Source organism: Pelodiscus sinensis, chromosome 2 (assembly GCF_049634645.1).
Source record: "Pelodiscus sinensis isolate JC-2024 chromosome 2, ASM4963464v1, whole genome shotgun sequence".
Classification (NCBI taxonomy): domain Eukaryota; kingdom Metazoa; phylum Chordata; order Testudines; family Trionychidae; genus Pelodiscus; species Pelodiscus sinensis.
The window spans coordinates 121,445,448-121,589,626 of NC_134712.1; positions in this window are offsets into that span (position 1 = coordinate 121,445,448).

Consider the following 144,179-nt stretch of genomic DNA (forward strand, 5'->3'; position numbering starts at 1 on the left):
GTTTTAATGCAAACAATCTGAGGAAAACATTTATATAATCTACAGTTGTGCTGTTAGGCAATCTTATTCACATATATACCAGTCAGTAAAAACCTGGTGCTACACTATGAAGTTTTATACATACTGTAAATTTCTGTAACTCTTAAGAAGAAGCTGCAATGAGCAGTGGAGTAAACTAATAAATAATTGGAAGAGCCCCACTGTTGCTCTTGCCAACACAAATATAAAATAATTGCTAAATTCAGGACTCGACATATCTCTCATAGATGAGACTTGAGTTGTCTGTCTGTGCCCCTGCTAAAACTATATAGAAATGACAAGCAGATTTAAGGCTACTTGCTAATAGACACCATTGCATGAGGAGATTTCAAGTTCTTAAGCTGTGGTTATCTCTGCAGAAGCAGGCTCTGTTGATTTCGTACTCAAGAAATCATAATAGTTGCTAAGATAAGCCTTCAGTGAACTGATATGCTGGTAACTTGTATCAGTACACAGTACTTCTGACTGAGATTTTAAATTTAATTTAATATCTTCTATTTTATCACTCACAACTTCTGGTTTCTCTCAGTCTTATTAAGGTGGCCTATCTTTGTTATCAATAAGCAGTTACTATGCTGTTGGACAAATTTTACAAACAATAGATTCCCTAGTGCTTTGCTTTCAATAGCATAATACATGAAGAGAAAAATCTGTCAAGAAGAAATGTCAGTTTTGAAAGTTAGAGGGGAGTAGTTGCCTACCACTTCAACCAAGAGGAAAAGAAAATGCTGGGGGAAGCGGAGCTAGCCACATCATTAGAGAGCCCAGATCAAAGCAACTTCTGTGAGTACATTAGTTTTTAAAAGGTAAGGATTCCAGTGAGTGCATGCATACTTCTGAGCATGTTCTTACATATGTGCGCACCAAGGGGAACTAATCAAATCTATGCAGGCAAAGAGGCTCTGAAATAAATAAAAAAAATAGTATGCAACAGAAAGAAAAGAGAAAAATAGCAAAGAAAAGTTACAGAACTGTCAGTTTGTTGTGAAGAAAAATGGAAACAGAAAGCCTAACATGTGCAACATATTTTTAGTGTGCCAGTTCCCAGCAAAATATAAAACAAAAAAAGGTGGAGGTTATATGGATGTAATCTGATAATTTAAACGTTTGATACTTTTTGGTGTGGGTGGAAAAATAGAAAGCATGTGGAAAACAAGCACACTTGAATAGGCAGAAATCCCTGAAAAAGGCATAAAAGGAGAGCCCTATAATATTTCTTTGGTATATCTGTATATGTCATAGTTTCTATTTCCATGAATTGGGAAAAAAAACAACCTTGTGCTGCTCTTATTACTTTTATTACTTGGAAACTTGATAAGGAAATAGCTGCAAGCTTTATACCTAAAGTGATAACTGTGATCTTATAACTCTGATAATTTTCCTTCTGTCACTTGTGCTATAAAACCTTTTCCTCAGCACAACACAAATACAATTTGGGGTTCTCACCACAGGTCCTTGCCTTTAACTGCCCTTAAACATTTCATTTATTTGATGTAACAAAGTTTAGTTCAGGGCAGATTGAGATCCATAGGGACCTCTATATTTTCCGTCACATAGCATCCTTCAAACTACTTGCTATAGTACCAAATTTTAGCATACAAAATGAATTGTATTTAATCAAATACCAGACGTAAATCTTTGAAATACAGATATTTAATTTGGCCCTGATCCAGCAAAGCACTTGAGCACATGCTTATCTTTTTTTCACATGCATATGTTCATATTGATTCAGCAACATATTTAAGCATGTTCCTTTGTTTTAAAATGATTTGGCTAAATTGAAACCACTGCCACTCAAAATTGTCATGCATTCCATGTTACGATAAAATTAACATTGACACTAAGATAAAACTAACATTTGCATATTGAAGGACTGAAGGATGCTCAAGAATGTGTAGGAAATATGCATATTTCATAGTTTATTACAGGGATCAAGGCAGTGCCACCATAGTTAGGGTTATGTTATTCCATCTGTTTAAAGGTTGATCTTTCTAAGTCCTCTAAAATCAACGTCTGCTAAATTCCTTTCAAATTTGGTGTACCTTAGGCAGATCCAGGAGAAGATTAGTGATTCAAATATGGAGTCATTTAAGGTAGGTCTTGAAGAAATATAATCCCTTTCCAAAGACAGTCATTTTTCAAAAAAAGTTTCTTTTTTTCCTCATAGCTAGAATTCAAACTACTGATGTAATGCTGAACAAACTGGACTCAATCTGTCATTTTCCCCCAAGGAGGTATATGGCATCTACTACATTTTGGAGAAGCAAAATCAGTTGAACATGAGCTCCCATTCCAAGCTGTTACCAAAAAGCCTAACATCTTGCTGTCATAAATAAACAGGGGAATTTGAATAGGAGTTGAGAGAATATTTTACCTCTGTATTTGGCACTCATGTGATGGTTGATGGAATCCATCTTGAATCTGATATTTTTCTATGGGAATGGAGACAGTTAAATAACAGGTTCCCATCCTTGAGATATTCCACTTAAGGGAATGAGAAGCAATCATCGATGGACTTCAGCTGGTTTTTGAAACTGCCTCTCCCACCTGAAGGTGACACACATGAAGAAACCTGAAAACAAAGAACTCTAAGGACAAGACGGTATTAAGACCCAAGGTAGAGAAAAGATCAGCTCTGCCTTGAAGGATTTTACCTGGAATAAGGACTAGGGTGAGAATTATGATCTGTAACAAACTCTTTTAGGGCATGTCTACAGTAGGAAATTATTTTGAAATAACTAAATTTGAAATAACTCCCAAAATAATAAAATCAAAATAGTGTATTGCCCACCACCAGGAAGCCTCAAAATCAGTCCTATACTGGTTCCATTATTGAGAATTCACTACGTCAACTTAGGCTCCAGGAAGCTCTGGAGAATAGTTACTTCAAATTACTCTAGTTATTTTGTACTTAGTTTGAAATAGCAGCACTGGAGCATCCACACAAATGCTATTTCAAAATAAGAAAAGCAGGAGTACAGATTTCAAAATAACCAGCTCGTTATTTAAAAATAATGGGCTTGATCGTGTGGATGCACTGCTTATTATTTCAAAATAAGGGGGGTTATTTCAAAATATAACCAGATCTTTATGAGCGTGTTAAGATTAGCTGGTGTTCTAGACTAGCAAATTTACCAGGGATTGTGGGGGCAGGGTTGAGGAGTCAGGGCAGGAGCTTGGACCCTGCAGCTGGCCTGGGGCGGGTATGGAAGACTCTGGGGGCCATCCCTGACCTCCAGCTAGCCCCCTGCTCTGTCGCTGGTCAGGGAGGGCAACATCTGGGAGCTGGCCCTGGCATCCACTTACCCACTCTGCCCTGCAGCTTGTCTTTGGGGGAGCAGAGGGGAGCCTCCAGGGTATCCACATAGGGGACAAGGCTCTGGGGGCTGGTTTCAGCCTCCAGCAGCCCCTCCAGCGCTTGGAGACTGTCAATGGGGGGCAAGCTCAAGGGGCTGGCCCCAGCCTGCAGTACGCCCAACCTGGCCTGTAGTCCAGAAAGCCTGCCTGGAGCCAGGCCCTGATTCCTGACCTCTCTTCAGGGTGTTTTCTCCATTGGGGGGCTGGAAATAGTTCCTGGCCTCTCTTCTGGGGTGTGGGTCTCCTAGGTGGGGTCCAGGGAGTCCATTATGGGGGTCCCAGAGGTGAGGGGCAGTCCAGGGACAGGGGTCAATAGTTGTCGGGGAGCTCCTTCCAGCACTATTTGGGACAAGAGGGCCACTTATCCACTCTGTTGGCTGCTGACATGCAGATCCCATGCACAGCTGACCGCTGTCTTACTGGTGCACTGCCCTCCCCCCTCCCTCCCCGTGGTCACTCGGTAGTATAGCTGTCCTCTGTACTTGCTGCTTCCAATGAATATTGAGTCCCTCCTCTCTGCCTCCTCTTTTTCCATGTTCTGAAAAACAGTTCCATTCCCAGCATTTTATTTTTTCCTGCTGTTAGCTCAGCACAAGCACACACATTAATCCTTTAGGATATGTCTACACTAGCTCATTAGTTCGAGCTAGATCAGGTAATGAGGGCAAGCGGAGTTGCCAATGAAGCCTGGGATTTAAATATCCTGGGATTCATTTGCATGTTCCCGGGCGCTGCCATTTTTAAATCCCCCTTAGTCCAAACTCCATGCCCGTGGCTACATGCGGCACGGAGTAGGTAGTTCGAATTAAAGATCCTAATTTGAACTACCGTTACTACTTGTGTAACAAATTACCTAGTCTGTGCCACATGTAGCCGCGGGCATGGAGTTTGGACTAAGGGGGATTTAAAAATGGCAGCACCCGGGAAGATGCAAATGAAGCCCAGAATATTTAAATCCCGGGCTTCATTTGCAACTCTGCTTGCCCTCATTACCCTACCTACCTCGAACTAACGAGCTAGTGTAGCCGTACCCTTATAGAGTTTGGGTTCTGATCATGGGACACTGGGAACAAGTAATCAGCAGAAAGTTACCCTCTGATCCCCAGATAGCTTCAAACATCTGGATTTTGATAAGAGGAGGTAAGGATGGATGTGAATTTGGATCTCAATATTTCCAAGGAATTCCACTGTACACCTAGGCTATGTCTATACTACATGGTTTTTGTGGAAAACCAGACATTTTTGTTCAAAAACCCGCAGAGCATCCACACTTCAAGTGCATTTTTGCACAAGAAAATTTACAGTAGAACAGCAGAACAGAGGGCTTTTTCCGGCATAGGAATACCTCTTTCTACAAGGAATAACTCTTTTTTGCGCAAGAGTTCTTGAGCAAAAAGGTGTGTGTGGACGCTCAACAGGGGTTTCTTGCACAAAAATAGCCTATCAGAGAAAGCACAGGTGCTCTGATGGCCATTCTGTTAATGGCAATCAGAACTTTCGTGTGCAACAAAGCAGTGTGGACGCTCTCCTGCTTTTGTGATGCCTTTTTGAGGTGTGGATGAGCTTTTGCACAAGAAGTTTTTGCGGAAGAGCTCTTCCACAGAAAGCTTCTTGCAAAAAAACCCTGCAGTGTAAACAAAGCCATATTGTCCTAAAAGTTCACAATTTTGTCAGCTACATCATTCAATATAATCCTTTAATCATCCAGGCCTACAATAAAAATACACAGATATTTAAACATAATTGGACAACAGCTCTTAAAGTTATTCTCTTGTCTGACCAATGTACTCTACTATCTAGTAGAAAAGGTGAATGTAATCCAATGAATGGAAGCTGATATTGGAAATAAAGCATTATCTTTTAATGTAGCTAATCACTGGAACAGCTTAGCAGGTGTTGTAGAGAATTCTCTATCACTGACAATATTTTAATCAAGATTAGATTTTTTTTTTAAAGACTGTGTTGGGAAGTTCTATGGTCTTCGTTATGCAGGAAATTAGAGTAGATTATCACAATCGTCCCTTCGGGCCTTGGAACCTATGTACGGCAGAGGGGTTGGTGCTATAGGATTATTTGACTCAGTTTGCAAATTTGGGGACCTGATTACTAATTCCTACCTCACTATATATTTTCCTGTTAAAAATATGTGAAATTATATTGTAAAAATAAAAATATCTGAATGCAGAGTTGAGATTGGCATGCTGGCCACTTACAGAACTCTGAATTGAGAAAAATTGAAAAAGTACGTAAACTAGGAAATGCAGAGAAAAAGTTATAAAAACAACCTTAACTGTGCCCTCTTGTAGCAATCCGCCATGGACCCCATTAACACATACCTTTTCTTTGCAAAGTCCATGGGTGCACAGACTGTTCACCACCTTTTATATTTCATTCACTATCATTCACAGGATGCCTGCTAAAGCTACATGTAGACCTTCCCCCCTCCCACTCCTGGGATAGCAGAATTGCAGCAGAACCACGTGAGATGAGTCTGGTAGGGCTACCCTGAGGAGGGCAGAGTTGTCAACCAGAGCTCCCAAGAGCAGGAAACAGCTCCCAGTTGGACTGCTAGACAAGTGCTCCCGCCCACTCCCCAGCGGCCCCCTTGCCCCTGACACTGATAAGATCCTGGCAGTTTCCAAAGTTAAGTTGCTGAAAGGCTCAGGTCTGCTCTTGACCACACTGCAATAGCTCCTGGAACTTGCAACACAAACTTAGCAACTCACCTGGCTCCATGTCAGTGTCCAGACTGACCTCCTGCTCCACACATGGACCTGGGCCCTATCCCAGCTGCCACTTCAGCTCCACCATCTCCAGCCTCTGGAGGCACTGCCATTGTCATTGCTCCAGAGGCACTGTTATGAGCCTTTCAATGAGTAGCTCAGACAGAAAAGTGCAAAGGAGCAGACTGAAGTGTGTGGGGCGCTGGGGGCCTGCTAGTTGGTGTGGAGAGGGATGATTAATGTTGGGGGTATGGATTGAAGTTTAGGCCTGGTTTGTGGAGCAAAGGGCTGAGGTTTAGAGCTGGTTTGGGGGTGCAAGGACTGAGATATAGAGTCCCTTGCCTCCCCCAGTGCAGGGGATCAGTACCCTCCCCCCCCCCAGTACAGATGGCTTTCTGTGGAACAGAAGAATCCATACTGCCTAATAATGGGTCCCTATGGGCTGGGAAATGCCACTGCTGGTATTCAAGTGTCACTGTGGTTGAGCTGAGCTAGTCCAGGGAAAGGAGCTGCCACTGTCCAGTGATACTAAGCTTGGCTTCACTCCCCTCTTGATTCCCAGACAGCAACCATCTGGAAAGGGTCATTGGGAAGTACAGTTCTGTCTCCATCTCAGCTGCTTGCAGGGCCTAGAACAGAGTCCAGGGCGGAGGTGAAGGTGGAACAGGACTTTCAGTCTGGTCAGACCATGGTCTAACAAGACAAATTGGAGGATTGGGCCAAATGAAATCTCATGAAGTTCAGCAAGGACAATTGCAAAGTCCTACACTTGGGACGGAAGAATCCCAACCACCGCTACAGGCTGGGGACTGACTGGCTAAATAACAGTTCAGAAGAAAAGGACCTGAGGATTACAGTGGATGAAAAGCTGGATATGAGTCAACAGTGTGTCCTTGTAGCCAAGAAGGCTAATGGCATGTTAGGGTGCATTAGGAGGAGCATTGCCATCAGATCCAGATAAGTGATTATTCCCCTTTATTCGGTACTGATGAGGCCACATCTGGAGTATTGCAACCAATTCTGGGGCCTCCATTATAGAAAGGATGTGGACGCATTGGAGAGGGGCTAGCAGAGGGCAACCAAAATGATTAAAGGAGCACATGACCTATGAGGAGAGGCTGAGGGATTTGGGCTTATTTAGTATGCAGAAGAGAAGAATGGGGGGGGGGGACGGGGTTGATAGCAGCCTTCAACTTCCTGAAGGGAAGTTTCAAAGAAGATGGAGCAAGACTGTTCTCAATAGTGACAGATGGCAAAACATGGAGCAATGGTCTCAAGTTACAGTGGGGGAGCTCTACGTTGGATATTAGGAAACATTATTTCACTAGGAGGGTGGTGAAGTACTGGAATGAGTTACCTAGGGAGGTGGTAGAATCTCCATCCCTAGAGGTTTTTAAGTCCCGACTTAACAAAGCCCTGGCTGGGATGATTTAGTTGAGGTTGGTCCTGCTTTGGGCATGGGACTGGACTCGGTGATCTCCTGAGGTCTCTTCCAACCCTGGGATTCTCTGATTTTATAATTCTATGGTCAGTCTATTCCCACCTGTGACAGGGTGTACCAACTCCACACTGGCCCGGGAGGGGATAACCAGGCCTGCTGGGCTGAGAAGTCTCCTGCCCCATAGTCCTTCTGGGCAAGCTCCAATTGCTGACCTAGTATAAAATCCAGTCAGCAGCGGAAGGAGCACCTGCCTGAACACAGCAGCAGCCACCGTGGCAAGCGGATGACTGTGAGAGCAACTAACCTGGAGGACGCAGGTGGGGAATACACTGGCTGAGGTAGGAAGTTGCCAAGGCCAGGGAGCTGGAGACTTCCCAGCAAGCTTGGCATGTTTTGGGTGGATTCCCTGCTGAGCCAATGGTGGGATATGACTGATAGGGCCCTGGGTGGGGCCTGGTGGAGAGGGAGGGCCCGGGCCCCCCAACTCCTACCTCTCTTGATCCCCAATGGGGGGGTGTGAACCTATTGCAATGAGGACTTGGCCGCTGGGCCTGACTGCCCTGCAGACTGTGGTACTACAGAGTTGGCTGCTGGGCCTTACTGCCACATGGACTGAGGTATCATAGACTTGGCTGCTGGGCCTTCCTGATTGAGGGGTCTAAAGACTAAGCCACTGAGCTGTAATGCCCAGTTAATTGGGGCTACAGCCAAGGCAAGATTATGAGGTGAGGCACCCTGCCCAGTCTCCGAGTGGGGATGGGCTATCCATCCTGTGACACCACTCCATGGAGACTGGCACTGGGGCTCAGGAATCTACGCAGCCCTATACCAGGATATACACTGTCCACTCTGGCCCAGGTGCAAGTAATCTGTGCGTAGGAGTGAACCATCAGGCTGAGGGTTTGCTTAGGGTGGCACATGTGTTGAGCATCCTCTAGTCACTGGAGTCGACCACTATCAAAGGGGAGAAAAAGGTTGGCCACACCACCTTCCTTTTACCTTTTTGAGCAATACCTGAATATGCACGTAGCACTTACATGGGCTGTTGGCACACTGTAGGCATCAGAAGGTTCCACATTCTGGCATGCATTCACACTCTTACCCAATTCCTGAGATAAAGAGACAATAATACATTTATATCTCTTCATAGCCTTGTATGACACCCTTATACTCACTCACAGGATACTACCTCAACATACACTTTTACTTAACCATTATTAAAGTCCTCTCATATTGCACCCCACCACTGAGATTATCCTTTGTAATAAAAATTCTGTGCCCTGCTACTAATATAATTTACACTATTATGCAATGATGATTCATACTCGATTCTGAAATGCACCCTCCTCCCTTTCCTTTCACACATGAGCAGGTGCAAAACATAGATCTACTCATATCATAATCACAGCTGTCACTCATGTGAAAGAATTCCACAGATGTCCTCATATCACAAAGATTACCTTTGCTAAGCAGATGAATTACTGCCTCCACCATTTCATGTAGGTACACCTGGTACCTAACACATTGCAACTTAAATGTATTCACTAAATCCAAATGGCTACTGCCAGGTCCAGATGAGCATAGGGACAATATTTTCTTTAGTCTTTTTCACAACGTTATCTGGAATCCTGTGGGTGAGAGTGAATGTAGCTTGTGCATTTCAGTAACTACATGGTTAAGTGAGTTACAAGTGTGTTTGTTAATGAGGAATATTGTGACATTCTGAAAAAGGGCAGAGTTATGTTTGCATGGGAAACCGTAACTGTCTTTTTCTTATTTTTAAAAGTTTGAGTTTTGTTCAATACAACACTCTGCAGGGGAACAACATTTCACCATCATCCTTACTTCTCTGTTAACAGAGAGGGTTTTTTGCCATTGTTATATTTAAGAATCCAAACCTGCTGCTATTCAGATGATTAACAATAATTACCAGTGACTTCATTTGGAAATGCACTGACATCTAATAGCTTTATAGAGAGCAATTGGATAGGTCAAAAGCCAATAAATGGTAGCAGTAATATATTGAAAAATATCATCTTATATAATGTTGCTTTATATATAATTTTAATGACAACAAAATGAAAAAAAAAACAAATAAATAAAAACAAGGCAAAATAATACCTAAGTAATGTCAAGGGTTGCAATAAAAATTAAGAAGTCAGGCCATCACTTTCTCAGAGTTAAGGTTGTTTTGGCCATTTAATTTGGCCAAGCACACTTTCTGATTTCAATTGTACAGTAGTACAAAAGTTTACATCTAAGAAGAGAAAGAGGAATAGAAAGTAATAAAATCCAAAATATGGATGAATTAGAGACTGCAATCTTAACAGTTGGAACCAACTAGCTTTGGGATGTGTTTGATTTTGGATAATCTTCCATTCTGTAATAACACTACATATCTGTATTGAATTTGATATTTATTCATAAAAGACAGAGAAGCTAGAAGTACTATAAATGGTAAAGTCTCAGAGGGGTAGCTGTGTTAGTCTGTAACTAAAAAATATTAAAAAACAACAGTAGTCCTGTAGCACCTTAGGCTATGTCTACACTACACGCTTATTTCGAAATAACTCATGTTATTTCAGAGTAACAGAGTAACGTCTACACAGCAAGCCCGTTATTTTGAAATTATTTCAAAATAATGGGCTTCTTACTCTGACATCTGTAACCCTCATTTCACATAGAGTAAGGGAAGTTGAAGGAAGAGTTAATCTACTTCGACTTCAGATACACAATTAGCATAGCTGAAGTTGCGTATCTCAACTTGATTTTAGTCCACGGTGTAGACGTACACACAGAGACTAAGAAAAATATATAAATAGTTTCATGAGCTTTTGTGGGCACAAACCATTCTTCAGATGACAAATGGTACAGGCACCTCACCAGCTCCACTGGTGAACACAGCAGAGATTTTAAGTATCTTGCTCCTGATGTTTAACCTATCCACAGTACAAATACTTTACAAACATTCTTATGTTGTAAGTTTCAGTGTCTGCAGCTATTTGGTTTACTTAATTTATTGTCTCCTGGCTTTGCCTGAAAAGTTCCTAATCCCTATTGAACCAACCAGTGGTCTTGTGGTTACTGCACTAGGCTGAAAACCAGAAATGAAATTCTGATTCCTTTGAAATCAAGTAGGCATTATATGGATACATTTCCTAATAAAGACATGGTTTTCAGATGTTACAGCTATGGGAAGATGCCTGTCTGCCTTATATGCAGAGGTTTAGAAGTTAACAAATGAACCCATTTTAAGAGAGCGGGAGCCTATTCATCATCTCCTTTGAAATTATGGTAGTGCACATGTCTGTATCAATAAGAGAGGGAGACAGGAACAAGTGATCATGATGATTGTTTTAGGGAAGTGGGATTTGAAGGATGATAAGCACAGGTTTGTATGAATTGCAATTTACCCTCCAAGCAAGAGGCTATAACTGTCAAAAAAAGTTCCATTTTTCTAATTAGCAAGCAATAAATGCATGTAATAAAATCTTAATTAGTAACTATAATATAATTTGCTTTTGATGAATAATCTAGCAACTAAATCAGCCTTCTGTATATCACTAACAACTCTCTCTTTTTCCTTTTTTAGGACCATTACTTTGAGTTTAATGTGGAAGAAGAATCTCCCTTATGATTGTCCCTCATGATATTTGTTTATCAGATTGCTAGCTTGTTTGTTTCTATCAAGGAAATTGGTTTAAAATCAAGTCAGCCTAGAAATGAAAATCTAATTTTGAAAGTTAATTCAAGTTTTCTGAATTATTAGACTATTTAAATGAGGATTATAGTTACTTGCCCTAGGGTGAAAAATTACCTTATTTGTAATAAATGTGCCAAGAATTACCCGAGTGTTTCCTTCAGTTACCAAAGGCAATAATGAGAATCCAGATACTGGTCCAGAAAGATTAAAGGCAGTCCAGATAATTACTTTTGACCCATCCTATTTAGCTTAATCTCATTAGGAGCCCCACTGATATCAACAGGATTTCTTGTGTGAGTAAGGAAAAGAGAATTTAGATCTCTCTTGAGAATAGAAGAGTCAGGATTTATTAAACGGTGTTTTCTCCCATGAGGTATTGTCTGAGCTACTGGGATTAAACATCACAGAATAGAGAGGAGCCATGTGAGTAGAAACTAAAAAATTCTAAAACCTAAGAAGGGCATTAACTATGTCTCCATGTTATTCTTTTTTCCTTTCAAGGGATTCCTCTGCAAAGATCACATGGTTGGAGCTTTATAGATAGCTGGAAGGGGCAGGACTGAGGGGGGTCATCTGCTTCCCTTCTGTGGAGATATTTCCCTATAAACCAATAAGGCGTAACTATGTAGAATACATGGGTGGCTCCTCCTGCTGAAAGAATTATTCCCATCAATGACAATGGTCAGTGGCAAGGCCATATCAATAGTGTTTATATGGAAGATGTGCTGACATGGGATCCATAAACCTATCTTTAGGCACTTGCCTTCAGTGTGAATGGTACCAGCTTCTGCTGATTTTCCAGAGATTTGTTTAGATTGTTGGACATCTGTAGGATTAAGGATCTCCCGGATGAATGATTTGAAGAAGGATCCCCAAATGGAAACTCGGAGTTAACAAGAGGTTTCCCATGAGACTATACTGTGCTTTATCTACCACCACCATTAAGCCCTATTATAAAATACCCTGACAGTTTTAGAACTTGATGAAATTGTGAGTGCTACCACTTACAGTTAAATTATAATGAAGATGTAGTGCTGCACTCTTTATCCTGTAATTAAGCTTCCATTAGAGTTTTAGATATACATCTTCCTCTCCAAGGTATAATACTATAGTTCTAGCATGCTTTTGTAACATTCCGTGGCTCCATAAAAATACTCCATAAACCACAGTCATCCACATAAACTGAAGCTCAGATCTTTAGAAGCAAGGCACATGCCATTGCCCCTTGAGCTAAAGAACTCTTTTAGCTGTGAGCTGATATGTAGTCTCTGGTCCAACCATCAGCGATGTAGGCTAGGACAGTATATGACACCATATCAAATGTATTCACTTAGGACACTTTTGGTTCTATGTAAATATTTATAAGAAGCAATATGTACTTTTAGTGAAACTTGGTATTAATATTAATACTATTATTTATACAAACATTAGCTGAATCAATTTTCTGTCTTCTTAAAGTTCATATATATTGCTGAGAATTACAAAGCGTGTATATGTGAAGGAACATGAAGAGAGGTGCAGTGCAGAAAAATTGGTTCCATGAAGCCATTCACCAAGTTCTGTGTGTCCGGCTATAAGATTTTTGGGGAAAGGACTCTTTCATTTTTATGCTCAGTGGAGGCCCTAATGCTGGTTGGGCTATTTTGTAATTCATTATTGAAATAAATGAATAAATTAAAAGAAAGGGTGGGAAGGACAGGGCATGGAGCAGAAGTAAGGATTCCTAGTTTTCTCACTGATTTGGAGTGTAACAATGTCACCTCCTCTGTTGCCTGCTTGTCTTATCTAAATGTAAGCTCATTAGGGTAGGTGAAGCAAAATGCAGGACAATGTAGCACTTTAAAGACTAACATTTCTATCATTAGGGTAGGGACTGACTCTTACTGTGTGCTGGTACAGAGCACAGTATAGTGCCCAGGTTCTAGGACACCCAAAAGCAGTGCCATCTGTCACTGAGCATATCCGTGGATTGCAGATAGTGCACTGCTGTCCAGATATGAAGGGTAACTGTGAGATAAGCAGATAAACCTGGTGAATACGCAGTCAGACAGTAGTACGAGTGTGTGGTGGAGCAACAGCTGATATTGCTGACCCTATTGAATGCCATATATGTTCCAGCCTACTACGACAGATGGAGACATGTGATTGGCACACCAGAATTAACTATGGAAAGGCAGAGGAATGATGAGTCAATGACATTCACTGGAAGAAACACCTCTAAGCTGAAATTTGCTCCCATGTTGCTCACATCTTGTGTGGACAAGATAGTGGATCTGAAACTACACACACATTTCCCACTGTAATCCAATCACAGTGCAAATGATTTAGCAGTGCAACACTGACTGTACAACTTCACCATCAGCGGAAAAGAAATGGAGGTAGTGTATCATCTGTTATAGTTTCTGACTTCTGCTTGCTTTAGAATGTACCATGGAAAGTACAAATGTTTTTAATCAGGTGTAAAAGAACCAGACAGAGAAAATAAATCAGTCCAAACATAATAGGCCACATTAATATGGTTTGATTACTGTGTTAAAACCATGCTTGTTTGGAAAAAAAAAGATGATGTAGAACTGGAAATTAATGAACCAAAGTTGGCATGTCTGATATTATACTTTACCAGCAGACAGAATAATGATGGCATAGACTCTTTCTTTTAGAGACCTTAGAAAAATAGAGAAAAAATAAACTGAGGCTACTGGATCCAGCTTGTCCAACATATCTACAATCCCTATACCATCTTTTGGCACCCAAAATCTTCTTTGCCTTAATCCTGAGGGATGTCGAGACCACTCAGGTCAGAGAGAGGGATCCAGATGACATCGGATCTCCATCAGTTCTGACTAAATTCTAATCATCACCTGAAATGTATTGGAGCTGGATATTAATAGCAGCAGTAGCAACACCAGCTTTCACTCACTCAACGAACTCAGTCTTTTTGGCTGTGACTGAGTTATGTTAACACTTTTGAACCATTTATTCCATCTAAATTATTGCAACACAAATTATGATGGGGGTGCACATACCTATCAAATTATTAAGATGAAAAATGCTCCCCTCAGGTCCATAAAATTATGCAACATAGGGAGTGTGTTGTCACCGAATGTCATGATGGTAATATTACCCCTCGAGTAGCTAAGGTCAGCTGTGCATTTGGGATGCCACCACACCCATTTTGAAATGGCAGGGACATCAGAATAAGCACAGCTAAATGTCTATTGAGCTATCATGCTTACAAAACTTCTCTACAAGACATGGACAACATATCACTGCCACATTAATCAATTTGACCTGTTCCCTGTGTGCTGTCTTTGGCCTGTTTGAGTGGTTAATTGGTGGGCCAAGATTCCTGAAGTTTAAATATTTAACACTTGTCAGATGTATTCAAAGCATGCTTATAACAACTCAGCCACATTGGACTGGGCATTTCATTCTTATAGCTGATTTGAGAATACTCAAGGTCATATTTTATGGTCAGCTAAAGCAGAGCTCTCATTTTCATGGTGGCCAGGACAAACAATATAAAGATATATTGAAGTCAATCTCAAAAGTATGTCAGGGTTCCCCTAGAACTTGGAAGCAACAGGCCACAAAAGAGCTAGAAGGCAGCAGATTTAATATGTTATCATAAATCACTTTGACATAAGGCACTTTAACACCTTCTGTGAAAAAGATGAACAGTGCAAAGCAAGCATAAAACAGTCTGTGGTGGTCACACACAATTTGGTTTGTCCCACATGTAACCATATTAGTCTGACTTCACATATCCATGCTCAGCTATATTTGATGAATCCTCATACTTCAACATCAGTGTGAGACTTCATCATTATCAATATAATGTAGTCCAGAGCTGAGGTGGGATCTTTTGGTATTACAGGAATATTACTCTTCATAACAATTAATAATCAAAGAAGGAAGATGATACTTTGTCAGTTTATTACTGGATGCCAATACTTTTCAGTCAAGAATTCCAATCAATGGACATTATAGCACTTACTTTTTATAATGTTAATACTGCTATGTATATATTTTTAAACATATATATTGTGACTGCCAGGGATTTATCAAGTTAATTATCATTGTAACTGTGCAGATAATTGCAGTTCCTGATCTGCGGATTAAATATCTTCCTTTTTGGTACTTTTCTGTGTTGCTTTCACAGCCATTTGTTACTGTATCTTAATGGAAAACCTAAATTAATATAGCTGAAATTGAACCTAAAAAGGAGATATATATTTTAACCTTTTCCTACTGGTCAACACTACAACCACACCGGAAGAATAATCTGTTCCCATTCACATCAGACAGTGCTGGATGTCACATTTGCCCAGTGTATTCAGAAAGGGTATGTCTACACTACAGTGCTATTTCGAATGAACTTATTTTGAATTAGTTAATTCAAAATAAGCTAAGTTAAAATAACGCATCTAGACACAAAAACTATTTTGCTCTTTTGAAATAACGTGTCCACACTGATTGGACACTGAATCGCATTTAAGGGCAGCTGAAACCGGTTCCAGCAGGGCATGAGGTCAGTAGTTGCTTTCTGTGGCTGCTGCCTGAGGCTATCTGAGCCTTGTGCTTAAAGGGACCCCCCTGGACAGCCGGTTCTCAGCTTTCCCGCTTGTTTGCCTACCTCGCTGAGGGATAGCGAAGCATTTTCCTCTCCACCTGCTTTGGTCACTCTCATTTGGGACACCGCAGCACTCGGCACCATGGAGCCAGAGCCAGAGCCAGAGCCAGAGCCAGAGCCAGAGCCAGAGCCAGAGCCAGAGCCAGAGCCACCCCTGTGCATTCTGGTGCTCATGTTGAACATTTTGCTGCAAGCCTGGCAGCAATTGCTGGAGGCTGCTTGGCACCTTCTGCTGCAGGCCAGCCCCATGGCCCTCCCCCTGTCCGCCAGGGGCCTTGGAGGAGTAGAGCTTGGATGCCAGCGTGCCCCGCCGCATCTGGCATCTGGACACCAGCAGCAACTGGTGGGACCACATCATCCTGGAGCCTTGGGGAGACCAACAGTGGACCCAGAATTTCAGGATGAAGGACACCTTCCTTGAACTCTGCGAGTGGCTTGTCCCTGCTCTGTGGTGACAGGACACACGCATGAGGCCCACCATTTCCCTCCACAAGTGGGTGGCCATCGCCTTCTGGAAGCTCTCCACGCTGGATAGCTATCGATCTGTTGGCAACCAGTTCGGTGTGGGGAGATCCACCGTTGGAACGGTGCTCATGCAGGTACGGTACTCACCTGCCAGTGGTCCAGGAGGGGGGGACTACAAGGAGGACATGGGCTGCCCCAGGGAAAACAGAGGGAGGTGGTGTAAGTGCCCTCCCCGGGAGGGGTCGGTCTATCCCAGCCACGCTACAGACCACCCGCGGCAGTCAGGACTGCAGCGGGGGTTGCTCCTGGGAGGGGGGCATGGGGCAGTGGTGGGGAATGAACACTCCCAGCCACCCAGGCACCCCAGTGACCCTCGGTTTTGTGTGTCTCTCTGCAGGTGGTCAAGGCCATCAACAGGGTGCTGTTCCGCAGAGTCGTCCGTCTCACCAACCTGGACACGGTCATCCAGGGGTTCGGTGTCCTGGGCTTCCCCACCTGCAGGGAAGCAATTGACAGGACGCACACCCCCATCTGTGCCCCAGACCACCAGGCCTCCCTCTACATCAACAGGAAGGGGTACTTCATGATCCTGCAGGCTGTGTCTGACCACTGGGGCCGGTTCACAGACATCAATGTGGGCTGGTTCGGCAAGCCACATGACGCGTGGGTGTACCGCAACTCCTCTGTGTATCATGGCTGCATGCCAGGACTTTCTTCCCCATCACCACATCAGAGTCGGGGACGTGGACATGCCAGTGTGCCTTGTGGGGGATGAGGCCTACCCCCTACAGCCCTGGCTGATGAAGCCCTACACGGGACACCTCAACCCCTTCCAGCAGGCCTTCAATGCCAGGCTCAGCAGGGCCCTCATTGTGCTCGAAGGGGCCTTCAGCTGACTGAAAGCACAGTTTAGATGCATCCTCACCCGGCTCAACCTCTCCCTGCACAATATTCCGCACGTGGTGGCAGCGTGCTGTGTGCTGCACAATTTGTGTGAGAGGAAGGGGAGGCTTTCTTGCCAGCCTAGATGGCAGAGGCTGACCACCTGGCTGGCCAGTATGCACAGCCCCACACAGCTGCCAGCCAGGAGGCCCTTTGGGGGCCTGTCCGCATCCGGGAAGCCCTGCGGGAGAGCTTCCAGGCAGATGAGGACTGAAGTCCCCCTGGCTTGCCCCAGTGGGGCCTTGTGCCTTACATTCCACTCCCACCTCCTTCTCTTTTCCCCTCCCTAACCCCCCTTCCTGATACACAATAAAAACACCTGTGTAGCCACAAAAAAACTCTCTTTATTTAACATAACTGGGGTGGGCGAAGGGGGGGAATGAGGGGGGGAGAGGGCAGGGGGGGAAACCAGGGAGGAGGGAGTTGGAAGGGGAGGCAAGGGGAGGAAGGGGGAGGGGAAGCTCGGGGTCGGGGGTCTTGCCGGCCCTCCCATTTCACAGCACTGTGGGTGCAGGGGCCTCGGCATTCCCAGAGGGGAGTGGGTATGGAGGGTGGGGCAGGAGGGACGGGGCAGATGGAAGAAGCAGGAGGGGGAGCAGGAGTGGGAGGAAGAGCAATAGCTGGGGCGGCCGCAGGGGCTGGAGCAGCAGGAGGCAGCAATCGGTCCGCCAGGGCCTGCAGGTGCTCACGGAGGGCAAGGCCCTGCTCCCGCAGTTCCCGCTGCAGGTCTTCTTGCACCCACTGCTCTTGGCTGTGAACCTGCCTTCCCTGTAACCGCAGCTGCTGCCTCTGGAACTCCTCCTGGTTGTGGGTGCGCCTGCTGGCCCAGGTGCGGGTGGATAGTTCAGGCAGGGTGGTGTGTCCTGCACTTGCAGCTGCTGCAGCTGCGGTGAAACAAGAGAAGTGGTCAGTTCTCCCTGGAGACACAGTGGGTGAAACCCAGCCCCCCTCTGCAAGGCGAGGACGGCAGGTCTCCGCACTATCACATCCTGCTATCCTTGGGAGTGTGAGCTGGCCCAGGACTGCACCCCAGCCCCTTTGCTGCCTATAGTGTGGTGTGGGGGAGGCAAGAAGGGGAAATGTGCCCTGCCTCTGTATAGAGGGGGCATGTGGAGGGAGGGCAATGTGCAGAGTCTCTCCCCGGGGTCAGGAGCCTGTCATGTGCCTTCACGCATAGACGCTTATGGGGAACAGGCCAGGGTCCCTACATGGCACCCAGCTGGGGCCACATGTCCTGGATGGCACGGCAGAGGCAAAGGTTGCTGCCTGCTCCATGGCCGGCAAGGCCAACGTGCACGGTCCCTCAGCTTCCCCTTCCTCCCCCTCCCCCACCCTGCATAAGGCGAACGTGATGTCACTCACATGTGGAGGCCTCCCTGGCCTCAGAGGAGGCTGCTGATGGACTCTCCAGTTCGGCTCGGGGGTCCTGTGTGCAGGGCATGCTCTGTGCAGGCTCCTGGCTGCCGTCCTCCTCCTCTTTCCCTGTCCGGGGCAGGGCCCTGTGCCCCGGGGTCGATGACGACCAGGGGGGCACAGACCATCTGATCCCCCCAGGATGCCGTCCAAGGCCTCGAATTGCAGGCAGGTCTCTGGGTCAGCCCCTGGTTGGGAGGCCTTGGCATAGGCCTGCCGCAGTTCCTTTATTCTGCTGCGTACCTGCTCCTGGTTGTGCATGTGGCCTCTGGTGGCCAGGCTGGCAGCCATGTGGCTGTAGATGGTCGCATTCCTGCACCTAGTGTGGAGATTGTGAGCATTGGAGGCCTCCCCCCAAAGCTCAATGAGGTCCATGATTTCCACACTAGACTAGAAAGGTGCCCACCTTTTGCGGCCCCTGGCAGGCTCCCGGGAGCCACCAGCCTGATCCTGGGGAGCGGTGGAGGGCTGGGTGGCACAGGTTACTGGCTCGTGCTATGCCAGCTGCACGGTCTGCTGGCTGTGTGCTGGCAGGCTTGCAACTGGCACAGGCACTGTGGCCAGAGTCTGCCCCTTTGGGCACAACCAGCCCTGGAGCCCTTAGAGTGGCCACCAGGGCTCCCTGGGAAGGGCTAGAGGCCCCCTAATTCGAAATAAGTGACTACACAGCACTTATTTCCAATTAGCTATTTCAAATTTGGTGTTATTCCTCGTAGAATGAGGTTTACCAAATTTGAAATAAGGGCTCCACTATTTCTAATTTATTTCAAAATAGCTGTTTGGCTGTGTAGACGCTATTAAAGTTAATTCAAAATAACTACAGTTATTTCGAATTAACTTTGTAGTGCAGACATACCCTAAGTGAAGAACCAAGCAAATGAAGACTTGGTTCCAGACTTGTTTATTTTCTTATTCATTCATGGAATAAAAGGAATAGGAATAGAAGCACATAGGCACTGGAGAGCTGAAAATAGTGCAATCATATACAGTATTCTTGATTCAAGAAAAGGACAGAGAAAAACGAATTAAGGACAGGGCAGATAAGCCTGGAATAATTACTCTTATTTGGGGAATTAGTTAGATTCTGAAACATATTTTAATATGGATGTGGCAGTTACCCTGGGATCATTTTGTATAGCTGCGAATCTAAGCTGCCCTCATGGGACATCACATTATATCTGCTACTTTTGCTGTGTCTCCCTTCTCCAATGTGTATTTTCACCGTGCATGTTTGTAAATGCAGACTTTGCTCTGAAATACACCTCAACACCAAGCTTTGAGTCCTAATCTTTTCAGACTAAAAGCTAAACATTTTTGCATATTACACAGTACAGCATCCATATCAGCAATAATGTTCAAGACAATACAATAGGTTTAAACTGATTCTAATTTGCTCTTTGTGGATGGAGACCTAGCTACCACAAATATCTTCTCAGCCATCACAGTTCCCAAAGACTGTAATACTATCTTGGTGCAATGTAGCTGGACCTACTACCTGCCACTGGAAGTCTTGACAGAGGAAGTCAGCTCCAGAAACAAAATCTTGGTGAGATTCAGGAAGGAAAGATCAGCAAAATCTCCAGAAAATATATTCTTAAAAAAAATTATATATTTTACACGTGTGTCTGGCTGGCTGTTCGTCTGTAAATCCATTTGTTCAAGAACTGTTCCTAAATGGCAAGAGCTAGGACCACCAAATGTGGAGTGCAGATTTCTTTTATTATAACTTAAAACAAGATCATGGTCTTCTTGTGCCAGAACAGTAGGATGTGCATGGAATTTGAATGTTTCTTATAAAATGGAAAGGAAAGTGTCTGGCAGGAGGAAATGATTCTGCAGAATGAGCACCAAAGGGCCAGAGATGGGGACTGGTACAGAAGGATGACAGGGGTGCAGAAAGAGACATCTATTTACAATATAGTTCAGAGATTTTGTCTGTGTGTCTGTCTATCTGCCTCCCCCAGCCAGGGGACATGCACCCCTCCTCCAGCTGTACTTGTTGGAGCTGCAGCAGCCATGGACATGTGATTATCACCTGGCCCTAAGCATACCTGGGGCAGCCTGCATACTGAACCCCCCCTACCCAGTCCCACTCAAGAACAATGATTTAAATGAAGAAAAACAAAACTTATTTTAGTTAAGGAGCAATGCCAGGTAAATCTTCTGGTAAATTATATTGGCATTCAGAATGTTACATTCCAGTGCCCTGATCAGTAGGGAGGAGAAAAATACTATTAACCAATAAATAGATAGTCTGGTGATAGGTACTATATGGGAAACATAATCGATGGATCTTATAATCACAACAAATTGCTCGGGTAAAATCTAATGATAAAAACTTCTTTAAAAAATTAACTGGTGAATAATTTCAAATAATGAATAAATAGAGGGAGAATGTTCATAAACTGTTAGTGCTAACAAAAAGGGGCTAAAAAGGTCATTTGATATATTACTGTGTATGAATTATTCACTGATTTCTAGAAACAAGTGTTTTGGCATTGATTATAAACTGAAGATACCAGTAAAATTCCACCATATCTATCCCTCCTCCAAAATAAGGCTAGTAATTTGTAGATTTATGAAGATGCAAAGTGCAGTCAGTGAGTTTTATATATTTTCCAATATCAGCTGTGTTAAATCTATTGCATGTAATTATATAATAAACAGGAGATATTTCCTAAGAAATTTAATGCATCCTTGCAGTCCATATCATCAGACCATACCCACAAAACATACAAAATGCCTTTGTGTACAGGCAGTCCCCGGGTTACGTACAAGATAGGGACTGTAGGTTTGTTCTTAAGTTGAATTTGTATGTAAGTCGGAACTGGTACATATTGTAGGGGAAATTGTAGGCAAACATTTCTCCAGAGCTCAGTTTTATTCTCCCACACCTCACTTCCCTCAGTCCTTTATTCTCAAGCTGAGGTGTCTTCTGAGAAAAGCCGCTCCGCGTCTCCCTGGTCTGCTGGGAGGGGCCCAGCAGACCAGGAAGACGCAGAGCAGCTTTTCTCGCCGTGGAGGATGGAGGCGGCGGGACTGTGGCATGTCTTGGCGGTCTGCTGGGGTGGGGGGGGGCGCAGCTAGTGCGGGGTTGCCTCACCCCGTTTGTAAGTAGGGAGCCGATGTAAGTCGGATCCATGTAACCCGGGGACTGACTGTATATATTTGTTTCCAATAAAATGCTATGACTAAAGATGCTGAAGGAATTTAAGTATAAATTCTGTTAGAGGTACTCTAATGTTATAATGTTGATTTGCTCATAATGGTTATAGTTCAATTGTTGTGTACAGAATTTGGGTATGGTGCACACTTAAAATGGCAGTTGTCATCAGTGACTGGAAAACAAAATGGAGTTGTAGACAATTGAACTCTGGACTTTTCCCACCTTAAGTGTTTGCACTTGTTACTAAAATTGCACACGGCACACTAGAATTGTGCACCTACCACACTAGAACTGTGCACACAACACTCCATCTTTGCACTCGACACACATGCCAGTTTCCCACCAAAGAAAAAATAAAAGTACCACACCCTGTGAGAGTGTGTGCACCTTTTTGTCGGTGGTCTGTAAAGACAGTGCCTGCCAGGCCTTGGGACTTGTGCATTATACATCACTTGTCCTGAAGGGTCAGGATCCAGGGACGTGTCTCTACACCGGTTACCTCATCCTGTCATTATCAACCAGGATTACACTGCTGTGGTGAAGACCCAGTAAGGACTGTAACCTGTACCACCATTTACCATCATCATCACACTTTGGTTCCTGTGGCAAACGACGTGGGTCGAGCCAACCAGCGAGGGAAAACTTTCTGTTCCTCCCCAAGGGCTAACCACAGCCTAAGGGTCAAGGTCACAAGCACTGCTTTACCATCAACATGAATTTTGTAACATATGCCTACCCTTATTTGTACTGGGAATCTTTCTACTTTCTTTCTTTTCCATTTTGGGGTGGAGGTTCGGATTGCTGGTTGTTGTTTTGTATTTGTTTCATGCAAGTATCATCCTAAATTTCGACAATATATATTGTTTAACTTTAATCTGGACTCCGAGTTTTTTTGGGAGGGAAAATCACTGGTGATAGATATGGTGTCGGGGATCTCCCTTCTGGTAACTAGAACATTTAACATCTTTGATCAGATCCTTATCCTACATTCTAAATTAAAATTCAAAAGATTTTATTCGTTACTGAGACTCTGGGGTTACAGATCAAATATGACAGAATGAATGTAGAAACAAATATGTTGGCAATGGTCCACGTAATTGACTATGCATCTGACTATCAGGTAGATATTCATTTTAAAACACCCCTCCCCCCCATTTCATTTCTACATTGCACAATAAATGGTATCACGCTACATTATAAGCTTCCCCAAAGATTCTTAAAGGGTGGTCTACAGAGCAGTTAGAAATCAGGATTATGATTCTGCCAACATGTCAGCACATACTGAACTTTAATTATATGAGTAATCCCATTGACTTCAGTATTAACTGATAAGTATGGACATTTGCATGCAAAACTATTTGCAGGATCACGGCTAGTCAATACGGTATTGGCTGTCCTCCAGATGGTAAGTCAAATATTAAATACTTTCCTAATATCATTTTTCCACGTAAGCTATTTGCTGTAGCTGCTGCAGAGATGTTACAGGGTTTTAAAAGCAAGCAACGGATCAAGCCGGGCAATAATGTGAATGAAGAATGATTAAAATGTGGTTTTCTACAAGTTCAGGAGCAAGATTCTTCAATCATAAATGACCCCAAAAGATAGGGTTTCCATCACCTTGTAGGCAGCCTCTGATACTGAGCCTTTTGTGTTCAATTTTGTTCCATTGTTCCTAATCATAGATCTTTGTACATTCCACACTCACTGAACCAATTCCACTTTCTCTGATTATTTCATCCTTCTAATGTATGCACACAGTTGTCACGTACCTTTCTTTGATCTTTTCTGCATTCCCATCGTGGACAGCAACAATTGTACTCTTAAGTTCCATATGTAATAGAATCCATATCACTTTGACTCATTCAGGCTATGTCTAGATTGCAGGAATTTGTCGGCAGATGCAATGCAAATGAAGCGCTCATTAGCATTTCTCGTGTGGTCATTTGCATAGTCTCTTCCAATCCTTTTTATGGAAGAGGTTTTTGTAGGAAAAAAAGCAGTGTAGTTGGGAACATTTTGTGCAAAAAAACCCCCCTTTTGTGCAAGATCCCTTATGCCTTAAAAAAGGAGCTATACGGGATCTTGTGCAAAAGGGTTTTTTTGCACAAAATTGCCCCATCTCCCCGGCTTTTTTTTGCGCAAAAACTTCTTCTGCAAAAAGGATTGGAAGATATTATGCAAATGACAGCAAGAGAAATGCTAATGAGTGCTTCATTTGCATTGCCTCTGCTGACAAATTCCTGCAGTCTAGACGTAGCCTCATGGCGTAGTATGGTTTAGAATTGATGAACAAAATTACCGCCTATGATTTTTATCCATGACCATGGTGCCTACTTAAGACAAGGCTTAGAAGAAATTTGAGACTGCCAATATCTTATTTGAAAAAGAAAACCTACTATCCACCTAACTGAATGATATATTCTGGCCAGTTCTTAAGAAACTATCTTTGGATCCAAGAGATATGGAAAACAAGCATTGGCTGTCAAAATTCCCACTTATATCCCAAATCATCAAGATATAAGTGACGACCCACCTCTAAATTACAAATATCCTCTATCCTACTCAGCTGGAATCCAGACCAGTCCAGGTAATTTAGAAAACATTGTTTCAGAGGGGTAGCCACATCAGTATTCATCTGCAAAAACAATGAGTAATCCAGTGGCACCTTCAAGACTAACAGATTTATTTGGGATGAAGTGGGTTTTACCCATGAAAGATTATGCCCAAATAAATCTGTTAATCTTGAAGGTGACACTGGACTCCACTTTTTTTTAGAAAACATTGTTATGAATAAAACAGTCCTCTTCCTTGTGCTTTCAAAAATCCTTACCAGTAAACATAGTTTAGAAAGCAAGAGGCAACATGATAAACATCTCTAAAATAGTAAATGGCATAGGGAAAATAAGTCATTAAATTCCTAGTTACATTTTCTCATAATAGAAGAACTAGGGGGAAATACATTTAATGAAATGTAAAAGGGAAAAAAAGTGCTAAAAGTCAACATGATTTTTGCACATATCTAAATTAACCTCTGGAATTAATTGTTACAATATATCATTACACTTAGTTAAATTCCAAACAGGACTGAACATTTACATGGCTAATGAGAGCAGCCCCAGTTTTGTACAGAAGATGGGACAAAAACAAATTACACAAGGAATATAAACTCTCATACTTTAGATTATAAAACAACCACTAACAGGAGTCAGAATAAATCTTTTCCTCTTCAAAGGTTATACTGTAATTGTCCATTATGATATTTTTAATGCTTTCTTTTGGAGCATCTGGCATTCAGCAGTTAATGACAGAATACTGAGCTCGATGCATCATTGGTCCCAAATGGGATGCCCACATACATCTTTCATATAAACATTACAGTATGGAAGCATCCATATCATTTTAATTGGTAACGTCCAATTATGTTACCTCAGCCAATTAAATTAGGTTTGCATCCCCCATTGATATGAAGTTTCCTTTCTTCTCTCTGAAGCATCACTTACCTATTGCCTCCTTTTTTTGTTTTTGTTCTACTTATTTGTGGTTCCCATTCTAGTATGACACTCTCTCACCCTATGAGCTTCCTATATTATGACTACTTATAACTTATATTACTGTGATTTCTAAGTTTCCCATGGCAGATAGAGCCTCATTGTGCTAGACATTGCACAAATACTTTGTATGAGACAGATTTTATAATCTAAACGACCGAGTCAGATAAAGGATGGGAGAGGAAATAGACGCAGAGATGAAGTGAGTTGCCAGAGATCATGCAGCAATTCAGTGGTAGAGTCAGATCTGAGAACCAAAGCTGATTAGTGATAGCTAGTCAGACTTTGAGACTGACATCCCTACAAAGGTCTTAGAATGGTTCTGGGCCCATATTACTTATCTGAATTATTTTTGCCGTGGGTATTTATCCAACTCCAGAAAGCATTCTATTCCAGAATATGGCAAAGTTCTTATTACCACTGGGGACAAATGTTTTCATATATGTTCTCTATATAGGATTGTAGTATATTGACTAAATACACAGATATTATGTTTTCCATAGCATTACTCAAAGTACATTGTATGTTGAATAAGACTGGTCTACACATAACAAACCTCAATATGAAGTCACAATGGCTAAGAAATAGAAAGTTAAAGTATTTTAATATGTATCTTCTCCTACACTACACTACAAAGTTAATTCGAACTAACAGACGTTAGTTTGAATTAACTTTAATAGGCGCTACACTAGCAAACCGCTAGTTCGAACGTAATTCGAACTAGTGGAGCGCTTAATTCGAACTAGGTAAACCTCATTCTACGAGGACTAACGCCTAGTTCGAATTAAGTAGTTCGAATTAAGGGCTCTGTGGCCACTTAATTCGAACTAGTGGGAGGCTAGCCCTCCCCAGCTTTCCCTGGTGGCCACTCTGGGCACCACCAGGGAAATTCTTCTGCCCCCCTCCCGGCCCAGGAGCCCTTAAAGGGGCATGGTCTGGCTACGGTGCCCGTGCCAGGTGCAAGCCTGCCAGCACCCAGCCAGCAGACCCTGCACCTGGCACGGCATGAGCCAGCCACCCGCTGCCACCCAGCCCCCCGCCACTTCCCGGGACCAGGCTGGAGGCTCCCAGGAGCCTGCCCGGGGCTGCAAGAGGTGGGCGCCTGCCTGGTCTAGTGCGGAGACAGTGGACCTCATCCACGACGTCTGCACTAGGCACAGGAAAGTGGCCGTCTAGGGCAGGATAGCTGCCAGCCTGGCCACCCAAGAGCAGGTTTGCATGAAAATCAGGGTGGTCCAGTGAGACCCCCGACCCTGAGCCCTGAGCTTAGAACATAAGAACATAAGAATGGCCGTACTGGGACAGACCAAAGGTCCATCTAGTCTAGTAGCCTGTCTGCCGACAGCGGCCAACACTAGGTACCCTGGAGGGGATGGACCGAAGACAATGACCAAGCCATTTTTCTCGTGCCATCCATTTCCAGCCTTCCACAAACAGAGGCCAGTGACACCATTTCCACCCCCTGGCTAATAGCACTCCATGGACCCAACCTCCATAAATTTATCTAGCTTCTCTTTAAACTCTGTTCTAGTTCTAGCCTTCACAGCCTCCTGCAGCAAGGAGTTCCACAGGTTGACTATTTGCTTTGGGAAGAAGAACTTTCTGTTATTAGTTTGAAGCCTGCTACCCATTCATTTCATTTGGTGTCCTCTAGTCCTTCTATTATGGGAACTAATGAAGAACTTTTCTTTATGCACCCTCTCCACACCACTCATGCTTTTATAGACCTCTATCATAACCCCCCTCAGTCTCCTCCTTTGTAAGCTGAAAAGTCCCAGTCTCTTTAGCTTCTCTTCATATGGGACCTGTTCCAAACCTCTGATCATTTTAGTTGCCCTCCCCTCTCCCACCCTCTCTCTTCCCATCTCCCACCTCCTTTTCCCAGTCTCCCCAGAGGTTAATCCCCCCCACCCTGAGTTTTGTTAAATAAAGAGAGTTTCTATTTTTGAACACACGTGTCCTTTATTTTGTACATCAGGAAGGGGGGCTACAGAGGGGTAAGTGGAAGGAGTTGAGGGAGGAATGGGGTACGAGCCCCCGATGGGGAGGACTGGGGTGGCTCTGTGGGCTCCTCTGGGTGGAAGCTCTCCTGCATCCCCCCGATTGGCATTCCCCCCCCCCCGGGTGGCAGCCTGCGGCAAGTGCAGCTGGGCTGATGGCCGAGTGCTGTGATGTGCCGAGTGTGGGCATTCAGGCCACTCCAAGCCAGGACTGCTTTGCTGTCCCTCATCGAGCTAGACAAGCGAGCGGGGAACCCCTGAGAACTGTCCGGGGTGGGGGTCTGGTCCCTTTAAGCAGAACCCTAGGCTAGCCTGAGACAGCAGCTCCACGGTCTAAGTCCTAATATGATGCCCTGCTGGCACTGCTTCCGGCCATCCTTATCCTCGGTTCAGGGTCCACTCAATGTGAACTTGCTAGTTCGAATTAGCAAAATGCTAATTCGAACTAGTTTTTAGGTCTAAATGCACTAGTTCGAATGATCTTAGTTCGAATTAACTAATTTGAATTAAGTTAGTTCGAATTAGTGCTGTAGTGTAGACATAGCGCATTAGAGTAACCACTATAAAGAACAAGCTCAACTTTGCATGAATAGGGATGCCAACTTTCCTACACCCCCATTACCTTGAGTTCCCATAACCACCACAAACCAACCAGACTTCCCTCACGGTATTCTCTCTGCACAGTTCTGCACAGAGGTGGGAGAACACACTCACTGAAATTTGGGAAAATGCATAGCAGTTGGTGCCAGTGAGGTTAGGTAGACATACTCAACTAATATAAAGTGTGAATAATAAAGTAGATCAGATTGGAGCAACAACAGCAAAAACAAGTTATTTATTATTAGTTTGCCTTCATCTTACTTTGGAGGTCATTAACAGTGCCAGAAACAATATCTAACAAAAGGCTTAATCTTTATACATCATGAAATAGAATTTCAGAGGGACTCAAATGCCTGTGGGAGAAAGAACCTACCGAGCATGTGGGAGTTACATATATAATTGTGGTTCAGTTCAAATGCATGGTTTTATTATTACCCATTCATTAAGCTGGCTGAAGTCTTTAGTACATAAATTTAATTCCAGCCCAATTATCAAAAGACATTATAGTTTATTCTCACCATGAACTCTCTCTCTCAAGAAAAGACAGTGTGCCTGCTCTGCAAAGAGCAGAAGTATTTTCCATAAACTGTTTTGCTGCTCCCTCTTGAGCTCTCCCATCTTGCATTTTAATAAACTATTTCAGGTTTCTGAGATCACCTATCATAAGCCTGTTTTTACTCAATCTCTGTCAGAATCAATGTTTATTTTCCACCCTGAACTGAATTTTCAGAAACTACAAGAATTATGAATAAGCTTGAATTGTTAAGACTTCTCAAAATTTCCAAAAGTGGTTGCATGAAGCTAGGTTTCTAAATCCATATAAAGATTTAAGAGCACTACTGAATCCAAAAGTAATTATTTTCATTTGCACTCACACTTACATTAATTGTAAATGGAGAATCACCATCCAATGGGGATATTTCTAGTGGAGTCCAACAGTTCTTAGCCCAACTGATATTTTATCGAAGATCTGGAATAAAACATACAATAATTGCAGGTAAGGTTCATGGATGATACAAAAATGTAATACTGTATCAGTTTCCTGTGTCTGCACTTTAAAAAGGATAATGTAAAATGGGAAAGATTTTGGAAAGGGTTACTAGTGAAATGTGTAAAACTTGCCTTGTGGTGAAAGATTTAAGATCACTCTCTCATCTCCTTAGTTTATCCAAGAGAAGAGTAGGAGGTGACTTGATCATGGTCTACACCAGCGGTTCTCAAACTTTTTGGTCCAGGCCCCTCCCCCAAGCTCAATGCAAATCTTTCCACAGACCAGTTGCTAATAGAAACTTTTCATTAATTATATAATTGCACCCAAGCGATTTTGCAAGTGTTGCAGTTAGGGAGAAAGGTTTAATTTAACCAGTAGGAAAGGAAATATTAATCACAATTATGACAGATTAAGCTCTTTAACTTTCTCATGTTAGTTTACTTTAATTCAAGTAAAATACTGATTTATGTCCAACACAAAAGGTTTCAATATTGTCTTTATTTATGGTAGGGATGGGGAACCTTTTTTGGATAAGGGGCCACTGACCCACTGAAAAATCAGTCGAGGACCACACAAGCATGAAGAAAAAAATGCCCTCCCAACACCCCGGGGCATTTGGGAGGGGTGTGGGGCTCTTGGAATGAGGAAAAGGAGGCATTTACCTGCCTTTGTGTCCCCCTCCACTTCTAGGCACCATGTCCCAGGCACGGCCTGCTGCTGATCCTATAGGCTAGATTCTGGCCAATGGAGCAGCAGGGAAAGCCTCCATGCAGCATATCCATGCACTGCTGTTTCCCCAGCCAGGGGAGGGGGAGCAGCAGTGTGTAAAGTCACTTCTGTCTCTGCTTCTTCCCCATAAGCCAGATTGAGAGGGGAGGCTCAGGGCTCTCTTCACTCCACACCCCAGTGGGAAGCCGATGCTGATGCTACAGCCTCATGGGCGGTGGGGCAAGGCTGAAGTGCCAGCGCGGGCTCCCTGCTGCTAGGGGTGGGAGGGATGGTTGAGCTTGATCCGTGGCCCACCAGGAAGGTGGCTGTGGACCACTTTTGGTTTGTGGACTACAGTTTGAGAAGCACTGGTCTATATATACATACTGGGGAAATACATTTATGAGAGTAAAGGACTGAATAATTTATCGGACAAGGGTATAATAAGATCCTGTGTCTGAAACTACATATGCACTTTTGAGAAGATCAGCTCTCCAGAGGTGGATCTTCCATTGTTCAATTTAGCAAGTCTGGTAATTGTGAGAGAAGTGTCATATACATGGTGGCAAGTATGATATTATGAGAGAAGTTATTAATGTCAAGGAGGAAGTAGGCTGTATCCTGAAGGAAGCTGGATGGGTTCCCTTGCTTGTGCATCTTGGAAAGCATGCAACATTTTCATGGGGTGTATCCTTGGTGGATGAATTTTTCAAGTATTATATTTATTAATGACATATATAATACCCTACCCAGACCACTGGAGCTCAAAACCTGGTCTCTCTCACCAACAGAAATTGGTCTAATAAAATATATTAACTCATCCATCTTTTCTCTCTATTATCCTGGGGCCAACATGGCTACAATAAATCAACATACATGGGAGGAGTTAGTTTCTTGAAATTTTTGCCATCATGAGTTGTAGAGTTGTAGCTGAATTGGATATTAGGAACAGTCCATTTCTGGGTTTAGACCTGATAGATGGATACTGAAGACATTTGGTATGATTTTCCTAGGTATTTAATGTGATCTAGGTATTTAATGTGAAAATATTCAAGATGGGGATAAGTTTGATTCATTAATTGTAGCTCTTCTATATGAGTATCATTTTATTTACTATTAAATAGCTATTAACGGAATAAAAGATGGTTAATGTGTTTTCCACAAAATTAATTTGCTTCTAATATACCAAATGAAACATTGACATGCCAATTTCCAACATGAAAAATTGAATTGATCCTTTCTATCATGGCTTCCTTTCTTCCCTTTTTATTGATTTTAGAATTACAGACAATTAGATTACATTTTAAAGCATTTACAGAATACAGCATAAAGTCAAGACTATAACAAAACAATTAGATTCACATAAATAAGCCTCTAAAAACTCCAATTGACATTTACTTTATACAGGAAGTTACTCAATTTTTGTTTTTATCCATCCATCCGAGTGTGTGTATGGGCGGGGGGAGAAGAGGAGTGGTGGTGTGATGGACAGTATTACCAATAAAAAACAGCTATGCTGTGTCTAGACTGGCAAGTTTTTCCGCAAAAGCACTTGCTTTTGCGGAAAAACTTGCCAGCTGTCTACACTGGACGACTGAATTTCCGTAAGAACACTGACGATCTCATGTAAGAAATCAGTGCTTCTTGCAGAAATACTATGCTGCTCCTGTTCGGGCAAAAGTCCTTTTGCGCAAAGCTTTTGCGCAAAAGGGTCAGTGTAGACAGCTCAGATTTGTTTTGCGCAAAAAAAGCCCCGATCGCAAAAATGGCAATCGGGGCTTTTTTGCGGAAAAGCACGTCTAGATTGGTATGGACACTTTTTTGGAAAAAGTGCTTTTGCGGAAAAGTGTCCATGCCAATCTAGACACTCTTTTCCGCAAATGCTTTTAACGGAAAACTTTTCCGTTAAAAGCATTTGTAGAAAATCATGCCAGTCTAGACATAGCCCTAAAGTTTTAGTCCCTCAAAGCAGAGAAATAGTCAACACATATGATGGCCTCACTATGAGACATTCTCTAATATCATTGGATAACACTCTCACTATAGCATGAACCTTTCTATCAGTTACAAACCCAATTGTTCATAAAAAAAATTATCTCTGCACTTCCCATAATTAGTATTCATACATTTGGGTCAACAGAACCATAGGGAGAATATAAAGTAGAGAGAGAAAAGGTGATCTGGATAAAATGAATTTTCCCTCTTCCCAAGAATGAATGAGGTATGTACTAAATATATTTTGATATTAAGAAAACTCATTTTCTTATTGAAGACAGAAAGTATATACAGGTCACTGCATTTCCTGTTTCTTTTCTGGCCACATTAGTAAATGAAAATTCTGTATGTGGATGCTTTTCACCCAGGAATACTAGAAATCTGGGAAGAAGACTTATTTATGGGAAATTTCTAGCTTTATATCTAGTCTACAAAACTTTAGATATTTATAGAGAAACACACATTGCATCTCAATTGAGCCAGACTCTAATATTTTTAATGTTTGCCCTTCAATGATCATTTATCACTGTTATCTTATTAGGATCAATCAATAGGTAATGATTACTTATGCTTTGATTGTGTTATACCTCTTTTGAGTTTGCAAAGAGCATCAGATGGCAGGGAGAAGTTGCAAAGAATCTTCTTGTCATCTATGCCCATCTGCTCATGTTTTTCCTTATTCCTTGGGCATAGTGGGGAGGTAAGGCAATTCTGTGATTAGCAGGTTACTAGACAGGCTAGTACTAGCTATTTGAAAGAGGTTGAAAAGTGAAAGGATCTTGCCACTATCTGGTAAAGCGAGCTGATTATGGAGGAATTCCAAATAAGAGGATGTAATTGCTGCTACAACCTGAGCTTTTCTCTAAAAGCACATCTACACTACAGTGTTATTTCAAAATAACAAGGTGAGCATCCACACAGCAAGCCCATTATTTTGAAATTATGTTGAACAGACAGCTGCATGAAGCTGCCACAAAGGAACCTTTCTTTCCTTCTCATAGGGATTCTGGAGAGGCCTGCCTTACTCCCAGAGAGGCTGGGGTTAGCAGTGCTGCACATGGCATAGGCTCATGCCTGCACTATTGGGGCAGCATCCACTCCTGGCCAAGCACTGCAAGGTGGAGCACCAAAACCTCCTGCATGGGAACAGGCTGAGGAGAGGAATTGTAGGGAACCCTAAAAGCACCCTCCCCAGCAAGTGGCATCTGCCGGTCACACATACCTCCCCCAACACCCTGACCCCTCTCCTCCGCTGTACAGGGATAGAAGACCTCCTGTGGGATGCTGCCACTGCCAGACCCAGTGTGTGCATGGCATGGAGGGAAGGTGAGCCACCCCTCACTCCCTTCTTACCAGCAGGCTCTTGACCTGGCCAGCACCTTCCATGCCTGCTTGTCCCCAGGGCATAGGACTAGCAAGGCTACCCTGAGACATCTCTGCCCCTGCAGGACAGTGCCCACTGCCTTGGCTACAGATAGCCTTGCTCAAAGCACATCACCTTCATCTGAACTGAGACCTTTCAGTTTTCGCTCAGAGATGAGGGCTAGGCTTCAGACACACTGTCTCCTGGGATGACTGCCCTTCTCACTCTTCCTCACAGCCGGACCAGCTGAAAGTGAGATGCATCCACCACTTCGTGCATCATCCTCCTAACCCTGCTAGAGCCGCTGCCACAGATGACTCCATGAGGATTTGGATCAGGAACACATTGCCTGCCTGCAGGCCCTGCAGTGGTGTCTCAAGTGGCTGGAGCAGAAGTGGGATGCCAACTTGGAGCTGCCCCACACCATCTGAAAGGAGCTGTCCCAGTAGACCAGGAGTATGGGTGCGACATATACCACCACTGTTGACTGTCTGCTCATCGCAGTCCAGCAGACACCCCCCACAGCCATTCTTTCCCCAGTCTCTCTGCACTCACTTCTACTCCTGTCTCTGTCCCTGCCCATTCCCTTGCCACTCTGGCTTCTCCCTCCTCCATGGCTGCCAAGGGCCCCACACACAAGAAGGTGAGACCACCTGAGGCAGGAACTAGTCCCAGCCCCATCCCTGAACCCTTCCCACCCAGCTTCTTTCCCCAGTCCCTTCCCAGTTATATTTACCCCAAATAAAAAAAGACAGTTGATTTGGGTATTTGGTCTGAAGGGGAGGGGAGGGACAAAGATGGGAAGGGAGGACAGGGAAAGTGTGGGGTGTGGGAGGCAAGGCACAGAGGGGCAATGCAGAGGCCCCTTGTGGGGAGGCCCAAGGGACAGTGACACAGCTGGCCATATCTGAAACTCTACCTCAGGGCCTCCTGGAAGCGCACAGCCCCCTGATGGGCCTTCTGGAAGGCAGTGGTGCCCAGCTGCTCAAAGGCCTTGGTGAGCCGCTCAGCCTCTGCCCTCCACCCTGGCAGGAACATCTCCTACCTTTTCTTGCATTGGTTGTTGAGGACACAGCAAACCGCTACCAGGGGGATGTTCTGTTCGCTGAGGTCCAGGTGGGTGAGGAGACACCAGAACCTCCCCTTCAAATGGATGAAGGTGCCCTCCACCATGGTATGGGCCCTGATGAACCTGGTGTTGAACCATTCCTTGGTGGGGTCCAGGTGTCCAGTGTAGGGCTTCATTATCCTGGGGACGAAAGGGTAGGCTGTGTTGCCCACAATAAACTTGGGAATGTCCTCATCCCTGACCCTGCTGGTATGGTCAGGGAAAAAAGTGCCGGCATCCATCTTCTATTAGAGACTGGAATTCCTAAAAATGCGGGCGTTGTTTGCCTTCCCCAACCAGCCCACGTTAATGTCAGTGAAGCAGCCATGGTGGTCCATGAGGGCCTGCAGCATCATTGAAAAGTACCCTTTCCAGTTGATGTAATTGGAGGCACAGTGGACAGCGGCCTCACTGGAGATGTGTGTGCCATGAATGCCCATGTGTCACACAGTTATAGAAGTCCATGATAACAAACCCAGTGATGATGGTGTCCACGTAGCCAAAGATTAAGAGCCTACACAGCAGGATGGCACTGATGGCCTTCACCACCTGTAGAAGGAGACAAACAGAGAATCATAGGGTTGCTAGAGCCCTTATGAGGTCCCTGAGCCCTTTCCCACATCAGGAGCAACCCCAACTACCTCATCACTGGTAGGGTTTTGTGAAGGCGGGACTGAAAATCCTCCAGGGAGGGAGAATCCAGCCCTCTCACCTTTCCCTAGGAAACCCCATCCGAATTCTTCACCACCCTTTTGGAAATGTGATTTTATTCACCGGGTTAAACTAAAGCTCCAAATTCCTTAGATTATTTACTAAAGATGCCTCTTTCTGCTGATTCGATTCCATTTTTATTTCTTTTCTTCCCACATTAAGGGATATACAAGAGCCAACAAAATCTTACAATAAAAGGTTTTTTTCAAATGCTCACTTGAGCATCCTTAGATATGTTCATATTTCTCTCATACCTGTTTTACTTCATTCCTGATGCTACCTATGCTCTGGTTGTCAGAAACATGCAAGTTGATCGTTAGCAGCGTACCAATTTAGGTACAGAAATGGAACATCAGTGCAACAGAATCAACTTGTACATTGATTTTTACAACAACAACATTAATAATAATAATAATAGCAACTACATCTCCAAGAATTGCTCACAGGACAGGGAAACTGTGAATAAATCAGCCTAGTTCTGTGTGTGAGAGTAGACCCAAGGATTTGGATACTGTCAATTTTAAAGTAATAGAGATATTGTTCACTAAATCCTCATTCTCCTTATCCACTCCCCCCCCCTCCTCCCCGCTGGAAACTGCATAAAGAGTCTTGCCTGACAGTTATATTTTCCTACCTTGGCATCCTCATTAACAATAGTCATTACAACAATATTAGAGAAAGCACTAAAATTATGGCCTAGAAAAAGATATTGGACTGGAGGGTAGGCGTTTGTAGTAACATAGCAAGAATATAACAATAGTCAGCCATAATGATCTAAAACACTACTGAAACAACACTTTAAGCTCCAATGTCTTAGATCATTATAATGGAATATTTACATGACTCATTAGAACCTTTCCATCCATACTCTTCTGTTATGAATATTTATGGGCTAGATCCTCAGCTGCTGTGAATTAGTGAAGGCCATTGACTTCCAAACATGTTCAAAATAGGCAAAAAAAAGTTTTGAAAATTTCCACAGGATAAAGTATTCACTTGATTTTTAGATAGTTTTGCCCTAATCCTTAGCTAAACCAGGGTATGTCCACACTACAAAGTTAATTTGAACTAAAAGCCGTTAGTTCGAATTAACTTTCATAGAGGCTACACATACAAACCGCTAGTTCGAACTTAATTCGAACTAGTGGAGCGCTTAATTTGAACTAGGTAAACCTCATTCTACGAGGACTAACGCCTAGTTTGAATTAAGTAGTTCGAATTAAGGGCTGTGTAGACACTTAATTCAAACTAGTTGGAGGCTAGCCCTTCCCAGCTTGCCCTGGTGGCCACTCTGGGCCAAGCCAGGGAATCTCTTCTGCCCCCCTCCCGGCCCAGGAGTCCTTAAAGGGGCATGGTCTGGCTACGGTGTCCGTGGGGAGGACTGGGGTGGCTCTGTGGGCTCCTCGGGGTGGAAATCTCCTGCAGGGCCTCCTGGATCCTGACAGACCCCTCCATTGGCCCCCCGGATGGCAGCCTGCGGCAAGTGCAGCCAGGCTGATGGCCAAGTGCTGTGATGTGCCAAGTGTGGGCACTCAGGGCACTCCAAGCCAGGACTGCTTTGTTGTCCCTCATCGAGGTAGACAATCAAGTGGGGAACCCTGAGAACTGTCTGTCAGGGTTGGGGGTTGGGTCCCTTTAAGCACAGCCCTCGGCTAGCCTGAGGCAGCAGCTCCACACTCTAAGTCCTAACCCGATGCCCTGTCGGCACTAGTTCCGGCCTGCCTTGACTTCGGTTCAGGGTCCACTCAATGTGGACATGCTAGTTCGAATTAGCAAAATGCTAATTCGAATTAGTTTTTAGGTCTAGATGCACTCGTTCGAATTAGCTTAGTTCAAATTAACTAATTCGAATTAAGCTAGTTCAAATTAGTGCTGTAGTGTAGACATACCCCTACTTAATAAGATGTTAAAGAACAATAATGTGCTTCTGTTGCTTATGCCTCCATTCTCAATAACTACATGAATTCATAGAAGTAGAAGACATGCTAGTCAATTCTCTCAGTCAGAATAATGTTGGGTGGGACAGTCAGATACAAAAAAATACTTTCTTCTTTTATATTTATCAGCAAACACCAAAGCAAAATGATCATTATTTCCAGAATAGTGTACCAACCAGGAGACTATGAATTTCCAGCTAATTTATAGGAATGTCTCTCTCTTTTATTCAGGTCTCTCATTTCCTTTACTCAGTAGTTCATGAATTAATAATTTTAAATATTGTATCTTTTAGGCTATCAGTTGGTTATACACATAAATGGAAGATTGCTTATATTTCGAATGGAAATCAGTCCTGCTTTCTTTTCCACAACAATTTGTACCACCTACCATATTTGTAGTTATCATCATTAATCATTATTCATTGTTGCATATCGTCATTCAAGTTTACTTTTATATGTCAATTTCACCTACTTATAGTCAAACACCAACAGCCTCCACTCCCTCCATTGCTATACAGTATCATTAAAAGCACCACTGTTGCTAGTTATTGAGCAAAAATCAGAGAGAGTGGCTTTGACAGACTTCAGACACACTTTACTTGTATGTCAGGGTTTCCCTACAAATAAAACATTTTTGAGAGGTAAATGGGTCTCTCCTACCCCCTCCCTTTCATTGTGTTAGCAACACCTGCCATTTTCACAACCCCGCAGGACTAAACATCTTTCTTACATGTATAAATCTCAACCTGACAACTTGTTACAGTGAACATTGGGGAACAGGTTCACTTGAATTAGATGTGCCACTTTGCTCTTTAAACAAACAATAGAAATTAACCATGTTATTTGGTATGTTGTTGTACAGTGTTTTTCCAATAGGATAACATTTTTATCCATGTATAGTAAACCAAATGTTATTGGTATTCTAAGACATTTATTTCCAAGAAACAAAGGCAAATCTTAAAGAAGTAAATGTCATACACAGATTACTTAGGTCCCAAATATATTAATACGCTATAAAATTTGATTATATTAGAAAGTTGCTCTAATGATTTTCCATTTTATTGGAGTAGCAATTGTTACTAAATGTTGTTTATATTTATGTTTAAAATTTCCATTAGCCTTTGCTCTAAGCATTATATTATTTTAAAAGTATTAATTCTGGAATTATTGTTTTAAGAAAGAGAGATTGGATAGACTACTCTTGGCACTCCCCTGACTTAGGAGCATGACCCTGACTTATTGCCAGTAATTATCTGTCTAAGGAGCATAACATTGACTTTTTGTAGATACTCTCCTGTTGCTATGAATGGGGTGTTACACCCGCAGCTGTTCATTCCCCCTCAACAATGATGGGATCCCAGCCATTTAATTGGTTTGTGTGGCATACCTCAATCCACTGAAGGGCTGGCAGACCAATTGACCAATTGTTTGAGAATTCGTGATTCTACCCTTGTGATAAGGGGTTGGAGAGCAGTACCCAATGATCCTATCTGACATATGGGTGGAGATGGACAAGCTGCCTAAGTTCCTGGCAGAGAATCAGCAAAAACAGAAGCAACAACTAGTACAGCAGCTGGCCACTCAAGAGCAGCTACACCAGACCTTAGAGGCATAGCACCATGAGCAATAGCAATAATGCTTCTAGGATTTAGCAGCCCACTGTGGGGGAGGGAGGAAGGGAACTGGCCAACCCCTTCTTTCCCTTACCACACCAATCCACCCAGGCAACATAGGGACTGAAGATGACCCTGAGGCCTATCTGGTAATCTTTGAGTGGGTTACCTCAGAGGTCAGCTGGGCACTTGACTTTTGGCCCACTCTTATTGCCTCATACCTAATTGAGGCTGCTTAGATGGCTTACTAGTATCTTCCAAATGACAAGGCACATGATTATCCTTGGGGGAAAACAATCATTCTTGACACCCTGGACATCACTCTGGAGACTTTTCAGCAATACTTTCAGGGGAAAGTTTACTCACTGTGTGCCCGACCCCAGGCCATGCCCTAGGATATGAAGGACACCAGCTGCAGCTGAAATAATGGATAGTGGGCAAAGTTATCTAGCAGATCATATTTGTGCACATCCTTCCAAACTGAGGGAGGGTGTGAGTCTTGCAGCATCAACCCATGACCTTGAATGCAGCCATTGTGCTCATGGAGGATTTCCTAGCTGCAGAGTCTCTGATAGGACTGCTAACCCTCACCTCACCCCCAGAACCTAGCATGCCAAAACTAGACATGGGGCACATCTCAAGATTGATTGGCCACACAGAGCCCAAAGACTGGAGGACAGTGTGACCAACCTCCCACAGCAGCCAGAACCTGCACCCCACACGGCAATTGGGTGTCTCAAAAGAAGGCCTGGGAACTGTGCTCTAGACCTCTACAACCTGACTCTTGTAGTCAGGGCACCCTGAAGTAGTATCTTGCTTTACATGCAGTGAGTATGGTAACCACAGTAGGACCGCATCACGATGGACTAAGGCTTTGACTGGGTCTATATGGGGGCATGCTACTGACTATTGCCAGTATTCCCCTGTTGCTATAACCAGGGTGTTACAAGTCCCTCCACTAATTTTCCAGCCAGAGAGGTGTGATCCCACCCATTTAATGAGGCAGTATGGCCTTCCTCCACCTCGTGATGTCCAGTAAATGAACTGACCCGCTACAAATGCAAAGCACTAAGGGTATGTCTACACTACCCTCCTAATTCGAAATAGGAGGGTAATGTAGGCATACCGCACTTGCAAACAAAGCCCGGGATTTGAATTTCCCGGGCTTCATTTGCATAAGCCGGGCGCCGCCATTTTTAAATCCCGGCTGGTTCGAACACCGTGCCGCGCGGCTACACGCGGCACGAACTAGGTAGTTCGGACTAGGCTTCCTAGTTCGAACTACCATTACTCCTCATTCCACGAGGAGTAACGGTAGTTCGAACTAGGAAGCCTTGTCCGAACTACCTAGTTCGTGCTGCGTGTAGCCGCGCGGCACGGGGTTCGAACCAGCCGGGATTTAAAAATGGCGGCACCCGGTTTATGCAAATGAAGCCCGGGAAATTCAAATCCCGGGCTTCGTTTGCAAGTGCGGTATGCCTACATTACCCTGCTAGTTCGAACTAGCGGGGTAGTGTAGACATACCCTTAGAGAAACAAGAACAGTGGAAACAAAATTGGGTTCATGGGGTTCCAATAGCAGCAAGTCTCAAGTGGCTAGATACCAAAGGGAATCACTTCAAGGGGACTCAAACACTGAGATGTACCTCCTCTTAGTCTGCAAAGCAAAAACAGGGCTGACATGTCCCAGATGAGAACACTTGAGTGGTTAAAAGGCTGGTAGTGTTAGGGAATTATCACAAGCAAGATTCCCTTACACAGGAAGCAGAGAATTACAACGTCTCTCACAGTCCTGCGTATTCTGAGAAATGTCACAAAAACATCTTGATGAGAAGATGGTGACTTGATCAGAATAGGAAGGATTTCCATCTGCTAGAAGCAACATAACAGAAGGCATGGAGATGGGAAAAAATAAATGAAAGGTGTTTTGAGGTTGGCATCATGACAGAGCATAGTGGGTAGGAGTGGCGGTAAGAAAAAAGATGAATAAAATGACAGACAGAGAGTTCTGTAGAGCATTGAAAATAAGGACAGGAAGTATACATTTGATTTGATTTGCAGCAGACAGCCAGAGGAGATAGTAAAAAAGGAGGATGAATTTCAGACAATTCAACAATGATTAAAAGAAAAAATGAGAATGTTGAATTCAAGTCAACCACATTTTGTCAGAAATAGGTGTTGAGTGATAATGAGTTGGAAGCAGTCAAAAAGGGCAAAGAGTGGGATTGTCAAGTACTGGTTGAACCTCTCTAGTCTGGCACCCTCGGGACCTGACCTGTGCCAAACCAGAGAATTTGCCAAGCCATTGTAGGTCAATATCGTCCAGCAGCATTACCAACACTTCCACTGCTTACTGGGCTCTTAGAAGACATTTAAGGGTAAATTTAAGCTAAAGAGCAGCACAGAACACTGAGAACCAGGACTGGTGTCTGTAAACAAACTTTATGGGACAAGGGGAAACTTGACCACACCCACGGTAAGAGGACATCTGGCTAACTAAAATTATGCTCCGCCCCAGATTTTGCTGAAACCGGAGAGTCCCGGACTAGAGAAGTTCAATCAGCATTTGCAGATCAACAAATCCATTTGTAAAGGGCTACATTTATGTTATGCTAAAGATCCAAAGGAAAGCCTAAGCGCAGGAAAATACACAGGTAGGTGTTAAATCTCCACTTGCTCCCCAGCATGTTATGCTACTGCTTAGAGTTGCTAATTAGATTCCATTTGCCAGCAGTAGCATCAGGAAAGGGAACTCATCCTTGCACTGTGGAAACTTTCCTTCATTCCCATTTATCAGACGTTCCAAGACAGCGTTATTAAACCATGGAAATGGTTTGAGGGAAGGCCAAAATATTCTCTACCGATCATATTTTAAATCAGGTATAACAGTTTAAATTTACCAACTGCTATATATTGGCTGTTTGTGCACTTTTAATCATAATTATCAGTCATCTATTTTCAGATGCCAGCAGATTATAGTACCACATTGAAAGCCACTATGGCTGTGTGTTTCTCAGACAGCATCAGAGAAAGTGGCTTTGACATGCTCTCCACAGCAGAACCAGTACCTGCCATTTTCACAACTCTCCAAGGCTAAAGATTTTTCCCAGTTCTTTCATTTGTTATCTTCAGTCTGACAATCTGTTACAGTAAACAGGACTGTGCCCACCTATAAAAGACTTGCCATTTTTCACTTTAAGCAAACAAAAATTACAAGATTATTGTCTGTTACTGCTGTCATGAACATTGATGTAATCAAGAGAACTCCATTGATCATAATAATACACTGTGTAAAGTTTGCGCAAGAGCAAAATCAGGCCCTATGTGTTTCTTAACCTCTCTTCAGACAAATGGAAACAAATAGGTGATGTGTTTAAAGTGGGTTTCAAATGTTAGCCCCAACACTTTCAAACTTTTAACTCTCTATCAAAGATGGATGTGTTGAAAATTTGGATTTTGTAGTTATTACTTCAAAACATTCAGGGATATTTTCCTCAAGGGTCAGGGAACTCAGTGGATGTCACTAAGCTGTTGGTGTGAAGAAACTTATGTAAGATAGTTGTTTATAAATGTGCTTCTTTGGGGAATTAGGATTTGTGTGTGAGGAGGGCAAGAGGGATATTTCAAGTAAAATGTCATAGCAAATATTCTTTAACAAGAGACCAAGAATTTGCTTGTACTAGTTCCTACTGAGTTTGATGAACCATAATACATGTTTTCCCTAAAGAACAAGGGAGGAAGAAACATGTTAAAAATTATGGTACACCTATAGCAATTGGAGCAGAAATAAGAATATATGTTCATATTTCTGCTACTAATATACAGAAATCAAAACACTTTAGCAATGATAGCTTTCTGCCACAATTACATCTGCCTTTCATGATCAGCCCTCAGTACAAAATTATAGTAATAGCTTACTGTATTATGTATCTCCTTCTTACCACTGAAGAAAAAGAGCCATAACTCAGAAACTAGCCAAAATGCCGTGCAAAGCTTGGAATCAAAAATTTCATTAGCTTTCCTGCAATGAAGTATTCATTTATTCTACCTAGTATATGAACTTTTCCCCTCAACTTCTATCATAAAATGTGACAGAGGAATGAAATTAACATGACATTTTCTTGTCCTGCCGGTAAAGGAATTCTCTTTAGTATTCATACATAATTTTTTGTGGATTTAATGTTAAATAGAGTTTATGTGACTGTTATGAGTTAGATCACCCTGTTTCATTAGAAATCCTTTTCTTTCTTTTTTTAAAGTCTGCCTGTGTATTGCTTTTGTCAGTCCAAAGGTTATCTTGCTGTGCTGTAATATATCTATTAAATATGTTTTCTGTGCAATCATTTTCACTCAGATTCAACCAATTAGTGGGATTTTTATGTGTGATACAGTACTACCCAGGTAGATAATGACGAGAATCCATAAAGAGATTCAAAATATCAGTTTGCAAGCATATAGGGGAGTCCCAGAACAGTCTTGCTCCCATTGAAGTAAATGGGAATTTTGCTCCAACTTCCATGAGAGCAAGATTGAGCTCTTTGTTTATAGTGAATGGTGATGTCTGTCTTAAATAAAAGAGGTACAGAGGGCAAAACACTGTTTTCAGTCTCCCTAGTTTCTTAATAGGGCTCACTCTATTAGCTTCATTTAGCATGGATATGCTAATTGACAGTATTTTCTCCCATTTTTTCCCCTTCTCATTCCCTCTCCTTCCTCTCTCTTTCTCTGCTATTTATTGGTATCCTAGACCCCTAACTCCATTCATCTGAAGAAGTGGGTTGTGCCCACGAATACTCATGATACTATCTACATTTTTTGTTAGTCTCTAAGGGCACGTCCATACTGCAGGGCAAAAGTCGAATTAAGCTACACAACTTCAGCTATGTCAATAAGGGTGTGTCTACACTACAAATTTAATTCGAACTAAGAGCCATTAGTTCAAATTAACTTTAATAGTGGCTACACATGAAAACCACTAGTTTGAATTTAGTTCGAACTAGCGGAGCACTTAATTCGAACTAAGTAAACCTCATTCTACGAGGACTAACACCTAGTTCAAATTAAGTAGTTTGAATTAAGGGCTGTGTAGCCACTTAATTCGAACTAGTGGGAGGCTAGCCCTTCCCAGGTTGCCCTGGTGGCCACTCTGGGCTAAACTAGGGAAACTTTTCTGCCCCCTCCCGGCCCCAGAGCCCTTAAAGGGGCACGGTCTGGCTACTGTGCACGTGCCAGTTGCAAGCCTGCCAGCAGACCCTGCACCTGGCACGGCATGAGCCAGCCACCTGCTGCCACCCAGCCCTCCGCCTCTTCCCGGGACCAGGCTGGAGGCTCCCAGGAGCCTGCCTGGGGCTCCAAGAGGCAGGTGCCTGCCTGGTCTAGTGCAGAGATCGTAGACCTCATCGAGGTTTGGGGGGAGGCCTCCAATGTCCATGACCTCCACACTGGGCACAGGAATGCAGCCATCTAGGGCAGAATAGCTGCCAGCCTGGCCACGAAAGTCCACATGCGAACCCAGGAGCAGGTTTGCATGAAAATCAAGTTGGTCCAGTGAGACCCATGACCCTGAGCTTAGAACATAAGAACATTTGAATGGCCGTACTGGGTCAGATCAAAGGTCCATTTAGCCCAGTTGCCTGTCAGCCGACAGCAGCCAGCACCAGGTACCCCGGAGAGGATGGACCGAAGACAATGACCAAGCCATTTCTCTCGTGTCATCCATCTCCAGCCTTCCACAAACAGAGGCCAGGGACACCGTTCCTACCCCCTGGTTAATAGCACTCCATATAGCCAACCTCCATGGCTTTATCTAACTTTATCTAACTTCTCTTTAAGCTCTGTTATAGTTCTAGCCTTCATAGCCTCCTGTGCCAAGGAGTTCCCCAGGTTGACTATGTGCTGTGTGAAGAAGAACTTTCGCTTATTCGTTTTAAACCTGCTGTCCATTCATTTCATTTGGTGTCCTCTAGTCTTTATATTATGGGAACTAATGAAGAACTTTTCTTTATTCACCCTCTCCACACCACTCATGATTTTATAGACCTCTATCATAGCCACACTCAGTCTCCTCTTTTCTAAGCTGAGAAGTCCCATTCTCTTTAGCCTCTCTTCATATGGGACCTGTTCCAAACCCCTGAATATTGTAGTTGCCCTTTTCTGAACTCTTTCCAAGGCCAAAATATCTTTTTTGGGGTGAGGAGACCACATCTGTACACAGTACTGAAGATATGGCGTACCATAGTTTTATATTTCCCCTCCTCCTTCTTCCCTTGGCTTCCCCCTTCCAGCTCCATCCTCCCAGATTTCCCCCTCCCCTCTTCCACCCTCTCTCTTCCCCTCTCCCACCTCCTTTTCCCAGTCTCCCCAGAGGTTAATCCCCCTTCCCCCTCAGTTTTGTTAAATAAAGAGAGTTCCTATTTTTGATCACACATATTCTTTATTTTTCACATCAGGAAGGGGGCTTAAGGTGGGGTAAGTGGAAGGAAGTGAGGGAGGAATGGGGCACGAGCCCCCGATGGGGAGGACTGGGGTGGCTCTGCAGGCTCCTTGGGATGGAAGCTCTCCTGCAGGGCCTCCTGGATCCTGAAAGCCCCCCGATTGATCCCCCTGGATGGCAGACTTTGGCAAGTGCAGCTGGGATGTATGGCCAAGTGCTGTGATGTGCCAAGTGTGGGCACTCAGGGCACTCCAAGACAGGACTGCTTTGCTGTCCCTCATCGAGTTAGACAAGCAAGCGGGGAACCCTGAGAACTGTCTGTGAGGGGTGGGGGTTGGGTCCCTTTAAGCACAGCCCTCGGCTAGCCTGAGGCAGCAGCTCCACACTCTAAGTCCTAATCTGATGCCCTGTCGGCACTGGTTCCGGCCTGCCTTGACTTCGGTTCAGGGTCCACTCAATGTGGACATGGTATTTTGAATTAGCAAAATGTGAATTCAAATTAGTTTTTAGGTCTAGATGCACTAATTAAAATTAGCTTAGTTTGAATTAACTAATTTGAATTAAGGTAGTTCGAAGTAGTGCTGTAGAGTAGACATACCCTTGTATAGCTGAAGTTGAAATAGCTCAATTTGGCTTTTGGCACTGTCTACACAGCAGGAAGTCTAAGGAAGAACACTCTTCCTTCGACTTCCCTTGCTCCTTGTGAAATGGGGCTTACAGAAATTGGAGTAAGAAGTCTTGCAGCTCAACATTATTTCAAAATAATGCCTTGCATTGTAGATTCTCACTAAGTTATTTTGAAATAATGTCAGTTATTCCAAAATAACACTAATGTGTAGACCTAACTTCCAGTCAGAGTTTCCCTCCCAATCTCTGTCTACACTATAGCCTTCTTGCAGAAAAGCTTATGCAAATGAAGTTCAACGTGGAATATAGCTATGCTTCATTTGCATAATTAATACGCAGCTATTTTTGCGCAAGAGGCTTTTGCACAAAAAAGAGCCGTATGGACAGCTCCATTTTGTGCAAAAAACCCCTCTTGTGCAAAAGCCGGTCTTCCTCAAAAACTTCATTTTTTGAGGAAGAACAGCTCTTGCACAAGAGGGGTTTTTTTGCACAAAAAGGAGCCATCTACACGGCTCTTTTTTGCCCAAAAGCCCTTTGTGCAAAAACAACTGCTCATTAATTATGCAAATGAAGCTCTTCATTTGCGTAAGCTTTTCCACAAGAAAACTACAGTGTAGATGTAGCCTCAGTCACAGAACTGTAGTCTGTCTAGTGTTTGCATATCACACTATATGCATGCAGTTCATACATACAGAACATGTATGGCTGCATGAAGAAAAAAGCCGAAGAAAAAACCAAGCTGTTCCCTTATCCAACAGCAATCTCAACCCTGACTAGAAAAAAAACACTCAGGACTAAAACATTAAGACCTCATTTCTCACAGTCTGCCCTACACTATAATCAAAAGGTCTCTCTAAACCTTTGCATATCAGCAGCTCCTTCAAGCCAGCCTGTTTCCCTTTTTGGTTCCTTCCTATCCCATTCTACTCAGACATCCCCACTATCATTTGTGTTCTTGGTCCCTCTCCAAGCTATCCCCTACTCATTGTCTTTGCAGGGCTATCAGAAAAGAGAAAGAAGTTATTCTGTGTTCGTATGTTCCTCAAGACCAGTTCAGGTACTCCTGCTTTTTAAATGCCTCTTAGCCATGTAGGGGCAAGGGGGAATAGCTGATAATTAGTGCTGTCAATCTCTCTCTTGCTGTCTCTCAGAGGCTATATCTAGACTAGAATGGTTTATTGGAAAAAGGTACACAAATTCCACTTCTCAATTTGAGTACCTTTTTTCTGATAGTTTTGTTGGCCCATCTACACTGGACCAAATTTTGGAAAAAAGGCCTCTTTTGGAAGAGCCCTTCTTCCTCATGGAAGGAGGAAGACAGGGCTTCTGAAAGAATGCATCTGCTCTTCTGCAAAAAAAAAAAAACAAAAAAAAAAAAAAAAAAGGAGAAGAGCAGACACATTTCCTGGATGCGGCAGAGCATCCTAGAAAAACTACATTGTCTAGACATAGCCTGAGTGTGTTTGTCTATCTGTGGGTCTGTTTGTGTTTGTTCAATATGTCCTTCTAAATGGCAAGAACACAAAATTGGGTACGCAGGTTCCTCTTCTCCTAACGTAAAGCAAGGTCAGGGTTTGGTTGTTCCGGAAGAACCGGAATCCTCTGGAAAAGGACATTTTCTACAAAGAGAGGGGCTGCTGTTCAGAGGGACACATTATGAGAGTGGCCACTGGGAGCAGTATGCCCATGGGGGAGAGCTATCCTGCAGAGTGTCCATTGGTGACAGATAAAACACCAAGGGAGTGGCCAGTGGGGCTGGGGCTCTGCCATTTTGCCTGCCACTAGAAAAGGTAAATTGGACCACCCTACCCAGGAGACAGCTCCTGGGAGTCCCCCCACCCTTGAAGGGGAAAAGGGGGAGGGAGACAGCCCCCCAACTCAAGAGGGGCTAGCAGGAGGGAGAGATCCCTCCTGACCTGGGAGGGGACATTGGTCTTAGGTGGGACAGGGGGAGGGAAAGAGCCCCTGCTTGCTCCCTGGGACAAGCTGGTAGGTGGGGTGTGCAATCCTCTTTGCCCTGGGCCTCCCCTGGAGAGAAGCCAGAGGTGACACACTGCCCTGACTCCTGAACTTCTCACTCCTTGCCCTGAGCTCCTCTTCACCTCCCCAACTCTCTCTTGCACCCTCCCAACCACCTGGCCACCTGCGCTCAGCTCCCCTCATTCCCAAGGCCCTACCCTGACTTCTGCATCCCCCCCACTGCAAGCTCCCTGCCCTGAAGAACCCAGGCAATGGTGGGTAAGTCTTCCAGTTATTGTGTATAGCATGCTACCTCTGATATAATGAAAGTTTACCTTTTTTAAAACATTTTTACTTCAGTAACATTCACTACAGGTCAAAGGCAGTAAAAGATAATTTTTAACATCTAAGAACTTCGTGAAGCACAAGAACATCACAAAGAATGGTTTGAGTTGTGTTATTTTTGAGAGAGTGAGGAAATGGAGCTACTGAGTTTGTATATGGGACTGATGCAATCAATTTCTCATTTTTTGAAAAGACTGTGCAGTTACTGAGAGTGCTTATTGCTCACCTCCATCAGGATGTTCCATCTTAAATTTTCTACTAAAGTCTCTTGCAGCTAAGACACATCATAAATCAAACCACCTACTATATCTGACCCAGAATGACTCATTTCAGCTCTCAGTTAAAATTAGTGATGCTTTCCAGCTCTTCTCTTTTACCTTCTGATAATCCAGCCTCTCTTAGATGACTATGTAGAAGTCAGCTAGATAGCAAAAAAATGTGTAATCTCAAGTCGGTATCAAATACAATTACTATTATTTAGCCACGTTCAAATTAGGATTTCAGAAGCTTCTGATGTGCCCACAATACTTGTTTATTATTAAACATTTCCCATAAATGATATGGAACACTCTTTCCTTTTCCTCAACAAGCATGTTCCATTCCTAGGAAATTTCTGAGTGAAGTCCCAAATTCAGTGTCAGCTGATTATCTCCTGAGAGAAATCCATAGAAGGAAAATATAACCCTAGGACGGTATTATCTGGGGACAGGGTCTCTACCAAGCCCATGCCACAGAATGAGTGGGGAGTTCAGCTATCTGTTCACACAAATCTTAGGGGACATTCTGGAGTGGCTGTGCTTCACTATGTCCAGAGCTCTCTGCTCCTCCTCCTCCTGGGCACTGTCCTTCCACTGGTTATTTTAAAGGACATCCATATTGATTGCTGTTCCTTAAAGAAACTGCCTTTCTGCATTAAAAGGGATTCACTCACTTCAGAACAAAGGGTAAATTGCAGACCTCAGGCCTCCTTAGAAAATTAACTACTGCTTCCAGAGGGTGAAAAAGGATTCCACACTCATGCCTTAATGTGCCAACTAAAACTTAGCCAGGCTTGCATCTGTTTAATTAAAGTTTTATATTTACCTGATACAACCAGAAATGCAAAGCAGAAGTCGCTGTTTCTTCTAGAGGTAATATTTGTTATTATGTAATAATATTTTTAATATTATATTATGCTATTTTCACTACAAACAACAGAAAATGAGGAAAATAGCTGAAGCAATAACAAGAATTCATCACAAAAACTGTAACTAAAACAGCAGTCTGGGAAAAGTTTTCCTGATTAAGAAAAAAACATAGAAAATGACCCACATTTAATTTATTTTAAAATAACCCTACAATCAATATGCAAATAAGATTTCCATGACAAATAAAAGAATGCTAAGCAGAAGATTGATGAATGTTTCTGTTAACTTGCTTTATGCATTTAACTTGACTACTTCAGTCTGAAAAACTACTAAATAACAAGAATATTAATAAAAAGACATAAGGCTCAATCTTGTACCCTCCATTCCCCCTGAAGTCAATTAAAGGTAAAAGTATCAATATCTAGTTGTTAAAAAATTGTCAGATGTGATTTTCTGGGCCTAAGAGACCTGTAAAATCTTGAGATTTTTAAAATAAGATTTTTTTGTTCTTTTTCTTTGCTTTTGGTTTCAGACTCATCAGGGTTTCAAGCTTTTCTCTGTTATAAAGAGACCTAGATGTTTACCTTTGAAAAAGGAAAGAGATGTGAAATTCTTCACATTTTCCCATTCATCTTTGTGAGTCTAGCATCTTTCAGTCACACTAGCAAAGAGCGGCGGCTCAGCTCCTCAGACACATTGGCTATGTCTACACTGGCTGCTTCTTGTGCAAGAACACCTGTTCTTGCACAAAAACTTGCCGGATGTCTACACTGCACGCGCATTCTTGTGCAAATAAATGTATAGTCTAGCGTCGGAAAACAGGGCTTCTTCCAGAAGAGTTATTCCTCTCCCCATGAGGAATAAGCCCTCTTGCGCAAGAGCTCTTGTGCAAGAGGGCAGTGTAGACGGGCAACATGAATTTCTTGCTCAAGAAACCCCTATGGCTAAAAGGGCCATCAGAGCTTTCTTGCGCAAGAGAGCATCCACACTGTCATAGACACTCTTGCGCAAAAGCACATGCCTGTGTAGACGCGCTCTTGTGGAAGACTTTTTGTGCAAGAACTCTTCCGCAAAACAGTTCTTGAGCAAGAAGCTGCCAGTGTAGACGTAGCCATTGTGAATAGGGCAGAGACTTCTAGGAGAATGGTTCTAGTAAGAGCTGGTAGAAAAAAAATTCAAAGTTTTGTAATGAAGCAAAAGACTGGATTTAAAAACAAAAGGAAAAAAGGTTAACTTGTCTATTTATTTAAACAGCTGTTATCGTAGGGCCCTCTTCCCCCCGACCACTTACACAGGGACACTCACAGCAGTCCCCCTATATTTCTTCTTTGTATAGCTCTTGCCATTTTTATTATTAGTATTATGATATGCCCTAGAGGTTTCAGTCAGAGTTCATAACCACCAGTATGCCAAGCAATATACAGATGTGAAAAACTACATGCCCAATCCCCAAAAGTATAGGCAGTTTCACTGTTCATAAAAAATACAAAGTGTTTAAATTAAAACACAGTAATGATATGTACAGAAGAAAAGCTTAAATAGACTTGAATATCCTAATTCAAACTGAAGACAGGGAAACCTGAAAAAATATAATTGAAACACAAATAGCTCTAATAGACTAAGATCAGACATGTCCCCTCTGAAGTGATAACAGTAACCACTAGAAGTCAGTATGCACTGACCTCTGGTTTGTCACCTTCTGTATGTTGGACCTACATCACTGAGCTAGATGAAGAAATAATAGGCCCTCTTTGACCCATGTTCCTGATACTCAGGATTACACTGTATAGAAACATCCCTAGCAGACAACTGAAGGCAGTTACAAATGTATACGGGCTTTCTCGGGCCTCATCTGAGCCCTGGGACACATCTGTGGGCTTGAGGAAGGGGAGGACAGCTCCAGGGACAAGCTGAACTCCTGGCTAGAGATACGGGGCATGGAGGGAAACTGAGCTGCCCCATCACCTCGCCTCCCACCCATAGGTTCCCAGCTTGTCTGCTTGTCCCTGAGACGTGGGGGTAGTGAGACTCCCTCCTGAGACACCGTTCCTCTGTAGGAAAGTGCCAGTTGTCCAGGCCTCTGATGGCCTTGCTCCAAGCACATCACCATCATCTGACCCAAGACCTTTCAGTGTCAGCTCAGAGCTGAGGGTTAGGCTTCAGGCACTCTCTTTCCTGGGGTGACTGCCCTTCTCGCTTTTCTTCACAGCTGGACCAGTTGAGAGTGAGGCATGAGCCACATCTCCTGCACCATTCTCCCAGCACCACGTGACCCACAGGCACTGTCAACCCCATGAAGACCTCCAGCAGAAACACACAGCCTGCCTCTGTTTCCTCCAATGGTCTCTCGACCAGTAGGACTAGAGACAGGATGCAGACCTGCAGGAGCACCATGCTGACTGGGAGCTGCACTGCTCCACCTGGCAGGAGATGTTCCAGGAGGCCTGGAGCATGTGCAAGGCATACAGTGTGGTCACCATGACTGAGCAGTCCAGCTGTCCGTCTCCCCCCTCCCCCACATCCAATCCTTTCCAAAGCCCCCCTGCACCCATTCCTGCTTCCATCTTTACCCCTCCAGCTTCTCCCCTAACCCCCACAGCTGCTGAGGGCTCCACACAATCCCTATCTCAGCCCCATCCCTGAGCCTCTCCTTCCCCTTCCACCTTCCCAAGTTCCTCCCCAGTTATATTTACCCCACATTTAAAAGAAAAAAAAGAGTTTATTGTTCCAAAACAATAGGCCTTGTTTATTGTTTCTGCAGGAAAGGGTGGAGAGGAAGGGGTGAAAAGGGAGTTCGGGGAAGGGAGGAGTGTGAGAGGAAGGGCACTGCACAAGCCCCTTGTGTAGAGGCCCGGGGAAGAGTGTCATGGGTGTCCTTTTCTGAAACTCTCCTTCAGGGCCTCCCAGATGTGCACAGCCCTTTTATGAGCCTGCCGGATGGCAGCCACGAAGGGTTTCAAAGACCCTGGCCAACCTCTCGGGCTCTGGCCCCCACCCTGGCAGGAATGTCTTCCACTTTCACAAATACAGTGGAGGACGCATCAGGCTGCTCACTGAGATCCAGGTGGGTGAGGAGACAACAGAACATCCCTTTCATATGGCTGAAAGCGTCCTCCACCACGATGCGGGGTCTGATTAACCTGTCATTGAAACATTCCTTGGTGGAGTCAAAGTGTCCAGTTTAGGGCTTCATCAGCCAGGGGAGCAGAGCATAGGCTTCATTCCCAATGATGCACATCAGTATGTCCACATCCCAGACCCTGATGTGGTCTGGAAAAAAAGTGCCTGCATGCATCTTCTGGAATATGCTAGAGTTCATGCACCTTCCCTGACCACCCAATTGGTAAACCAGACTCAGTGGTCAACAAGGGCCTGCAGGACCATGGAAAAGTACACCTTCTGGTTGATATAAACAGAGGCTTGGTAGTCCGGGGCCTGGATAGGGATGTGGGTGCCATCAATGCCCCCCCACAGTTGGAGAAGACCAGGACAGCAAAGCCAGTGAACATGGGGTCCACATTGCCCAGGATGATGACCCTGCACAGCCCTATCATCTGTAGCAGGAGACAAACAGAGAATCACAGGATTGTCAGGTCCCTCAGGAGTTCTCCAAGCCCAACCCCATTTACCACATACCTGGACCAACCTCCAACTTATCCCATCCCCCAGCAGGGCTTTGTGAAGGAAGGACTGGAAAACCCACCAAGGAGGGAGCTTCCACGCCTCCCCCTCCCTCCCTTAGGGAACCCCATTCCAGTAGATCACCACCCTCCTGGGACAATAGCATGAGAGCACCATACCTGCATGACCACAATCCCAATGGTTGATCTCCCAATGTCAAAATGGTTCCTGACACAGCAGTAGATATCTGGCATGACAAGCTTCTACAGTGCTATGGTGACCCGCTTCTGGAAGTGATGGCAGATCGAATATGGGTTTCCCATCACCTGAGGGTGAGCGAGAGCTACTTGCACAGCTCCATGAAGTTCTGGAGCCACTGCTGGTCATCCCACTGCTTCATGACAATGCGGTCTCACCAGTTGAAACTGGTCACCAGAAGCAGTGGTGCACGATGTGCAGGGGAGAGTGGGAGGGGCTGTGCTGCATGAGCAGCACATGGAGAGAGATGTGGAGGTGCCCTGAAAGGAGCAGTGGGTCCTGTTTCTGCAGTGCCATGAGAGCAGCCTGCAGTAACTGCACCAGGAAGTGTGGCATCTGGTCTAAGAGCTGGCAAGTGCTTTCCAGCAAGTCCAGCTCCATGGCAGAAGTGCTGTGGTGTCCTCAAGGGCAACTGGAGCGGGCAGTGAGAAGGCTTTGCTGTCCCTCAGGAAAGTAGACAAAGGAGCAACGCCTGAGACAAGACTGTATTGGGGGCTCCCTTTAAGCAGGAGCCTCTGCTAGCCTCAGGCAGCAGCTACAGAAAGTGACTACTATTCTGATGCCCTGCCCTAAGTGCTTCTTGGGGGCTTTCAATGTGATTGAGGCTCCAATCACTGTGGACGCGTTATTTCGAAATAACTTAGTGCTATTTCTATGGGCATTTGTATTGTAGAGGAAATAAACTATTTCAGAATTTTTATTTTGAAACAAGCATGGAGTGTAGACGTAGCCTAAGTGAGTTCTGATTCATAATTGATAGACATTTCATAACACCATAATATATGTGTCTTGATCTCGGCCAAGTTATTGTTTTCCACAGCAGCTACAGAGTTCTGCAGAATAAATACATATATAAATGCACAAAGATTTTTTGTAAGGTATGACATCCCACCACTGTGCAGTACGTGAGGTCAGGATGCACTAGTTTCTCTCCCTGCCAACTTGCCTTCAAACTGAAATTCCACAGGGAAAGAGGTTAGCATGGGACAGCGTCTAGTGCCAGGGGACATGATTTCTGAATTCAGTGGCTGACATTCATCTTCTGAGAACAGTCACATAGGTTTAGTGAGAGATGCAAGGTCTAGCAAACCAACAAATCCCTTGGGTAGGCAAAGTAGTGAGCCTCTTCAGCCACTCTGAGTCTATTCCCATTACAAAACCTCAGTCTTTGATGTAATGTTACTTTCTAGGACCTTTATCCAAAGCCCACAACAACTTATTTTTATCACTAGTCCTATAAGTTCATTACTGCTGGTGCTGCCATCAACAGAATTATATTTCTCTCATTGATGCTGATCTGTTGCCATACTTAGTAGCAAAGAGATGAATTGCAGAGATGATCCAAAAAGTTAGGGGGAAAATAATCATGAAAAATGTAAAATCATTAATGTTGTTTTAAACCTGTAGTTTTCCCCCCAATAAACTTATTTTTCATTTAGTTGATTTTTTCCAAATACATTTTCATAGTACATTTTAATTTTTAAGTTTTTAGGTTTTGTGTTTTCCTTTACCTTTTCTCTCTCTACTATCTTCTCCTCCTGTTATCTCCTCCCCTAATTTTCTTTCCTTCTCTAGCTTTTTCATGTTGTCACTGAAAATGGAGGAAGAAAAAACACAGTTGGAAGTAGGTGACAAAATAATGGAAAGACTGCAAACTTGAGTCTAGAAAGCAAAACAAAAATGTGACAGGAAGAATTCTGATCCCACTAAAGACAATAGAACTTTTGTCCTGGACATTAATGGAAGTAGAATTTCAAGCTGGAGCTACTATGGCTCAGACTAAAGCTCAGGCTCTGAAGCCCATTAGGCCTAAGAGCCAGAGCTCCAGCCTGTGGTGCAATGTATGAACAGCTAGTTAAGCAGTGTAGTCTGAGCTCCATAAGGCTGAATCAGGTGACCCAAGCTTTGAAACATATTGCTGCAGGCCACAGCTCACTCTGTAGGTATACACAGTGAGAGTCCACACATATGCCAGGATCATAGAATCATAGAGCTGGAAGAGACCACAGGAGGTCATCAAGTCCAGTCACCTGCCCAAGGCAGGACCAATCCCAACTAAATCAACTCAGCCAGGGCTTTGTCAAGCTGAGACTTAAAAACCTCTAGGGATGGAGATTCTACCTCCTCCCTAGGTAACCCATTCCACTGCTTCACCACCCTCCAAGTGAAATAGCTTTTCTTAATATCCAATCTACACCTTCCCCACTGTAACTTGAGACCATTGCTCCTTGATATGTCATCCATCACTACTGAGAACACCCTTTCTTCATCCTCTCTGGAACCTCCCTTCAGGAAGTTGAAGGCTGCTATCAAATCCCCCCTTACTCTTCTCTTCTGCAGACTAAACAAACCCAAATCCCTCAGTCTCTCCTCATAGGTTATGCGCTTCAGTCCCCTAATCATTTTGGTCGCCCTCCGCTGGACCCTTTCCAAGGCATTCACATCCTTTATAGTGTGGGACCCAGAACTGGACACAATACTCCAGGGGTATGTCTAAACTACATGGCTCTGTCGACGGAGCCATGTAGATTTGTTTGTTTGGCAAAGGGAAATGAAGCCACGATTAAATTTAAATGGCTGCTGCGCTGAGCCGACAAACAGCTGATCAGCTAGCTGTTTGTCGGCTCAGCGTGCTAGTCTGCACGCTCCCACGCTGACATGAAAGCCCTTTATCAACCTCCCTGGTAAACCTCATCCTACGAGGCATAACGGGGAGGTCGATAAAGGGCTTTCAGGTCGGCGCGGGAGTGTCCAGACTAGTACGCTGAGCCGACAAACAGCTGATTAGCTGTTTGTTGGCTCAGTGCGGCAGCCATTTAAATTTAAATGAAGCCACGATTATTTAAATTGCAGCTTCATTTCCCTTTGCCGATCACCCTCATCTACATGGCTCCATCGATGGAGCCAAGTAGTTTAGACACACCCCAGATGTGGCCTTAGCAAAGCCGAATGAAGGGGAATAATTGCTTCTCTAGATCTGATGGCAATGCTCCTCGTAATGCAATCTAATATATCATTAGCCTTCTTGTCTACAAGGGCACACTGTTGACTCATATCCAGCTGCTTATCTCCTGTAATCCCCAAGTCCTTTTCTGCTGAACTGCTACTTAGCCATTCAGTCCCCAGCCTGTAACAATGCTTGGGATTCTTCCATCCCAAGTGCAGGACTCTACACTTGTCCTTGCTGAACCTCATCAGATTTCTTTTGGCCCAATCCTCTAATCTGTCTGGGTCACTCTGGACCTTATCCCTGCTCTCCAGCAGATCTACCTCTCCCCCTAGCTTAGTGTCATCTGCAAACTTGCTGAGGGTGCAATCCATCCCCTCATCCAGATCATTAAGATGTTGAACAAAATCTGTCCTAGAACCGATCCTTGGGGCACTCCACTAGAAACCAACCATCAACCTGACATTGAGCCGTTGATCACTACCTATTGGGCCTGACTGTCTAGCCAGCTTTCTATCCATCTTACAGTCAATTTATTCAATCCATACTCCCTTAACTTGCAGGCAAGAATATTGTGGGAGACCGTGTCAAAGCTTTGTTAAGGTCAAGGTATATCACATCCACTGACTTTCACAATACATGCCCTCTATGAAATAAAGGATAAGGGATCTTTCAGAAAAGGCTTTATTTTCCGAAAGATCAGCGTCTACACTGGCACTTTTCTCCGGCAAAGCTCCATGCCAAAAAAAAAAGCGGCAGCCATTTTTATGCTAATGAAGCGGGGGAGATTTAAATCCCCGGTTCATTAGCAATTGTGATACGTCTAATTTACATCCCTTTTACAAAAAAGGGATGTAGTCTAGACGTAGCCACATTATGTTAAGAAAACCGTATAATCATAGAGCTGTTGAACCGGAAGGGACCTCAATAAGTCTTGTAGTTCAGCCCCATGTCCTCAGAATAGGACTATATAATAACTAGATGATTCATGGCAAGTGTTTGTCTAACCTGTTCTTAAAAACCTCAAGTGATGGTGATTTCACAAATTTGTTAGGCGATTTGTTCCAGTGCTTAACTATCCTGACAATTAGGAAATGTTCCTAATTTCTAATATAAACTTCCATTGCCGCAATTTAACCCCACTGCTTCTTGTCTATTCTGAAAGGTTAAGGAGAACAATTTTTCACCTTATCCCTTGTAGCAATCTTTTATGTACTCGAAATCTGCTCTCGTGCCCCTCCTCCACTTTCATTTTCTTTAGAATATTAAAAAAAATCCACAATGTTTTTCAATATTTCCTAATAGGTAATGTTTTCCAACCCTTTAATCACTTTTGTTGATCTCCTCTACATTAAGTTAGGAAGAGGTATTTATGTTAAAAGTAAGTTACTCTAAGTATAACTGATGTAAGGTTATCTGCTAAAGTAAGGGAAAATAATGGAAGATATACTCAAACACGTATGTGTGCAAGAACACACATACTCAGAGCATATGAGTTCTGATTTACAGATGTTCTAAAACCAGAAATGGCAGAATGCTCTTGGCCAGTTCCCCTCTCTGAAAGGAGAGATGGCAGATCAGTCATTTGTTGCTTTTTTTCTGTCCCCCAATCCTCCAATATTTACTCCCAAAAATGTGAAGTTAGTTTTTGCACTGATTTTCACCCTTAAATATATTACAGTTAAACCCTGATAAAGACCCAAGACATTTTAAACAAAAGAAGAAGAAAAACAAACAGAAAGTCCTTGTCTAACTGGGTCCACCAATAATAAATCATCCTAATCAGTTCCCATGTACAGAGTAGAGTCCTAATTCAGTTGTGCCACTGATACAACTAGTTATTAACATAATTAAATAAAGCATCACAACTCTTAGGTGTTAATGATAGTACATGGTAATGTTCCTTGAATATTTCAATTACTAGAGTAATCAAGGTGTTTCTAAAATTAGATATACTTTCTTTCATGGATCACTTCAAAGAGTCTTGTTTTGTCTTTCCCCAGGAACTTCACCTTCAGGCCAAATAAGACAAGTTATTTTCCCTTATGCTATGCACTGTACATACAGGGTACGTCTAGACTACACCGCTGTGTCGACGGAGAGATGTAGATTAGGCACGTCAAAATTGCTAATGAAGCAGGGATTTAAATATCCCTTCATTAGCATAAACATGGCCACCACTTTTTTTTTAACTGAGCTTTTTCAAAAAAAAAACAACCACCCAGCAGTCTAGACGAGGATCTATCAAAAAATAAACCTTTTTTCAACAGATCTGTAAACCTCATCAGATTTCTTGTGGCCCAATCCTCCAATTTGTCTAACTCACTCGGGACCCTATCTCTGCACTCAAGTGTATCTACCTCTCCCCCTAGCTTAGTGTCATCCGCAAACTTGCTGAGGGTGCAATCCATCCCCTCATCCAGATCATTAATAAAGATATTGAACAAAACCAGTCCTAGAACCGAACCTTGGGGCACTCCGATAGAAACCGACTGCCATTCTGACATTGAGCCGTTGATCACTACCCACTGGGCCTGGCCTTCTAGCCAGCTTTCTATCCATCTTACCATCCATTTATCCAGTCCACGTTCCCTTAACTTGCTGGCAAGAATATTGTGGGAGACCATATCAAAAGCCTTGCTGAAGTCAAGGTATATCACATCCACTGACTTTCCCACATCCACAGAGCCAGTAACCTCATCAGACAAACTAATCAGATTGGTCAGGCATGACTTGCCCTTTGTGAATCCATGCTGACTATTCCTAATCACTTTCCTCTCTTCCAAGTGCTGCCCATCAGGTGTCTAAGGGAGTCAAAGAGATTCTGCCCATCTAAGGGATTCTGCCTATCAGGTGTCTAAGGGAGTCAAAATCTGTTTTTCTGAAGTCCAAGGTGTATATTTTACTACTCTCTTTTTTTCCTTTGGTCAGGATCCTGAAATCTACCATCTCATGATCACTGCTTCCCAGGTTGTCACCCACCTCTGCTTCCCTATTAGTTCCTCCTTGTTTGTGAGCATAAGGTCAAGCTGCTCACTGCCCCTGATCAGATCCTTCAGTGCTTGTACCAAGAAGTTATCCCCAACATTCTCCAAAAACTTCCTGGATTGCCTGTGTACTGCCGTATTGGTTTCCCAACACATATCAGGATGATTAAAGTCCCCCACGAGAACAAGGGCATGCAATCTGGAAGCTTCTCTCAGTTGTCCGAAGAAAGCCTCATTTACCTCGTCCACATGATTTGGTGGCCTGTAGTAGACACCAATCACAACATCACTGCTGTTGTTTACACCTCTAAACTTAACCCATAGACTCTCAACAGCTTTTTCTCCCTCTATATACTGGAGTTCAGAGCAATCATAGTGTTCTCTTACATATAGTGCAACTCCTCCTCCTTTTCTCCCCTGCCTGTTCTTCCTGAACAGTCTATACCCTTCCCTGACAGCACTCCAGTCATGCGAGTCATCCCACCAAGTCTCTGTTATCCCAATTAAATCATATTTCTTGGACTGGGCCAGGGCCTCCAATTCTCCCTGTTTGTTGCCCAGCCTTTTCTCATTAGTGTACAAACATCTCAGATAACCAGGAAAGTCAGGAAGTGGGACCGCTAATCACTGAGGATGGAGTGGAGGTTAAGGATAATCTAGGCATGGCCCAATATCTAAACGAATACTTTGCTTCAGTATTTAATTAGGCTAATGAAGAGTTTAGGGATAATGGTAACATAATAAATGGGAATAAGGATATGGAGGTAGATATTACCAAATCTGAGGTAGAAGCCAAACTTGAACATCTTAATGGGAGTAAATCAGGGGGCCCAGATAATCTTCATCCAATAATAGTAAAGGAACTGGCTCTCTCTCAGGCTGGAGAGAGGTTACTAGCAGAGTTCCTCAGGGATCAGTTCTGGAACCATTATTATTTAATCTTTTTATTACTGACCTCGGCACTAAAAGTGGGAGTGTGCTAATAAAGTTTGCAGATGACACAAAGTTGGGAGCTATTGCCAATTCAGAAAAGGATTGGGATATCATACAGGAAGATCTGGATATTCTTGTAAATTGGAGTAATAGTAATAGGATGAAATTTAATAGTGAGAAGCGTAACGTTATGCATTTAGGGATTAATAACAAGAATTTTAGTTATAGGCTGGGGACACATCAGTTGGAAGTAACGGAGAAGGAGAAGGACTTTGGAGTCCTGGCTGATCACAGGATGACTATGTGACATGGCTGTGAAAAAGGCTAATACGGTCTTGGGATGCATTAGGTGAGGTATTTCCAGTAGGGATAAGGAGGTGTTAGTGCCATTATACAAGGCATTGGTGAGATTTGGAATACTGTGTGCAGTTCTGGTCTCCCATGTTTAAGAGGGATGAATTTAAACTGGAACAGGTACAAAGAAGGGCCACTAGGATGATCTGAAGAATGGAAAACCTGTTGTATAAAAGGAGACTCAAGGAATTTGGCTTGTTTACCTTAACCAAAACAAGGCTGAGGGGAGATATGATTGCTTTCTTTAAAATATTAGAGGGATTAATGCCAGGGAGGGAGAAGAATTATTTAAGCTCAATACAGGCAGTCCCCGGGTTACGTACAAGATAGGGACTGTAGGTTTGTTCTTAAGTTGAATCTGTATGTAAGTTGGAACTGGCATCCAGATTCAGCCGCTGCTGAAACTGACCGCTAGTTCTGACTTACATACAGATTCAACTTAAGAACACCAAGTCAGCTGCTGCTGAAACTTATCAGCCACTGATTCCAGGAAGCCCGGGGCAGAGCAACTGTGCCTCGGGCTTCCTGTAGTCAACGCTGGTCAGTTTCAGCAACGGCTGACTTGGGGACGCCTGGGGCAGAGCAGCTGGGGTGCTGCTGGGTTGCTCCAGTAGTGCCCAGAGCGGCGCTGCGGGACCAACCGGCAGCGCCCCAGCTGCTCTGCCCTAGGGTCCACAACAAAAGCCTGGTCTGCTGGGGGGGGCACACTAGCTGTGCCCCCCCCAACAGACCAGGGACACGGGGAGCAAAGCCGCAGTGGCGGGGTGCCTCGCCTCTGAGGCTTTGCTCTGGCGCCGGACCTGCTTTGCTCCCGGTGCCCCTGGTCTGCTGGAGACGGTCCCCAGCAGACCAGGGGCACCGTGAGCAAACCCGCAGCCGTGACGGAGTCCCGCGCTTCTGAGGCTTTGCCACAGCAAAGCCTCAGAAGCGCGGGACCCCACCACGGCTGCGGATTTGCTCCCGGTGCCCCCGGTCTGCTGGGGACCGTCTCCAGCAGACCAGGGACACTGTGAGCAAAGCCGCAGCAGCGGCGTGTTCCCCCGCTTCTGAGGTTTTGCCAGAGCAAAGCCTCAGAAGTGCGGGACCCTGCCACAGCTGCGGGTTTGCTCGCGGTGCCCCTGGTCTGCTGGAGACAGTCTCCAGCAGACCAGGGGCTCCGTGAGCAAAGCCACAGCAGTGGCGGGTTCCCCCACTTCTGAGGATTTGCTCTGGCAAAGCCTCAGAAGTGCGGGAACCCGCCACTGCTGCGGCTTTGCTCACGGTGCCCCCGGTCTGCTGGGGACCGTCTCCAGCGGACCAGGGGCACCGTGAGCAAACCCGCCGGGGCTGCAGCTTTGCTCCCGATGCCCCTGGTCTGCTGGAGATGGTCCCCAGCAGACCAGGGGCACCGGGAGCAGCTTTTCTCGCCCCGGAGTTCACGGTGGCTGACCGCTGCCTGTGAGCTCCAGGGCGAGAAAGCCCCGTTTGTAAGTGCGGATCCGACGTAAGTCGGATCAGCGTAAGTCGGGGACTGCCTGTACCAATGCGGACACAAGAACAAATGGATATAAGCTGGCTATTAGGAAGTTTAGATTCGATATTAGGCGAAGGTTTCTAACCATCAGAGGAGTTCTGGAACAGCCTTCCAAGGGAAGTAGTAGGGGCAAAAGACCTATCTGACTTCATGATAAAGCTAGATGGGTTTATTAAGGGGATGGTTTGATGACGTAACATGATCTTGGCAATTAATTGACCTTTCACTATCAGTGGTAAATAGGCCAATGGTGGGAAGATAGGAGTTGCTATAGAGAACTTTTTTCTGGATGACTTGGTCGTGAGTCTTGCCCACATGCTCAGGGTTCAGCTGATCACCATATTTGGGGTCGGGAAGGAATTTTCCTCCAGGGTAGATTAGCAGAGGCCCTGGAGGTTTTTCACCTTCCTCTGTAGCATGGGTCACGGGTCACTAGCGGGAGGATTCTCTGCATCTTCGGGTCTTTGAACCATCATTTCAAGGACTTCAATATCTGAGATATAAGTTAGAGGATTATTCTAGCAGTGGGTGGGTGAGATTCTGTGGCCCGCATTGTGCAGGGGGGTCAGATTACATGATCAAAATTGTCCCTTCTGACCTTAAAGTCTATGAGTCTATGAGATAACCAGTTGATCGTCCTATCTTCTTTATTCGAATCAGGGGTCCTCCTTTCTTGCTCGTTCATCTTTGCATTTCTTCCCAGTATCCAACTTTCCCACTCCCCTCAGGGTTTTGGTCACCGTCCCCCAACGAATCTAGTTTAAAGCCCTCCTCACTAGGTTTGCAAGCTTGCCGAAGATGCTCCTTCCTCTCTTCGTTAGGTGGATCCCATCTCTTCCTAACAATCCATGTGCCCGGAACAGAGTCCCATGGTTGAAGAAACCAAAGCCCTCTCTGCGACACCACCTGAACAGCCACACATTTACTTCCTCAATTCGACAATCCCTGCCCAGTCCTTTTTCCTTCAACAGGGAGGATGGATGAGAACACCACTTGCTCTCCGAATTCTTTGATCCTTCTTCCCAGTACTACATAATCCACAGTAACCTGCTCAAGGTCATTCTTGGCCGTATCATTAGATCTCACGTGGAGAAGCAGGAAGGGGTAGCCATCTAAAGGTTTGATCAGTTTGGTAAGGCTCTCAGTCACATCCTGAATTCGAGCTCCCGGTAAGCAGCACACCTCTCGAGATTCCAGGTCCGGACGGCAGATGGATGGCTCAGTCCCTCTTAGGAGGGAGTCCCCGATCACCAACACCCGTCTTCTTTTGGAGGTGGTGGTCGTGGAACACCCATCCTTAGGACTACGCATCCCATGCCTTCCAGTAGATGGTATTCCCTTGCAGTTTCTTCCTTGTGAGGTCTCTTCCAAAGCATTCACCACTGCAGAGCCTGTGGAGAGAGCCTGAAAGTGATTACTTACCTCTATAGCATTGGGTGATTCCCGTGCTGGCATTTTTCTCCCTCTAGAAGTTACATGCTGTCAATTCTCTTCCTGATCCCGTACTGTCCTCTCTGGCTCTTCCGCCTGTTATGCTTGCTGGATAAAACGCTTCCTTCTATAGAAGAAGTCTTCATCCTCTCTGATCAAGCGTAGGGTCAACACTCGGGCCTCCAGTCCTCTAATTTTTTCTTCCAAAATGGTAACCAGCTTGCACTTAGTGCAGATAAAATCAGTTCTTTCTTCTGGGAGGAAGACAAACATGGTACACGAAGTACAGGTAACAACAGCAGACCTATCACCATCCATCCCTGCTGTCCTGGAGGAAGGATTTAAAAAGAAAGGTAAGAGAACCTTGCACCTTTCCCTCTCCCCTTCCCAACTCCCTCTCTAAACTCCGTTAGCACTCACCTGTCCGCAAGCTCCTTGGTCACTTGCTCACTGCTTTATACAGCGCTGGACTGCCTGAAAGTCCCACCTCCTACCAAGGATCAGCTGATCAGCAGAGACTTCTGGAATTCAAACTTTAATTAGAAGCCAACAGTTTTCACCTGCCACTCACAGCACACATTCCATGAAGGAGAGGGGGAGGAGAATGGGGAAGTGGGGAAAAAAAAGCACCTCACTCACAAACACAGGGGAAAAATCAAACAAACAAAATGGATGGTTTCCCTGCCATCCTTTTGGTGTCTGGTTCCCACAGATTATCTGCTCAGTATGGTATCACCTTTTCCATGGAAATAAGCCTGTAGTCTCTTGACTTGTTTGGTGCTACTTCTGACTAAATGTACAGCATCACTACACATAACAATGGACAAGGGCAAAGAGCGGAACACACCCATTCAATGTTAATCTATCTAGTCTGCCACTCACAGGAGAATTATGACCAGAATTATGAGACCAGAAAGACTCTAAGCATGAATTCAAGTGATTTGCTCAGAATCTACTACCCAAGGGCAGTCACGATCGTACTAAGTCCACTAAATATCTTTGTGCACTCTGAGTCCAATAGACCATGCACCATTCTCTGTTCTATTTGTACAGTTACATTACTTTCCCTGGCCCCACAAGTGCAACACTTGTTGTAATTCAGAAAAGGGTGACAAAGCTTTTCTATTTGCCCCCTTTCATTTCTCTTTCAAGTATTAGGCCACAAGAGGGACTGATGGCTTCTCCCTCCAGGAGAACTTTAATAGGTTATGGCATACATAGATTTTTCACCTAAGAAGCACCAAAATCAAGTATTTTTGGTAGACATGTATAATATTAAGACTGTAATAACTAATGGCACCCTTGGTGAACATAGTGGTAACCTTTAATGTAGATATAGACCCTCAATATAGAGGATATACACTCCTAATAAAATACCCACTTTAAAATTGCCCTTGGCTTAAATAAATCTACTCATTATTATAGATGCTACCACTGACAGCATTTGTACCATGAATTCAGATTCTTTTTGTCAGCAACAAAGAGGGAAAAAAATTAGGAAAGAGAAAGAAATGGAAAGGAGAAGAAGGAGGGGAATGGAAACATGACAAATGGCTAGCTGCTTTAAAATCTTTTATCTTTCATTTTCAGCATGTTGTCTTGATGCCAACTACACTCACTATGACTTGGTAAATGTAAGGTTTACAAATCAAAGAAAGCTGTTCAATAAATGCTTAGCAATGATGATATTAATGGGCAAACATCAGAGGAGCTGTGAGTGAAGCAATGTATTTTGTCCATAATCACTTTTCTGAGACATCCAAACATGCACAGGAATATTATCTCTCCAGCCTCTGAATTCTGAAAAAAGATAGGCAGACCATCTTCTCCTCCCCCTGTGAAAAGGGCTCTCAATAATGAAATGACTCAGTGTTCCATGTTCCCATTTTGAATAGCACAAATGTAACCATCTTAGACTTGAGGAAAAAAACCCAGATAGCCTCTCTGCTGCGTATAAAATACTGACAATGAATATGTGTCAGATATGATTCATGGTACAAGGACAGGTTTATATTCAGCCCTTTTTCACTTTGAACACTAGACAAATATCTGTGTTAGGGGGTGTCTCCTGTAAAGACTGTGTTTTATATGAAAAATAAATAGTCGCTTGTTGTCTTATAGCACCTTTCAGAGCAAAAGTATTTTGACAAGTAGCTTGATGGATGTGTCATCAAAATTCTTCGGGGCAAAAGAGTGTTGTCTTGTAGACAAAAAGCATGCCTTTATGGGCTTTCATCTCCCAAAGAAACATACATTTAATTTTGTGTTTCATTCTAGACACACACACAGAGAAATATTAACCCACATGTTCACTTAGAGGTTCAGTGGCTATACACTCACAGTTTATACTTAATTATAGGAAATAGCACTGCTATTTTATGGCAAGACTCAGTTAGAACACTGATTAACTTCATTGCCGCCTACACCAGTATTTCTTAAACTTGTGAAAGCTGAGACCCACCTTGGGAAAATTAAATCAATCTTGTTGCCAGCACCCTGTCATGTGTTGTTAAAGACCTCCCCATCTTAATTGGTACATCCTCCACACACACATCCCTCCCAGGCCTTCATGCTCCACAGGGTGCTCCATCCCTTAGGAAATGCTAGAGTAGATTAATTTAATATAATATAGGATCTTCTTTTTTGTATTTTGAGCTGTGAAATACTTACCAGTACTGACATTTTAAAAATCATCTGTGATCTCTGACTTACCATCCATTGAAGCAAATGGAGATATTCATTCCTCAGAGCTATTGTTTCAGGATATCTGACAGATATCGCTGCCTTGGCTACACATGGGTCACATTTTAAAGATTTCTACATAATCATAATAAACTCTATTTTTCTTTTTAAAGACAAAGTTCATCAAGAAATCAAACCATGCCAGTGAGCACAGTTCATTCAGCACAATTCTTGCAAAACACAATAGTACAATAAATGCCCGGGTGATTGCTAAGGGTAATGAAGAAGTAAATAGGTATGATGAGAGGCACTACAGGAGACAGCATCATTGATTGATTTAAAATTTTGAGAAAATGAATTTGGAGTTTGCAGAGCTCAATAAGATAATTGACCTGGAAGATCCAATGGGTACTGAAATACACTAGCAACTAACTTACTCTGAAAGAGCCAGCAACAAGTTTCATGACTCCCAAAAATGTGTTACCTACATTAAGTTACTTATCCAACAGTACAGTAGGATCAGGAAGCTGACAGCTAGCACAGACAAGGTGGGGGAGGGATCTGCTGTCCTGGAAAGGGGCAAGACCTCAGGTGCAAGGGGCAGAGCCTTGGGCAACCAGCTCTCAATGCTTCCCAGAGTGTAGCACAGCCATCCTCCCTGCTCTAAGAGCTGTTTGGAGCATGGTGTGCCCATCCCAACCCTCCGAGCCACACAGGGCATGTGGCATTATGCTCCAGAAGTGATTGAAAGGCTCTAAAACTCTGGCCACTGTCATTCCTGTGGTAGCAATGGTGACAAACAGGCATTCAAGGCCCTTTGTAATCACCAGGCCCCTGAGTAACTGTCCTCTTTGTCTCCCCCCAGCCCTTTGGCAGGCCTGGATAGGATGGGTGTTCTCTATGACAAGTCTAATTGTGTGGCCCTTATTCATGTTGGTGAAATCTAGGTCAAGTTAGTAGCTCCACAGAACAATGGGATTATTCACCTCAGAGTAAGGGGGTTGAAAACCAGGCCCCAAATGTACTTACTAGAAGAGTTTGACTGGGTATTTATTCAATCAAATTAATCCTCCCTGATTATAATGGAAGCCAAAGAAGGAAAACAAGAAGAAAAATAATTGGAAATTCCTCCCTTATTCCTTTCAAGAGACATTTTATGATATAGTGATAGGTATACAGCTGTGTTAGTCTGGTGTAACTGAAACAAAAGACAGAACTATGTAGCACTTTAAAGTCTAACAAGATGGTTTATTAGGTGATGAGCTTTCGTGGGCCAGACCCACGAAAGCTCATCACCTAATAAACCATCTTGTTAGTCTTTAAAGTGCTACATAGTTCTGTCTTTTATTTTATGGTATGTAATTCATATAATTAGTAGGATAGGCTGCTTATGAAGAGGTATTCTCATGTGTCAAGTTGCAAAGCCTGGGGAAGACTGTCTCTCTAAGGAGCCAAGAATAGCCCTGCTTACATTCTACCTGCCCACGTACTTGACTCCATGTACCACTGCTTGTATGGCTTCTAGTCTCCCTGTGCTTTAACCAGGGCTTAGGGGGACTGGGACCAGGTGCAGACCACCTCCAACCTTCATAGCACTGGGGGAGGGAGGGCTGCGGCTACATACCACCTGATTTCACCACACTCTGTGGCTAGGGAGGCTGAGGCTGCATGCTGCCCCCTTCCCTATGCTCTGAGGCTTGGGGGATGGGACCACATACTGCCCAACACCCATCGTCCTGGCATGGGTTTGGAGTGGGCTTCAGTTGTGCACCAGCCACCCTCCCTGTTCTCCTTTGGGCTAAGGGGTTAGCCTGTAATGGGGGCCAATGGGCACAGGGCACTGAGGGGTGTCTGCAGTAGCGGGAAGGGCTGTGGTTGTGGGCCATCTTCCCCCAGCCAATGGTTAATGCACTGCCCATAGGGGTTGTTTTACTGCTGTCCAAAACCTAGTCACAGCGCAATTTCTGTTCTTTTAGTCTTTCTAAATGTGTTACTTGGTTACGTTTCAGTAACTGAGCCCTTGGAGGAAATAAGCATCAGGGCTGAAGAAGCCAGTCCTCGTGCTGCTGTTTTTCAGCGATCCGATGGGGTTAGATACAGACCTTCATTGTAGTCATGCTTCCCTTTAAGAGATTCTTACGTGTCTCAATGCCTCTCTACACCATCACAGGTTTTTTTTTTCTTTCAGAGGGGTTGTGTTCAAAATCAAATGCAAAACTTAATGTCGTTATCATGAGCTTTCATTCCAGGCTACAATAAAATATTTCTTGTCTTTGATTACATTTGTAATTCCTATACTACTGCTTTGTAGTTTTGTTTGGAGCCCAACATTTTGGAACAGAGTTATCTGAGATACTATATGTAATATAACATCAAAATACATCTATATAACAAAATACTCAACGCTCTATGGTTCCATTTTTAGGCTAGTTATAAAGCATGTACAGAGAAAGTGTATTTAACATCATCACCCCCTCCCCGCCATACACACATTCCTCCTCCAGACAAGTAGTAAAATGCATATCGAGGTTGTTTTTAAAGTTCGGAATGACATGTCAGCTCAGGACTTACCAGCATGTTCAGAGTTTTCCCAGTGCACCGTAATTATTCTTGAGAGTCGTCTTTTGCAGTGTACAGCTGGATGTTAACTTACATAATGGGCATTAATAATAATATATATATATATATATATATATATATATATATATATATATATACATATATATACAGGCAGTCCCCGGGTTACGTACAAGATAGGGACTGTAGGTTTGTTCTTAAGTTGAATCTGTATGTAAGTCGGAACTGGCATCCAGATTCAGCCGCTGCTGAAACTGATCAGTTTCAACAGCGGCTGAATCTGGACGCCAGTTCTGACTTACATACAGATTCAACTTAAGAACCCCAGGCATCCCCAAGTCAGCTGCTGCTGAAACTGATCAGCGGCTGATTCCAGGAAGCCCAGGGCAGGGGCTTCCTGTAGTCAGCCACTGGTCAGTTTCAGCAGCGGCTGACTTGGGGACGCCTGGGGCAGAGCAGCTGGGGTGCTGCTGGGTTAGTCCAGTAGCACCGCCGCTCCTCGGCGCTACTGGACCAACCCAGCAGCACCCAAGCTGCTCTGTCCCAGGTGTCCTGATTCAGCCGCTGCTGAATCTGACCAGCAGTGGCTGAATCAGGACGCCTGGGGCAGAACAGCTGGGGTGCTGCCCGGTTGGTCCAGTAGCGCCCACAGCGGCGCTACGGGACCAACTGGCAGCGCCCCAGCTGCCATACCACAGGTGTCCGGAGCAAAGCCATGGAGCACGGGGGCAGCGGGACAGCCCAGACGTGCCGTGGCTGTCCTGCTGCCCTCGGGCTCCGTGGCTTTGCTCTGCTTTGTTCCCCGTCCCCCTGGTCTGCAGACCAGAGGGACGGGGAGCAAAGCCGCGGAACACGCGGGCAGCGGACAGCCCAGACGCGTCTGGGCTGTCCGCTGCCCGTGTGCTCCGCGGCTTTGCTCTGCTTTGCCCCCCCCCGTCTGCAGACCAGGAGGATGGGGGGGGGGGCAAAGCAGAGCCAAGCCGCGGAGCGTGCGATCAGCTGACAGCCCGGACGCTTCTGGGCTGTGAGCTGGCCGGGCGCTCCGCGGCTTGGCTCTGCCTTGCCTCCCCCCCCTCCCCCTGGTCTGCAGACCAGGGGGATGGAGGGGGGGACGGGGGGGGGCAAAGCAGAGCCAAGCCGCGGAGCGCCCGGCCAGCTCACAGCCCAGAAGCGTCTGGGCTGTCAGCTGATCGCGCGCTCCGCAGCTTGGCTCTGCCTTGCCCCCCCCCGTCCCCCTGGTCTGCAGACCAGGGGGACGGGGACGGGGGCAAAGCAGAGCCAAGCAGAGCCAAGCCGCGGAGCGCGAGATCAGCTGACAGCCCGGACGCGTCTGGGCTGTCAGCTGGCCGGGCGCTCCGCGGCTTGGCTCTGCTTTGCCCCCCCCCCCCCGGTCTGCAGACCAGGGGGAGGGGGGGGAGGCAAGGCAGAGCCAAGCCGCGGAGCGCCCGGCCAGCTCACAGCCCAGACGCGTCCGGGCTGTCAGCTGATCGCACGCTCCGCGGCTTGGCTCTGCTTTGCCCCCCCCCCGTCCCCCTGGTCTGCAGACCAGGGGGACGGGGGGGGGGGCAAAGCAGAGCCAAGCCTCAGAGCGCGTGGGCAGCGGACAGCCCTGTCCACTGCCCACGTGTTCCGCCGCTTTGCTTCCTCTCCCTGGTCTGCTGGAGACCAGGGAGAGGAACACCCCCGTTCGTAACTGCGGATCCGACGTAAGTCGGATCCGCGTAACTCGGGGACTGCCTGTATATTCATTCCTGTGGGATGACAGAGTGATGTCATCACACTCAGCTGCAAGGCTGCCTCACTCCTTTCCCTGTGCTGTGGGGGGAGAGAGCCAGGGCTGACATACCATGGCCCAAGCCTCCCTAGTGGTGCTGCCTCAGCCTCAGCCAGCGTGGGGTGGAGAGCCAGGGCTGGAGTGGCCTTGGTTAAGCGACCAGGGGGGCAAGGCCTGGCAGCTGGAGAGGGAGAGGAAGAGAGCCAGGGCTGCCTACCCCCAAAGAGAGGGCAGGTTGGCAAGCGTAGCAAGCAGGGGGTGCAGCTCCCTAGTATAAATAAAAATAGAAAGAGATGAACAGAACATTCAAATAATTGACATCTAAGTAAAAACAAGCTGCACAGAGGTAGACTTCATTCCACACATGACAATTTGGCTCTTTTGAATTCAATGGCAAAACTCCTATTAACTTCAGTGGGACCAGGATTTCAACCATTATTTCTACATCCTAGAGGGAACTCCTGTTAAATATCAGAAGTAGACTTCAGAATATATAGAAAAAACTGTAAAGGACAGGACATAGCTGAAAATGACATGAACCAGCTTTTTAAACATTTAAAACCTTTCATGCAAAAAAATGTTGCATGGAACATTATACAATCACTTCTATTTCAAGTAATGGTATATTTATTATACAGTGTAACTTAAGATTCCATTGTTATATTTGTCAATTTACTATATTTTATTTGCACTAGATTATAATGGCAGCATTTTCTATTTTGAAATATAATTTTGTATACAACTGTGAGAAAACACTTAAAATATTATGGTGATCCCTATACATCATTTCTTGCGGCTTCTGAATAGACACCACGTACCTGTTCACATATTTTCCCTTTCACTCACTCTTCCCACAAAAAGAGAGGTAGCCGTGTTAGTTTTTCCTTTTGTTTTAAGATCAGACTATGCAGCACTTTAAAGACTAACAAGATGGTTTAATAGGTGATGAGCTTTTGTGGGCCAGACCCACTTTCTCAGATTATATTCTGATCATCTCTTTCAGAATATGTTCTGAGGAAGTGGGTCTGGCCCATGAAAGCTCATCACCTATTAAAGCATCTTGTTAGTCTTTAAAGTGCTACATAGTTTTTCCTTTTGCTCCCACAAAAAGACTCTGACGTTTCACATCTAACCAAAAATGCCCTTTATAGATTGTCTACATTACTATTTATTTCTACTCTTTGAAAATCTTTGTTTCTGCCTCCTAAGTCTCTGTTTCATATTGTCTCCCTAAGAATTTAAAGGTATGATTCTCCCATGGGAAATGCTTTGATTCCTCAAAATGTAGACGGGTCTTTGCTACGCTAGGGAGAGAAGTGTATTTTGATATAAGAGGAACTGGTATCTTATATTCAGCTTCAATTGTCTTTTCATCTTACACATTTGAGAAATTCTTTAATGAAATGAAAACCAAGTGTTTTCTTGGTGGGATCATGCAATTGGAGTCATTTCCCCTCTGTTGGCTACAATTCCTGCTAATATTAAACTGTATTTCATAATGAAAAACTTTGAAGGGTGTGGGCAAGGGAAAAACTGTTTCTGAAATATGATATATTAGGGTTTATATAGGTCATGCTTTATATTCATGTTCCTGTAATATCAGGCTACCTGCTGAGCATGCCCTTGTGATTGGTGATCATTAGTGCACTGCCCTACCTCTGTTTCCCACCTCTTTAGAGCCATTTAAGAATTCTCAGTTCTTTTCAAACAGTTCCCACAATGGGTCCCATTTATTTAGTCCTATGAAAGATACTCATCCTCTAAGCTCTCACAGTTCAGTGTCTCTCTCCTGATTTACCCAAAGCAACACAGACCACACATATTTAGGTTTCGTCTCATCTGATCTTTACAGTCTCTCTCAGGCTTCCCTGCCAGAAGAAATTTCTCTCCCTCTCCTGCTTCTTCAGATTTTATTCCTTTTAATTCAGGGCTCTTCATGAACCTTCTTGCCTTCTGCAGAGTCTACAGACCTAATTACAATTTCCCAGGCTTCCCGACTTCAACACAACTTCTTGCTCTTTTATCCTGGAATCAACTCACTCAACTTCAGTGAAGCTCACATTGTGACTAATTGGGGCAGGCATATCCCCATCATCCCCAGCACCTGGGACAAAACCACCATGTTACAAATCCATGCTAAATAAATGGATTGAGCATGGAAAGAGTGAATCAACTTGAAGGGCAAAGGAATGTGGAGAGAATTATTATTTATATTACACTAGCCCTAATTGGTCCTGGCATTAGGGTGCCCCCCCATGCTATGCATTATACATATTTATAGTTAGACTCAGTCCATACTCTGAAAATCTTGAAATCTGAATGAAAGACAAAGGAGGAATTATCATCTACATTCTACAAGAGGGAACTAAAGCACAAAGAAATAAAGTGACTTGCCAAAAATCTCAGAGAAATATCCATGACAGAGCTAAAAATTTAACCAGTGCTTCAGTCTAGGCACCTAACCCCCAGTAGAAGGATCTTGGCCTAAAACTGTAATATTTAGTGATGGAGGGAAGATTTAAAGAGAATATTAGTCATTTTAGAGCTTGTGGAGGTGTATGATTAAAGGGAATTGCTACAGGGACAATTTGGGGTTGAAGCATGCACAATAAAGAAATCCTATTTTAGTCAATGGAAGAGGCGTTTTAACAGCTATTTGCTAATCAGTCTCAAACAATAAATAACATTTCCACCAAATGTTGATGGAATCATTTTCTTTTCATCCAGCATAATAAGGAGATAAAATAATTTACTATTCATGTTTCGTTTAAACATACGTTTTCTATTTATAAAACTGACATTTTGTTAGAGAAGAATTTCAAAAGAGCATGATTCTTGTACAGTGTAAAAAAATTAGCATGCTGGCTTCTTCAATTAAAAGCACTTACTACATACAAATACTATATATTTTATATATAATGTAGAACATGCAGTATGCTATGCTGTCATCCATCACTGTAAATGTCATGTCATAACAGGCCGCACAACTGGTGGTCATAGCACAAAGTAATCAGTGTTTCAGGTAAAATGAAGTTGAATGCATTATTTTTAATGAAGAATCTTCCATAGGTGGTAAAATGCCTAAGATGACTGCAGGTTGGCTTGTGCTTTATAAAAGGCCATTGACTGACTGACAAATGAATAATTCTGAATGACACTATTTTATAGCTCTCTCATGCAAAGTATTTTCACCATTGTAAGAGGCAGTAACAGTAAAATTCAGGTTTCACTGCATATGTAAATGTACTCTAGTTTTCTGATGTACTGATGATATTTTATTGGATTGTACTTTTGATTTTGTAAAGGGGAAAGTGCATGTTTATGAAGCTACCTTGAAATGGAAATGTAGACTGCCATATATATTATGAATAAATGCAACTAAGAACAGATAATGGTTTAGAAACAGATCTCAGTACAAATGTCTCCACTGAGAAGACCTCACCTACCTATCCAATTGAGGGGGAATTTATTATGAATGAACATATAAGAAATTAGAGATATACAGAAAATAAATTCCCTATTCATTCAAACATCAGTTTGTAGTGTTTTAGATTGATGCTTTTCTTATTGACCTTTACATACAATAGAATTTGAAGACAGAAACTTGGTTAAAAATTAGTTTAGGCTGAAAATTGTGTGAAAGTAAGACCAAAACCAATATAATTTTCCTTAGCACAAATTCTGCATAAGACATCCTCAAACACAGCCCTAGTGCACACCACATTATAATGGAAAGACTCTATGAGGGACGCTTTCTTTCCCTCATTAATGATCACATGGCCCCTCCAGTTACCATTTTCAATTGCTTAACAGCCATGTGGTACCAATGTCGTCATCATGGAAAAGACAAATCCGCAATGTATCTAATGTATTTGTGTGTGTGTCTTGTAGCAAACCTGGAAATAAGGACAAGGTTGCAGTGTTGTGTTCTGATAGCCCGGAGCTCCATGAACTCCTTTCTGCCAGTTAGCTATGGCTGTGGCTTGTGAGCTTTTGTCCTATACCTTTTAAAAACCCCAGCTGTAAGAATGCTTAAAATTAACAGTAATCTTCAGTCACATAGTCTTTATTATGAAGGCTATGTCTACACAGCAGTGTTATTTCGGAATAAGATATTCTGGAAGAGGTATTCTGGAATAGCTTATTTTGAAATAGCGCATCTACACACAAAATGCATTCCAAAATATCACTTAGTTATTTCAAAATAGTGCGTCCACACTGATTGAATGCTGAATCGCATTTAAGGCCACTCAGAACCAGTTCAGGCAGAGCATCAGGTCAGTAGTTATTTCATGTGGCTGCTGCTTGAGGCTATGTGAGGCTCATGCTTAAAGGGACCCCCTCTGGGCAGCTGTTTCTCATGTTTTCCTGCTTGTTGGTCTACCTCTCTGAAGGACAGCAAAGCATTTTCTCTTCTTGCTTTGGTTGCCCTGACTCAGGACACCAAGCACCATGGGCATGTCCATGTCTCCAACCCGGATGTGGGGAGAGTGGGAACTCTCAGGCACCCTTGCACTCCTGTGATTCTCAGTTTCTTTGTCTCCTTCTGCAGGTGGTCAGGGTGATAAACAGCATCCTGCTGCACAGAGTCATCTGCCTTGCAGATGTGGATGCCATCATCAAGGAGTTTGGCGCCCTGGGCTTCCCCAACTGCTGGGGGAGGGGCTATCAATGGACACACGTCCCTATCCGTGGTCCAGACTACCAGTCTTCAATGTAAATTAACTGCAAGGGATACTTTTTGGTGGTCCTACAGGCTGTGACTTACCACTGGGGCCAGTTTACAGACATAAATGTTGGGTGGTTGGGGAAAGCACATGAAACATGTGTGTTCAGGAACTCTAGCATCTGTCAGAAGCTGCAAGCTGGCACTTTCTTCCCAAACCATCACATCAGCGGTGTTGGAGACATGAACATGCCTGTATGCCCAGTGGGGGATGCAGTTTATCCACTGCAGCCATGGCTCATGAAGCCCTACACTGACCACCTCAATCGCTCACAATAGGCAATTAATGCCAGGCTGAGCAGGGCCTGCATAGTGGTTGAGGCGGACTTCAGCTGCTTGAAGGTGAATTTTAGATGCCTTCTCACCTGCCTGGACGTCAGGGAACACAACATTCCACAGGTGGTGGCTGTGTACTGTGTCCTGCACATGTGCGAGAGGAAGGGGGAGGCCTTCCTGCCAGGGTGGCGGTTGGTGGCGGACCACTTTGGCAAGGCTTACGAGCAGCTGTGCATGGCTGCTATCCAGCAGGCCCATCAGGGGGCTGTGTTCATCTGGGAGGCCCCGAGGGAGATCTTCTCCCCAGGGGAGCTGTGACACTGTTCTCTGGTATACTCCAGTGGTGGCTTCTGCTTCACCCCTCACTGCTGTCCTTCCACTTACCTCTCCCTTCCTCCGTTCCTGATGAACAAATAAACACAAATTTGGCAAAGAAAAAACAAACAAAGTTTATTTATTTTACACTACCACCATAGTTCGAACTAGGGTGGTTAATGTAGGAAACCGAAGTTGCAAATGAAGCCCGGGATTTGAATTTCCCGGGCTTCATTTGCATATTGCCAGGTGCCACCATTTTTAAATGTCCGCTAGTTCGGACTCCGTGCCCACGGCTACACGCGGCACCGAGTAGGTAGTTCGGATTAGGCTTCCTATTCCGAACTACCGTTACTCCTCGTGGAATGAGGTGTACCGGTAGTTCGGAATAGGAAGCCTAATCCGAACTACCTAGTCCATGCCGCGTGTAGCCGCGGGCACGGAGTCCAAACTAGCGGATATTTAAAAATGGCGGTGCCCGGCAATATGCAAATGAAGCCCGGGAAATTCAAATCCCGGACTTCATTTGCAACTTCGGTTGCCTACATTAACCACCCTAGTTCGAACTAGGGTGGTAGTGTAGACATACCCTTAGTCCGTGTCTACACAGCAGGCAGTTATTTTGAAATAAAGTCAAACTACTGACAAGCTGGAGGACTTCTTACTCTGACTCCTGTAACCCTCATTGTATGAGTAAGAGAAATTGAGGAAAAGTGCTCTATTTTGAAATAAGTGCTTTGTAGATGCTCCCAATTTTGAAATAAGCTATTTTGAAATGAGTTATGCAATTGATGTAGCTCAATTTGCATAGCCTATTTTGTGTTAAGCCCTGCTGTGTAGATGCACCCTTGGTATCCTGACTGACCCTCCCCCAAATTATAGGAGAATATTGAGAGAGATTATTTGTTTTCATATGAGAATGCACCAAAAAATACTGCTGCTAACATCTACTGAATCAGAGATGTCATGGCAGAAAGGGACTCAGGACTGATAATACAACATGTATTTCGATTATTTATAACAGTGGTCCCCAACACGCTGCCCGCGGGCGCCATGGCGCCCGAAGGGGCATTTGTGTGCACCCGCCAAGTGCTCGGGGCTGGCCTGGCCCCGGGCACATGGTGCATGCATGGTGCCAGAGCCAGCCCCGAGCGCACGGTGAGCGCCAGCCCCGGGAGCACCGCGGATTGGCCGCCTGCACTTTGGGTGCACGGCGTTTGGGGGGGGCGCCGGCCCCGGGCATGCAGCACTTGCGGGGGAACTTCGGCCCCGGGTGCGCAGCGCTTGGGGATGCCGGCCCCGGGCACACTGCCCTTGGAGGGGGCCCCGCCCCCACCCCCGGGCGCGCAAGTGTCCCCGCCCTCTGGCGCCCAGCGAGCGAACGGCCATGCCCCCTGGTGCCCGGCAACCTCCAATGGTTGGGGACCACTGATTTATAATTTCTCAAGAATCATTGAAGTTGCCAGATTGTTTAATACAACATCAAGTATAGTTGTGAAGAGGATAAAAAAATCATCTTTGTTGTTTTGGAATTCCAAGTCATCTCCAATAATGGTCCTTTACTTCCTCTGAGACTTTTAAGAGGTTTGTAAATACACATGAGGCTTATGTGAGATCCAGGCCACAGTCCCCTCTGATTAATGGTGAATCAGAACATGACACAAAGAAATAAATCTACTTCCTTTTCAATCTTCAGATCCTTATCTACACCTTGATGGCAATACCAATAACCATCTCTAGAAAATGAATTCAGCCCTGCAGAACTGTTGCAGGAAAAATGGGGGAAAACTATGGTCAATTAGAGTGTCCATGCTAAATGAGGCTAATAGAGTTAATTAATAGAGTTAATTTGTAAATTAGGCTAACAAAGAAAACCACAGAACACCACCAGTCATCGCCTACAGCCCCCAACTTAAACCCCTCCAGCACATCATTGGCAATCTACAACCTATCCAGGAAAATGATCCCTCACTCTCTCAGGTATTGGGGGACAGGTCAATACTCACTTACAGACACCTGCCCCCCCAACCTCAAACAAATTCTTTCCAGCAACCATGCAGCACACCTCCAACATACTCATCCAGGAACCCACCCTTGCAATCAACTCCAGTGCCAACTGTGTTCATGCATCTATACAAATGACATCATCACAGGACCTAACCACATAAGCCGCCATAGCAGAGGCTCATCTAACTGCACATCCACCAATTTGACCTGTGCCATCAAGTGTCAGAAATGCCCCTCTGCCATATACTTGCCAAACTGGACGGTCTCTACAACAAAGGATTAATGGGCACAGATCAGATATTCGAAATGGTAACACACAGAAACCTGCTGTGGAACATTTCAACTTGCCTGGGCACTCACTAATGGGTCTAAAAGTGACTGTATTATTACAAAGTAATTTAAAAAACTAGCTTGAGAGAGAAGCTGTGAACTTGGTTTCATTGACACCTGGAATCGAAGTCTGAACAAAGACCTGAACTGGATAGACCACTACATTCCAAAGCATAATGAAATAAAAATCTAAGCACTGGATACTTAGAGCCCACTCTATTGGACTCATTTAACACGGACACTCTGACAATATTTTCCCCATTTTTCCTTCTCTTCCCCTCCACATCCCCTCTCTATCTCTGCTATTTATTTGTACTATGGACCCTTAACTCCATTCATCTGAAGAAGTGCATTGTGCCCACGAATGCTCAGGATACTATCTAGATTTTTTGTTAGTCTCTAAGGTGAACAGGACGATTCACGGTTTTGTTTGTTTTTTAATTTCCCATCAACAGTTCTTCAAGGCTGAGTTCATTTTCATTTCAGTTATAGACTAAAATGGCTACCCCTCTGAAACTGTTGATGTAAGTTGAGATGCTATTGCATTAAGCCAACGATCCCTTCTTAGCCACACTCTTGATGCGCTGTATATCCAAGAAAGCCACACTCTTGATGCGCTGTATATATTGAAGAAAGAAGATAAACATAAAGCCTGTCCAAAGATGGACATCAATGAAATAGTTAGGGTACCAGTAGGAATCATACATCAGGACTCGTGGCATTTGTTGGCCCTCCAATAAGCCCTGAGACTGAACCTGTGAACATCTCATTAACTCACTTACTCGGTAACTCCATGAACTACCTCTGTCAGAGGCATTCAGTGCCTTCTGGTCAGTGTGCCACTTGCCATCACTCCATCCTCCTCTCTCCACCCTCTGCAGTTGGACCCACATGACTCTTCAGGACACTGCCTTCTGGCAATGCCCATTACTCTGTTCTTTCTCAAAGAGAACAAGGAGGAAAGTGGAGGGGACCGAGGCCCTCCCATTACTCTGAATCTCAACCCAAAGATCCTCTGGCAGCAGCTATGACTTGCCCTCCTTCACTTCCCTTGTCTGCCGGTGTTCCCTGAGCCAATTCCCTGTAGACCTTACACCTTCCTTGTGGTAGGGGCCACAATGTAGCAGGTATCAGGTTAGAGCCTCCCTCTTTCTGCCCAGTATTGCCCCATCCAAGGTGCTATGTCTTAACTGGGAACCAGTTCTTCATCCTCACTGGTCAAGGCCCAACCTTCCTTAGCTCTGCTGAGCAGCTCCTTATATCTGGGCTGCCCTAACAAGCTGCCTCAGGATTTTCTCCTAATAAGCCTGTTTCAGCACCATCTCTTTCCAGCCTACTTTAATCTCATCCTCCAAAGTGAGGCATCTGCCCCACTACACCCACACAGAACTGTCAGCATAAAAGCAAGATCCTGTTCCTGCTAGAGATATCCAGCAAGAGAAAGGTGGCTCTGTGCATTCCTGGAGGATTACACCCATTCTTGAGAATTCAGGAAAGAGCACTAGAAGCAGAATATTTTAAAAGTTCAGAATAAATTCCTGACACAAAGCTGGAAGTGCAGACAGTCTACCCCTGTCCTTTATTAAGGCTACATCTAGACTACAAAGAAAAGTCAGAAACTTGCATATATTTTTCTGCTTTTCTTTTGAAAGAAGCTTTTCTGAGATGTGGTGTGTCTAACCAGCACCAAATTTTGGAAAAATCTGCTCTTCCAAGCCAACCCTTCTTCCTCATAAAACGAGGTTTACAGGGATGGCAAAAGAATGGATCTGCTTTTCCAAATATGTTTTCAGAAATTTTTTTTTTCAGAAAAAAGGACACGTTCCTTGGACACAGCATTGCTTTTCTGGGATACCACCAGTAAAGCACTGCAGTCTAGATATAGCCTTAAAGTGACTACAGTGGGCACTCAGCCATGTGGTAAGAGCCAGTACAAACAGGGAACAAAATCTGACTAGAATTCACCTCACCACAGTGGCTCTGTAATCTGTGCAGGTTCTTGGAAATGTATCCTTTGAATGGAAAATGGAGTTATATTAAGTCTAGGAGAAAGAGAGAGAAAATAAGTATTTTTCTACAAAAGGTAGAAGGGGGAAAAAATCACCCTCATGACCTCTCTTCTGTCTGTTTGGACACACATTGCATGCTTGTGTAATAGGAAGCAAAATTATCCCCAATGTGCTCATCGTCATCATAGCTTAGTGTGCCAAAACCACAGGCTAGAACTGGTATTGTCACTTGTCTCAAATAGCTCCTCAGGAGTACAGGCTGCTGACAGGAGGAACATCATCAAGCAGAATTCAGTTGTTTGCGTAGGCTCTCTGCATTCCTTTCTGGGGTCATTCCTCAATTTCCAATTGGTCATATTGTTACCAGGTTTTGCTAACTCAATTTTTATTTAATTTAGGGTAAAACAATGTTTTCAGTTGTGGTCAGTATCTGAAGAAGGTTTTGAAGGAACTAGGTTCTCCAAAATCACTGTCTCTTACCACCATTTTGTTACTCATCACCCTTCTACAATGGTATTTCAGAATAAAAGACGTTCAGAAGCAAAAGTGTTTGCAGACTTCAGCATCTCAGCTGATGAAATGTGTCCATTCATTGGATAACTGGGATCATCTAATTTTGTCTCTTTTTGTATTGAAGGCACCCAATATAATGATGAGGAAACCCCTTCGAGGTAATATAGCAATAGTGTTTGAGTCAGTTTCAAAGTCCTTGTAATGATAAAGTAGCGTAGATCCTGTAAACTTTACTCATGCTGAGAAATATCTGCACATGAAGCCCCCTGTGAAATCACTGGCACTATTCTGAGGGGAAGATGCTTGTGATGGATACTCATATACTCTATCCTGTTTATTTCTCATACACGGCTCACAGATCCTCTCTTGTGTAGATACCACCAGGAAATTTATTTACAATGTTTCGCTCCACCAACTTCTACATACTAATGCAGTCACACTAGCTCTGCAGTTTTAGTTCCCGTTTTCCAAAGGGGTGTGTGTGTGTGTGTGTGTGTGTGTGTGTGTGTGTGTGTGGAGGGGAGAGGCAGAGATATTTCATCCACATAACTCCCTTCTCTCAGGTCTTACTAGCCTTTCTCTCTCTGTCCTATTTCTGCCCTTGCTCTGTCTTCCTGTGAACTTTTATCTAGTCTCCTTCTTAATAGATTAATTAGCTACCAAGCCCCAATATGGTCTGGTATTCAGTAACTCTTCTGCTTAATTATGCCCTCTTCAGGGCGTAACTGATAACCACAGTGCTGGTTCAGTTGCTATTTTCTAGCACTCTGACACATCCCTATGCTATGTTAGTGTATCATTTTTTAAGCATAAGTAAACAGTGAGCTTTAAATATGATTAAAACTCATGAAAGCTTCAAGTGTCCATTTGTGATTAAGACTGAGTTCCTTTTAATAAAACATGAAAGTTGAATTTAAGTGTGTCCCCAATGTATCTTTAAATCAAAGTTTCATGGTTTGAATTGTAGATGTGTCAGCATAAGTCCATTAGGTCTGCATGTTAATACATTTAATTATAATGGTATATATCTGGCATTCTTTTATGTCACCTTGATGGTCCCAAAGACATTACCCACAATCAGACCCCCTACCAGTTGTCCAATTTCTAAGTTACTACTGAGAGAATGTGTTCAAAACATTTTAATGAATACTGAACACAATGGAAGTGAAGAGAGAAATACCCATTTCCTTGGTTTAGAAGAAATGGACTTGTGATAAAACACCTCTTTATATTTCCATTTATATTTCCAGTGAAGTATTGATATTATACGTTAATTTCCACATTTCTGAAGTTTTATTTTTGATTCTGTAATGTTTTCTATTTTTTGATGTTCTAAATGTCTGACCTATATCTATTTCTTGCTCTCAGTACTTCCCATACTTGAAGAAAATAAGAGACTGTATTAGAAGATAGTCATGCTACAAATTTTCTAATTAAAATGAACTAATAAGGGATTAGTTGAACACCATCATTGTGATAGAGATTTTTGTCCTTCAGAATTTAATGCATTCCAAATTCCCCTACATATAACTTTTAGCTTTTTTTTTTTTCATTTTTTTGTATGTATTATTTTATCTGGCTGGCTATTCACTTGGTTTTGTGAGTAATATGGTTGACAACTTGTGAATCTCAGGCATTTGTGGCTCTGTTACTTGAAATGAACTCTCGTATGAATGTTCCCTCTGTACTAGCCTGCACCTCCTCTGCAATACGATTTTTATGTTTCATTCTATTACCCACACTTCTATGATTCTTCCTAGTAAATTGCCAGAATTCTCAGATGAAATGACCCAAATCTGTAGTACAAATACACTGAGAGGAAAGAACTTTGAGCTAAAACAGCTGCAGTAGGTAATCTGAAGACAATATTTTCAAAAAGTCAAGTGTTTTCTGAATGCAGTATTCCTTTGTTATGCAGTTTCAATTCTTAAAGAGGAATTAGAAAGAACCTTGCTATAGTGCAGCCCTCTCAACCACACTCCCATAGCTTTCCAATGCCTGTAGGTATAATCATGATTGTTATTGTTATTACTCATTGCACTATACTTGCTGGTATGTGAATGTACAGAATAGACTTTTCAAATTATTCCAGAGCTTTATTTAATCCTGAGGTCACTTATTTTCTCACTGTCTCTCCCCATTTTCTTTTCTATTTTAGTTTCAAAAAAACTTTAGAAGTCAGGCTTTTAAAAGTCTTTTAAATTTCCAGCTAAGATTCCAGTAGACAGGCTTGTTTTTTCCATACCTCTGGAGAGTTTGCTGCCTCCTGAAATTTCTTCTTGCATGAGCCTTAGCTAGACCAGTTGCACTGAACTAAATGTTGTCCTGATTTCTACTCTGTCACTAAGTCTTCAAGGGCTGCAAGTCATGGAAGAATATGGCCAACAGATAACTGAGTTTAGTCATCCTCATTGCCTCCTCTTTTTCCTGTTCTGCACAGGTTTCACCTCTCTCCAAGTAATTCTTCTTTCAGTGATGCTGCCATCTCACCAGTTTCATCATGAGTCTCATTAAAATATTTTGTTTAAAGCTTCTTCTCCTAGATTTACGGGATCACATTAGAATCTCAATCTTGATTGCATAACTGGACATGTGACCTGAGTGCCCAATTAAGGCTTAAAACCCAAAAGGCAAATCCAAAGAATCCAATAAATATATCATTTTAAAAATTGTGTTCTATTTGAGACGCCCTGACTTTTCAGCATTTGGGAATGGAATACTGCTCATTTTGCCACAGGAAAAAAAAAAGCTAAAAATCCCATATTAGTTCCCTGGTCCTTGTCTTCTATGGCACTTCTGTCAATGATATGCTGTCCATTGCTGAACTGGGATTCTCATAATCTCTGCTCATGTTACAGAAGCTGCATGTTCACTCCCCCAATGTGGAGTTGCTGTGGAATACCAATTGGTTCTTCCCCATCCCTAGCATGCTTTTCAATGCAATCTGCCTCCCCATGAAAAAAGTATTGACCTAGGAGAAATGCCAGAAACAGAAAGTGGCTAGATTTAGGCAGGGTGCCTAAAGAAGGAAGGGTTTGTCTCAGTCAAACTCCAGGGTTATAAATTATACTTCCTATTACCATGGGAGGTAGAAGACTATTTACACAAAAGATGATATTACAGACTTCCTTAAACTTAATAAAATGCAAATAGTTATGGATTAGAAATGGATTTAATCAGAGATGATCACACACTGAAGGATAATAAGAAAGGAAGGGGCTTTAAGGAGTAATTCAAAAGAGTTTTGGCACGTGACTCATCATACAGAGACAAGTATAATGAGCAGGATGATAAAGGTTTTCAGATTTAAGTCCAGCGAAAGAAAAGGACTGATCATGTGGCTTATCCACACACAGAGCTCTTCTGATGGCAGTGGAAGTTTCCGATATCATTGGGAGTGCCACATGTGGATAAGTTGTACAAAAAGGCCGAAAAGAAACCTTAAGGCTTTAATTGTGCAAGATGGTTAATGCAAGTGGACCAGTACAATCTTAGGTGGCCCTAGTGATTGGGCTGAAACTTCCCAACAGTTTGAAGGATCAGGACCCAGTGAGAATAATATATGCTGAAGAGGAGGGAAAAAGGGAGGGTTGTAAAAGCAAATGAGTGCTAAAATGTAAACTTAGAGTGGGATTTTCAATAAGAGTCAGTTCTGGCCCAATTCTCAATCCATCCACTTTAATAAAAACAAAGTTGGACCATTGCAGAGAAATCCCTCTCTAAGGTCTGATGAATAATGACATCAGAATAAATACATGTAAAAAAACATACCCTTCACAGACAGACCTATACTATCAAACTCCCCATAATACAATTATATTAATGGAAGCTTCTATCTAAATAGATAACTTTATTCCTACACTGACAGAAAAAAAAACAAGCTTTTGCTTTGTAGCTAATTCTACACTACGCTATTCTATCCCAAAGGACATTTTGTCTAAAAATACTCAAAATTATTAAACAAATGCAACAGATTTGTTACATAACCTCTATATAAGGTTGTGTCTACTTCAGTAGCTATTACTCTGTTGAAGACAATAAATACTAAGATGACACAGAAACCTTATAAGAAAAAGTGTCTAGAGATTAATGCTCTTTGCACACAATTAAAAAAATTTTAGCAATGTGCAGGCTGTATGTTTCCAAAACAATTAAATTATTTTTTTGAGATGACTTTCTCCAATGTTTCAGTCAATTAAGGCAGGGCTTAGATCAGCATTCATGTTACAGACCCTGTCAGTACCTGGCCCAAACCAGGAAAGCTAGTGATCCAACCAGCAGACCAAATTTCGTGATGAATCCTGGTAATGTACCACCTAAAGTACATTACGCATAGGCTAAGAAAAAGAATCACTTAGTATATGTCAGCTGGTTCCTTCCCTTATAAATAGAGTACATGTTCATCTAACTCCATCTCTCTCTCAAGGTTTTTATAAGGTCATCCATGCACCTGGTCGGGAATTGGTTGGAATTTTTCAATGATTTTTACTGTTAGAAAATGACAGTTGATCGAAACTGTCCCAGTAGACATTACCCAGTTGTGTTTAAAGAATAAAAAGTTCCATTCTTTATTTTTATCTTAACAAAAGAATATCTATCTAAGCTGGCAGAATTCAATAGTTTAAAAAACATAATTCTGAAAGCAAAAAAAATCAATGTTTATTGCTAAAGATATTTTAAATATTTAAATTGAGTGTGAGAAATTATGGGAGGATCAAATAATATTTACTGACTGTAAGGTGAGATTCAAAAAGTTAAATCTCTAGAAATATTAAACACAAATACGATGCCAAATATGTAGCTGTGTAAATGAGTGCATTTAATATGATAATTTATGCTGGAATTCAAATTGTTCCACTATATATATTGATACATATATGCATAAATAAATATTTAAAATATTTTTCTCTCAAAACTAACCATGAAATAAAATCAAACATTTCTGTTACATTAGTTTTCTAGGTATGATCATAATGGGCCAGCTACAGCTCTCATACAAGCTTATATTTACTTGTTTTCTGTGTCTGTTGAGATATGTTAAACGAGTTCAGCATCATGGCCTCTATTTGTCTAATTCAAATGTGGTCCAAAAAACTATTAGATACCATACACTGACTGTTAAAGAATAATCTTTACAAAAGAAGTCCAAGGTAAAATAAATTAAAACAGCTAGTCTAGACGCGATTCTCCGGAAAATAAGCCCTACTTTCAAGTAGGAATAAGGGATCCTCCGGAAAAGGGCTTATTTTCCGGAGAATCGCGTCTAGACTGGCGCTTTTCTCCGGCAAAAACCCCAAGCTGGAAAAAAGCGGCAGCCATGTAAATGCAAATGCCGCGGGGGATATTTAAATCCCCCGCGGATTTGCAATTCCGAAGTGTCTCATTAGCATCCCTTTTCCGGAAAGGGATGCCAATGTAGACACAGCTTAGGGGTTTGGGTTTGTTTAGTCTGCAGAAGAGAAGAGTGAAGGGGGATTTGATAGCAGCCTTCAACTTCCTGAAGGGAGGTTCCAAAGAGGATGGAGAAAGGCTGTTCACAGTAGTGACGGATGGCAGAACAAGGAGCAATGGTCTCAAGTTACAGTGCGGGTGGTCTAGGTTGGATATTAGGAAAAACTATTTCACTAGGAGGGTGGTGAAGTAGTGGAATGGGTTACACAGGGAGGTGGTGGAATCTCCACCTCTAGAGGTTAAGTCTCGGCTTGACAAAGCCCTGGATTGGTTGATTTAGTTGAGATTGGTCCTTCCTTGGGCAGGGGGCTGGACTAGATGACCTCCTGAGGTCTCTTTCAGCTCTATGATTCTGATTCAAGAGCATGGCCTTCGGGGGTATAATTTCAGCTAGTATGCATCATCTGACTTCACTCAATTATGTCAGCTTACATCAGCTAAGGATCCTACCCTAAGTGTTTAAACTAATAATAAGGTGGTGCAATTCTTTAAACACAAAGACTATGTCTACACTGGTGCGATCTTGCGCCAGAGATATGCAAATGAGGCTAAGCGTAGAATATTGCCGCGCCTCATTTGCATGTCTAATGAGCCTCTATTTTTGCGGAAGAGGCTCTTGCGCTAGAAGGAGTGTCTACACTGCCCCTTCTTGCGCAAGAAAAACCCTCTTGCGCAATGCCTTTTTCTTGCGCACGAAGGGGCAGTATAAATTGCTCCTTCTAGCGCAAAAGCCTCTTCCACAAAAATGGTGGCTCATTAGATATGCAGATGAGGCTCGGTGATATTCCATGCTTAGCCTCATTTGCATACTTGTGGTGCAAGATCGCTCCAGTGTAGACATAGCCAAATTGTATGTTCAGTGTCTTGTCAACCACACTTTACAGACACACAAAAACATAAATCACCCTTCCTTCTAGTCCTGTTATTCTTACTCTTATTGAGTAGTCCTTACTGCACAAATGGCCCCAGTGAGACACAATCTAAGGAAAAGTAAGGCCTTTAGCAAATGAAGAGGTGTAAATTAGAGTTAATATTCGATTGAGACACACTTCTACTATTGAAAGATGGAACTGCAGCAGCACTTGCAGGTCCTGCAACAATCTGTATTATAATGAATCAGCACTGCCCTAAGAACCTGCAGTACTTGCAGTAATTGGTGCCCCTTTTAACCTGCTCTCATTGTAAATGATGTAAAATCATTTTCAAAGCTTGGTTAAAAAACAAATCACATGTAAATTAATGTAAATCACCTGCATATATGCACAATGGAAACTACTTAAATCTCATTTTTTAGACAGTGAGGAGAGAAGGAAGATATAAAATGAAAGAATCTGAGTAAGCCCACCTTTGGAGATCTCAGAATGTGCCAGGAAATGAGGGTAGAAAAAAATCTAAACTGAAAAATATGATGGCTATTAGCCAGAACAATAGAAATAAAAATAAGATTGGCCTGTTAAATAAACAATGATTTGCAATCTTACTGTGAGCTATGTAATTATTTATTTACTAATGCCATCCCGGTGGTATTGGTCGTTCAATATAATATGTTTTAAACTACTTTTGCTCCTTTCTAAAAACAACTATTTGGAACAGAATTAGTTATGTTCAGAGAGTAAAAAATGAGATAGACATATATATTGGGGGTTTAACACAATATAATTGAGAACTGAATTTTGCATCATGTGTTCTGTTAACATCTATCATGATTAGAGTTTGTAAAAACAAAAACTCAGATTTCTGTTATTTTTTTTCTGTATCTAATTGAAAAGGGTTTATTTTTTTCTAGTTTTGTTAACCATTTTATACAACTGGTCAATATTTTGATTTTCTTTTTCTTGAAAAAAAAGTCACAATTTTTTACCAGCTCCAATTGCACCTTAGAAATCTGGGTGTCCTTTACACTAAGAGCCTTAATACCACTCCAGGAAAGTAAAGGAGGCATACAATATATTTAAGTTAATTTTATATTAAATTTAAGGACCTTTTACATTTCAAGAGTGTTGTCAAGAAGCCTTTATCTACACAGGATTAAGACATTATGGGCATGTCTACACTAAGAAATTATTTTGAAATAAGTAATATCGACATAGCTCCTGATTTAACAAAATTGAAATCGCATGTCTCCACTATGGGGAGACATCAACATTTTTTAGAATTATTTTGAAATAATGCATGCATACTGATTGGAGCCTGCCTCAGACTTAGAGCCCCTAGCAGCACTCTCGGGAGGGCACCAGACAGCAGACACTTCCTGTGGCTGCTTGGTCAGGCAAGCTGTGACACGTGCTTTCAGGGGCTCCTCTCTATGGGCGCATCTCCAAGCCATTCCTCCACTGCTTCCCCCCCTCATCGAACACACAATGTTCTTTGATTGCCCTTGTGGATACCACAGCACTCATACCATGGAGCCAGAGCAGTTACAAAGCAGTGTCAGGCTTCCAGGCCTCGTGTTGTGCTTCATGGCACGGTTCATCTAGCCTGATTGCATGTTGCTCCAGGAGCATTCCTGCTACTGCACACAACCCTTAATCCCCTAGACACCGTGGAACGCCTTCTTGTGGTGAGAGATGACTTCAGACTGGTGGGAGACTGCGTCATTCTTCAGGTGTGGGAGGAACAGAAGTGGCTGCAGAACTTCCAAATGCAGAAGGCCACTTCCTCAAGCTCTGAGAGTGGCTCACCCACAAGCAACTCACCATCCCCATGCAGAAAGGCATTGCCATAGCCCTGTGTATGCTCACCACTCTGGACATCTACCTCTCAGAGGGGAACCAGTTCAGTGTGAGGAAATCCAATTTGGATCAATCAAATGCTGCTACAGAGGATCGTCACTCTGGGCAACATGGGACATTATCATGGATGGCTTTGCTGCCATGGGCTTCCCCAACTGCAGGGCAGAGTGCAGAGATGACATGCACATCCACTTCCTGGCTCCAGACCACCATCCCTAGAACTACATATACAGGAAGGGGTACTTCTCCATGGTGCTGCAGGTGCTCCAATGGAAGGCAAATGAATCTAACTCAAGTGAATAGAAAAGAATGTAAGGGCTTGTCTACACTATGAGATAAGCTCGACTCTACTATGATTGAATTTTGGGCTTCTGATGTTGAGAAGGCTAGGGGCCTGGTCCTCTCTATGGGCAGGATTTGAAAGTTCTCTGAGGTATTGCATCCACATTGATGGAGCTTACCTCAGACTCAGTGAGTGAGGAAGCACCCTGGGGAGCTTGAGAGGATGACCTATGCTTCCAGTTTCTGAAAGATCCACAAAGCAGAAGAGGTTGCTTACAGGGGCTCCTGTCCTTGCCCAGATACCACAAGGAACTCCTCTATTCCCGCCCTCGATGTGTGACATAAATGGGCCACAGTGGGCACGTGCCTTTCATGCCTGGTTGCCCCTATGGACACCACAGTGCAATAAGCATGGCACCAGAGGAGCTGCAAAGTAGTGCCATGCTCATGGTTCTCGTGCTGTGCCTTAAGGCACACAACATCCACAGTGCTGCATGTTGCTCCACCAGCAACAGGACGAGGAGTGGGAGAAGGAGGATATGGAGGATTAATCTTGGCATGGCTTGCTGGCCCTGCTGAGGCAAGTCCTGGCATTCATGCTACTGTGCACACAACTCAGTTCCCTGGACACAGTGGAATGGCACTTCTGGCAGTGGGAGACGAGCTCAGACTGGTGAGATCGCATTGTCATGCAGGGCTGGGACAATCATCAGTGGCAGCACAACATCCACATGCACAAGGCCCACCTTTCTCAAACCCTGCAAGTGGCTCGACCCCGCCCTGAGGCAATAGGATGCCCACTTGAAACCCATTCTCACCGTGCTGAAGCCATTGCCCTATGGCAGACAGACAACTACAACTCAATTGAGAATTAGTTCAGGGTGGGAAAATCCACAGTCGGGGCTGTGCTCATAAAAGTAATTAAGGCCATCGATAACATCCTGCTATACAGGGTCATGATTCTGGGAAACATGGACAACATCACAGATGGCTTTGCTATCATAGGCTTCTCTAATTGCAGGTGGGGGCGAGGGCATAGATAGAGCACATATGCCTTTCTTGGCTCCCGATCACCTTGCTTTAGAATACATCAGGACGGAATGAATTAGAGGAATGAATTAGAGGGTTCTCTTGTCGACTGTGCCGCGTCTAGACTGCCGTGCTGTGCCGGATCATCTGATCATCGGCACAGCACTGTGGCCATTTTTATTTTAATGAAGCTGTGATTATTTAAATCCCCACTTCTTTGACTATGCCGAGTAAACTATTTTACGTGGCTCCTTCGATGGAGCCATGTAGTCTAGACGTACCCTGGCAGGCTACCCACTGGGAGACCTCCTGGGAGGGTGAGGACTGGCTCCAAGGTGATGAGTTGCTTCTGGCTCTTGGGCATCATCACCTGGCTAGTCTTCTCATCCTCCTCATGTCCCTGTGCTACCCTTCCCTCCTGCAGGCTGACTCCAGATGTCTCTTGGCCAGACTTGACTACCAAGGTGGGGGGAGGCGCCTTCCCCAACAAAGACATTCAGTTGTTCATAATAGGGGAAGTTGTGAGGGGCCACCAAAGAGCCTCTGCTCTGCCCTTTGGCGTTCTGATAGAACTGCTGGAACTCTTTAATCTTGAGCTTGCACTGCTCCAGGGACATGGAATAGCCTTTGGCCATGAGGCTGGTGGTGATCATGCTGTAAATGTCTGTGTTCCTTTTCTTGGTGTGGCAGTCTTGGAGGATGGATTCCTCCCCGCCACACCTCAGTGAGGTCCAATATCTAAGGTGTAGTCTAGAAGGTCTTCTGTCACCCTGGGCAGTGGAGACTGTGGAAGCAGAGCTGCTCATAGACATCTGAGTGTCTGAGGGAGCATAGAAGGCGCTCATGTCTCGGTGTCCTGGTGACTCGCACAGGTCTCACAAAGCTGGCTATGTGGGACTAGTCCTTCTCCAGTTCCCTGGACTTTTAGAGCTCCACAGGGGGAGAGCGGAGATGCAAAGTATGGTTATAGCAGACAGCTGCAGGAGGTCTCCTGGAGGTCAAAGGGATCAATTTTTTGGCACTGCTGTATCTACACTACTGTAATTTTGGACATGAATGGTCAGGAATAGTGTTGCTCCTCATGAAAAGCAGGACTACAAGGTTCAAGTTCTGCAGCTCCTTTGGGGTGGAACAAGAGGCTTGGTAGTGTGGACACATTGCTTAGATAAGCAACCATGGGGGGCTAAATTTGGGGTGAAGACCTAGGTAGACCAGGCCTAATTTACTGCAGATTACATGGATATAGTGGTAGGAAGGGATTTGAAATAGTCAAAGGCAGAAATGAATAATGAAACAGATTCATTGATTTTAATGTCAGAAGGTATTATTATAACTGACTGGTTGGATCTCCTGCATAAAACAGACTATGGAACCTAACTAATAATTTCTGAATGAAGTCCATAACTTCAGTTTGAGCTGTAGCAACTATTTTAGAAAGACACCCAACTTGGATTTAAGTATCTGAGAAGTAGGAAGCCTGCAAGACATTTGTTAGTTAGATGGATGAGCAGAGGGTAAATGGAGTAACTAAGGAAAACAAAAACACTGCAAAGAACTTAAATGATTTCTTCACCATTTCAGTGTTCATCACAGATGATTCTGGGGGAAAATACTGTGAACCACGAGGTTTAATATGGACAATATACAATGAAAAGAATAATTTGAACAACTCATATACATTGTTGGATTCTAAATCATCTGTAATTACCAGGTGAGCCTTTTGAAAGATTCCATTAAAACCTCAGTACAAAATTCAGCAAGAGTAAAAAAATCAAACAAATATTAAAATGTGCAAAGAATAGGATAAAAAATAATACCAAAATTGTAATAATGATAGTCAATAGTACAGCTTCACTTGCAACAGAGTACACCCTACAGTGGGTGACAAAAATCATATGGACAAAAAATAGACATTGGAGACAAGTTTAATAAAAAACATAAGTACTTAACTGCCACATTAGGCTATAAATTCTAGAATCAGTCCCCACGAGGATTCAAAACTCCCCTCTTTACTGTCTGCAGTCTCTGTAATCACCTATAGTAATTTGAAAACAGTAAAAAATCCCAAAGTGCCTTTGTCTTCTGCCTACACATACACTGCCTCTCTACTCTAGGCCAGTGTAATGCATCAACCAGGGAAGACAGCCATTCCTCCATTGAACTCATCTGCAGGGCCAAATTTCATAAGTGTGGTCAGAACTTACCTACTAATTAGGCTCCTATAGGAGAACACACAAAGCAGTGAGAAGGGAGAGGAGTTTCCTTAGAATTTTAAGCCTAATAGTTAGGGAACTTCCCTGTATGTTTGAAACCCCAAGTTCAAGATCCTCCACTCTTCTCCTAAAAATGAAAAGAGTTTTGAACAGGTATCAGGCACCTCTTAGGTTAGTGCACTAAATCCTGTGCTAGAGAATATTCTGGTGCAGGGATCGCTCAGCCCCTCTGTTGAAGTAGTTCTACTGTGGGTATATAATTTTAAAAGTAATCTGGACAGTTTGTAGGCAAGACTGACTCTGAAGCCTGGTGGGTCGAGTACTCACTTGGGAGGTTGGAGACTCATGATTCAGTGACTAAATTCATTAGATCATGGTGGCCGATGATCTTTGTAGGGTAATGTTGGTAATGGCCATGGGCTGGCCATGGAAGGGGCGGGCGTTAGGCATAAGGGGCAGAGCCTCAGGTGGAAGAGCACCATGTGTGGGAGGAAGACTTTGTAAGCTTCTCTATGTAGCAGGGCAGCACTGGGAGGTCTCCCCATCCTTGCTCTGCCAGGGACACATGGTGCCCAGAGAGAACCACAATTCATTTTGAACAGCTGGCAGTTCCCTCTGGTGCCACACACCCCTGGTGGGGGGAGGAGACTTCACATACTCACCCACCTCTGTGTCTCGATTGGCATGGGGGTGCAGCAGGGCAAGCTGGAGCAAACAGCTTGCTGGTTCTTGCCTCTCGCATTAGATGCACAATAGCTTATAATAACTAATATATATGTGAAAAAGTTCAAGACGGAGACAGACTGAATTAGTCCAAACTAAAAGGTGCACTCATATAACTAAAGGACTTCATTAAGATCACGTTTCTTAAACAAGAATTGAATGAAAATGGTGAACCAAAATGGGTGTGTAAGAAACTTGGCCGAATCAGTGGATAAAATAATAAGGGAACAGACTATTCCACTCACGCTCCTTTTGTGTGTTTTTAAAGACAGCGCTTAGGGCAAGCTTCACCCTCATAGTTAGCACCCCCACCATCTCCAGGAACCTTCGACCTTTGTCATTCTGATCCTGAGAGATGTCTCAACCAGATCATAGCAGAGAAAAGGCCCCAAATGATATCACCCCTGTATCAGCATGAGATAAATTCCCAGCATCACCTGCAATGAAACAGGATCAGACTTTGACATTAGCAACAGGAATCTCTGTATATCAAACACTAAACAATTTTATGTTGAAGCCAGTTATTGCATTATGTTAATTTTAGCCTGCATATTAAATTTACATTAATAAAGCAGAAATGTGACTCCAAGTTAGAGTTATGTAGCTGAAAATCCACAGCAGAGACATCCCAGTATTCTGGATTTAGGGACTAGCTTCCTGACAGGGAATGGGTTTATGATACACACCCTCACTTTGGCAACTTCCATTAGCTAGCTAAAGCTGGGGAGTTACCTACTGTGCTGGCTTTTGTGACTCCCCATCTAAGCTTCATATCTCTTTCCATTCACTGTATAGGGAACTCTGCAATTCCCAGTTCGAGTTTAGGAGCCTAAAAGTTAGGAGGGACACTGGTCAAAACTTCATACCTAAATTCCTTTGTTAATCTCTCCCTAGAACTCTTTACTTTGGAGAGTGGTGGCAAAACTCTCACTGATTTCAATAGAGCCAGATTTCATTTGAGATGAAGAAGAGTGGACTTGATGGGTGTACTAAGTTGAAGGTCAGTAACATGGAGTCAGCAGGCCTAAATCAAGACCTGAAACATGAAAGCAACAACAGGCCTGGAATCTAGTGAGCAAGACTTTGATTCAATAACACAGGAGGCCCTACTGATAACTGTGTAATTGTGTGAGTTAGGTGGAGCCTGGAAGGACACAGGGAGGCACCAAGTACAAACTGCAATCCAAAGGGGAGTAGCGGAACATCTTAGTAAGAAATGTCTTGATACAAAGACACACCAAAAACTAATGCACATACCGACCTAGGTTCAGGATCGGGTCAAGACTGACAGCATGAAGGAAGTAAGTAAGCCCCCCTTCCGTAAGGTGAGGGGTAGTAACTAGGCAACAGAGGGTGGTAACCTGATACATAAAGAAGTGATGTAAGTTGTTTGTACATGTCTATAAAAGGACACTGCAAATGATACACACCGGCTGACCTCGGGGAGGGAGAGGTGCTAACTAGGCACCTGAACGACAGGTGTCATTGCCTGAGACTTATAGAATATACAGTGGCTTAACTCTGACTAACCATATAATCTGTTATATGGCAATAGTCCTGCTCTGTGTTGGTACCTTCTCAACGTGGGCCAAAGGTGCAGAGGTGTAGAATTGTAGGATCTCTGCTACCAACTGTTAGAGCCTCACATTTGACAATAAACCTGCTTAGTTGATTTCAAACCTTGCCTGAATCTGTCGTTTCTGGGTGCTCGCTCTCAGAGATCTCCTGTGTTGGCCCAAGTGCATGGGGTCTAACTCTTTAGATAAAGGGAGCACTGATAGTTACTCATGCAGCCAAAAGTTTATCATCACCGGTGGAGTAGAGGTCCTGTCAGAAGCGTGCCGGGATGACCCCGAGAACCCTGACCAGACGATGCTGAAATGCCAACAGTACAGACCACTGAAGTACAACAATGGGGACTGCAATATATTAAATAGTACACTAAATGTAAATTGGAAGGTCAAGGAAAATATATATTACTCTATCAAGAACAAAGGACAGCCAATGAAATGAAAAGATAAAACATTTAAGTGAGAAGGGTTTATTAAAACAAATGAATAATTAGCCATGGAACTCATTGCCATGAGACAGAGGTCAAAAGCTTAGTAAGATTCAGTAGAAGGATTACATATATATGTGGATAATGATAATATCCAGAGTTACATTAATCAGAATGTGAAATGCATATAAATCTAATGCTTCTGAGCATAAGCATAGTGGTAATTTATGGTGTCTCAAAAGACATTGCACTTAGATTATCCCCAAATTGTCCATTAAGTAGATGCTTGTAGCTCCCTCGAATGCATCTGGTACTAGCCACTGCCAGGACACTGAACTAGTTGGATGGCTGTTGAACCAGTCAGCAGTTGACATATTTTTAAAATATGAATCTTCTCACATGAATATTATTCTCTCTTTTCTCAATCTGTATACAGTGTAATGATTGCCTAGCCATTCCCCAAATAAGCAGCATATGTGTCTATGAATTACAGGGCACCAACCTTGTGTTTAGCCACAAAAATATTTTTTTCCAGTTCTTCTCATCATAGTGTGTTACTATCAGCTGATTATTTTTAGGGAGGATAATGCAAGCAATAAATAGAAAAATAGCATCTTATTACTTCTGCTTGGTGAGTAAAGTTGGGTCAGTTCATAAAGCCAAGCTATATTCTTGTCTTGGCTAGGTAGCTGACAAGGAGTTAACACATTCCTAACACTCTGTATTCTAAATTACTTTTGGAAAGTAATATCCATATTGTACCTTGAAGAAAGGCCTAAGCAGTAAACTTTAATGGCTGCCTGAGTTGGCAATCATTTCATAGAGACAAGACACTGCACTGGAAATTGGTCTATAAATAAGATCCCTTACAGAAGAATTAAAATGGAATTCATATTATTGATGTTCTCTAGTGGCCATAAAAAACATCAGACAGCCAGGAAGTGGCACTTGTTTCAAATCACTGTCTGAAGCACCTGAAGGACACCCTCAAAGTCAGCTTTGATCAATGGTGATGAATATGTTCATCCAGCTTTCTGAGTAACAGTAATGCGTTTGGAAGCCTTGAAGAAATATGCCTGGGAAATGGAAATAGGATAGATATTAGCTACACCCACAGCAAAGCCTTTTCTGTGAACATTAATTCATTTCAATGGAATAAAGTCTTTCTAAACTCTCCCTACCTCCCACTTTCTTGTTGGGTATGCTTTGATTTGGTTTGGTTTTTTCCCTTCCTCCAGGGGATAAGATCTCTGAGGAGTGACCACCTTCCCTGGCTTGAAGAGAAGATCTACAGTCATGCTGTCAGTATTATCAGAATTAGAATCTCCAATTCTAAACCATGTATTTTGCTAGTGGTGTCAAAAAAACAAATCATAGTGTGGTAATTGCACTACATCTCTGATTGCAATGGCTGGTCCCTAATATTCTATACGCATTTCCATGGAGTTGTGAGAACTGGAAAATGTTACATACAAGCTTAGCTGTAAGAGGGAAAGGAGAGAGGGGGGAAAGAGAACACATCCTTTTTTTAAAACTGGTCTTTTCATATATCAAAAAAGAAAAGTAAAGCAAAATGGCAAAGAAACCAAATTACACTAGTGACAGTAAAAGTTGTAAGGAAAATAGATGCAAAAGAGAAAGCAAGAAATGAAATAATATCATTAGCTAAAATGAATTTGATTACTGAAGCCCTTCCATGAAAGGCATATGATTTCTTCTCCTCTGTAATTAAGATTTTCCTTCAGACAGACATGGCAAAAGCTGAGCAAGATGTTCCTAAACTACTATAGCATATGGTACTTTGTATGAAGGATGATTGATGCGCAATAGTTTGTTGTGACATTGATGGGGCTCTTTACATAGCAGATGCTGGAAATGCTTGAATGTCATTTAAAATAAATTTATTTTTATTTGCAACTTTTAAAAATGATTTTTAATCAAATTAGTACCTATGAAAACTGACAGATTGACAATCTTAGCAATTTAAATCTGCTCTTATTCAATATTGCAAGTACAGCATGGGTGGAAACAACATAAGCTGCCCCAGTGATGTACTTCTGCTAGGGTATGTCTACACTGTGGGCTAAATTCAAGTTAAGATATGAAACTTCAGCTACATTAATTGCGCAGCTGAAGTCGAAATACCTTAACTCAGCTTTAGCTGCCGTCTACATAGCAGGAAGTCAAAGGAAGAACACTCTTCCTTCAACTTCCCTTACTCCTCATGAAATGAGGGTTAGAGAAGTCAGAGTAAGAAGCCTGTTATTTTCAAATTATTTAAAAATAACAAGCTTGCTGTGTAGACACACACTCTATTATTTCAAAATAACATGAGTTATTTGTAAATAAGCATTCAGTATACACACAGCCCTAGTTGCTAGCAAGGAAAAAAAGACAGCATAATCTCCAAACCCATTCAGATCTTTCCTTTATGCTTAACTAGCACTCTGGCAGATGCTTTAGGAATATCATTGAGAAGAGAGAGAGAACTGGAATAATTTTCATATTTTTGAGCAGTATACCTTGTCCAATTATTTTTGAACTCATAATAAAAGAAATGCAAACCACAGGGTTGATGTGAACATTTCCATCCAACCCCCCTTTTTGAGGAAAAGGGCAAAAAAGGGGGAGACTCGTTTTTTTGTTTTTTTTTTTCAAAAAAGATTTTTTTTTTTATAGACAAATCATTTTATTTGAGGTTTTCTGGGATTTCAACACTTTTGAATAACTGAATACCAAACTTAGTATGTATTCCAGTTTTCCTTTGCAGATCCAGGGAAAAATCCATGTATAATAGTGATATTTTTTTCTTTAAAACACTTTTTGTGGACAATAGTTACTGTTTTCTGATCAGTTCCAGTCTTGTAAGTGGATGCATTATTTCTTAGTTTTTCAGGTGAATCTAGCCTTCATAGAATCTATAAAGCCCTAGAACCCAAATGTTGGCCATGGAATTGACACTACCTGCACAACCATATTGCATGATTTCCTATGTACCCTACCAATATACTTTAAGTTTGACTTGGAGGTACATTAGGATTACATCTCAATTCAGTGATGTACTTAAGTATATGCTTAAGGCCTGCTGACTTATAAATTGGTTTTAATGGGGCTTACGTACATTCTTAAATGTATTGCTGAAGTCTACCCAGTCCTTGGCCTCTAATACAATAGTCAGCAAAGGTGCCAGTTAGTGATGATATGCTAATGATGGTAATGTGGTCAATGAACAGCAATCTAGGGCTACTAATTTCAAATCACATGCCAACAAGCCACCCAATATCCATAGGGTTACAATCAGGGGAAGCAGGTTTCCAGAAATTTTAGTGGTACCTAGAATATCCAGAGCCTGCACTCTACCCGCACTCAAAGTCCCTCCCCCCACCCCCCACCTTCCTAAGGCTCTTAGAGGGAGTTTGGGTGAAGGAGGGTGTGAGGGTGCAGGTTCTGAGATGAGTTAGGGGCTGGAAGAGGTATGGGGGAGGAAGGTTCAGGGAGGGTTAAGGCAGCACATGGATGCACACTCAGCCCCTGGGGTCACACAGGGATGTGCTGGCAGCCACACATGGAGCGAGTGGCAGAAAACCCAAAGGCCACTTTAATTCACCCCCGAGTTGCAGGAGGGCCAGGGGTTACACCATATGTAGCACACATGGGGTGACAGGTGGGGCCAGGGGGGAGAGACACCCCTGAACTTTGCTGCAGCCAGGCTCTGGGCCAGGAATATTCATAGTACCCTGGCATCATGGGCCAATATAACTCACCAGCCATAGCTAAAATAACTTTCAGTCACTCTTGATTTGCAGCCTGATTCTATAAACATTTACAACGGGCACAACACTTCCAATTATATATTAAATAATATGTACCCAAATCCATTGGTTGGAGTTCAACTAGAAACTAAGCCACCCCAAATCAGCTACTGCTCATGGGAATTAATAAATTAATATAGACAAGAAATGAAAACCAAGCCATTTCAACTGCAATGTTATGCACCATTGCAGCAAAAACCAAAGACTCGTTATTGATTTTACACTTTCTAGTGTTAGAATGAAATGCGTCATTCACAATAACATTTCTTTCTGTTCTGACACATGAGGGAAGTGGTAGCAGTAAAGAGTGGAACAAATAACTTAATAATTAATGGTGAATTCAATGATCTGCATTGATAGAGTCAAGACTCATTCATGTTCAGAACATTCTTACAGAGCATTTCATTTCTTCAAGAGGAAAAGTTGACATGAGTGACAGATTAGCTAGGATCAAGTGCAGCACTCATCATCATGCTTCATTACCTTAAGAATAGTAAGTACTGTGTGCAGTTTCCAAAGCTGGTTTAATTTTGTGCATTAGTTACATCCATGCTCTTTTATATAGGATCATTAACTAGACCGTTAGTCATTTTATAGGATATTTATTCACCGCTCACAAGGAAATGGTTACTGTGCTCTGAGATGAGCTGTGTAATTCCCTACTCATAAAATTAGAATCCCTCCAGACACATGTGCATATCCGGATAGCCACCTTTTAATTAATTCTAGCAGCATGGTTTATTACTGCATGCTTATGGAGTCTATAGTGCCTACACACTTAGTTCCTCGCAGCTTAGTATTAGATCAGTTGTTTGATAACAGAACCCGTCTTCAGAAAAAGGGAGGGAGCAAAGGGGACAGCTGCCCCGAGGCCAGTGATATAAAAGGGCCTGGGACTCCAGGCCACCACCTACTACTACTATGGCACAAGCAGCAGGGCCCTGGTCCTTTTAAATCACTGCCAAACCACTGCCAAACCACAAGGTCCAGGAATCTATGTGGGTGCCTTGTTCCCTTTCATCTGAGTCCCCATCCCTTCTGGGGGGCCCAGAGTTGCTCTCCCCCCCCCCAGTCCTTGCCCAGGCCCAATGAAGTCTGTTGCTAGGCCTGCCTATTTCTCAGAAAAGACAGCCTGAAAGCTGTGTGCAAACCAGGCAAAACTCCAATCTTTCTTCCTTGCATTACCCAGGAACAGGCAATACGCATCTGTCTGCCTGGCCATCTCCTGTTGTTGACATTAAAGTAGATCCTGTGTATCCCAGTGATGATGTTAGATAGGTGGGAATCCTTTATCCACCCCCCTGCTGCAGTCCCTTTACTCCAAAATGACTTTAACATTGGTTGTGTCTTTACTTGAATGGCCCTTCTACACACTCAATGGTGTGCCTTTGAAATCTTCAGGAACAAACCCATTCTAATCATCATCATTTTCATAGAATCATAGAATCATAGGACTGGAAGGGACCTCAAGAGGTCATCGAGTCCAGCCCCCCGCCCTCAAGGCAGGACCAAGCTCCGTCTACACCATCCCTGACAGATGTCTATCTAACCTGTTCTTAAATATCTCCAGAGAGGGAGATTCCACCACCTCCCTTGGCAATTTATTCCAATATTTGACCACCGTGACAGTTAGGAATTTTTTCCTAATGTCCAATCTAAACCTCCCCTGCTGCACTTTAAGCCCATTACTCCTTGTCCTGTCCTCAGAAATCAAGAGGAACAAATTTTCTCCTTCCTCCCTGTGACACCCTTTTAGATATTTGAAAACCGCTATCATGTCCCCCCTTAATCTTCTTTTTTCCAAACTAAACAAGCCCAGTTCATGAAGCCTGGTTTCATAGGTCATGTTCTCTAAACCTTTAATCATTCTTGTCGCTCTTCTCTGTACCCTTTCCAGTTTCTCCACATCTTTCTTGAAATGTGGCGCCCAGAACTGGACACAGTACTCCAGCTGAGGCCTAACTAGTGCAGAGTAGAGCGGCAGAATGACTTCACGAGTTTTGCTTACAACACACCTGTTGATACAACCTAGAATCATATTTGCTTTTTTTGCAACAGCATCACACTGTTGACTCATATTCAACTTGTGGTCCACTATGACCCCTAGATCCCTTTCTGCCATGCTCCTTCCTAGACAGTCGCTTCCCATCTTGTATGTATGGAACTGATTGTTCCTTCCTAAGTGGAGCACTTTGCATTTCTCTTTATTAAACCTCATCCTGTTTACCTTTGACCACTTCTCTAACTTGCTACGGTCATTTTGAATTATGTCCCTATCCTCCAAAGAAGTTGCAACCCCATCCAGTTTGGTATCATCTGCAAACTTAATAAGCATACTCTCTATCCCAATATCTACATCATTGATGAAGATATTGAACAGTACGGGTCCCAAAACAGATCCTTGCGGAACTCCACATGTTATCCCTTTCCAGCAGGATTTAGCACCGTTAACAACAACTCTCTGACTACGGTTATCCAGCCAATTATGCACCCACCTTATTGTGGCCCTATCTAAGTTATATTTGCCTAGTTTATCAATAAGAATATCATGCTTCAAGATCTGCAGCTGGAGACAACATTCTGCAGATTCTGTGTATTATTCCAGCCAAGACAAAAAGCTGCACATCCCCTCTGAAGGTTGGGGTTAGCCCCCTCAAATGTCAATAGTAGTTGGTCCTGGTTTGATGGAAAGTTCAGACCCCAAGTCTTTATGCTGTGCCCTTTCTCCTCTTACAAGTATGTTCCCAAATCAATAAATTGGGATTACTGTCAGTTCCTTCACTGCAGGTCCATCTAAGTCTGTTCTAGGCACAGCAGCAAGCAGTCCTGGCTCCAATGAAGCCACCAGCAGCCTCTGAAGCTTCCTGCTTGATCAAATCCTCAGCAAACTCTCAGCAGCAGCTTCTGGCTTCCTCGCAGCAGTTAGCAGTCTCACCTGGTATGGACAAAGCTCCACACAAGCAAACTCAGTTCTCTCTCAAAATGGAGCCTGCTCTCCCTGAATTCTGTGAAAGAGAAAGCCTCCCACTCTTTCCCCAAGCACGATAGAGTCTGGGTTGGCTGGGATGGGAGAGGGGATGAGGGTAGTGGTGGGGGCTGGACTATTAATGGGGGTAGGGTCAGGACTGGGGATGTGGACAGGAACAGGGGAAGTATCTGGACAAGGAAAGGGACCAGGGCTTGCAAAGGGGACAATGAGACATTCCCCCAAGTCTGGGCCACCGGGCTGCGGTGCCTCCCAAATGGGGTCAGGGACCAAGGGGACAGAGGTGGGGAGGGGGCCCGTGCTGACGCTGGACTTGGATGGCTGGGTGGAGCTTGTGTCTGAATCCATGGCATCGGTTACGATTGTTGCAGTTACTGGGCCCCCGGAAGGGAGGGAAGACAACCGCTCCTCCTCAACCCGGCTGTTCGGTGCCGGCCGTTGCCTGTAAGAGTTCAGTGGCCTCAGATGAGGTGTATCTGGTGGTCGAGCTGATGGGCAGTATTAGGAGTGCCGCATGGGTGCAGACTGGAACAGTTGCCTGGGGCATGGGAGGAGAACGAGGAGAAGGAGGGGGTGGCACAACTGTGTTGCTGCCCAGACCAAAGGCCCCCAGGAAAGTAGGATCAGATCCAGGGCATCAATCTCCTCAAAGATGGTGCTAAAATCCATCCCCATGGTCCTAGAATCCTACTTGCCAGCCACCAAAGCAGCAATTGCCTTGGTGGTGATGACGGGGTGTATGGGGTAAGGGGGCCAGGGGAACTCTATCTGAGGCCTCCTCAGGGATGAGCTCCGCAAGGAAGACGGGGCATCCCCCTCTGCTGCCATGGCAACCTTGGCCGGCACCTCCTGCTGACACTCGTCGGGGGTGATGTTGATAGCAGCGGCCCCCGCGGGGGGGGGGGGGGACTTCCCACCAAGATCAAGCCTGAAGTCCATGGGCCCTGCGCTTCCCACTCTTTCTCTAAAGCATGATAAGGGTTAGAATCTCTGAGGCAGGATTCCTAATTCAATTCAGAGGCCCAGCTAGTAATGGGTACCTACATAGGTATTACCTCGCTTAAGCAGAGTTCTTCCTTTAGTTCAAATAGGAAAATAATAATCTGCAGAAACACAGGATCTAGCTTCCATAGATTCCTGTTTAAAAATGCATGGTAGCCTGAAGTGATAAACGTATAGAAGGAAAAAAAACATGCGTTCACAGATTTTGCTTTATACAGTTTGTCATTGCAAGGCCAACCATCTTTTTTGCTTCTATGCTGCTGCAGTGCCTATAGCCAACAATATCCCTTCAGTGAAAAGATCATTAGATGTACCAGACAGTCTGTGACCCAGATTCATAAAGGAATTTAGGTATAGTGATTCTGAGCTTAGTCATGCCTATCTTTTGGGTGCCGAGGCCTAAGTTTGGCATGTAGTATCCCTATAGAATAAACGGAGACAAACATGTTTCAGAATGGGATTCACAAAAACCAGAACGCTAGGTAGCTTAAGTTAGAGACAATGAAAGGCCTATATTGACTGTGGTAACATTGCTCTTCCACATAGTGTAAACATGCCTTTAGTGCTTTTAAAGGGCCAGTTACAGAAAGCTGAAAATGGGAAGAATAAGGTAACAGAAGATGTGAATGATAACTTGGAATTGTTTCAGAACATTTTACTAGATGCCCCAAAAGAAAGATGTAATGGTTGAATAAGCAAACTTGTTTAGAGGGGAAGTGAAGGCAGCTATAAATAATAAACAAATAGTAATGCTATATACAGGCAGTCCCCGGGTTACATGGATCCGACTTACATCGGATCCCTACTTACAAATGGGGTGAGGCAACCCCGCACTAGCTGCTTCCCCCCAGCAGACCAGGGAGACGCGAAGCTAACGCCCTTCCTCCCCAGCAGACCAGGGAGACGCGGAACGGCTTTTCTCAGCAGACACCTCAGCTTGAGAATAAAGGACTGAGGGAAGTGAGGTGTGGGAGAATAAAACTGAGCTCTGGAGAAATGTTTGGCTAGAGTTTCCCCTACAATATGTACCAGTTTCAACTTACATACAAATTCAACTTAAGAACAAACCTACAGTCCCTATCTTGTACGTAACCCGGGGACTGCCTGTATAATGGGAGAAAGAGGACATTGACAGTAATTAATATAAACTGGAAGCTAGGGATTTAGAAAAATTATAAGGGAAGTCCAGGGATAAAAGAAGAACTCTATAGCCAGGAGAGTGAAGAACAATAAATTTTAAGGTAATTTAGGAACAAAAAGCAACCTAATGGTGGTATTGGACCATTACTGCTGCATATAGAAATGATAGACTCATCAATAATAATGAAGGCGGCAGAATTCAATGTTGTACAATCAATATTTCTGTTCTGTATTTTGAGGAAAACAGATGATTTAGTTATCATTTGGTCATAACTCTCTTTCTACTGCACAAGTTTCTCAGGAGGATACTAAACAACCTCTACTGAAGTTAGACATTTTAAATCAGCAGTTCCAGATAACTCTTCCAAAAGACTAACAAAACATGTAGATGATAATCTTGTTAGTCTATAAAGTGCTACCAGACTATTTGTTGTTTTTTCAGTTTACTTGTGCAGATTAACTCGACTACCCCTGAAGCTTCTTTTCCAAAAGAGTTTTAAAAGAGCTAGAAAAGGCATTCACTGGACCATTAATGTTGACTTTCAATAAGTATTGAAACACTAGGGAGTTTTAGAAGACTGAAAGAAAGTTAATATTGTGCTTATATTTTAAAAACATTAAACAAGATGACTTGGGTAATTATAGGCCTATCAGTATGATACCAATCCCAGGCAAGATAATGGAGTAATAATGGAGTAGCTGATATGGAACTTGATTAATCAAAAATTAAAGGAGGTTATGAAGGAACTACTGTATCTGGTAGGCTGGTGACATTACCAGCAGTGACATCGCAAGAAAGAGTGGAGCCTCTGCAGGCAATTGGTCAAGCTGACAATTGGAGAATGGAACCCTGGAGAAATACGGGAATAATGGCAGGATAGACACAGGGAATAAGGAGTCAGAGTAGAGGTGGTCTGACAGAAGGTCTGTGTAGATGTGGAGCTGAGCTAACTGAAAATGGTTGGTAGAGAACTGAGGAGAAAAAGTAAAGAGAGCTGAACTTTGAGTTATGAGATCAAGAAGCTCCCTACATAGGTAGATCATGTTGGCTGTCAGAGGGGAAAACTTCTACAGAAAAAGCGAAGGAGTTGCAAAATCATCTCAGTAACCCAGCAGCAAGAGTTCTTGTTAGGAGATGACACAGGCACAGTTAAGTCATAGGGTGATATGTCTGTGTATAAATAAGAAAATAAATAAATAAGAGGCTCACAATTGATGATATAGATGGGGTAAAAGGAACATTTTCTGTGAATAAAACTCTTTTAATGTTTCCAGTTCCATATTAGAGTATATTTGTCCTCAGTGTAATTAATGAAGTAGACTTTGTAAAGTCTGATACACACTAAGTTATTCAGACACCTGAATGCCACTTCTCACAGTGACACCACATAATAATTACCACATACTAGGATGTACTTCAAGATTTTCCAGTTGCTGGGGAGAAAAAGAAAAAAAGATTCTGATATGAAGAGACTAGGAATGAATTCTGGATGCTGTCAGCACTAGTACTGAAGAGAGAGTTACCAAGTCTACATGTGCATATGTGGCTGCTATTCATCACAGGGACAACAGGTCTTCACACAGGGTAATTAACACCAATCAACATTGTTTTATGGAAAATAGATCCAAAAACTAACCAAATATTTTATGAGCTTATAAGTTTGTTTGATAAAGGTAATAATATTGATGTAATAGACTTAGGCTTCTGGAGGGCATTTGACTTGGTGCCTCACAACATTTCAATTTGAAAACCAGAACAATTTAAAATTACCATTACACATATTAAATGGAACAAAAATTGGCTAAATGTTAGATCTCAGAAGGTATCTGAAAATGGGGAATCATAATCAAGTGAGTATATTTCCAGTGGATTCATACGCAGATCAGTTCTTGGCCCTACACTATTTAAACATTTTTACCAATGACTTGAAAGAAAACATAAATTCATCACTGATCAATTTGCAGTTTACACAAAAATTGGGAAAGGACAGGTCACCAATTCAGGGAGATATGGATCATTTGGTAAACTAGGTGTAAGCAAATGATATGCAATTATACATGTAAATGTTCAGGGGTGGAGAACCTCAGGCCTGCAGCCTGTTTGTGGCCCCTGGCTTGCCTGGATCTGGCCCCCGAGGCTCGGGATCTCCCTCCCACCCAGCATTGGGCAGCATGAGCTGGTGCTCCAGGCCTCCTGCCACTCCACCACAGGGCCAGAGCATATAAAATCTACTAGCCTGCTCTTCCTCTCCTCCCCCCACTGCAAGGTTCTGACATGTGAGGGGAATGTGAGGATGGCCGCCAACCTTGTCCAAAAGTGTCACACGTGCACCCAGGAGCAGGTGTACATGAAAATCAAAGAACTGAGGCAGGTCTACACAATGGCCAGGGAGCAGAATCCTTGCTCGGGGGCAGCACCCCAGTTGCACTGCTACTTTGACAAGCTACACAGCATCCTGGGAGAAGGATCGGTCCCCTCCTCCTACTTGTTGTTGATTCCAGCCTGGAGGTCCACAAAGGCCTGCAGCACAATTGGAAAGTACCCCTTCCAGTTAATGTAATTGGAGGTCCAGTGGTCAGAGGTCTGGATGGGGATTTGGATGCTGTCAATGAACCCTACCTCCCGCAGTTGGGGAAGCCCATGGCAGCAAAGCTGGAAACAATGAGAGTGAAGTCTCCCAGCATGACAGTTCTTCACAGAAGGATGACATAGATGGCATTTGCCACCTGCAGAAGGATACAAAGGAGACTCATAGGGTTGCCAGAGCCCTCAGGGAGGTCCTCAAACCCAAGCTCCTTCCCAAGTACCTCATCCTCTATCGGGCTTTGTGAAGGTGGGACAGAAAAATCTCCAGAGAGGGAGAGTACACCACCCTTTCCTAGGGAAGCCCATTCTAGTGCTTCACCACCCTCCAGGGACAATAGTGAAAGAGTCATATCTGCATGGGCACAGCCCCTATAGTCAGTCTCCCCACGATGAACTGGTTCCTGATGGAGTGGTAGCTGTCCGATGTGGCGAGCTTCCAAACTGCGATGTCAACATGCTTCTGGAGGAGGACGGCAGATTGCATGTAGGTGTCCCATTGCCAGAGGGCAGGGAAGAGCCACTCATATAGCTCCAGGAAGGTGTCCTTGCAAATGCAGAAGTTCTGGAGCCACTGCTGCTTGCCTCACTTCTCCATGATAATCTGGTCCCACCAGTTGGAACTGGTGTTCCATTGCCAGAAGTGGTGGTGCCCGGTTTACAGAGGAGGGGTGGGAGTGTCTGTGCTGCATGAGAAGCACACAGAGTGGGGTGAGGAGGTACCCCAGAGTGAGCTGCTGGTCCTGCTCCTGCAGTACCATGAGAGCAGCCTGCAGTAACTGCACAAGGAGATGCAGCATGAGGTCTAAGAGCCAGTGTGTACCATGTGGCAGGTCCAGCTTCACAGCTAGAGTGCTGTGGCAACTTCAAGAGCAACCAGAGCATGCAGTGGGAAGAGTTTTCTGTCACTTGAGGTGGTAGGCAATGGAGAAGAGACTGAGACACAGCTGTAGAGAGGAGCCCTTTTAAGCACGAGACTTAGATGCTCTCAGGCAACAGCCCTAGGAAGTGACTGCTGTCCTGATTCCCTGCCCAAAGTACTTCCAGGGGGCTTTAAATATGATTCAGCATATAATCAGTGTGGACACACTATTTCAATGGCCATTTGCAGTGTTATTTAAAAATAGCTATTTCGGGCTTTAGTCCGAAATAGCTTATTTTGAAACAAGCACATAGTGTAGACATACAGTTAGTATGATACTTGGATGCATACTTGGATGCATAAACAAGGGAATTCCATGTAGCTGTGGAAAGATTTTTTTACCTCTATATTTTACTTTGGTGTGACAGCTGCTAGAATATTGTGTTCCATTCTGGTAGCCACATTTCATGAAAAATAAATTAAAGCAGTTCAGGGAAGAGCCATGAGAATGATTAAAGGATTAGACAATATTACTTATACTGATAGACTAGTGATAGACTAAATAAGCTCCATCATTTTAGCTTAAAAAAGGAGAAGGCTAATGAGTAAATTAATTACAATTAATACTTATCTATAGGGGGAACAAATATTTTATAAAGGGGATTTTCAGTTTAGCAGAGAAAGGCATAACGATCTAATGGCTGCAAGTTGAAGCTAGACTAATTTGTACAGAGAATGAAATATATATTTTTTAACAGTGAGTGTAATTAACCATCGGAGCCATTTAACCAAGTTTGTAGTAAATCACCACCACTATTTAAACATAACAGACGTATTCTAGGTATTATTTTGGGGAAGTTGTATGGCCTGTGTTATACACAACAGTGGTCAAATTACTTGATCGTAATGGCCCCTTCTGACCTTATAATGTATTAACATATTTTTTCAGACAAGCCCTGAAGGTGAGACAGGCAGAGCAACAGCTATCTTCCCCCGATCTCCCTCACCATCCCTGGTAAATAGGCAGACCATTGTGCTTCAAGTTATCACAGAGGTCCTCCTCTTCATCCCCTCTCAAGCATTTTGTGTAAATGCTTTTGTATACAAACTCTGACCCCATGCACTGGATCAGGACCCACAGGTGAGTTAGGAACACCTATGTAATGCCTTTTTGTGAATTGCTCTGGGACTTAGGCATCCAGACACTGGGTGTGAGGATGTTGTGCATATGTATACCTGCAGAAATATAGGTGCTTATGGAATTTTTGCTGCAAAAATTTGGGCATCAAGAAGTTTCAGCAATTTCAGGGTTCAGCAACTGCTGAATGGGGGTTTTGTCAGTCCCAGTAGGGATGGATTATATGTGGGCACCTAACCCAGCCCTTAGGCAGCTAAGTCCCTTTGTCTGTTTAGCCCTTTATTTCTTGCCAAAGAAGAAAACATTTTACAAACCTGAATGTTATTCAGCACAGCAACAGATCTGTTCCTGGATGGTATGGCTGTTTTACTTTCACCAAGAAACTGCATGTTGCTCTATGAAATCTCACTGAGCAGATGAACACATTCAGAACTGCAGTGAGGGGGAGTGGCTGCCCACTGAACAGGAGGAGGAAGAGTCCCTCTGTGAGCCCTCTTGGGCAGAGCCTGGGCCCAGCCGATCACCTGATCTGAACTCAGAGAGTAGGGCTGATAGTATAAAAAGCCAGCCCAGAAGTTTAGTCAAGCCCCAGCCACAAGAGGAACCAAACACCTGCCCTGTGCTCTATGAGTTGGGAGGCTGCTGAGGACTTGTGGGAAGCCTGGATCACTGGGACTACTTTGACTGGGAGGTACTACCAACCATGCTGGAAGCTTTGAGCCCCAACACCCCAGAGGAGCTGCTAGAAAACCAGATATGCCCAGAGGAAGAGAATGGAAGGAGCTTAGGGATATCCAACAGTAGTCTGGCCAATCTAGACCACCAGTCAGCATGTAGCGGTGAGAAACCCCCGCTGACCCAGCAGTAGGCTGTTCTGCTGCTGTGAGGGCTCTGGGCTGGGAAATGGTGGAGTGGGAAGACCTGCATCCATTCCTGGGTGGCAATCTCTCCCCTCTGCCATTTTAGGCCTGCCACCTGTGCTTGCTGGATCTTCCCTGGATCAAGGAGGCCCGATTGCATTTGTCCCACTGTGAACTACTAACTGTATAGATTAACTGTGCTTGTTCGCCACCCCGCTCTGACCCCTGGCCTGATAGAGCCTGAACTATTGGGTTGGGTTGAGGCCCAGAACTAGAGTTGCAAGCCTCAAAGAGGACAATTTGTCCACTAACTGTTTCTTTGGTCTGACCACAGGCCCAAGAGTAAGAACTACAGGGACTCAGTGTAGTTAAGTGGAGTGGCCACATACTGACCCCAAAGAGGAAAACCTCTTCCATGAGTCCTGATGGGCTACAAGAACCCTATGGCTATGTACAGTTTGCACTGATTAAAACCGTGCCAAAAAGAACAATTTGTTTTGAATTTTCCCCTAGAAAGATGTGGTAACAAATTCACCTAGCTTTCAAATGCAGTAAATGATGATTAAACAGGTCATTTAACTTCACTGTCCAGCCTCTGCCTGAATTTACACAGCAAGGTTCAGTGTAATAATTTTTATTACTTTTAACAGGATTGCACATCCAAGTTCCTACATAAACTGAAAATATGCATGTACCTGGTTCTATAAGGGAACTCAAAGGCACTATGCTAATTTACACCAGTAGAGGATTTGGGTCTCAAAATTTAGTCAGTGATATGCTTTAGTATGTGCATTGGAAGGAGGTGGCTGGTAGTAGGAGACTATTTTGGGAGGAGATTTTTCTGTCTTTTCCCTCTTTTAGTGTAGCATGCCTACTCTGTACTGGCATGTTTTGTCACAAAAATTCTGCCTTTTGACAACACAACAGTGAAAGCATCTACACTACAATTATACTTTTGTCAGGAAAAACAACCTGTTTTGGTGAAAAAAAACTTCCACCCTTCCAAGAGACTTTTGTCTTTTTCCCTGCCTTTATTGTCTGCAAAGAGCCAGTGTGGACTCTGCTGTTTGTTTTGTCAAGAGAACTAGCTTCCACCAGTATCCCACACTGACTGCTTTGATGAACCTGCTCAGTGTTTTGTGCTCTCTGTTGCCCTGAAGGCATGCATCCCTTCCCTTTCACAGCTCCGGGAAGTATCCGAAAGCTGAGTGAGCTGCTCTATTTGGAGAACAAACAAAAATAAATCATTGGAATGATTCTGTGATGCTGCTGCATCAGGAGGGCTGGGGAGACTGCTGTGCTGCTTCAACTTTCCTCAGCATGTAGAGCTCACAGAGCTAAGTGGGAATCCCAAGAAGCACAGGAATTCTTACCCACTTTGCTTTGCGCTATTGATTGACAGGGTGCTAGCAATATGGCCATGAAACCTCAACAATGAGAGGCAGTAAAACTTGCTTGACTGGTTTTCACTTTTGGTGACATTGCATGTCGACAACATTTTTGTCACCAAACCTTCACAGTGTAGACATAGTCTTAGTTCAGAAAAGTAGATTTTTCAAATATTATAGGCAGGGCTCAACAATTAGGGCAATCTACTCGCCCGTGGTGAGTAGATTTTAGCCCAGCATGTCGCACGCAGCGCGATCAGTGCATGCGCAGCGTGGTCTGCACATGAGTAGCGTGCCAAACCACGCGGCTGGTGAGTGGGGCTCACCGCCTCTTGTCAAGCCCTGGTTATAGGTATATATTGAAAAAAATAGCATAAATCTAAATAAGAAATCACAAAACCATATTTAGCTCATTTCAATAGCTAAGAGACAAAACACCTTCTCTATGACAAGGGTTTAAAAATCCATTTATATGCCACACAAACATGATTACTCTCAGTTAAGATTGCTCAAGAGCATTTCCAATTAATATAATTACATTAAAATCACTGGCTAAACCTACAATCAAATCTATATCAACCTCAATAAATCTCTTTTATCATCCAAACATCGTCCCATACAAATACATTCACTGGTGCTGCAGCTCTGCAAACACTTATTTTTCCAGTTCTAATATAGAACTATCCATTATGCATTTTCCTAAAGAAAAATTTTCCCAGTACTGGGTCATGACCCTTAGTTTGAAAATCACTGGTTGAAGACACTGCACTGTCTAGTTCTGGGCAGGGATCGCCAGGGGGTATGCACTACTTCATTCTCACTCAATGTGGATGTAATACTTCTGAGAATCTACAATCTGGGTTCTGTCAGTTTGTACTGGAGGAACCAAGAACAATAAATCAAGTCCCTGATTCTTATATGGTTCACTTATTCACCTGAGTTCCCACAAAAATGAAAAAAAAAAAGAATACCTAAGCATTATATTTTTAGTTACTGTTCATTGGGGTACAAGGATCACTTAAATAAATGCATATGTTTTATGGACCAAGCAAGCCTCACTAAAGTTAATATTGAAAAATGTATGATCACAATGAACTTGGTTATTATATGTATTTTGTAATAGTGATAATTGCCATCATGCAATTTAATTGTGTGCCAGATAGCACCTCCTTCTCCACAGTCCTAGTTACTCAACTGAACTCGTTATGCTCATATAAGTGAATAATGATAATTCATGTGCATGTTCTGAGAAAACTGTCACGATGTCCGCTGCCATCAACAGGAATTAAGCCTCCAAATTCCATGTTGTGCAGATGAATCCCTGTCCTCAAAAATCCAACATGCTCTGTGCAGCATTTTATCTCACTACTTTTTCATGACCCATTGAGTAAGCAATTCCTAGCACTTTTTTTCTTAGACTCTCCAGATTTTGGGCCCCAGTGGCAGCTTCCAGTGCCATTTAATGTCTCCATGCTTCAGATTTGATTTTATGTACACTATCCCCTAGCTGTGATAAAAAAAAAGTACACTCACGAGAGTGCATGAAGTGGGATAGGTTTCCTGTCCAAATTCATGCCTAGCATCTCAAATGAGTGCAAACTTGGAGAGGAATAGACCCACTCCTACAATCCCGTGACAATTCATTTTAAACTTTTTTAGTTATATGAAGGTAGTACAGAATGTCTGCTCATACAAAAATATGCACTGCCAGTATATGTATCCTTACAGCACCAGCCAGTCCTCTAAGTATGATCTCTGTTGTTTCTTTTTCACCTTATGGGTACATCTACACTGCATGCTTTTTTTGGAATAAACTATTCCAGAAGATATCTTTTTGGAACAGCTTATTTTGAAATAACTTGTCTACACACAAAAAGCGCAGCAAAATAGCGATTTGCTATTTCAGAATAGAGCGTCCACATTGATTGGACAATATCTTGCATTTAAGGCCACCCGGAACCAGTTCATGGGGCAGGGCATTGAGTCAGCAGTGACTTCCTGGAATTGCTGCCTGAGGCTATCCGAAACACATGCTTAAAGGGACACCCCCCCATACAGCTACTTCTCAGGTTCTTTTCTCTGAGGCTACGTTTAGACTGTAAGCCTCTTTCGAAAGAGGCTTTTTTGAAAGATACTTTTGAAAAAGCCTCTTTTGAAAAAGAGCATCTAAACTACAACCAGTAGTTTCAAAAAAGCAAGTCGCTTTTTTGAGAGAGAGCACCCAGGCAGTCTGGATGCTTTCTTTGGAAAAGGCAGTTTGCATTACATAGAGCCTTTTTTCAAAAGAGCACTTTTGAAAAAAGGCATTATTACTCATAAAACACGGTTTTCCATGGTCAAAAACAAATGCTGTGTTCTTTCGATTTACTTTTGAAAGAACGCATCATCAGTCTAGACGCTGGGGAAGTTTTTTCGAAAAAAGGCCACTGTAGTTTAGACATACTCTGAGGGACAGCAAAGCATTTCCAGTGTGTGCTTTGGTTGCCCTGTGTTTGGACAGCACAGAATTCCCAGCTATCAAGCCAGAATTGCCTCTGGGCATGCAACAGGCTCTGGCTGTCGTGCTGCAGTTTCTGTAGCAGTTTCTGCAGTCTGTCCTCTGTGACTTGTGGAACACGATCCCGAGCCGCTTGAAGAAACTCTGAACATGTTTCTAGGAATGCAGCTATTTCAGATACACCCCACTGTGGAGCACCGCTTCTGGCGGTTGGACATCAATTCTGACTGGAGCGACTAGCTCATTATGGAGCAGAGGTTTGACCAGCAGTAGCTCAAGAACTTCTATATGAGGAAGGAGACATTCCTGGAACTCTACCTACCTCATCCCTGCCCTCATATGATGGGACACCCAGATGCAACATGCCATCCCCCCAAGGGAGCAGGTCACCATTGCAATTTGGAAGTTTGCCATGTTGGCCAATTACCAATCCATCGGGAACCAGTTTGGCACGAGGACATTGAACATTGGGGCCCTCATCGTGCAGGTATGTGCACTTTTGGGTTGCAATCCCAGGAGTGAGGGAAGTACTAGAAAGGGGGACCCTAAAGAAAGGGAGTGCTGGGGGTGCAGAGGGTGTGTGGAGGGGGGAAGCCCCCATCCCTAAGAGGTTCTCCAGTCCTGCCCTCACACAGCTGTGCCAGGGATGCGGGCTACATAGGGGATGGCTCCTGGTGTGTATGGAGGACAGGAGGGAGGGCTCAGGGACCTCCCAAGGGCTCTGGCACCCCTTTGATTCTCTTTTTTGTTTGTTTGTTTGTTTCCTTCTGCAGTGGTGAGGGACATCAACACCATCCTGATGCACAGGGTCATCCAACTCAGCAATGTGGACCCTATCATAGCAAGCTTTGCCACCACAGGCTTTCTTAACTTCAGGGGGGCTATTAACAGCACCTACATCCCCATTCAGGCCTCCAACCACTGGGCATCTCAGTACATCAACCTGAAGGGATACTCTTTGATGGTCCTGCAGGCCCTGGTCAATCACTGTGGCCAGTTTTTGGACATCTTCATCGGCTGGTCAGGAAAGGCACACGAGGCCCATGTCTTCAGAAACTCCAGCATCTTCCAGAAGCTGGAGCCCAACACTTTCTTCCCTGAGCACAGCATCAGGGACAAGGACATGGACATGCCACTATGGATTATGGGGACATGGCCTACCCTCTCATGCTGTGACTAATGAAGACAAATACTGGACTCCTTGACCCCAGAAAGGATCACTTCAATGACAGCCTGGGCAGGGCCTGCATCCAGTTGGAGTATGCCTTTGGGTGTCTCAAGGTGAGGTTCAGGTGCCGCCTGACCTGCCTGGATATGGGGGAACAGAACATCCCCCAGGTGGTATCTGCATGTTGTGTGCTACACAACATAGTGGAGAGGAAGAGGGAGGTCTTCCTTCCAGGGTCGGGGGCAGAGGCCATCCAGGAGGGAAGGGCCTTTGTGCAGCCATGCACAGCTGCCATCCAGCAGGTGGTGGTGCACATCCGGGAGACCCTGAGTGAGAGTTTCTCATAGGGACCTCAGTGAGAAACTCTCCCTAGGGCCATCCTAATAGGGGCTTGTGCCTTGCCCCTCTCTGCCTTTCCCACAACAACCCCTCCCTTCCCCCCTCTCCCCTGCAGAGACAATTAAAAAACTGTTTCATTTATAACAACAGAACTGTGCTGTGATTTATTTGGGGTAGAAATAACTGGGGCGGGACCAGGGAGAGAACTTTGGAGTGGGAGAGGAGAGGCTCAGGGCTGGGGCTGGGAGAGGCATGTGGCTCAAGTGCTTCCTCCACTTCCTGTGTTGGGACCTCACCAACCTCTGGGATGTAGGGGTCCAGGGTGACTAGGGGGATAAGCAGGAGACAGGGCGAAACAGGGTCAGGCATGGAAGGAGGGACAGGACCAGGAATTGGGACTGGAGCAGGAGCAGAGACAGGAGCTAGCTCCGGATGGGTCAGGAGAGCCTCGTCCTAAACCTTTTGAGACAGCATCTCCTGCAGTTCCTGGAGTATGGAAACGTGCTCACACATCAGGTCCTGCTGGGTCCTCTGGTGTCTACAGCTGCCCCAAGGTCAGGCAGCTGACTTGGCTGGTGTTGATTGCCCCACTGTCACAGCTGGTTCAGCTGGGGAGAAGAAATAGAGATGGTCAGTCATCCCTGGAGATACTGTCCCTGAAGCCTTGCCCTCATCAGTGAGCTAAGAGCAACAGTTCCCAGGTTAGAGGAAGGTGATGTCCTGGGAGCAAGACCACCTGGACAGTGGTCCCTTTCTTACAGGGGCCCAGATCATAGAATCATAGAACCATACAGCTGGAAGAGACCTCAGAAGGCCATCAAGTCCAGCCCTCTGCCCAAGGCAGGACCACTCCCAACTAAATCAACCCAGTCATGGCTTTGTCAAGCCAAGACAAACACCTTTAGTGGTGATTTGTGGTGTGAGGATGTCCCTCCTGGGGGGACAGGGGTGCTTTAGTGCTGCCTCCTGGGGCTGCATGGCATAGACTGGCACTGCACATGCATCCACATGCACGGACTGCAGCACTATGGCCAGGCCAAAAAGGTCGAGTGATGATCACACCACAGCCCCTCAGTGCCTGTCAGTCCCGCACTCTCTCTGAGAGAAAACTAAGACCACTCACCTGATGATCCTTCCCCAGCATCAGAGGATGCCTGGGATATATTCGTGTCGCGGGGTACCAGCCCCAGCATGATGGTGGTCACTGTGCTGGCTGTGTCCTCCTTCTCCTCAGCAGTGACCCCCGGGTGGGTGAAGATGAGCATCTCCAGCTCCGAGTCCACAGCTGCACCACCCCCCAGGATGTGGTGCAGGTCTTCAAAATAGGAGTAGGATTGGGATTTTGTCCCAGAGTGGGAGCTGCACTCCTTCACCCTGGTGTAGGCTTGGTGGAGCTCTTTCACATTACTCTGGACCAGCTCCTGGGTCCAGGTATGTCCGTTGGTGGCCAGGCTATCAGCCGTCTGACCATGGATGTCGGCATTACACTGTCTGGAATGGTGATCCTAGAGGTTCTCCTCCTTGGTCCACACCTTGATGTGGGCCAGGATGTTCACCCTAGACCAGGAGAGTGCACAGCTTTTGCATTGCCTGGCAAGGTCCTGGGAGCCCTCTGAGAGCTCCCTGGGATGGGCAGAGTACTTTTGGGGGGCTTGAGGGTCTGCCATGGTGGCTAGATGTCAGGCTATGGCAGCTGCAGTGTGACTGGGTCTGTGAGGGTCAGCTTCCTGGCATAAGCCCTTTCCCCTGTATCTGCACCTTTAAGAGCTGCAGGGGCAGAGGAACTATAGAGTCCTGAGGCATGTGGATTGATTGGCCACCAGAGCAACTGTGGGATTTCCTGGAGGCCCCTTATTTCAAAAAAGCTCCCTGTGCCGTATCCCCACATGACCTTTTCCAATAAAGCTATTTCAGAAGAGGTGTTATTTCTCACGGAATGAGGTTTACAAATGTTGGAAAAAGCCATCTGTTATTTCAATTTTCTTTCTAAATAACGCAATTGCTGTGTAGATGCTAGTATTGTTATTTCAGAATAACTGCCGTTTTTCTGGAATAACTGCAGTGTAGATGCACTCATAGTGACGGAGAGTGGTACAACTTTTAGAATAGTTTCCCTAATGAATGAAGAGAAGTTCATTATGACAATAATAGTATTTTTTTTTAACCACCAAAATTTTATGTTTTAAATAATTCTTAAAAGCAGCCATTTTTAACAAAGTGGCCTCTCTATTTTGGTAAAGTAGGAGCTTCTAAAATGTATGTAGTAGAACTGTTATTTACAGAAAACAGATTCATTCCTTTGACAAATATTGGATAAAGAGTGTTCTGCCACTTCAAAAAATATATTTGGGTTTGAAAATGAGCATTTGTCTTCTCACCTCATTCTCAAGGACATTGCTTCAGCTTGGTGCCTGTTGCTTCTGACCAATGCTGAGTTGATAAGCTATTAGTTGACACTTTCTAAGGTATATTATTGGTTGTTATCTTATGATTATTTATGTTACAGTAGTTCCTGAAGGCTCCAACTGAGATTGGAGCCCTAGTGGTCTAGGCATAATGCTATCATATAGTTAAAAAAAAAAAAGTACTTGACCCAAAGACTTTACAATCCAAACAGATGAAACAGACAAAAATAAGAAAGCGTGTTCTTTCCCCTATTTTAAAGATGATGCCTGCAGGAATTGTCTCTATCTGCACATTTCAGTTGTAAACTCCAACAGTTTTACCTTGGCTCTTCTGAAATAAATGGCAAAGCTACCTTTGATTTCAATGGGACCAGGATTTCACTCCAGCTGTCTTGACTCTTCAGTTTTGTCAGCTATCACGCCAAGGACTCTCCCCCTTGTTTGTTCCTAAAATTAGCTACTATTTTTCCTCTTAAAACTATTACACATCTGTTCTCAACGGCTTAATTGTTCTCTACAGAATAACCACCTAAACCTTACTAACTGTATATAGTACTTGGTGCAGAATGAATGTCAAGTGGTTTCCATTTATGAGCTATGGAGATTTGAAGTGCTGGTATCCCAGTTACTGACATTTCCAAAGAATGCTGCTGATTGTCACTGCAGCACAGAAACTGCTGTTGAATATAAGAGAAAGAGGTTACATGAATGGTAATGCTAATCAAACATGCATGTTTGACAGCATGGGAAAATGAAGTTTTCTATTCATAAACAGAATAGGTAACCAGCATGACAGCATAGTGGTGGTTCCTATGACTTCACATAAGTCACTGACGAATGATCATAGCATGGAAACTTTAAAATACACCTACGTGCTTTAACAGAGCTATTATAATGGTTTTTTTAGGTCTACACAATTCCTCATACTTTCCCTCACATTAATACACACTTGAAAACAAAATACAAATTTGTGATTGTTTATATGTGAGGTTTTTTATGTCCTACCTTTTACAAAATTATTAGTGATTTTGGTTGCCTCATATTTTGACTTTCCAACTGAGACTCCTCAAGGGGGCCAACTTCTTTCAGAGAGGGGGAGTCAGATGATGCACAGAAATGACAAGCACTAAATGCTAGTTTTAGGCACCACTGTAATCCACAAAACTCCCACTATGCTGCCTCCTAAGCCATTAACACCTGTCACTCAGAGCCTACATTTCACTGTAAAAATTCCATAGGTGTCTAAATTTCTGCTTCTGGGAGTACATACTGTTGCTTCACTGTAGGTGACCAAAGGTCAGTCTCATATCTAAGCTTCACTGCATTACTCAGATGTAGGTGAACATTGGTATCCCTCTCCTGGTCTTCCCTGTGGGGACAATTCCCACAGGTGTGCTCAAATCAAACCTAGCTCCACACAAAGGAGAGGGGAGGCAGAAGCTGGTCTCCCTTATAAAACTTTTCTCCAGTAATTCTGGAACTCACCTGAGAAGTGGAAGACCCTAATTCCGTTCCCTCCTCTGCCTGACATAGAGATGGGAGTTAAATAGGTGTTTCTCACCTCATAGGGGAATGTCCTTACCATGTGGCTATGGGATATTCTGATTAGGTCCCTCACAATCTCTCTTTTGGATGCCATTAAATTAAATAATTTACATTTTAATCAGGCCAACGTCAGTACGAGATACACTCTATAGTCCAAAGACAAAAGAGTGGTGGGAGGATCCCTTATTCAAATTCTTTCTTTTTATCAGGCAGAGAGAACTGGTGTCTCCCACATTATAGATAAGTATCCACTGAACTATGAGTTTTATGTTGCTTTAGGCGAATTCCTAATTCAGTCTCACAAGAGGGGATTGGGCACCTATGCCATCTGACTCCAAGGGAAAGGTTATTGGCTATAGATCACAAGCAGAGCTATGCACTTCCTGGCACATGGCTTAAGATACACCTTTCTTGTTAGCATTTTCCATTGGCTAACTCAGGAAACTCTGTCTAGACCCTGGCATTTATGGATCCCATTCTTATGTGCATATCAGTCCTCATTCATCATATCTGGAGCCTAGACACATAATTCAGATTTTGTGAATCTATTTGTTGTTCCAGTGATTTTGTTAGTTCTCAAAAGCTTATTTGTTGCAATATGGAGTGTTGCATTCCCTAAGCCCCTTTTTTGGATCCAACCTGAGTAATCTGTACTTTCTAAAAATCAGGTCCTTACTGTATTTCAAATGTAAATCCAAATACTGAAGTAGCCCCTGTCACTAGTGTGTCTTGAAAATTGTATTTATTAGAAAGTATTAATAAGAATTATAAACAAAAATCATTTTTTTAAAAATGAAAGCTGATGGACATCTTACTGCTTTGAGGAGTCTAAAGTTTTTGCAGATTATCTATGAATGTTTAATGCTTTAGTAAAATAGAGTCACATGACTCAAACCTCTTTTCCATTTTAATAAAATCTAGGTTTAGATTCTGATTTTTTTTTTCAAATGTATCATCCCTCTGTCAGGTGTCAATGGTAACAACAAAGTCTAAAGTCAATATTTTTAAGAATTCCTTCTGAGAAAAAAATTAAAAGAATGTTTCGAGCATCCCCAGCAAATATTTGTATTGCTATTTCAGATGAGCATTGCAACATAAACACAACCAAGTCCTGGCTTCTTTCAATCAGGCTTCTTAGACAGGAGAGAGACCATTCTCTCATTTCATTGTCTGGCCTCAAGCTTCACTAAAATCCCCTTCTGGTATAGTTTGTGTGACTCGGCAGTCACATCACGTATGACAACTTCTTTGCTCCTTTCCTTTTTCTTTTACCATTATCCCGAAAACAAAGTCCAACCCAAGCTATCATATTTGTTAGCTGAAACTATGAGTAAATAATGGGTATGGAATCACCATGGCTGCTTTTCTGCCTTCTCACCAATAGAGAGAGTAGAAAGTTTGGTCTCTGTAGATCAGGGGTGGGGAACCTTTTCCAGTTAGAGGCTGCTGATCCACAGAAAAATCAGTTGGGGATTACACACAAGTGAGAAGCAAAAAACCAAAACAACAAAAAAAATACCACACAACCTAACTGATGTGACCCCCAGGCTCCCAAGTGAGGAGAAAGACACTCCCCACATTCTTCTTGCACAGCAGATCCTAAGGGCCCAGCCTAGTAGATTTTGTGTGCTCCAGTCCTGCAATGGAGTAGTAGGGGGGCTGGAGTGCTAACATGGGCTCCCCAATGCTGGTGGGGGCCCTAAGCCTTGGGGGCCAGATCCAGCCCCCAAGGCCTGTGGTTCCCTACCCCTGCTGTAGATCTTCAAGCAATTGGAGTTGCACATGAAAAAAAATATATGAAATTTATTTCAAACTACTTCAATAATGTACTGAATTAAACAGCATGAGAGTGGTAGGAAACACATGGGAAAGAAAAGCAGCAGGAATGTTTTAAATGGCAGGATTAGTCAGATATTATGAAAGCCTTGGAGAAATTACCTGAGTCTTTCTTGCCCTGGAGGCTAAGAGGCTGTAGAAGGATATAACTGTGAATGAGACTGATAAAAATAATTAAGAATAAAATAGGACTGTGTTGAGGAAGGGAACTAGAAGGTAGGCTACTGAAGCAGATTTCATCGAGGATCAGAATTTTCAGGTGTCAGAAATGACTTTGAAAATGAATTATATATATTAATTTTCTGTAGCAATATACATTTCCTGATTACTACTTTTAGATTCTTTAAAAATGGCTTATTTATTCTGCAAACAAGAAGGAGCTGGCAAGGAGGCAACAAAGATAGCAGTTAACTCTTGCAATAACTAACCTAGGGATGTAATGGATTCTATTTCATATGAAATCTTTACATTAGGTTTAGAGGTCTCCCAAGGGATGCTCTAGCACAACCAGAATTTATGGGCTTGATGCAGGAATCCTGGGGTGATATATTTGGCTTGTATTATGCTTGTGGTTATACTACATCATCATAAGAGTCCATTCTGACCTTAAAATCGATCAATCGGTACATACCATTGCTTTGCAAGCAAAATTTTCTGAAACATTTTAGGTTTTTCACTCTGTGCTTTCTGTACATCCCCAGGTTCCAATGTTTCTGTGACAGTGCTAGCTTTTTGGCCACCAAGAGTCAAAGTTAATGAGAACCTTTCCCCACTGGCTTCAATGAATTCTAGATGAGTCTCCCTTTCTCCATAGAACATTAATGCCTTCATTAGTGGGGGAGGAGGGAGAGTAAAATCAATACGTTATCATGGTCATGTTATACGTAGAGTTCAATTTACATAATGTTACACACCAATAAAGGAGTCTAAACAGAATTCTACAACTAAATTTGGCCTCAATATAAATAATGCTCAAAACCAAAAAGCACACAATAAATCACAACCTCTCATGGATGGAGAGAAGTCTTTTTTAAATTATGTCCCAGTGCACATCAGCTCCTTATCATTGTGCAGCCAGTCCAGGCTCTAGAGAAGACTACAGACATTTCTGAGACCCAGGGTATGTCTACTCTACAGAAGGTTTTTTCAGAGAAACGGACGTTTTCCTGAAAAAAAACTTCAATTATGACTACACAGCAATTGCATTCTTTTAAAAGAAAATCAAAAAACAGAGGGTTTTTTCCAACATTGGTAAACCTCTGTCTACAAGGAAGAAGCCTTTTTCCAAAAGAGGGAGTTCTTTAGAAAGAAGAAAGAGGAAAAAGCATCCGTTGCCCTGATGGTCATTTTGCATATAGTAATCACAGTTTACGTGAGAGATATTGTCCATTCAGTGTGGATGCTATGTCTCAAAAAAGCAGATCACTTTTTCGATGCACTTTGGTAGTGTCAACACTCTCTTTTGGAAGATGTTTTTCTGGAAGGTCTCTTCTAGAAAAGCTTCTTCTGAAAGAAGTCTGCAGTCTAGACATAGCCTCAGTTTGGTGCAACTTACTTCCTCCTTCACCATGCTAACCTATGTGGGAAGTATAAGCACTTCCATCATTAAGAGTGACATTTGAGCCTACTAATTTTCCTGTGTCAGTATACATGATCCAACCCATATGAAGAATGAGCAAACTTTAGAAAGTATGACGAACACTTTACAACATAATTCCTCATATTTATAAAGAGCTTCAAAGTGCTTCTCCACAACAGCAGCATTTGCCAAATGAGAAAGAGCAATTTCAAACACAGTGAGAAAACATATTTCACTCAGGTTGTGTCTAGTCAGCCAAAGCCACAATATACTGTTCCAGAAAATTTAACTCTGGGAAAGTCAATTCACAGTGTCAGAAACTGGTGGTATATTGGAATAATTAACACAGTGACGATTGTAAATTAACATATATGAACGTAGGCCCAGATCCTTCACAAGCCTAACTTTTCCCATACTTTGAGCAGTCCCGCTGAAGTCAAGTTAAGCACAAACTTACCTCTTAGAAAGCTTAGACGTGAAGGAGGCAACTGGTTATCAAAGAAATTTTGAAGATATTATTGAATGTATTCTCATTGCACTTCTCAGATCCTGAGTTTTCTGACCTTCAGGACAGACAGAAAGGGTTTTCCTTCCCCCCTTCACCTCCCCCCCGCCCCAGTCACCTATTTGTTTGACCTTTGGCTAAGGTTAAAGAACTAAATTTATCAAATGGGTTTGAGTAGTTCATAGTGGGGTGACTATTACTGCAGCTCTTTCTGGAAACTATTGGTTGATGTGTTGTTTTTGTTACGTATAACTCCCTGGCTACGTCTACACTGGCCCCTTTTCCGGAAGGGGCATGTAAATTTCACTAGTCGTCGTAGGGAAATGCGCGGGGGATTTAAATATCCCCCGCGGCATTTAAATAAAAATGTCCGCCGCTTTTTTCCAGCTTTTAAAAAAGCCAGAAAAGAGCGTCTAGACTGGCCCCGATCCTCCGAAAAAAGTGCCCTTTTCCGGAGGCTCTTATTCCTACTTCAAAGTAGGAATAAGAGCCTCCGGAAAAGGGCACTTTTTCCGGAGGATCGGGGCCAGTGTAGACGCTCTTTTCCGGCTTTTTTAAAAGCCGGAAAAAAGCGGCGGACATTTTTATTTAAATGCCGCGGGGGATATTTAAATCCCCCGCGCATTTCCCTACGACGACTAGTGAAATTTACATGCCCCTTCCGGAAAAGGGGCCAGTGTAGACGTAGCCTCTGTGTCTACAGCAATGGATACATATTTTGTCTGTAATATTAATTTATGCAATGATGTACATTTACACATCACTTCATATTATAAGACAGAGGATTCTTTTAGTTTCAAATACTAACACTAATATTTTATTTAAAAGAGGCAGTTTCTGGTGACACTTTGCTCATACAATAAAATAAAACGCATTTCAAACACTTCCAATAATGCAAGACACTTCAAGAGGCAGTACTTCAAATATGCCTGATAAAAGGAATTTTCAGGTGCTTATGTCTGACAACACTTAGTGGACACTCAGAGCTGTGCACTTTTGTAACACTAAATCTTGCCGAAGTGGTAATGCAAATACTTTAAAAAAATTGCAGCTCCTATACTAATACTTTATAAACATTCAGTAGTATTCAAAACTGTTATGTTCAACCTGTTCATGCCCCCCTACACTCACAGAGATTAGTATGCCACTTGAATCATACTGAAATTCTTTCAGGTACCATTAATGATGAAGAAAAGGATGTTGATTTTGTCAATGCTGTCACATCTTCAGATGTTCCCCTTCCTGTATCAGATGGTGCTGAACTATTGTTTGTCCCTGTCAGTCACTCTCAAAATGCTCAACTCAGAAGAATTAGGCAGAGCGTCTACTTTCCCTTCCTTCTATTTTTATCATTTAAAACAAACAAACAAACAAACAAACACACAACACAACACAACACAGAACAAATCAAAGCCACTGTGGTAGAAAACACACTGAAACATGAATTTCCATGCACTAATGCAAGAGGTAGAACACCTTTTGACTAGCTAACACATTATGTATGTACAGATGTATTTATAATTGATGGCTCTAGACCTCACTGTATGTTGGGAACGGCTAAGCAAATCTTTGTGGGTGACTGCAGCTGGAGTAGAGGAGTAGAATTGTTTTAACTAATTTCTATATGGATAAGAATTTGACAAGTTATTAGCATCTGAGGCATATTTAACTGTTTTGTTGTTGTTGTTGTTGTTGTTCGTACATCGTATTCGAAGAGGACCTTGACATCTAACGGGTTATAGACTGTCCATGGTGTGTCCGCAAATGGCTGATAAGGCCGATACAGGCATGGAATGTTCTACCACATGTCAGGCAGACATGTGTGGGCACCACTGTTGCAGCTTTTGCAACTCTGGCTTTACGGAGTGCTCGCTTCTCTTGTGCTATGGTTGTCCTTCTGGCTTCAGATGTTTGACAGCCTTGGTAGATCAGCGTGTGCCATGTTGATCGGTCTTGTGCCAGGGTCTCCCAGGAGGTGGGGTCAATCTCCAGGGACTTGAGAGAGGCTTTAAGCGTATCTTTGTATCGCTTCTTTTGTCCCCCGTGCGATCGCTTCCCTTGAAACAGCTCACCATAGAAGAGTTGTTTAGGGATGCGATGATCTGGGAGCTGTAGCCGCGGACCTGCACACAGGTGGCTCAGGTCTAATGGTCGTCTTCTTGCTGGTTGAAGCAACAGCTGGATTCAGCGTCTACCTGAGTGACTGAGAAGCCCTCTTTAGGATTGCACTGCTCACCTCCGTAGTAAGAGGAAGGGGCTAGAAAAGGTGCCCTAAACATTGTTTGCTTCATAGAACCCTGGCCAGCTGGAGGGGATCCCATCTCATGTGGTCGAACAATAAAATTTCAAACAAAATGCAAGGTGACACCACTCACTATTGGCACATGGAACGTACACACGCTTCAAGACAACCCTTCAGCAGACCGACCAGAAAGAAGAATAGCCCTGGTCGCTAGAGAGCTCACAAGATTTAACATCGATATTGCGGCACTGTGTGAAACTCGTCTAGCAAATGAAGGTCAGCTCATGGAAACAGGAGGTGGTTACACATTCTTCTGGCGTGGACGCAGCAGTGACGAACGTCGTGAATCTGGAGTTGGCTTTGCGGTTAAGAATCATCTTGTCCGCAAACTTGCCAGTCTTCCCAAGGGCATGAATGACTGACTCATGACACTGCATCTTCCACTACCGAGAGGAAAGCAAGCCACACTGATTAGCGCTTACGCGCCCACAATGACGAATCCGGATGAAGTAAAGGACAAGTTTTATGAAGATCTTGATGCCCTGCTCTCATCTGTGAAGCGCACTGACAGGCTGACTCTACTTGGCGATTTCAACGCGAGAGTAGGATCTGATCACACTGCCTGGGATGGCGTCATTGGAAAAAATGGAATCGGTAAATGTAACAGCAATGGCCTACTATTACTGAAGACATGTGCGGCTCATGATTTGATCATCACCAATACCATCTTCCGCCTGCCCACTCGCAAAAAGACGTCCTGGATGCACCCACGCTCTAAGCACTGGCATCTCATTGATTATGTCATTGTGCGGAGGAAAGAGACAGGATGTAAGGGTGACCAAGGCCATGCCGAGTGCTGACTGTTGGACTGACCACAGACTTATCATCTCCAAATTAAGCTTTCACATCAAGCCAAAGAGACGTCCGCAGGGAAACAAAGCTGTGATGAAAAAGATCAATGTCAGTAGACTGAGGAACCCCAACACAGCAACTTTACTAGCAGAAGATCTTGGCAACCAACTTTTAGAGCTGCAATTAGAGGAAAATGCTGAGAAGGACTGGGAACGCTTCCGGGATATTGTGCACTCTTCTGCACTAAAGGTTCTTGGACCCTCACACAGGAAACAGCAGGACTGGTTTGATGAAAACGATGAAGAGATCAAGGCCATACTTGCTGAAAAGCATCGCCTTCACCGTGCTCACCAGAATGACCCATCGTCAACAGCTAAGAAAAATGCCTTCAACAACATTCGCAGGATCGTACAGAGCAAGCTTCGTAAGATGCAGGACTCCTGGTTGAGTGCCAAAGCAGATGAAATCCAGAAGTTTTCTGATAGAAACGATGCCAAACGGTTCTACGAAGCCCTTAGATCCTTGTATGGACCTCAGCCCTCAGGGAGTTCCCCTCTACTGGACTCAGATGGTGCAACTCTCATTACTGAGAAGGCTCTGATTTTACAGCGTTGGGCTGAGCACTTCCAATCCGTACTGAACCGCCCATCTTCCATCAATAACGAGGCGATTGATAGAATGCCCCAGGCAGATATCAACCACAGCCTGGATATCTCACCATCAGAGACTGAAACCTTACAGGCCATCAGCCAGCTGTCCAGTGGCAAGACCCCAGGATCTGATGCGATTCCAGCGGAAGTCTATAAGGGTGGTGGTGCAGTGCTTGTCGACAAACTCACTCAGCTGTTCCAGTCCTTCTGGAATCAAGGATTTATTCCTCAGGAACTGAAAGATGCGTCCATCGTACACCTCTACAAGAGAAAAGGAAATCGACAAGTCTGCGATAATCATAGAGGAATATCACTGCTTTCCATTGCAGGTAAGATCCTTGCATGAGTGTTGCTGAATCGTCTGATTGACCACCTGGAACAGGGTTTATTACCCGAAACACAGTGCGGCTTCCGCAAAGAGCGTGGCACGGTGGATATGATCTTCGCAGCCCGACAGCTTCAAGAGAAGTGTCAAGAGCAGAATCGTGAACTGTACACCACCTTTGTGGATCTCACCAAGGCTTTTGACACTGTCAGTCGCGAAGGTCTGTGGTGCATCATGTTGAAGTTTGGGTGCCCTGACAGATTCATCTTGATGGTACGTCAGTTCCACGACGGCATGACGGCTCATGTTTTGGATGATGGAGAAGCTTCAGAGGCCTTCCCATCACAAACGGCATCAAGCAAGAGTGTGTGCTGGCACCGACCCTGTTCAGCATAATGTTTTCAGCCATGCTGTCAGACGCCTTTCAGAACAGTTCCCTGGGAATCAGACTGAGATACAGGACCGATGGGAAACTGTTTAACCTGCGAAGACTCCAGGCTGTCACCAAGATAAAGGAGACTGTGCTAGGAGATCTCCTTTTTGCTCATGAATGCTGGATTAGAGCAGGAAATGCAAGCCAGCATGGACAAATTTGCAGCAGCATGCGACAACTTCGGCCTTCTCATCAACACAAAGAAAACCGAAGTGATGCACCAGCCAGCTCCAAAAGCTCAACATCAAGTGCCCACCATCACAGTGAAGGGACAAAAGCTGCAAGCAGTGGACCAATTTACATATCTTGGCAGCACCCTCTCCCGCTCAGTGACAATTGACATCGAGGTCAACTGCAGAGTCGCCAAGGCAAGCTCTGCATTCGGCAGACTGTTGACCAAAGACTGTTTGTACAAACACCTGAAATGACCAGTTATTAGCGGTCTTCTTTGAATAACAAACTAGCTCAATTCCAAGATCTGGAATTCTACTCCATCTCTACACAAACTATTGTGAAGACCATGGAATGTTGCTTTAACTCCAATCTGGACATAACTACTCCAATTTTATTCTGCACAATATATCTACTGTATGGAAAGATAATTTTTTATTCTGAGAGTTTGGGAATAACCACATATTCTCTCTGCAGTGTTGATGGTTTGACAAATGAAGAAAAAAAAGATAAATAACTAGAATATGATTCTCCTAACCACCATTGTTGGATGTTTGTGAAAACTTCCATAATGAAAACTAAAATCTGTCAAAGTGGGTTTTCAAATTGTCTTGAATTTCAGCCTGTGGGGGCTATGGTTTATAAGTGTTGGGGTTAATCAGAGACAGTGGGACATTGCTCAGTGCACGTTACACTTCCCATCAGTACTCGGGCCAGGCTAGAGAAGTTAACGTTCCAACTTGCAGAGCAAATTCAGTGCAGATTCTTGGTCATGAGCCACCTGAGACTTAGAATCATAGAATCATAGGACTGGAAGGGACCTCGAGAGGTCATCGAGTCCAGCCCCCCCCGCCCTCAAGGCAGGACCAAGCTCCGTCTACACTTGTTGCAAATAAGCTAAGCAGAATCTGAGGTAAACCCAATTCAGTAAAACACTTGATAATGTACTTAAGTTTAAGCACTTGACTAGTTCCATTAACTTTAAAGTTAAATTTCTGAGTGCTTTACTGAATTGTGGACCAAGTTTCAAAGATGTATTTATGTCTTGGGGGGCGGGAGGAGAGAGGGGATATAACACTTAGCAGTTCTAAAGGATTTTTTTCTCCAACCCAGACTATATTTAGTTGTTTTACATATTTTCACTTTAAAAATATTAGGTTAATTGGAAAAGAAAACTCTTATCTACCACTGCATTAAAAGGTCTGCTGAACTGCAAGAAATGAATCACAAAGGCAATAACTCCTGATAAGTGGTTGGATATTTTTAAAAACTACTCTGTATGTTTTAAAATTGATGGACATATGTGCTCCCTTATATGTTTCTTTAAATTTCTTCGTCACTTCTGTGTTAGCGGTGGGGAAGGGGGGAGTGGAGGAAGTCTCAGGGCTGATGCCGATTTAAAATATAAAAAATCTATAATCCAAATTTAATCACACAATAAATATTTCACTGAACTGAGTAGATTGGGTATCTTTACTTAGTACCTAGCACTTGAAATGATGCAATTAACATTAAGGATTTTTAAACAAAAACAAAAATCTTCAGTAGTCTGCAACACACTAACAAGTATATATTGCATCAGCCTGAATCAGCCATTACAAAGAAACCAGTTTATAGCATTAAAACCATTCAGAGTATAAAGGTATTTTTCAAAGGTTATTCATGAATAGACTATAATAATTATACCATAATACCTATAAATCAGAGCTAACCTGCTTGTTTTAATATCTCAACATAGGTGAATCAGAGACAGCTATTTTTCATAGGTGTATTTCAAAGAATTCCATACCTTTCATTAGAACTAGCATATTATCAAAATGTACATGCACTGTACACGAATCTATTTTCTTCTTCTACGGATAATAATTGCAATGTCAGGATAGAGGGGGACCAGTGTGATTTTTAGCTCCATATGTTATGACTGCCAGGAAAGTCCATTCACCAACAACCTGAATAATTTTCTTTGTGTTGTTCAGCAATCAACCATCTCTGGAAAAAAAAAGTAAATATGGAAACAAAACCCCAAGGACTATTACACAGAAGAGAAAAGCTTAATAGCATCTCTATAGACTGTTAAAATCACAGATGTATGAGTAGTGATTTAGAACCATACAGTCTAAAAAAAAAAAATATGTGAGGGAAATCTAATACCCTCTTCCCCAGGACTAGAGATCTGATTATGATTAAACATATGTGGGAAGGAACTTACACTTATCTTCAGGTAGTGTAATTTGAAACCCTTGTTTTGGTGTATTTTATCATATTCTTAGTATTGTCAGTATCATTACCTTGTTATGGGATGAGACTTGGAACAACAGAAGAGGATAAGTTCCCAACAATCTTGTTCAATTCACACACTAACATGGAAAAGAAAGCAAAACAACATACAAACTTGATTCCAATTATTTTTGCAATCACAGTTTTGGTTCTATATGTGGCTGGCTAGCTGAACAATGTATTCTGCATGGTCTTTGGACTGTGGAGTATAGATGTATGTGGTTTCATACTGGCATAGAGCTGATTTGGAGTACTGATATATGAAAACAAAATTGTACAGTACAGTATTGAACATTCCCAATTACAGTAGACTTCCAATAATCCGGCACCTTTTGAACTTATAGGTGGTGCCGGATTATCAGATTTGCCGGAGAATCAGGAGGTCTGGTACAGCTGCACGGCTTAACAGCTGGCCAGGACACAATCTCCCTCCCTCTCCCCTCCCCTTTCCTCTTTGCATCTCCTCCATGCAGTAACCTGATCCTCCTCCCCCTCCCTTCCCCTTTCCTCTTCTCCTCTCTTTTAACCTGATCTTCCTCCCCCTCCCCTCCCCTTTCCCCTTCCCTGAAGCAAAACACTTTTCTCCATACTGTAACAGGATCCCACTCCCCCCCCCAACCTTATGCTCCCTCTGGTTACAGCCAGCGCGTGTGCTTAGCAGCAGTCTTTTTAATCAGCTGGTCAGGAGCACTTGGCATTTTGATGCCAGAGTATTAGGAGTGCTAAACATTTGGATGCCGGACTATTGGAGTTTTACTGTACTAGGAAGAAACGTTTTCCAACATCTTAATTCTGCTATGTTTCTTGTAAGTAGCAAGCTATATTTAAAAAAAAAAAAATAAAAGCTAGTTTAATGGAAACATCAGGATGTGTGTGTGCCTGTAACACGGCATGACTCACTGCCACTGCACTTCCAACTGGTCATGCAAGGAATCTGCCCATTTCAGCCCTGGTGTGCCCCTTTTGGGCTGGCTGTTACCTTTTATCCTCCAGGCTGTGTCTAGACTGCACCCCTTTTCTGGAAAAGGGATGCAGATTAGACACTTCAGAATTGCAAATGCCACGGGGGATTTAAATATCCCCGCGGCATTTGCAGTTACATGGCTGCCGCTTTTTTCCGGCTCGGGGTTTTGCTGGAGAAAAGCGCCAGTCTAGACGCGATTTTCCGGAGAATAAACCCTTTTCCGGAGGAAAAGTAGGAATAAGGGATCCTCCAGAAAAGGGTTTATTCTCCGGAAAATCGCGTCTAGACTGGCACTTTTCTCCGGCAAAACCCCGAGCTGGAAAAAAGCGGCAGCCATGTAAATGCAAATGCCGCGGGGGATATTTAAATCCCCCATGGCATTTGCAATTCTGAAGTGTCTAATCTGCATCCCTTTTCCGGAAAAGGGGTACAGTGTAGACACAGCCCCACTGTGTTATGTTAGGATCCAACTCCCTCCCATTCTGTGGCATCCTCCCCTCAGAGTACTGACCTGCTGCAGTTTCCCCACACTCTAGGATATTCCCTTCTGGGAACCCCCCCAAATCCCTGTACCCACCTTGCCTCAGTGACCTCTTGCCAGTGTTCATCTAGTCTCTGCCCCAGGGGCAAACTGAAGTCTGAAATAGCCACTCATCATTGGCAATGGGGTGTAGACCTGCTGCCTTTGCCTACCCGGGCTGCCTCGCTTTAGCCCTAGTACTCTGAAGCCTTGCTTCAGGCCCTGCTGCCTGGGAGCTTTCCTGGGCAGAGCCTTCCCAGCTCTGCCTGCCTTTCCCCAACCATGCTCTGTGTCAAAAAGCATCTATCTTGCTTGGTAATGAGGTCCCTCCTGCTTCACTGCTAGAACAATAGAGAGTGACTCTCCCTTCCCCTCCAGGAGCCTTTATTTATACTGCCCTCAGCTGGGCCCTAATTGGCTAAAGTCTGCCACAACTGCTTGCTCCACATCCCCAGCCCTCTTCCAGGGCTGTTTTTACCCTTAGAGGGCCAGTGCAAGACAGGAGCCCTATCACAGTACCTTATGGAGTAATCATGCATTTTCATTATTCTGACCTCTGCCATTGTCCCCCTTGCCTATTAAGTCATATCCACATGTGTAGACCATAGAATCATAGAACGCAAGAACTGGAAGGGCCATCAAGAGATAATCAACTGTGGTCCCCTGCCCTCATGGCAGGACCAAGCACCATCTAGATCATCCCTGATAGGTGTCTGTCTAACCTGCTCTTAAATATCTCTAGTGATGGAGATTTCATAACCTCTCTAGGCAATTTATTCCAGTGTTTCATCACACTGACAGTTAGGAAGTTTTTCCTAATGTCGAACCTAAACCTCCATTGCTGCAATTTAAGCCCATTGCTTCTTCTCCTATCATCAGAGACTATAAAAATAATTCCCACTCCCCTCCTCCCGGACACACCCTTTTAGATAGCTGAAAACCGCTATCATGTGCCCTCTTAGGGTGTGTCTAGACTACCTAGTTTTGTCGACAAAAGTGGACTTTTGTCGACAAAACAATACCAGCGTCTACACTACCGCGGAGTTCTGTCGACATAACGTTTTGTCGACGCTGGTATACCTCGTTTTACGAGGCATAACACTTTCTGTCGACAGAACTCTGTCGACAGAAGGTGTTATTGCCTGTAAAACTGCGTCCAGACTACGGAGTTCTGTCGACAAAGCGGCTTGCTTTGTCGACAGAACTCCATGTGTCTGGACGCAAATTGTCGACGGAAGTTTTGTCGACAGTATCTGTCGACAAAACTTCCGTCGACAAAACGCGGTAGTCTAGACGTACCCTTAGTCTTCTCTTTTCCATACTAAATAAGCCCAATTCCTTCAGGCTTCTCTCATAGCTCATGTTTTCTAGACATTTTCAAAACTGGCAATATATATCTATATCTAGATAGATGTATACAGGGAAGTCTTTTGTTCCATTTTTTCTGCTTATTCAAAAACACACTTTTAATTTGCTTATCAGCAAGCTAGATCCCTTTCTACAGTTCTCCTTCCTACACAGTCACTTCCCATTCTGTGTGTGTGAAATGGATTGTTCCTTCCTAAATAGAGTATGTTGCATTTGTCCTTTTTTAAACCACATGCTATTTACCTCAGACCATTTCTCCACTTTGTCCAGCTGATTTTTAATTTTAATCCTCCAAAGCACTTGCAACCCCTCCCAGCTTCGTATCATCTGCAAACTTAATGGCTGTGTCTACACTGGCATCCCTTCCAGAAAAGGGATGCTAATGTAGCACTTTGGAATAGGCAAATCCGCGGGGGATTTAAATATCCCCCGTGGTATTTGCATTAACATGGCTGCCGCTTTTTTCCAGCTTGGAGATAAGCCGGAGAAAAGCACCAGTCTAGACGTGAAAGTAGGAATAAGAGATCCTCCGGAAAAGGCTTTGTTTTCCGGAGAATCACATCTAGACTGGCACTTTTCTCCGGCTTATCTTCAAGCCGGAAAAAAGCGGCAGCCATGTTAATACAAATACCGCGGGGGATATTTAAATCCCCGCGGATTTGCCTATTCCAAAGTGCTACATTAGCATCCCTTTTCCAGAAGGGATGCCAGTGTAGATACAGCCAATAAGTATACTCTCTATGGCATCGTCTAAAGTTTTGATGAAGCTATTGAACAGAACGTATCACAAAATAGACCCCCTGTGGAACCTCACTTGTAATGTCCTGTCAGCATGACTATGAACGGTTAATAACTACTCTCTGAGAATGCATATCCAGCCAGTTATGCACCCACCTTATAGCAACCCTATCAAAGCTGTATTTCCCTAGTTTTTGATAAGATGGTCATGTGATATCATATCAAATGCCTTACTAAAGTCTAAATATACCACGTCCATCGCTTCTCCCTTATCCACAAGTCTTTTTAATCCTATCAAAAAGAGCTTTCAGATTGGTTTGACATGATTTGTTCTTTACAAATCCATACTGGCTGTTACCTATCACACTATTTTCTTCCAGGTGTTTGCAGATGAATTCTTTAATTACTTGCTCCATTATCTTTCCTGGCACAGAAGTTAAACTGACTGGTCTGTAGTTTCCTGGGTTGTTCTTATTCTCTTTTTTATAGATGGGCACTATATTTGCCCTTTTCCAGTCTTCTGGAATCTCTCCCGACTTCTATGATTTTCAAAGATGTTAGCTAATGGCTCATATACCTCCTCTATCAGCTCCTTGAATATTATAGGAAGCATTATAATGCCTGCATGGACCCTCATTGACTTCACTGAAGCTTCACTAATATGGACTCTAATCCCCATGTGCTGCCCCAGTTAATAGGGATGCATGTGGACACAGAGGTCCATTTTGGTTATTGGGCTTACAAATTCACTACTCTTCTTCCAGATCCTGAGAGAGATGATTAGAGTGAACCAAATATCAAGATGCTGTGCTTAATTTGTAATGAAAGATGTGTCAGAGCTCCAGTAATTAGGACATGTCAAGCCCAGATGTGCCAGGGCTCAACCCTGGCAAGCCCTGGCACAAATTAAACACTTCCCAGATGACACCTTCATTGGGTTTAGCTAAATCCTGATCATCATCTGGGTATGTGAGACTTCATCTTCCCTCTTACCTCTGTGTGGCACTTCCCTTCTTCATCTTTCTATCCCCTTTCTTTGGCTTTATGTTTAAGAAAAGTCCAGATGAGTTAGCCCATCCTGCATATTTTGCAACACTGTTGTGAACTTATGACTAGAGAGACAACTAAAAGCAATGTTCTACACCACCTATGCCGGTGTCAGTTCACTAGGTCTCGGGCTGATTACAGTATGTGCTGGGATTCTCTTTCTAGCATTCAGGTTGCTAGTGAAAGTCAACATGACACACAGAAGCTGCATTTTATATTTCTGCTGATATTTTCTCCTCCCTTGTGTATTTGCCTTGTTTGGTTTTCTAGGAAATGGGTTTGAAAACTAACCACCACCACCACCGCCACCGCCACCGCTGCCGCCACTACTGAAGAGTGGCATTAGCTCCAATCCAATCCAACTATCTTCTTCTCTTTGCCCTCCCCCAAAAAATATTATTATTTTGATATCATCTAAAATACTCTCAAACAAGTTCTCCCTTCTCCAAGGAATCTCCCTAACTAAAGAGAAAGGAACCAGGGCTAATGTAAAATAAGTCATATTTGCTACTAAGATTACAAATGCTTTTCAATACTTTTCTTCTTTTTAGTATTTTTGGTAAAAGGATAATTCAATGAGATTTTTGCTGATACGAAGCACACTGATGTCTCTGTATGCAAAACCCCAAAGTTTAAAACTGATTAGTGTTGGATAGTTTCAGGGTCATGTTAAAACTTTTGAGTCATTGGGTCCCTTTATTCCATCTACATTAATAGACTAGTTCCAGCTAGGTAGAGGCAGTGTCAGTTTTAGATCCATACATTCTTTAGCCTACACACTGACATCACACAAACCTACGATGCCTTCCGACACTCATATAATTAATAGCGATGACGAAATTTGCTTTCTGAGAGAGAAAAAGATGTGACCAATCACATAGTGCAAAACAATAAATTAATAGAAAATCTAAGTATTAAATCAACTGAAAAGTTCATTCCATTTCTAGTGCTATTCTACTTACTTATTTCTTGGCCTTGCCCAGATCCTTCAGGGCAGTGGCCTGGCAGTATGGGTGATGCAGGAGTCAGGGCAGGGCCTTAGGGATGTGAGGAGGTCAGAGTAGGTGTCCAGGTGCAAGAGTGAAGGTTGAGGAGGGGCTTAGGGAAAGAGACGGGCAATTTGATGGTTCTAGCTCTTCCCATTGAGGAGGAGTTCTTGAACAGACAGACGCACAGACAGATACACAGATGGATACACTCTAAAATATAGAGAGAGAAAGGGATAGGAGAGAACTTCAAATCACCAATTCTTCAGAATCAACTTTATTATAAGTTATTCACTGTACATACCACTAAGGCTGCATAAATAATTGTTTTTCTATGGTAGTCATGACAAAAAGAGGACTGAATCTTCCATTTTAAAGAAAATTGGGTTTTCCATAGGCAACATCCTGTAGTCAAACCACTAAATCATGTCACCTACTGATGAAAATAAATTTGCCCATTGTCAAAAAAGACCAAACTAAGGAGTTCCCATTTCCATCTCCCTTTTTCCCTTTTGTTTTTCAGTCTGCCAGCATTTTCTTAATTTTTTCTGTACACTTCTCTGAACCATTTTTAGTCTCACCTAGCTGAAAATGTGAGTTCAGTGTGAGTTCAAATATTCAAGGGGAACTTCTAAACCCATGACATTCAAGTGGACTACAAGTATTAAACAAAATAAATGTGCATGCCTCTATTTTTAAAGTGTTTTGGGCTGTGGATGAAAAGTGCTGCTAAATATTATTGCCTTGGAGGAAGCCTTTTTGAATTGGAATGTCTGCTTATAGTAGATTGTCTTGCAGGAGGAGTGCAGCTATAAAAATATTTCATATCAGGGGAGTTCTAGTTATTAAGATAACAACAGACAGTAACATTGTAAACTGCTTCTCCATTTGGATAAAGGTACAACTATAATTGGTGCTTCATTAAATTTCTCTTACCCATAAGAGGTTCAATGAACACATGATTGTTAGATCATATTTCATGTATTGAAGAATTACTCCAAGACAACTGATGACTCAAATAACTCTATGATTATAACATAGCGGGACATCTATGGACAAGGTTTAGGATCAGAACTAAAATGTAATTTAGAAAAATCTCAGGTTTTAAGTAGAGCTGGGCAAATAACTGATTTTTTTTTTTTTAGGGAGGAGGAGGATTCTGGTGGTTTTGAAAAAGAAAAAAAGACTTTTAAATTGGGGCCAACCATATCAAAATGTTAGAGATTCAGAAGAGTTATTTGGGGGCAAATGAAATGTTTTTTTAACCTAAAACAACGTGTCTCTGAGCCTTTTAAAAATGCTAGATTCACAAAACAGAGGAAGTTGTCATTTGATAAGGTTTAGTCCAGCAGTTAGATGACTCATCTAAGAAGCAGGAAATCCACTATCAAAGCAATGAAGGAAAGATTTGAATCTCTCTCTTCCATTCCAGGTGAATGTGCTAACCATCAGGCCATACGATATTATGGGGTAGGTAGCTCTCAGGGTCTCCTGTTGAAGCTGTTACATTTTGTGTAATTAAACATTTTGTGTAAGTAATTAAAGAGGACATGACCCTGGGTTAAATGAGTGCACTGTTCAATTGAGTGTTTTCTCTTGGATCCAATCACTATTCAGGTAAGTGGAATAGCCTGAGAGAGAGAAAGAGAGAGATATCCACCCTATAGTACCCTTGAGACTGTTGTTTAGGGCACTCACCAGAGTTCAAATCACTGCTCCAGATGAGTTGATTTCTAACCTTAGTTTCTCACATCCCAGCTGAGCCATACCACTGAGCTAAAAGCTATAAGCACCACTGATGTCTTCTGCTCTGGCTGTATTTTTTTTTTTTACTGTAGCCTGAAAACAAAGTTTGTGGATGCAATTATTTTGCTCTATACAATTCTGTAGAGCCCCTCACCTTAGCTGTCCAGAAGCAAGGAGGACAGCCCCATCCTCCATTCCTGTAGTGCCAACTTCCCTTTAGGGTGGTAGGGTGGAAGCAAGACATTAGTTAATGTGCCACCTGGCTTTCACCAGCATGGTAAGCAGTCTCCCATTATCACAAAAGACAAGTGATTGATTAGAGATGACCTAAGTTCAACTGAAGCACTTCAAAATAAAGATAGCACATTTGCTATAGGTTATATGCCTGATTCTGGGCACAGCCAGCTAAAAGAAGTAATTGCAGCTGCCTGAAATTGTATTATGTGCTGGGAGAGAAGAGGAACAGGTGATCAGAGATTGGCTCAGCTAAAACTGTATCAGAGGTACTAAGCCAGGCAGGCAACTGGAATCAGCATGCTGCAACCAGGAAGCAGAGACCAACCAGGCAGCAAAGGGACCAGAGTCAGCCTGTGTAGCAGGAACAAGGACTCATCACTCTGGCTGTGTCTAGACTGGCCAGTTTTTCCGGAAAATCAGCCACTTTTCCAGAAAAACTTGCCAGCTGTCTACACTGGCTGCTTGAATTTCCACAAAAGCACTGACTTCCTATTGTAAGAAATCAGTGCTTCTTGTGGTAATACTATGCTGCTCCTGTTCAGGCAAAAGTCCTTTTGTGCAAAACTTTTGCACAAAAGGGCCAGTGTAGACAGCTCAGATTTGTTTTCCGCAAAAAAGCCCCGATCGCAAAAATGGCGATCGGGGCTTTTTTGCGGGAAAGCGTGTCTAGATTGGCACGGACACTTTTCTGCAAAAGCACTTTTTGTGGAAAAGCGTCTGTGCCAATCCAGACGCTCTTTTCCGAAAATGCTTTTAACAGAAAACTTTTCCGTTAAAAGCATTTCCGGAAAATCATGCCAGTCTAGACGTAGCCTCTGAGTATACTCCGCACTCCAGACTGTATTACAAAAGGATTAGAAAGAGGCTTAGTCAGTAAGGAGGGGCTGAGAAGCAGGCTCTTTGGATACCTAGTCAGGACAGAAAGCATGAATATGTATATTTAGCCACAGGATGTAGAGCCCTGTTGCTAAAGGTGGTGTATGTGTAACTCCATTTAGTAGTTTCTTTCTGGGATCACCAGAAAGTATTGACTGACTTCTCACCCTTATTCACATAAAGGAATTGCTCTGTGATGAAACATAATGTCTGTTCCTAAGGGATAGCCAGTCTTTCCAGAAAAAGGAATGTACTCCATTGACTGCAGTGGGGCTATTAATGTGCCTTAAGTTACGCACACATCAAATCTTTGCTATATTAAAGCCTAATTCATTTTACTTTTACTGCATTGCTGAAGAAAAATAATATATACTATGCTAGCAGATTTAACCAGTGTTGCTCAAGTCTTTAACCCAATTATATTTTAATAACACAAAAATGTACATGATTTATGTAAACAATTATATTTTTTCAAAAATACTGAATTCTTTTTGTGAAGTTAATTTTTTATTTCAGATTCCTTAAAAGGGGTAATGATTAACTTTCCATTTAATTTTTTTAGCATTTTTAAATGGGGGCTCCAGTAAGTGTATTTTTTTCATTCCTATAAACCATATCATTTGCTATGTTTTAACAAAAAAAGGCTGTAATTAATTTATATTCCAATAATATTTATTTCTAGTTTTCAAACCTTAAGCATTCATTTAGCGTGCCAAAACAGCAAACTGCTTCACATTTCTCCATTTTACCTCTTTTCTGTAAGGAGAAGCAATCCTATTCCAGGTTCATCCCATTTTTTTGGCTCATCTTAGTTCAAACTCTTTCACCATTTACTCAGCTATGTCATTTGGTGATTCTGTCTCTTTTTTGTTTGGTTTTATGAGAAGCAAGCCCATTCCAGGTATTTCCCATTTTCCTGGTATCACCAAATCCTTATGTTGTTTAAGTTATGATAAGTGGAAGCTACATACCAAATTTGGTGTTCCCAAAATGTAGATCTCACCATCTAGGAGGAGTTTTCAAATATTCAGCATTGCTTTATCTGTGCCAAAACAGAGCATTATTCCACATTCCTCCTTTTTATCTCTTTTCTGTAAGGTTTTTTAAGAACCAATCCTACTTCAGGTTCATCCCATTTTTCTAGCTCATCTTGGTTTAGTCCAGAGCTGAAAGTAACAAATTTCTTCCACGGTAGGAGGTTGTGGGAAACATTGTGATACAACAGGACCTGTAAGAAATGTAGGTGTGACATGGGAATAAAGGGGCTCATGGCAAGGGATCCAGGAGTCTTGTGGTATGGGGGCTCAAGGCAGGGGGTGAAGATGTGGGGGAGGGGGCAAAAGTCAGAGCAAGGGTTTGGGGATGTGGGGAGATAAGGCAGAGTGCTGTGGTTAGGGAGGAGTGGAGAAGTCAGGGTTGTGGGTATAGCTGGGCTCAGGGATGGAGGTATGGGAGTGCATGAATCTGGGTTGGGGCAGCAGGGAGGTGCAGGAAGGGTGGAGGGCAAAGTCCTCCTCCCCAAGATTTGTACCAGGGCTTCTTGCTCTTCCCCTTTCTGTCCTTGTAAAAAATATCCCCATTTGAATCGGGGGGAGATTTAAGCTCCCTGCTCTCTCTAAAGGGCTTCTGGGGGCAGGCTCAGGCTTGGGGCATTCATGGATGGGTGTGGCAGCATGCCCGCAGCCAACCTCTTTCATATGTCTGGCGATTCTCTCTGTTTTGTTTCATGAGAAACAATCCCATTTCTGACATCTCATTTTCCTGATATTTACATTGCTTTAAGTTATGAAAGGAAGCTGTATACTGAAAGCTGTATACTTAATTTGGTGGTCCTAGCTCTCATCCTTTTTTGAACAGACAAATACACAGACAGATAAACTCTCTAAAATCTATAGTAGATGAAAGAACTGATGAGTTTAAACAAATTTCTGTGATAAATCCCCTCAAAGTCTCATTAAAGGGATTATTCAGAGTAGAAATCTGAATTTATATCCATGTTTCATTTTATTCTACACTTTGTCTTTCATGAATTCAGATAAAGGGGCATTCCCACCAAAATATAGCTCCTCAGAACATATTAACATTCATTTGGCGGTAATATGACTGATTAAACATTAACGGATTTGAACAAAATAGTTAGATTATTTTATAACAGAGTTAATCTTACCACAAGGAATCAGAGTGCTGGTGTCATTGTAGTTCGTTTGAAATACATACTTGCAGATTCAGAGCCTATCTTTCACTGTTTTCCCCTGCAAAGTCAGTCCTTTGATAAAGGTCTTCACTGTGCATTGTTTCCAGGAAAGTGATTGCACACACACATAATTGCCATTGCCAGGAACAGAGAACCAATAGGAGGGTGAGAGGCCATCATTCTAATACAATGCGGTTCCATTTGATAGTCTTTCATAGGGTTCCGTAATGCTTCACTTAGTTAAATAATGCAGTTAAAAAGAGGGTGAATCACTGCCCCCAACCAAAATAAATAAGATTATTTTTAGTCATATGATCTCAATGTCAAAAACCAAAATGGGGAGTGAAAAACCTGCAACCGTTTGAATATACTGTAGATAGATTTTGCATAAACTTTTGCCACAGCTTTATCTATGCACTGCAGACTTTACCTGTAAAACTCCTTGATTCTCAGTCCTGCCTGACAGGGACTTTCTCATTCTTGCAATATTGAAGACACTTAATGGTTGTTCAGGCACGACAGAGTTTGATAGCGACAAATCAATTACACATTCTGTGGGAGTCTTTAATTATTTTTAAACAGAGAAGGAAGATTTATGTTGAAGCTACATTGATTTATGATGATCTGTAACATACAATCATGGTAAACAGTATAGGAGATGCTCACAGTGGCTGCATCTTTGATGATCACTTGTGAAAGCTTCTTCTGAGACTGCTCAGCCATGCCTCCTCTTGTTACTGGTTTTGACTTCAGTTCAAAAAAGCACTGAAACATTGGCCTAATTTTTATCATGTGTTTAAATTCCACTGTCTTAAAATGGCTTACACATGAGTAAGTGCTTCAGCGAGTAGGGATGGATTTAAGAAAATACTGAAGAGTTTTCCTGAATCAGGGCTTCAGAATTGTTGGTTGTGAAAATGCAAATCCAACTCAATAGCAGGGAGAAGCAAAGAGATTGATAGCAGCAAAGAAAGCAGAGTAGAGGACTAAGAGGTATGTGACTAGTTCAGTATAAAAATAACTACATGTGTTTCCTTTTGACTTAGTAACAGCCAAAGGCTGAGCCAGTTTAGTTCTTAAAAATACAGTACCTCTGGCCAGGTTTACACATCGAGGCTGTGTCAAGACTGGCAAGTTTTTCCGCAAAAGCAGCTGCCTTTGCGAAAAAACTTGCCAGCTGTTTACACTGGCCGCTTGAATTTCTGCAAGAACACTGACGATTTCATGTAAGAAATCAGTGCTTCTTGCGGAAATATTATGCTGCTCCCATTCGGGCAAAAGTCCTCTTGTGCAAAAGGGCCAGTGTAGACAGCTCAGATTTGTTTTGTGCACAAAAGCCCCAATCGCGAAAATGGCGATCAGGGCTTTTTTGTGCAAAAGCGCATCTAGATTGGCCACGGATGCTTTTGCGCAAAAGTGCTTTTGTGGAAAAGTGTCCATGCCAATCGAGACGCTCTTTTCCGCAAATGCTTTTAACGGAAAACTTTTCCGTTAAAAGCATTTGCGGAAAATCATGCCTAAGTGCTTTGCCAGTATCCCATACAGCTGTATGCCCCTAGTGGGGATGCCATATTGATCCAGCTGCATATTGTAGCACCTTAGTAAACCTCCCGTGATCTGCACCAGGAGCAAAACCAGCTATAACAGTAAGGCTACATCTACATTGCGCTCTCTTGCCTGAAAATAAGCGGCAGAACAGCTCTTGTGCAAGAGGGGGTTTTTGCACTGGAAAAGTCCCTTGCGCAAAATGGCAGCTCATTAAGTATACACCATGCCTCATTTGTATATGTTCTTGCACAAGAAAGTGCAATATAGACATAGCCTAAATGTGCAGTTTTGCTGTTATAACAACATCTGCAATAGTGTTTTTTGTTGATTCAGCTACATTGGTCAGGGGCCACATTTCATGACATCTTTGATTGATGTAGCTATGGCAGCAAATGTTTGTTGCGAAGACTCTGGCTTCAGGCTTTGGGAGAGTAACTCAGGATGTAGTTACTACCTTGTAAACAAGAGCACCCTCCAGTGACAGCATAGTGACTGATAACACTACCCTGTGGAAATATGTGAGCTTTTACAAAACACGTTAAAAGTTTAAATCCTTGTTCCAGGGAACTTAGCCTGAAACCATATGTAACATAAATCCAATGCATTTAACCAATGAGAGTGAAAGTCACTCCATGCACAAGGCCTCCTTTTCCAAAGGAACTTAGCCTGAAACCATAATGAGTTACTGAAGCAGAGATGGGTGGGTCACATCTACAATATTTGTGGATATTTAGAACCTGAATCCAGGTCTGAATTTTGCTGGCAACACTTGCCTTCATAAAAGTCTAAGCCATTGAAGCTAAATTTTTTCAACAATATGGGTATTATAAAGGTGCATCTGGAACCTGTCACTACAGTTAACATGCCACATTTTATTCGGCTTTTAAACAGGATCTTTTATTGACTTTGGTGCCGGGGGTCTGTTTAAAATTTACTATCTCTAAGCAGGTCTGGTTCCTTTGCACCCCCGTTTAGGATGCATAAAGGAACCAGAAACTGACTGCAACTAGCCAACAGATATAATTGCTTTCAGAGAGATTCTAGGCTCTATTCCTACTGCTCCTCCTTTCCTCATCCCCACTCATACTCATGCCTTGACATAGGGGGCAAGCTGTGGAAAGCGAGTTTTTGGAGCATGCAAAAGCATGAAGTAGTGCAGTGGGGCTCCACCTGTCTACCACTGGTAAAAGGCTCCCATAGACATAGTGCTAATGGCACACGCTGGAACTGCTCAAAGCAGCCATTCTTATCAAGCCTGGCGAGGGCCCTCAGAACCAGGTCACTGACATCTGCCTCCATAACTCTGTGCTCAGCAGAACTCAGATTCAGAAAATCAGGTCCACTAAAATGCAAAGTATAGTTTCATTGGAAAAGTTGCTATATAAACATGGCTTCTAACTCAACATGATAGTGATACAAGTGATACATATACATGCCCTGCCCTAAAGAACTTTCAAATTATTATCTAAGGCTCAGACGCCCCTCCTCCCCTTTTCCCCCACACCCATAGATAGGTGCTACTGCTTTGCAGCAGCCTCTCCTGGCCCCTCCCCACTCTGCAGCAGCCTCTGTCCATGGAGAGCTTGGACCCCTGCCCTGAGGATCTGCTGCCAACCCAGGCAGCAGCATGGGGCAGCAGGGAGCCAGTCTGCAAGGGGAGCTGGTTTTTAAACTGGCTCCAGTCATGGACCGGCTCCCACCTGGTACTCCATGCTGCTGCCTCTGATACAGAGGCAGCAGAATGAGGGTGGCAGGGGATTCACCCAGAGTGGAGCCACAGAGCACACTGGCTGCCGGCTCCACCCTCAAGGACTATAGAATAATCATGGAACTGATACAAATTCATGCAGACTATTAGATTATCCAATATCTGACATCCCTACTGTATATGTCTAAATGTGCATTTGTTTGATCAACCATACTAGTGCACATGGAATTAAGATTCTGCAATTAAGTTATTACCAATATCAATACCAGAAACTATGCTAGTAACCATATGTAACATAAATCCAGTGCATTTAACCAATTAGAGAGAAATTCACTCCATGCACAAGGCCTCATCTAACTCCCAAAATGCCTTCCTTTGAAGATTGAAGAGCCAAATGGTCCTGGTACTCATCCTCTGTAGACAGTTTAATTTAATCCAGAGGCAACTGATAGCTTTGGAACTATTTGATTTTGATTGGATTTGTAAAGCACATTTGTTAACATTTGTTCACAATTTAGAAGAATTGTAATTTGTGTTATTTTTCCCCCCCAAGAACCTTCTGTCAAAAATAATTGAACAATGAAAATTATGAGATGACCCCAGTTTTCAAACAAATTTCATATGTACTTAAAATGTATCCTTTTCATTCTGAAGTTTGCCATTATATGTTGTAAAGTGTCAATAACGATGTAGAAAAAAGTAAATAATTTGACAGTTTTCACTTAAATGAAGTGAGAGCTGAGCTACATGCTTAAAGCTAGAACAATTTATGAATGTATCTTTTCATATGCTGCAGACCGTGTCTTGGAAACACTGCAAAAATTATTTCATCTGGTTATCCATTTGCTCATTATCAGTCACACAGTAAAGGAGAGGTGGGAAGGGGTAGTTTGTTAGGCCTCACTAGATTCAAACTAAATCAAAAGTGCAATTTGTTTGATCTAGTATAGTAGGCTATGTCTTCTGGGATTGATTAAAGTCAAAGGTACACAGTGCTACATTCCCAGAGTATATTTCATCAA